The following is a 144,179-nucleotide window of genomic DNA, read 5'->3' as shown; positions in this document are numbered from 1 at the left end:
TCCATCTGCATTATTTGGCCAGTTATTTAACTGAAATTTTTAAATGTTGAAGATTTGGCCCTGGCTGGATGCTTCAGTTGGATGCAGCATGGTCCCTTACATCAAAAAGTTGCAGTTCTATTTCCAGTCAGACCACAGACTTAGTTTGCAGTTCTATTTCCAGTCAGACCACAGACTTAGTCACACCTGGGGTGTGAGTGGAAGGCAACCAGTTGATGTTTCTCTCTCACATGAATGTCTCTCTCTCTCTCTCTCTCTCTCTCTCTCTCTCTCTCTCTCTCTCTCCTTTCTCCCCCTTCCTCTCTCTTTAAAATAAATTAAAAAATACGCCCCAAGTGAGGGTTTAAAAAAGTAATTGAAGATTTGGACAAATTAATAAAAACTCAGTTTATTATCTCAATGTTTCTCTTTTCTTCTGTTAAGTTTGTGCAAATACTTACATTTAGGCATAACTGGTGAAGGGTATACTATTACTAATATTCTATTTAACAGAGTTACCATACACTTTGTGTGAGAATTTAAATAAATATTGGTTTTTAAATCAACTAACATTTATGGGGTCCTACTCTGTACCAGGTATTATATATACTACTAAGAGGCCCACTGCATAAATTCCATGCACAGGTGGGGTCCCTCAACCTAGCCAGCAATTGGGCCAATCAGGACTGGCTGGCCAGGGGGATGGACCTCAGGAGGATGGCTGACCAAGGGCAGTTGGCTGTGAAAGTGCACCAACCACCAGGGGGCAGCTCCTGCGTTAAGCATCTGTCCCCTGGTGGTCAGTGATCGTCATAGCGACCAGTCAATCTGTCACTTAGGCTTTTATATATACAATTTTTAATGTGTCATTTAAACTTCACAATAAACCATGTTATTCTTATAATCATTGCACAAAATGATCAATAAAAAGTCAAAGAGGTCCAGGAGTGTGCTTCAGGTTCCAGGCTGGTAAATGAAGTATAGAAACTTAAACCTAGGATTGTCATTTTAAAACTAGCATTTGTCTTATCATCTACATTTAATATGATGAATAACAACAATCATGAATATGAGACATTAGCATCTATTATATGTCATGTACTTTTCCCATTTATCACAAAGCAGTTAAATTAGCTCTATTTTTCAGATAAGTAAATTGATAATAAAAAAATTTAGACAGTTGCCCAGTCACCCAGTGGGTAAGAGGTGAAATTCAAATTCAAATTTAAATTTTAGCCAGGCCATCTGATTTCAACATTTAAATTTTTTCCTGTGATAACATGCTGACTTCTAATTGTAACTAAAACTTATAAAACAACAGTTCAATCTCTATGAGATGAATAGTAGGTAACTTAGGAGTTAACATTTCAAGGTCACCCTTAAGGTGCTGATTTGAGTGGGGTTTTTGTTTGTTTGGTTGGTAGATTTTTGTAATGTGTTTTTGTTGTTGTTGTTTGATTACCAGAGATTCAATAAATATAAACTACTGTTTCCATTTTTATTTTACTTATATTTGAATATTTGGCATTATGCACTGTATTTTAAAAGCTCTGGTAGGGTCATAGTTTTTCACACAATCAAATTAATAAAGTGTTATAACTATCTTTCAGTTAGCAAAAGAAAACTAAACAGACAAACAAACATAGAAAAGGATTAAACAGAAAAATATATGTAATTCATTTTGTGAAGTGATATAGTCTACTAGTATAAGCAGGTACATAGACATTTTTATAAATAAATTAATACATACTACCAAACATACATACATAGTTACATATACATTATGAATAAGCAGGAAGTCTTTTTAAAAAGGCTGGGGCCTGGCTGGCATGGCTCAGTGGTTGAGTGTCAACCTAAGAACCAAGAGATAATGGTCTGATTCCCAGTCAGGGCACATACCCAGGTTGCGGGCTCAATCCCCTAAATGGGAAGTGCAGGAGGCAGCCTATCACTGATTCTTTCTCATCATTGTTGCTTTTATCACTCTATCCTTCCCCCTTCCTCTCTGAAGTCAATTAAAAAGTTTTGGGAATCTTTAAGCAGTAAGGACTTAACTATAGGAAATAACATATTTTTAAATCAACTTTATTCAGTAATAATTTGTAGCAAATACAATTTTCCCATTTTAAATGTACAGCTCAATGATTTTTGACAATCTATAAATAACCACCACCACAAGGAAGATATAGAATATTTATATCATCTAATATTTTGCTCATGTCCCTAGGGAGTTAATCCTTCTTTTCATTACTAGTCACCCACTGATCTAATTTATATCGCTATAGATTAATTTTGTCTATTCTAGAACTTCACATAAATGAAATCATAGAGTAGAGCTGTCTTGTCTGTTTTCTTTTGCTCACCATAATACTTTGGATATTTACCCATATTTTTGTAAGTATCAATAGTTGATTCCTTTTTATTGCTGAGTAATATTTCATTGTATGTATATACCACAAATAGTTTATCTTTTTATCAATTGATGGACATTTGGATTGTTTCCAGTTTTCAAATGTTATAAACTAAGCTTATATGAACTTTTGTGTACAGGTACATTCTCATTTTTCTTGGTAAATACCTAGCAATGGAATTATAGGGTTGCATAGTATATGCTAATTATACTTGAAACTGTCCAACTGTCCTTCAAATGGGTTTTACCCTTTCATGCTATATCAGCAGTGTATGAAAGTTTCAGTTGCCACTATATCCTAGTCACATTTATTATTGTCACTCTTAATAAATTATAGTTATTTAAGTGAATATGGAGTGTTTTATCCTCATAGTTCTAATCTGCATTCAGGAAACAGTTTATTTTTTAGAAGGACTACATTAGCAACTGAGAATGGTTAAAATGGCTGATGGTAGAACCACACATGGGTCTTAATTCCAGATCTGGCATCCACTATATGTGTGACTATGAATAAATTGTCTTAGCTCCTCTGCGCTTCAATTTCCTCCTCTGTTAAGTCACAATAAAAATAGTCCTTCCTCAGATTTTATTTTGAACTTTGAAGAGAAAATAAGTGTAAAACACTAAACATAGTACCTGGATCATAGTAAGTATTCAATAAAAGTTAACTAAGATTACTATTCTTATTTCATAGAATGCAAAATTACATTAATTTGAATTCTATGACCATAATAATCAAGCTATGCCTTTATACGGTCTTTTTTATGTAACATGAAAAATTTCTTCTAAGTCAACCATAATATAAAGATGTATTATTCTGGAAGGCATCATTGTACTACATTCTTTTTTTCTTTTTCTTTTTTAATGTTTTAGTTAGCTTTTAAGTTGGGATTAAATCCTAACAAAATATGCTCACTGTATTATTTTATATGGTCTTAATCACAGAAAGTGGCAGAATTAAGTATTTAAAACAACCTACAATAGATCACAAGCATTCTTCCCCATTACGCCTTCACCACTCACAAGCAAACTTTATGGTCTCAATAACTCCCTAAAATGCCAACTTTCATTTTATCCTGACACCAACATGTTCTCACTCTACTCACAGGGTCAGATTCCCCACTCAGCTTCTCTCACTCAAGGTATGGGTTGTTCACCAGCACTGCCTGTAACCATCCCTCTGAACTGGCCTACTGATACCACAGTCAGCTTCCCCTGCTCTTGTCCCATGGCTGAATCTCTCTTTAGGTCAGACAGTTCTGCCAAATCATCTTGTTTTTGCTTCTGTGTGGTCTGAGAGCTGGCACAGAGACAGGCAGCAAGTTCTGTGACTTACTGTTTGGTTTGCATTCACAATTAAAAAAGAAGATTAGGAGTAGCCAATAGACATTTATTTTTAAGAAAAATGTCCTTCCGTGAAAAACAAAGAGCTGCCTTAAAACTCTGAAAAGTTGAGTTTGAACTCATTGCTCTTCAGTCATTGTCTTATTTGATGACTCTAATATGGTTTCCACTAGAATACACTATTATGAGCTTACTGTTACAGGGTTTTCAAAAACAAATTAGTGTTTGATCTGTTAATATATAGTAATGAAAAAATTTATACTTTGTTTTCCAGTACTGTCATGTACAATCTTGTTTGTATATCATAAACTCTGAGTTTGAAAGCATCAGATAACAGGACATGCCACAATTACCACTATTAATACCAAGAATAAACAATGTTGAGGGTGGGCTGACATTAATGGGGAGAATTACCATAAAAATAAAATACAATCCTGTCACTAGAAGACAACTAGAGGAGGGCTTCAGGTATGGCAAACAGGCAGAAGTCCATTATTCAGCACTGGGAATGGATACAGGGCAGGAACCAGTGAACAACTAAGGGTACGAGTTGTATAAGTTTATCTGGGCAGAGGATCACATTGGTCCTGAAGATTGGTAAGGATGTCTGCCTTCAAGCAGGAAGTGAATGAATTCATGCCTCCAGACATTCACCTCTGAGATGAAACAAGGAGAAGCTATTCATTATGTTTACAGGTTTCTCCATTTTTTATGCCTCACTTCTGGTATTTTTTCCTCTTAATTGGGATTTTCTGTCTTCCTCAGCATTTGCCTAGTTTAAGTCAATGCTTCTATCCAAAACCTTCACCTAGATAGAGTTGGATCTACGAAGGGCTAGACTTCCTTAATACTAGGCAACTTCTTATCTTAGCACAACTTCCTGGACTTTAGCTCACCTGCCTGCCTAAGGCCTGTTATATTTCAGACGTTCCATGTCTAACTAGACCCCAGCTCCTGTCTCCTCATGCTCAATTCAGTCTTGGAGCCATTCATGTATTATACGTTCAATCTTCTCCAACCGAAGTCAAGAGACTGTGGCAGGATGGCAGAGAAAAGCAGACAATCCCAGAAGATAATTAAGGAATGGCCTCCGTTGATAAGCAACATGGAAATCCTTTTAAGATTGAGCAGATATGAGCATTAGGAGATGCCACAAATGGTGGAAAAGTTCATAAGGTGCTTCCACAGACTATAATGTTGGCATCAGAATTTTCTTATTTTGATTCTCAAAAGCTTAGATGCAGCCTGTAAGAAGATGCTAATCTCTCTTTTAAGACTCAGACCAGCTGTAGCTGGTTTGGCTCAGTGGATAGAGCGTTGGCCTGAGGTCCTGGGTTTGATTCCAGCCAAGGTCACATGCCTGGGTTGTGGGCTTAATCCTGAGTAGGGGGCATGCAGGAGGCAGCTGATCAATGATTCTCTCTCATCATTGATGTTTCTATCTCTCTCCCTTCCTCTCTGAAATCAATAAAAAATATTTTTTTTAAAAATAAATAAATAAATAAATAAATAAATACATAATAAAACTCAGACATCAGCTATCCTGGTAAACAAAGAATAATTTTAAAATTCCCAACAAAGAAACAAAAGACATTAGTTATAGAATATCCTAATAGCTTTAGGTCAGGTTTTCATATTTCAGGATTCCTGTTCCCAGACTAATGAATACTATTCTAAAAGGGCTGATTCTATTTCACAGCTCACTTGCCTAGAGAATAGATATGGATCTAACAAGTATACATTCAGATTTTAAAAATGCAACTTCATTTTACAACTATCTTGTTCTATCTACTCCAGGTGTCTCCTTACCACAAAAGTCAGAATATATATTTTATCTTGTATTTAAGATTCTCTCATGATTTAAATTCTTTCCATTCTAATTCTAATTATAAGTATCTGGGTGCAGAATAAAGATTACATTTCCTCAGACATGGAGGGTGGAACATCAAAGTCTCTAGGTGATATATCACATCCTGCTTGGTCTCTAAGTTGGCCTATTTTGGCTGCTTCTTCAGTAATGTAACCAGGTGGACACTGAGAATCCTCTTCAGTTCAGATTGTCCTACTTGGTCTTTTGGGTACATCAGGTCACCATTGTTTGATGTCCATGAACTTTGCTCTAGCCTCCAGTCACAAGGAACCCATACTCTAAACCACACCAAACAAAGTAAGACCACTCAAGCCCACCCTCTTTGACTGATATTTCCTTCAACTAATGTTAAATGCCCCGGGCGTTTTAAATGCATGGCACTTCTTTGCGAAACTTTCCATTTTCCAGGCTACACCCAAGAAAGCAGGGCATCAGCTCCAAAGGTCTTTGGAATCCCAAACTTACTTGGATGTTATTAATTTCTTCTCTGGGATTCACTGCAAAGGCGAAAATCCCAACACTAGGGCCTGATTTTGGTTCTTTTCTTTATCTTTCTTCCAGGCTCCAATGACCAGAGGGCTTTCCTCTTCTTAAGTGCACTGCATCCTGTTACTCCTGTTCCATTGTTCCATCATATAGATTGCCAGATCCTCTTCAAGCTAAATGTTTGCTTTGGGAGTTCCGAGAAAAGTCATCCTTAAATAAGCCAGGCATTTTCAATAATCAAAAGTGCCCACTTTCAGACTATTAAAAATATTTTTTGCCCTAGCCAGTTTAGTTCAGGGGACAGACTATTAGCCTGTGGACCAAAAGGTCCCAGATTCAATTCTGGTTAAGGGCACGGACCTTGGCACATAAAGGGGCACAATCCTCCCAATTGATGTGTTTCCCTTACATCAATATTTCTCTTTGTTTAGCCTTCTCTCAATAACTCTCTCTGAAAATCAATAGAAAAATATCCTCATGAGGATTAAAAAAATCAATAAATATATGTATATGTTTTTTGTAACAGGGCTTTGCCTTTTTCATGAAACAATGCATGCTATTGATACAGTGGTTTGGACAGCCAGACACCTAGGAACTGGGGTGGCTGAGGGCTAAAACACATTTATTTGATACCTCAAAATTAGCATATCCTAATGTTATTCCCCTGATATTCCCATTTATCTCTCTATAACATATACTATCCATCAGATAAGTACATTTCCCTAGATATAATTGGTTCTCAGGACAAAGACAAAGACTCAAACTCCAGCCTTCTCAGACCCTTTCTCTCGATTAATGATTGACAGAATTACAGAGGCTCAGATCAAGCCTCCATCTCACCTAAAGCATGTGACCTTGTTTATTACAAGAACCAGTTTATTAGGACTTTAATTAGGCAATAACCAAATAATTGCCACATAATACATAATAAAAAGCACAATACAGTGTTATTCTGTTACATATAGTAGACTTAATTTAAATGAAAGTCATTCTTGAATAATAATGATATAAAATGGTAATCTAAACTTTTCATAGAAAAAGAAAAACGTACTAATCAAGAAAGAATTATTGGATAAATTATAAGGCAAAACTCACAAGAAACAGAATTCTACTTTTGTATTGTCAAAGAGCAACTAGATTTCTTGAGCCTCAAGGGTTAAGCATGAAATGTTTTATGTGATGAAACCTATGAATCTAAAGGAAAACTCAAAGCTACCATTTATCAAATGCCTGCTAAGTGTTCTAGGTTGAGCCTAGTTACTTCATTTAGTTCTCACAAGAACCCTGAAAAGTGAGCAGAACTTCTTCTTTTTTTTTTCTTTTCTTTTTAGTGAAATGGAGAAGAAACAGATGTAAAAGAGAGACATCTATTAGATTTCTCCTGAGCACACTCCAACCAGGGATTGAGCCCACAACCTAGGTATGTGCCCTGACCAAAAATCGAACCCACCATCTTTTGGTATACACTACCATACTCCAACCAACTGAGCCACCTAGCCAGGGCACAACTTCATTTTTAAAGGTGAAGTGATAGCCGAAACCAGTTTGGCTCAGTGGATAAAGCTTTGGCCTGCGGACTGAAAGGTCCCAGGTTCAATTCCGGTCAAGGGCAACTGATCGCTGGTTCTCCCTCATCGATGTTTCTGACACTCTATCCCTCTCTCTTTCTCTCTGTAAAAATTCAATAAAAATACATAAAAATAAAAAATAAATAAAATAAAAGTGAAGAGATAAAGGCCCCATTCACCAGCAGAGCTACAATTGGACTCATTTCTTATAGAGGACAAAGCACTCAAAGTGGGATTGAAGCAAGTTCATGGAATCTTCCTGTCTGGATTGGGACTGGGGGATCAAAGAATTAGTAGAAACATGTTTTACCTTCCAAATATAGTGCCAATAAAAATATACTTTCACCAATAGGCCCTGGTCAAGTAGCTCAGTTAGTTAGAGCATCATCCCTATACAGCAAGGTTGTGGGTTCTATACCCTAAGGGTACGTACATACAAGAACATATAAGAATAAACCAATGAATGCATAAACAAATAGGACAATCTCTCTCTCTCTCTCTCTCTCTCTCTCTCTCTCTCTCTCTCTCTCTCTCTCTCTCTCTCCTTCTATTTCTAGACAAAATCAATAAATTTAAAAAGTTTAAAAAATAATATACTTTCACCTATAAACTTATTCTGTAAAATAAGCTTTTCAGTTCCTTTTACTTGAGACTTAGTATTGGATGACTCCTATTCAAGTCAACAGATACTTCAGTCAGTGAATTAGTGAATAGACAGGCTTATAAAAAAAAAATCCACAAAACAGTCTCTTTAGAGAAAGTGCCTCAGCAGGATTTAAATAGGCACTGCGGAGAAGCACTCCCCTTTCAGTAGAATAAAGTTACTCAAAGTGACCTCTCTCCTCAGTCCTCAGGCAATCTTTGAAAGAAATGAAAGTTGAAAGCAAACCCAGGAGCAGAAAGAACTGGCAAAAACAGTGACACTCAGCAGTGGCCTTCTCTCTTTTTGGTCCTTCCCTCTCAGAGTTACACACAATTGTGTATTTCTGACTTCTACTTCTCTAAAATTCATTTTAAACACATTGTAGTCATTTTTATAAAATTTGGAATCTGTTTGATTTTTATGTTTTTAAGTGATTTAAAAAGTAGCACTAGGAAATGTTTTTCTGTGGTATGTTAGTATTGAAGATCCAAGAGGAAGCAATGACAATATCAACTTTTTATGTTTTACTGTATTTATTTTATTGAATCTTAAAATATCCCATCCCAGAGGTTGGTGAAGGTCAGGTTTTACTATTTTCATTTATAGAGTAGAGGTAGAGTAAAGCTCAGTTAGGTATTGAATGTCACACCAGAAGCAAGTAGAAGACAGAAATATGTGACATAGGTCTTTGTCCAGAGTAAAATACACTACTAAGTCAGCATTCTTCAAATAATTATCTATGAGTTGCAAGAGATAGTTTTGCAAAACCAGTTTCTTAGTCAAATACATTTAAGTAATTTCCCATATTAAATGTGCCTCCAGAAATATTGCACACATTAAAGGCTCTGTGAAGTCCCACAATTGAAAACAATAACAAAACCTTAACTCAGCACCATTTCCTTTAGTAATAATACTTTCTGTTTGCTGGTTTAGAAAATGTTTATATTAATAAAACACATTTTGGGAAATGCTCCATTATACCACACCATCTGTTTTACCTTATAGTATAGTATAGTATAGTATAGTATAGTATAGTATAGTATAGTATAAGATCAAACAACAACAAACCCAACAAACAAAAAACACTCCCAAAACCACTTGTATCAGACAGGGTCACATCTAAGTTATCACCAAGATGAAAGAGAGAAACAAAAAGAAGGGGAGGGAGGAGGTAGAAGGGAGCTATTACCTAACTTCGCTCTCTCCGTCAATGATTATTTTCAACAACATCACTTCCCCCCAGCCCAGTCCCTTGCTCTGTTGGTTTGACCTACTTCACTGTCCCCCACTCTCATTAGCTGGATTATGACCCTTCATTTAACAAACAAAAAAGAGCACCTGTTAAACTAATAGGCACTGTATCAGTCACAGAGAGACAGGAATTAAAGAACAGTTAGGCAAGTTCAAAACAGCACAGGCCAACCAGACAAGGCCAGAGGTGTAACACACACCACTGGAAGGAGAAAGAAGGCTAGCTGCAGAGGATGGGGCATGGCTTCCTCTTGCTTCAGTGGTAACTTTCTAGAAAAGAGTGCTTGTTGCTATGGATGATAAATAGCCATTAGCAAAGCAAATTGTGGAGAACAAGAGAGCCTAGGTAGGATGTAGGTGAGGAAACCAGGGTTCCATTTGGAATACTGCATTAACAGATCTTAGGACACACATAGGGAGGTACTGTTACATGTGGAAGTGGGGTTCTTGGGGGTGCCATGGGGAGGCCCCATGGGACATTGGGGTTTTGTAGAAAGTTTTATTGATGATGTAAAATTAAAGGAGTTTCCCTCCAAGTCCCCATCTCTGTCTGCCTGGTCATGGAACAAGTCCAGTCTTGTCTTCAGCATGGCTAGAATTAAGGCCATTTCCCAGAATCTCTGCTCCATTTAAAGTCCAGCCCCTGGCTATCTTATTACCCAGCTGAGTGTGGGGCCTGCATGGCCATGAGCCATGCAGCTGCGCAGGTCACATGGCTTATCGGCTAGCACACGGTGAGTGCAGGTCAAGGAGCAAGACAGCAGAAGAAGAGAAGAAGCAAGAGAAAGGGAATTCTTTGGGCATTTTATCCTTCTTGCACTTACAGTGGCTCCACCCTCCTAGCCAATATCTTTCTCCAAGACTAGACTGAGAGGCAACTACCATCTCAACTCTCCCCCTGACTTCATTTTGCATGCCACAATCTCCCCCTTTGTTTGATCCCTTCCCCCAGTGATCTGCAGGGGATAGACTGGTGGTTTCCTGGGAAATGTGAAACTGTAGTTTCCTGGAGAAGCTGTTCAGATGACCATGCTTATAATGTCTAGCATCCCCTTTGCTCTCTTTCTATTATTAGTATTAATAAACTAGTTAATTATGGTAATGACAGTACCAGCTGAAGAGTCATGGAGATAGATGGTATTGGTGGTATAGATATGGATATGGATATGAAAATAGATAGATATAGATATAGAAGTAACATGGTAAAGAGGTTGAACTTTAGCCTAAAGATTATACAGTTATTGATCACATATTACTTTTAGCCATTTTAGGAACCTTTAAATCCATAAAGACTCTTCCATTTTTTTTACAACCCATAGTAAACTAAGGAACTTTCTTACAGAGACTCAGGTTTCCTTGATTCCCTTTCTTCTCCTTTTCTGTTTTGAGTTGCCTTTTTTTTTTTTTTCCAATTTGTCACTTTATCTCCTCTAAACTCACCAATTACCTCTCCAGAAACCTAATATTTAGAGGGAAACTTTCACACTTTTGTTTACCTGTTAAAGTGTCACATTCTACTTATAAATGTAGTATCTGTTTTAGGTTAACAGCTAATTTATCCGCAATTAAACCTTCATGTTAAAATTTCTTTGAATATGGTCAGTAAATAATGTGTCAAATGTAAGTTCCTGGATCCTATTCTAGACTTAGTGAATCAGAATCCTGACAGTGCTGGGACTGCCTTTGCTTCTGTGAGGGGTTTGGCATGGAGATGGAACGTTGGGAAACATTCTTCTCTCCTCAGTGGAGGGTTGTCTCTGCTTTCTTATATAGATAAACCAACAGAGGAGGGTGGTGGAAATCATAATATTCCCATGGAATGATAAGAATAAATCTGGCTAATATGTGAAAGAACCAAGATATACACAGAACTCAAACAAGATTTCAACACAAAAGATCAATACTAGAAAGCTTTCCTTTTATGCCCTTACCTGCTTTCTCTAGGAGGCTGAAAGAATATGAGTGTTTTCTCCGTCCCAGTGTTAACAATAATCCCCAGAGGTAGTCTCATATACCAAGGGGATCATGTTCATAAGTAGAAAATGATTTAGTAATTTCATTTTAAGGCTTACCCCAAAGTCTATTTAACCCCTGGCTCTTTGTACTGATAAAAACTTAAGTTGCCTACCAGATAAAATGTTGTTCTTATTGTTCTGCTGTATTAATTACATTCCATTCAGAACACAGATGCCATACAGGAAATTGAAACAGGAAAATTTTAGTATAAAGAAATAACAAAAGAGAATGGGAGTAGTAATAGGAAGTAGGCTAAGGGGGATTGCAAGACTCTGAGAGATACCCAAGGGATACTGAAAGTGCTCAAGGAAGGAACAAATTTAGAGAAAGAGAATCCTCCCAAAATTTGGACTCAGATTTCATTAGAGGGGGTAGAGTTGAAGCCCACAGGGTGCTGGAAAAGATCACTGGGTTGTTCTAGCCTACAGAGCGCCTCGAGTTGTCAGGTGATCTGAGAACTGCCTACTATGATATTGATGAAAGTCACAGGAAACTACCAGGTTAGGTTGCTACTGACTTGCTAGAAAGCCAACTTGGGCACCATCTGGACTCATGGAAAGCCCTCTGGAAGTGACAGGGGTGTGAGAAGGAATAGCCATTGGTTCACTGGAAAACAAGCTGGTAAATCAATAGAATTTGGCTGCCATTGAACTTGCAGCTGAAAACCACCCAAAGGGGGAAGGGTGTCTCTTGCTACTTAATGCCAGGAGACTGACCAAAAAAGCCATTCATTCCACAGGAGCTCAACTAAATGAGCACACCTGAACCAGGAAGTAAAACTCATCCAAGTGTCCCTCTGATACCCTGTATGTACTAATAGTGTTCAATTGGGCCCATCTTTGTTATTTCAGAGAAGGAAAAAGGGGAATTTTGAAGCAAGAGGCAATAAATTGATAAGTGGTACATATGCTTACTAACTAAATAAAAGCTTTGTTTTCTAAAAGACATTTCTCAAATGTACTACTATATATAGTCAATAATATAATTTTCTTTATAGTGATGTAGAGAAATGTTATCTGAATCAACAAAGGACAACTTTCATACTTTCTCAGGTTTATTTATCAAAGAGTCTGTTTTAAACCAGGATGGATATTTGTACTATTAGAAAAGAAATAGTTATGTTAGTGACATTGCTGAAAAAGTCTAATTAATTAAAAATGAACTGAAAGTTATAAAAAATATTTAGATAGTCCTTTTACTTTCCATTTTGTGTGTAGCCATTTTGTGAACAAGAACTGATCCATTTGTCCCAAACTCATTCTTTCTCTTTATTTCTTTTATGATAACTTTCCATCTTTAAGATAATTTTTATTAACTATTTCTTTCAGAAGGCACTTTTTAAGAAATACAGATCCTACAAAATAAAGAGGTAATATACAAATTGACCATCACACCCTCACAAGATGCTTCCTACAACCTGCAGGGTGGTTAGTGAGGAATGACCAAACGACTGAACAGCAGGCTGCATGGGGAACCAGGCTGGCAGGGGGGCTATGAGAGGTGACCAGGGTGGCAGAGGGGAGCAGTTGGGGTTACCAGGCCAGCAGGAGGTGCAGTTGGGGGTGACCAGGCTGTCATAGGGGAACAGATGGAAGGTGATTAGGCTGGCAGGGAGGACAGTAGGGGCAACTAGGCCAATGGGGGGGGGGTCAGTTGGGGGCAACCAGGCCAGCAGGGGGGCAATTAGGGGCTACCAGGCCAGCAGAGGCGAGTAGTTGGGAGAGACCAGGCTGGCAGGCAGGTGAGCAATTAGGAGCCAGAAGTCCAGGGTTGTGAGAGGGATGTTTGACTCCTGGTTTAGGCCCAATCCTGGGGATCGGGCCTAAACCGGCAGTACTACATCCCCCAAAAGGATCCTGGATTAGAGAGGATGCAGGCTGGGCTGACAGGACCCCCCTCCCATGCACAAATTTTGTGCACTGGGCCTCTAGTATAATTATAAAAAGAATAACATACTAAGTAATTAATAGTTATTAAAGTTCTAGCAGGGGCAAATAAGGAAGTGCTATATATTGATAGCCACACAAGGTAATGCAGAGCAAAGGACAGCAAACTTTTTCTGTAAAGGGCTGAACAGCACAGATTTTAGGCTTTGTGGGCCTAATGGTTTCAATTGCAAGTACTCAGCTCTGCCTGTAGCATGAAAGCAGCCATCAGTAATATGTTCTGATGAAACCTTATTTAGAAAAATAGGCAGCAGGCAGGATTTGGCCCAAAAATACAGTTTGCCAACCCCTATGCAGAGGATAAGAAGAGGGTGAAGAGAGCACTGCAGAAGAAAAAAGTGAGCATCATTATAGCCCTAGATATCAATGGATGAGAAGGTTACAGAAATAGTAAGTCTTGAATCACTAATCAGTTTTGCAATTTTGTCCAAGGAAGATGTAGCAGGGAAAACAGAAAATATGACGTTAGAACTGCTGCCTACAAGCTAAGCCTCGGTTTTCTCTTTGTGAAATAGAGAAACAATATCTTAATCACCTAGTTTTTGTGAGAAACAAATAATATAAAGCTACATTACAGGTACTCAATAGCTGTTCTACACTCCAGGGGTCTTAATTTCCTCATCTTTTATTAAAAGGCTTGCATAGTGAGCTCTAAGATCCTTTTCCATTTACAAATCAATATACTATGACTGAATTTCAGTGTTCTGGGACACTCTGGTATGGATGTGTGTCATAATTTAATCTGCAGCAAGGCTATTTATTGTCCATCATCTCAACTTAATTAAAATTTTGTTTTCTCTAGTACAAAAAAATCAGATGGGGAAATTTCCAATGCTTTCTCCTGACTCTAAACAGTAGGTCTCCATAGGGAGAGGGGGGAACAGGGGTTATTGCTCCCTGGAATACGAGTTTTGTTTGGCTCCAAGGTTGGGAAACCTACTGGAATTTAGTCTGGAGAAGTGTTAGACTTCCAGGAACATATGGGACAGTCACACACAACAAATATTCACTCTGTGTTCTCTATAGATTTATGTTTCCCACTGGATATTCATGTGAATTTAAAACTTTTTGTTAATTTTCTGAGCTGAGATTCTAATCCACTGTACACAGAATGCAAGGCATTTTGAACTGTTTTAATATACACTGTTTTCTAGAAATATATATTACATAAATTGATGGAATATTGTACTTTGTTTCCATCAGTACTTTATCAAAAATAAAAGAAAAAAATCAAGAAAAGCACATCATTGATGTCAATGCCTAAGACATTAGTCATGAATACAATGCACTTGGATTAGTCTTCAATCATATCCCTAAAGTCTTTATATGCAAAAGCACCTATCACATTTTGTGTTTTTTTTAAATAGCTTTATCCTTATATTTGCTTTAAAATATACATAATTTTATTAGAAATAACTTTATTTCTGCTTTAATTATTATTGTTTTATAAATTATGTGTGTAAGTACATCATATTATTTACAAGTGTGCTTTCAGGTTACTAATGATGATGTTGCAGGGTATCATTAGAAGGCAGCTCAGATCTGAAGAGACTGAGGATTCCTCCACAAATTTCCCTAAGCAAGCCCTGTCCTAGATTCTCTTTGTTAATGACAAGTGGGGGAAGAAGACAATGCAGCCTTGTTTCAAGTTCCCTAGAGCAGACATTACAGATCCTCATCAAATATCTTGTATTTACAGATGTTTAACATTACTAACACGATAAAATTTCAAATAAACCTCTTTCTAAAACAAACCTCGTGGTTGATAGTCCCCCTTCATTTGTAAAACAGTGATTAATGCCTTTCTGGCAATGAGTAATATAGAACCTTACCCCAATGTCCTTACCCTTACCTTCCTCTTCATAAAACGCCAGAGATTCTGGGAAAAGTTGTACAGCCAGAAGCAGCTGACATCATCCTACCAAATCACTGGACAACTAAGCATCCTGAAGAAAATCGAAGCTTAGTTGTCCAGTGATTATTATTGGTATTATTAACAATTCTTCCTCTTTGGTATTGAGTTTATACTTCCTCAGCTTTTCTGGTTGAAATTTTTATAGCCATTTATAAGCTATTTTGAAATATGTAGAATGGCATTGCCTCTCCAAAAAGAGAAACCTGAGCAAAATTTCAATAGTTTTTTCATTTCTACTTAAAACAAAGAGAAAGAAGCTCTTCAAACTAGAGAGTGAGATACACAATTTCTTCTTGCCCAAAGAAGCACCCACGTTTCCTTCATAAAGTGACCAAATACCCATTAGGAAGCCCATCGTGACAGGTTTGTAGGACTTCAAATGAGTTCTTTTCAATTTATGCCTCTTTATTTCCTTCATTTGTGAATGCTGATTTTCCCAAAGAGCTTCTATAACAATTTGCTTGTGATAGCTACTTGATGCTTTAGACTAACTTTAGAAAGGTCATGTTGCTGTGTGCTTGGCCATCTCTCAAACAGTAGTACAAAGTAAAAATGAATTGACTACCTTTCCATTTCAGGTGATAGTCTCAAATTGCCAGAGCAAGTTCTATTACTGAAATTCATAAGGAGGATTTTTGCTACATACTTTGTCTTCCTTGATACAAGTTGAGTGACTAGTTGCTAGGCTATTTTTCACTTTATTTTATAATTTAGACTGCTCTTAAGGCTGCAACAATCTGTGTTAACGATTTCAATTTTATGAACATCTGGAGCATTGCATATACCACAGCAAATATAATTCTGATTATTTTAGCATTTGAAAACATTTGCCAATGAACATACACTTGTTTTTCATTACTATGTAATCTTCAGTGTTTTTGGCAATATTTTTCTGGCAGGTCAAATAACTTGCCTTCCATATTTGGTATAAACATCTAGAGAGAATGTGAATTTGGATATAGAGCAAAATGAATCAGCAAAGTGCAGAGCCATCCTCCACTTCACATCATCCATACAGGGATGTATCCTACCAAGACAAATAAGGACCCAAAAAATCTGGTCATAGCATAGGGCAATGGTCAGCAAACTGTCGCTCATGAGCCTCGTGCGGCTCTTTGGCCCCTTGAGTTTTTAGCAAAGGCCAGTTTAGGAGTACTCTAATTAAGTTAATAACAATGTACCTACCAATCATTATAAAAAGAAAAAGAGAGGAAGAAAACCAAGATGGTGGCGTAGGTGAGCAACTAATCTGACTCCTCGTACAACAATTTCAAAACTACAACTAAAGGACAAAACATCTACTACCCCAAACCATGGGAAAGCTGGCTGAAAGCAAAAGGAGCACAAGTGCTGAAAAGCTGAAAAGCTGAAAAGCCTAGGTATGGAAGCACGTGAATCGGGCTGGTGGCAGGCGACTGGGCGAGTGGCTTCTTTTCAACCAGAAAGGAAACAAGCTCCTGATCACTTTGAAATCCATTTTCTGGGGTCACGTGGGGGACCCAGACACCTACGGGGAGAAGCTGGTCTGTCAGCCATCGAGTCTGAAAGTGAGGATGACTTTTTTGCAGAGGTGCGTGCAGCAATCATTGTTTACTGCACTAGAGCCTGGAGACTTGGAAATGCTGAAAGGCAGAGACTGCTGATGGCAGCCGTTGCTGTTTGCCAAGCCCCAGCCTAGTGACATCCCTATACCCCGCCCGCCCTGAGGCCCTGACCCACACATTCTACAAATCCCCCAGGCTCCACACATTTTTGCATAAGCAGTGAAAATGCAGAGAAATGGAAGGAGATCTCAAATGAAAGAAATGGAGGAGAACCAAAGACTGGATATAGAGTTCAAGAATTTCCTAGAAAAGGCCGATAAACTTAACAGGACCCTCGAGGGTATGAAAAAGAAATTAAACCAACTAGAAATTAAACATAAATAGACTGAAATAAAAAATGTTATACAGAGACCCAACAGCAGACCAGAATAATGTAAGAATCAAGTCAAAGATATGGAATACAAAGAGGAAAAGGACACTCTTCTGGAGAAGCAAGAAGAAAAGAGAATCCAGAAAGTTGAAGATAGTGTAAGAAGGCTCTGGGACAACTTCAAGTGTACGAACATCAGAATTATGGGAGTGCCAGATGAAGAGAGAGAACAAGACATTGAAAACCTATTTGAAGAAATAATGACTGAAAACTTCCCCTACCTGGTGAAAAAAAATAGACTTACAAGTCCAGGGAGCACACAGAACCCCAAACAAAAGGAATCCAAAGAGGACCACACCAACATACATCATAACTAAAATGCCAAGAGCAAAAGACAGAGAGAATCTTACAAGCAGTAAGAAAATAACAGATACCTATAAGGGAGCACCCATACGATTGTTAGCTGATTTCTCAACATAAACTATGAAGTCCAGATAGGAGTGGCAAGAAATATTCAAAGTGATGAATAGCAAGAACCCACAACCAAGATTACTGTATCCAGCAAAATTATCATTTAGAATTGAAGGACAGATAAAAAGCTTCACTGATCAGAAAAAGCTAAAGGGGTACATCAACCCCAAACCAGTATTATATGAAATGCTAAAAGGTGTTCTTTAAAAAGAGGAAAAAGAAGAAAAAAAGTAAAGATAAAAATTGTGAACAACAAATACATATCTATCAACAAGTGAATCTAAAAGTCAACTTAATTAAAAATCTGAGGAACAGAATAAACTGGTAAATATAATATAATCAGGGGCATAGAATGGGAGGGGACTGATATTTCTCAGGGAGAAAGGGATGTCTTTGTGGGGAGTATGGGAAGAGACTGAACAAAAATCATATACCTATGGATTAGGTAAGGGCAGAGGATGGAGTGGGGACTAGTTGGAGAGGAGCTATGAGGAGGAAGGAGAAACAATTGTAATAATACGAACAATAAAGATTTATTTTTTTAAAAAACAACAATGTACCTACCTATATAGTTTAAGTTTAAAAAATTTGGCTCTCAAAAGAAATTTCAGTCATTGTACTGTTGATATTTGGCTCTGTTGACTAATGAGTTTGCTGACCACTGGCATAGGGAATATAGTCAATAATATTGTGGTAACTATGTATGTTGCCAGATGGATACTAGACTTATTGGGGTGGTCATTTCACAGGTTTTATAAATGTCTAATCACTACAATGTACACTTAAAACTAATATAATATTGCATGTCAATGATAATTGAAAAAATGTTTTTAAAATTATTAAAAATAAATAAAAATATATAACTGCAACTCAAAACAAAATTATCTGAGCCCAGGAACCATGGGAATCTCTGTAGGAGAGATGGTAGCTAAAACCTCATTAGGATACTAGATGGCTTCTTGGAACTTAGTCTTTATTTACAATGGAAATCTGCCTGGGATAGATACTTTTGAAGAGAATATAGTCTCACAATCTAGAGGAGAAAGGCAGAAGAACAGAAAATGGAAAGTGAATTTATTTCTTCATTTATTCCATCATTAAACAATTTACAGAGCGCTATATACACAAAAAAAATTATGGTCACATTTCTCACAGTGTGATAACTGTATCTGACACACAAGTTCACTCGGATAAGATAAAGGTTTATGGTAATGGCACTGAACCAAAAGTGTAGTAATGGCACTGAAAACAAACAAAAAAAAACAAAACTCTAAAGTTTGTGAATCTCTTGCTGTTTTTGAATTAATAACCACAGTTAAAATTTAACACTTATTTTTTATACTAAAGACTTTAACATATATGATCTCATTTAAGCTTCATAACAATTCTATGAAGTAAATACTATTCTTCATGCCTTTAATTTATTCATTCAAGAACTGTTTAGAACACATTGACCATGGCCACTCTGTCCAGCTCTATCTAAGGAATGAAAATGGAACTAAGAAAAGACAGGTAAGCTCTCTGCTCTTGAGAGGACAAACAAAATGCACATATTCAGGAAAAATGGGAACTAAAGGCTTTGATCTAGACATCAGGTTCATAAGCAGAAAGATCTAGAGCCAGGATCTGAACAATTAACATGGGTTAATTGCAGAGCCACTGCTCTTTATTACTACATAATATGTTCAAGAACCAAATTAACATATGTCAAACTATGTGAAATTGACATTTCTATAGGTGAAAAATGTCAAATGTATAGCAACCTATTCTCATACACACCAACCTATTCTCATACACATATTTTCCATAGTTCTTAATTCTTTTTTTCATTTACAGTAACTCTTACTTCCAGAACTGTTTGTGATTATTGACAACCCAATTTACAAAGCTGGTAATTCACATAACTAGAAAGTTTGGAGGCCAGACATCACTGTAGTTTGAGGACGACGTGTTGGTCCTTTTGAATATATGAAATGTGGTCTGCTATAGCCAATTAAGGAAAATTTGCCTCAAGCAGTTTCAAAGCAGTAACTATTGTGTGGTGAAGACTCTCTTTTATTTATTGCTGTCTATTTTTGTCTCATTTCCAACACAAATACATTAAATCATATCATTTGGACTAAGAAAAAAATGACTTAGAACCAAGATTCTTGTCCAAGCTTATGGGTTATTGTTTTTAAATACATATAGTCAACAATACCAAGTCAAAACATTTTGGACATATAACACAGTTGCATATATAAGAACAATATGGCAACACTGTTCTCTGAAGTAGAAATAAAGTCATGTGTTCTGTTAATCAAAATAACCTACTAGAGAATTCTAAAACTTTCTAAGAATCATTGTTCTCTAACAACCTAAAAGAGACCACTAAACAGAAATAATTGTGTAAGTATAGACACATAAGTATTTACATTTCTCTTCAAACATATGTAAATGTCTCTCCAGATCAAGGTTTCTAAATCTTATCACTATTAACACATTGGGCCAAATAATTCTTTACTGTGTGTGTGTGTCAGGGTTGGGGAAATGTTCTTGTATTGTACATGTTCATAACATTCTTGAGCTGTGCCAGCAAATATCATCTTAGGTATGATAACTAAAAATGTCTTCAGACATTGGCAAGTATCCCTTGGGCAAAATTTCCCTAGTTAAGGACCACTGCTCTTAACAGATCTAAGAACAGGTAAGCATAGGGGCATATTGTGCTGTGAGTTTGTGACAAGATATAGGGAGAAAGAAGATAATGTTTGTGTTAGTCATTATGGACCATGAGATCCACTGCTTAAAATAGCTGGAATCACACTGACCATTGCAAATTTCATCTGTACCACATATGAGCTATGAGATCTTTAAAGTGAAGGCAACAAGAGGATTTCAAAGAGTTATGAGCATTTATAAAGATAAACCTTTTAAAGCACTTGGCATTTTGCTTAGCACTAAGTACTCAGCATATGTTAAGTTCTATTATTTTAGAAAATACTAATACAAGTATCTCTTTGTCTCTCAAGTGCCTCTACTACCTGCATTTACACATAGATACACATACATATTATATAAGCATTTCCATACATAGCTGTACTTTTATATGCATGTATATATAATTGCAAATAGGTAAAACATACCAGTGCATGTATGAGTTCTTGAGTCTGTGTGTATTGGAGGCAGTGGCCCAGAAGAGTCAACCAGACTATAATACAAAGCAGATGTTACTCTGTTTGATCATTTTTTTTTTTTTTGGCAGCTTAAAAAAAAAGAGGAGTTAAGTAAACTTTTATCTGGCATTTTTGAAGAATAAGGTAATCAAATGGTATAATTAATAGAGTGTTAGCACATAAATCCAAACATGGACTATCAATTATAAACATTTAAAATATAGAAAAATGCATTTAACACAAACTTACTAACATGATTAATACATTTTTACTTCAACAATTATTTATAATTAGGTTGCTCTTTTTTTTTTTAGCTCTCTACTAAGCAAAGCTATGGTTTTTTAAATGAAATTTTAGGAACTTACAAATCTTCAAGATAATGATTTGGAATATCTTTTTCTTTAGAGTTGTAAAAGATGTAAGAGTTTATGCTAACTCTAGCATGATATGAAAGTGTTTTGTAAAGTATTTATACTACTGACATTCACTTATTTCTACTGTATTTACCTCTTTCATATACAGCGTGTAGTCATGTAAGATGTCTACTCTTTTCCACAAATTAACCTCATATGTCAAAAGCTAAGAAGTTCTGTTGTAAATTGAAATGGTTTTATCTTCTATCACTATGGTAGCTTAGAAGATATATAATTTTTATTTAACAGAATTAAAATTAATTCTGGCTCACAATCTGGTAAAGGAGGCATTCATTTGACATAATTTGTAGTAGTTAACCAAGTAACTATCATACCTATGGGCAGCTGAGATGCTGGAAAATTCTTCCTTATACTGAACCAAAGCCTATCTCAAATTTTTACACAATGTATTATTATCTGATCATTAAAAATAATAGAAATACATTTCATTTTTGTATAACAACCCTACATATACTCTACATTAATTATTAAACCTTTTACATATATACATAAGAATTCACATATGTATATTCAGAACATATATGTATATATTATATGTATATTCACACAGAGAGAAAGTAATGAAGAAATAGGGCAATATATAAACAAACAACTTGTAATTCTTGTGCTATTGCTGCAAATTTTTGTAAGCTTAAAATTATATCTAAAGTTAAAGTTTTTATAAAAACATCAAGTCATATGGGAAAACCCAAAATATTGCTTCCCAAATCAATTTTTGTTACACCAAAGATTTACTATGTTATACAATTATTTGGTAGTTAAATTAATGTACATAAAAGATGAACTCATAATGCTAGGAATTTTAAAACTACAAATATGCAATGAGTTATTTATAGTAATGGATGTATCAATGGCATTTTCTTCCCAACACTTTAGGTTAAAAGAAAAACCATCATAAGAAATGATATTCTAGTTAAGCTTAGGGAATTTTTAGTTAGATAATTATGTTTATGTTACTACTTAGGAATGTGTCTCTTTATCTGCCAATGAATATAAAACATACAGTATTTATTCATTTCAAGAACTCTATACCAAAACTGTGAGAAATAGTTCATTCTAAAACCTGAAACAAGAATAAACTCAGCTAATCTGGGGTCAAATACACTTTTTGTATGTCCTTTAAATTTCTGACAAATTATAAAATGAATTTATAATTTTTTCCTTTTTTCAAGTAAATTTACTTAATTGGCATTGGTTAATAAGATAATCTAGGATTCAAGTGTACATTTCTATGATACAAAATCTTTATATTGCATTGTGGGACCACCTCTCAAAGTCAAATCACCTCCTGTAACCATATATTTGGCCCTCTTTACCCTTTACTACCTCCCAACCTCCTTTCCCTCTGGTAATCACCATACTTTTGTCACCACCTATGAGTTTCAGTTTTATATCCCACATATGAATGACATCATATGGTTCTTGGCTTTTTCTGACTGACTTATTTAGCTTAGCATGATATTTTCAAGGTCCATACATGTTGCAAATGGTAGTATTTCATCTTTTCTTATAGCTGAGTAGTATTCCATTGTATATATGTATCACATATTCTTCATCCAATCATCTATTTCGTTGTTTTCATGTCTTGGCCACCATGTATATTGCTGCAATGAACACAGGGGTACATATACCTTTGTGAATACACGCATCTGAGTTTCAGGGCAGATATTCAGAAGAGGGATTGCTGGGTCATACGGTAACTCTATTCTTAATTTTTTGAGAAACCTCCAGACTTTTCCATAGTGGCTATATCAGTATACATCCCACCAGCAATGACTGAGCATTCCTTTTCCTCCACAACCTCTCCATACTTGTTATTGCTTACCTTGTTGATAATAGCCATTCTAATATATGTGAGGTGGTATCTCATTGTGATTTAGGTTTGTATTTCCCTAATAGCTAGTAAAGCGAGCATCTCTTCATATATATGTTGGCCATTTGCATGTGTTCTTGGGAGAAGTGTCTGTTCAAATACTCTGTCCATTTTTTTAATTGTATTATTTGTTTATTTGGTGTTGAGCTGTATGAGTTCTTTATGTATTTTGGTTATTAACCACCTGCTTGAGCTCTTTGCAAATATCTTTTCCCATTCAGCTGGTTGCCTTTTGTTTTGTTGACAGTTTCTTTGACATGCAGAAGCAATTGGTTAGCATGTGGTACTTAGACACTCTTTTTGGCTAAGCTATAGTGGTTTCATTTTTCATCTGTGGTAAGTTAATCATCCTTGTTGCTGGTTCTGGTTTTAGATAAAACCTCACAATCCTACTGAGAACCCTCGCTTTCATATTATTTTTGAAACCAGACTTTCATACTGAAGCCACAAAACAACTCAGTAATAACACACATTAAAGAATCATGCAGTCTTGAATTTATATTTAGGGAATTTAACAAAGGAACCATAATAAATTGACAACTCAGAAGCGGCCTAGCAGATAAAATCTAAAACTACATCTAAACTCGGATTGCTAATCCATCTCCCTACTCACTGATCTCTAAACTTCCTTCTTCCCTCCCTCCCTTACTCCATCCCTTCCTCCTTCCTGCTTTCTCCCTCTCTCTTATTTTCTTCTTTTGCTCTTTTCAAAATTCTTTTCTTTATTGATTAAGTTATTACATATGTGTCCTTATACCCTATTCTCCCCCACTCCCCACTCATGCTTCTTAATTCGGTTTTAGAAGAATTGGAAACTAGGATGTAGGCCAGAGTTGAACAATTGATTTCTCAGAGCCATACGGTGGAAGCAGAGAATAAATGCTATAGTCAACTCTATAATCAGAAATTTTGTCATCTGAAGTCATAAGCAGAACTTAGCAACTAGGAGCAGTTAGTCACCATATCAAATTCAAGAAAACTTCATGTATATCCACAAACACCCCACTGGTTTAGAATTAGGAGAACAATACCCCAGGTATTCCCCAGGTGGGAAGGGACACTCCCTTGGAAGTCAGTGAATTCACACTGGATGTCCCCAGTGTGTTGGGGATCTCAGCTCACATTCCCTGCATGGGGAGCCCCATGGGTTTCTTAAATTGCTTTTTTTTCTGGGATGGGAATATAACTGACAATCCTGCCATGTTGGGGAAATCTAGAAAGCTCTTCATTGTTCAACAAAATGTGCGATAAATTAAAGATTGAGGAATCCCAAGGATACTTTTTTGTTGTTGTTTGTTTGTTTGTTTGCACAAGTTAAGGTTTCTATTCTTTAACTTGTGTAAATGACAAAATATAATCCTTTTTCAACTGAAGAGACCCAAAATTATCACCATGAGCTTTCCACTAGATACCTTGTAAGTAAAGCCAGGTGATTAATATGTTCCTGTCTATTTTTCTTTAGATAGATCTTCACACACTGGTTTTCTATTTAATTCACACATTTATAATAAGGAAGCATTTACATTGTGACAAGCTAGAATATATACCGTATTTTTCGGACCATAAGACCCACTTTTTCCCCCCCCAGAAGTGGGGGGAAAAAGTCCCTGCGTTTTATGGTCCAAATATAGCCTACACATATACTTTAAAAAAAAAGTTTTTTTACTTGCCCAGCTCTGTGTGGTCTCTGTGTGCTTGCCCGGCTCTAAAATGGTTCTAAATGCCGCTGTTTACTTTACAGGGTTGATTACATGTGTTTATGACTGTGATGTTGGGTTTTAATGCACATAAAATCTTTTAGGACACTATTTGTTTCAGAATCTTTTTTTCTTCATTTCCCTTCTCTAAAAACTGGTGCGTCTTATGGTCCGGAGCGTCTTATGGTCAGAAAAATACGGTATATATATCTTTACCACATAGTATCTCTTAAGTCAAAAATAGCCTCTTTTAGAATACAATGGGCAAAAGATAGTATTTTTCTACTGGTGTAGGAACAACTAACTGGATATCCATATGAAAAGAAAAAAATAAAAAAGGAATAAAGACACAGACCTTACACCATTCACAAAAATTAACTCAAAATGGGTTGCAGATCTCAATGTAAAACACAAAACTATGGAACTCTTCAGAGATAACATAAAAGAAAACCTAGATGACCTTGGGTTTGATGTTGACTTTAAAGACACTAAAGGCATAATCCATGAAAGAAAGAATTGATAAGCAGAACTTCATTAAAATTAAAACTATTGTGTTCTCAAAAGGCACTGTCAAGAAAATAAACAAAAAAGTCAATGACTGTAAAAAAATTTGCAAAATAATATTTGCAAAAGACCCACATAAACTATCTACTACTGCTACATAATAAACTACTCCAAAAGTTAGTTTAAAAACAATGATCTTTATTTATTTCAATTCTATGGTTGATTTTCTGTCCCACTTAGTGTTGACTGAAATCACTCATGTGCCACATTCAGCTGGGAATTCATCTAGGATTGGACCATCCTAGATGGCTTCATTCACATCTTTTGCAGTTAGTGCTGGCTGCTAGCTAAGATACCTCCTATTCTCAAAGACCTCTTTCCACATACTCTTTCTGATAGAGTAGCCTTAACTTCATTACATGGCAGCCGACTTAGAAATGAGTGAAACGGAATCTGTAAGGTCCCTTGAGTCCTAGGCTTAGAAGTTTCATTCTATTAGTCAAAACAAACCAGAAGGTCAAATTCAATAAAAGAGGAAGTAAATCCATTCTTTATGAAAAGATAAAGTCACATTGCAAAGTACACGGGATAGAAGGGGTTGCTGTGACCATGGTGAGAAGCAATCTCTCACAAACATATAATATTTTCCATGCAACTTATTTTAAAGTTATATTGTTTCTGATATTGTAAATATTTGAAAATTGAAATAAGCAAGTGTCCTGTGAAATTTTGTTTATAGACTGAAGGTCTGATCTTAAGTCCTTTTTATCAAAGACCAAATTATTAAACCATCACATACATATTCCATTTGTGTTCTCCCAACCACCCCCAAAAAAATTATCTTCTCAATTTTTTGAGAGCTCACAGCAATAGTAGATGTGAACTAGTTGGTTTATTTCCTAATAATAATGAGAATTATCTATAATCCATTATAGTTCAATCTTTGCCTTGATTACTATGAAGCATTTTGTTATATTATTAGTAAGGACATTTAAAAATATAATAATTCTGTTACTTTATTATTTGACTGTTTCTTTTATCCTATTATAATGTGTTTTGGGATACATTTGGCTTACTCTTTTTTTTTTTTTTTTTTTTTTTTTGCTTTGACTATAAACCACTTAATATTTTTAGGAAGTGAAAAAATAGATTTTAAATAATCAGTATTATGCTAATATCTAAAAAGAGAATACTGGAATGTTTGGTAATGAGGCTATTATTTTGCATATCAAGAAAGCAGAGCAATGAAGAATAACAATCTCACCAAAGATTTTTCATCATGTCTAACACAAGTATCAGGAAGCAAAGAAAGGCACTCACCCTGAGACTCAAAAATCCAAATTAGCTTCATTCTTATCATAAAGTAAAAGTGTTCAAAAGGATTTAGATTGATAAATTTAAGGCCAAGGCACAGGTATGGCTTTTCTTTTTCAAGATTAGAAATGAACATATTTTTCTGCCCTGCATTATTTAATATGCATGTATTCAATTTTACTCATAAACAAATTCTTTTTAAAATAACCAACAACTTTTTATCAAAAGATGTTTAAACACATGGTGGAGGAATCTTAGGGAAAATCCAGAGGCTTAATCCAATTTATTCCAAGAAAAGGACAAGAAACAAAATAACTAAATAAACTCACTATTTTTGTACTTGAGGTGTTTCTTGCTGATTTTGTGCATGGTTTGCTCATTGATGATATAGACTTCCTAAAAATGAGTGCTAAAATTTTCTCTCTGGTCTAATTACATTCGTTGTGAGAGGGAACATTTTTGCTTTTCCATATTCTAGAAAATTTCCATTGCATTTTCTATGTCTCAGTATGTATAATTTTCTAAAATATAGTTTTAAAGAATATAAAATTAAAGCATTAATGATTCTCATAGCCCCATAATTGATTCAATTTCTCTTTATGGGCAAAAGTGGAAAACAATCGGAGAGCAATAAAAAGTATGACATCATTTGTGGATTATCATAATAGCTAGGCTTTACTTTATTTTTGGCTCCAGTAAAATATTATTTTCTCTTAAAATAAAACAGTGTCTACCTTTGCAATACCAAATTTAAAAAATATTTGACTTAAGTATTTATCGAGGTATAGGTTTATATTACATTACTTCATTTTTAATATGTAATGTTGGTTGTCTCTGTCACCTTGAGCCCTTAGCAAGGGATGCTGTGACTGGCACCTGGTAATACAAACCATTGCTTTATTCATAAAAAACAAGCCTTACTCAAATTAACAAGATAAAAGAGAGGTTTATTAGAAAATATAAACTATCCCAGAATACTAATATAGAAAATGAAGTATGGTTGGGTTTCTCATAACCTAGGACTGCAAGGTTGGAAACCAAAATTACTGAGGTTTTTGAGAACTGTCTAGACTATTTTTCTCTATTTTATTCTATGAATATATTTGTTCTGTAATTTTATTTTTATCATCTTCCTCTACTTACTAATCTTTTCCCTGGCCCAACCTATCTACAAACCCAACTCGGTGTTACCACCAATAAGTTCTAGGGCTGAATTAGGAATCATTCAGATTCCTCAATAACTTGATTCCAAATTTCTAAAGAAGATATATGATTTTTCTTTCTTTAATGTTTGCTCAGATTTTGTCACTGCAAATTATCATAAATATCTGATCAACCTAAGGATTCATTTAGCAGCTGTGATTATCATAAGATAGAGTCACATGATCACCTTGAACTATGGGGAGGCAGATGCTGATTAACAAGTCTCTGTTTCCTTATGTGCAAAAACCAAAAATGTTTCTTTAATGTACACCTTTCTTACCTTTAAACTTTATCTTAAGGAACAAATCTATCTATATATATAAAAGGCTAAGTGTCTGTCCTGTCTGACCAGTAGCTATGACATGCAATGACGACCAGAGGGCAGACACTCAACTAGGAGCTACCATGATGTGCACTGGCCGTTTAGAAATAAAAGGCACTAATAAACCAACATTTGGCTTCCCCCAAGTGGGACACAGGCCCTGCCACCACCTCAAAGCAACACCCCATCAAATCACAGCTACTGCTGAGACTACGGCAAAAAATGCCCATGTCCAGCCCAGCCCGGAAACTGGTCACTGTGGGTGTCAGGTAATGACATTATGTAGCAACACCTGGCTTCCTCTCCCTAGCAACTAGCCTCCTTGGAGTTTCTTCAGCCCAGAAACACAACTTGCTTTATAGTACGGCGCAAAGATTTCACACTTTAACCAAATGTCTGTGAAGCATATTCCTATGCCTCATCTCATTTAATCCTTACAGAAGTCCTGGAGTAGGTAGATAGGAGACTTGGTGGAAACCTATTACCTTTTCATTAGCTGGAAAATGGAGATTTAAAAAGTTTAGAAACCTGACCAGACTGAAAAGAAGTAAGACATGGTGGACCTTGAAAATGACTCCAGAATATAGTCAAACACTGCTACAGCACTGCTACAGTTAAATATTTTACCCCTTGTTCTCCCTGTGTGATCTACAACAATAATCTGCTTCATGTTGTTATTTACTGCTTTGTTTCTGACAATTACCTAAAAAAGAAGTTGGGGTAATTCACTGGAAAAAGTGTAGCTAAATCAGAAAGCGGTCTAATTAAGCAAGTTTATATATATATATATATATATATATATATATATATATATATATATACACACACACATATATATTATTTTTTGATAGGATATTCTAATAAAAGAGTAATATGGAAATTAGCCATCCCTCTGGGACAAAAATAGTGGCGCCCATAGCAGACGCTGGTGGCATTACCCCAGCAACAGAAGTCCAGCATCTGCTCCTTGGCTGCAGAGGGAGGGGAGGGATCTGTGAGGCCATGAACCCAATGCCTGCATAAAAAATTAGTGCCTTTTATTTCTAAACGGCAAAGGGAGAGAGGGAAAGGGACATGTGGGGCCATGAGCCCAGTGTCTGCACCCTGACCGGCCATGTGAAGGGAGGGGAGAAATAAACAAAATGGATCTTTCCACTTCCTGATGCTGACGGAGCCCTATGGGTGCTAGGGTCCTTCACTTGCAGCCCCCTGTCACAGCCCAGCAGCCCCAGTCACAGACTGGAGGCCCCCTGCCTGCAGTCCACATGCAATCAGTGTGATCCTGCAGGGGAGTGGGGGGATGAGATCTGGCAGGCACACTACAGACATCAAATCACTGGCACCGAGGCCACCCCCCACACTTGCAAGTAGTATGGTCCAAGGGGACGATTCCTGAGGCGTGGTTCCCATGGCAGCTGATGCGCACCACACCAGGGGGGGAAGCTGGACCTGATAGTCCAAGCTCCCGAGTACCTAAGCTGCAAGGAGTCATGAGCCAGGGCCCTGAGATAAGCATCCTCCCAGAGGCTGTGTGGAAGGAGGGGAGGAACCTCTAGCTAGAGGGCAGGGTGAGGGATGCTGGCTTCTTTGCAGGCCAGGCTGAGGGACACCTGCACCTCCACACACCTGTGCACAAATTTCATGCACCAAGCCTCTAGTATGTGTGTGTGTGTGTGTGTGTGTATAAAAGGCTAAGTTGACTCACTCATGCATAATACATATAAAGCTCTCGCTGGTGCCATTCGCACATGTGTGTTTTGATCTGTTATTGTCGATTGCGAATTTGGTTAACACTTCTATTATATGAAAAGGGTGAATAGTGATATTAAAATATTTCTTCCAATTAATTTCCTTTCAATGTGCATGAATCTGTGCCTTGAGACACTAGTGAGTTAATAAAAAAGAATCAAATAGGCAACCTCAAAGCATTGAAATACAGCCAATAATAACAAATATCTACTACCAATCAAATTGATGAGGAAACAAACATAAAAAACACAGTTTCTCCAATGCATGTCAACTATAATTCAATAAAAAATAATTGACAGTTGGGAACTTCATAGAGTTCACTTTTAATTGTAACTGAGGTGAAATCAAGAGTTTAATATAACCAAGTACCGTATTTTCCGGCGTATAAGACAACTTTTGAAACAAACAAAAAAAAAGCCTGCTCAGATTGGCCAGAGTCAGAGAAGCGGTCTATTAAAAAAAGAACTGGTGTTGCCTCAGAGGTGGGGGGTAGTCTTATACAGCGAATATAGGCCTAAACCTATGTTTTAACTGTAAAATTAGGGGGGTCGTCTTATACACTGGAAAACATGGGTTTTTGTTTTTGTTTTCTTCCCCAGCCATTCAAGTCATAGTGCTTTATCTAAAGAAATTGAAGAGATGAGACTCTTGCTTTGGTGTACAAGGTTTCAGGGATATACAATGATTTTAAATCTTGTTTAAAGGGTTCTATTATTGCATGTATGCTTATTTGGCTTAGAATTTTCTAGAAATCTAGCAGTGATAAGGACTTGAACATAACAGACTTGAGAAGGAAAGTAGTAAAAAGTTCAAGCAAACCCTGAGAGCAAAGGAGAGTCATCCAACAGTTTTGCAAAAGCAAATGGAGCTTTATTAAAAATTAAGTTACAGAGGCAGATGCTTGAAGTCTACACATATTTCTTATTATTATTCATTTTGGGATAAATGCTATATTCTTTGTAGATTCAAAATATTCTCAGAATCCCAAGGATGTTATAAGCCCTACAAGGACATAATTAAGCCTTTGTTGGTAGTAGAGAGATCTTTTTATTCACTAATTATAATAATCCATTGAGTTTTCAGCATTTTATATTTATAAATTATCATCATTCCCAACCTTAGTTATAATTGTCTATGGGTGACATTGTTTTAACCAATCAGAATAGAGTATAGAACTAGCTGGAATTTTTTTTTTTTTTTTTAAGTTTCCTATAAGGCCAAATTAGCAAAACTAGAAATTCAGCCTTTCTTTTTTTTCTGTGGGAATGTTCAACACATTGTCCACAAGTGAAATGCTTAGTATCAATGAAACTGTTATGATAAATGACAAAAAATTATATGATTTTAAAAAGGAAAGTTGATTTTTAAAATATTTATTGAGTACCTATATGAATAAGGCATAGAATTTAGAACAATAAAATTTTTAAATTAGAAAAGAGGATTTGCTTCCATAGGACAGAAATTATCTTGTGGAGATCGGCACATAGATCTGAAAAATAACCGAGTTTAAGAGGCAATAGAAGCATTATAAATACCAAATAACTATGAAAGAATAAGTATCATACTAGTTCAGATGAGAGAACAATAACAGATTGGAAGAAAACTGGCTGTGAATTTCATTTCTTGAAGGAAGTTAAAATCAATATGGACCTTAAAGTTAGAAAAATGTCTGAGAAAACAATCCAGCATGCCAGCCAGGTGAAATAGCTCAGAAGAGGACTCAGAGGTAAAGTTCCACAGTTTGAAGTGTGAGAGTTGGTGAATCTGGTTGGGGACACTGCTTCGGTGAATCTCAGTCACTACATGACTTTTCTCCCAAGCCACATTGAATAACAAATTTTAAAAATCTACAAGATTAAAAGCACAAAAGAAAGGGGGTCAACAATGGACCGTAATTTTATTAAGTATTTCTGTAAATTGAAAATAAATGGGATAAAATTGACAGAAAAAGCAAAAGAGAGAAATACAGTTTACAGAAGAAAAAAAAAAAAAAACCTTCTGAGATGAGTATTCTTCTATTCCTCAACTGGCTTGTAAAAATGTGGGTCCTGCTTTCATCTTTCACTCTGCTTTCTCTTTATAGCCAAGGATATTTTTCCATTGATGTTTAGAGAGAGTAGAAGGAAGGGAGGTGGAGAGAGAGAGAGAGAGAGAGAGAGAGAGAGAGAGAGAGAGAGAGAGAGAGAGAGAGAGAGAGAAAGAGAGATTTGATTGGTTGCTTCCTGCTCTCACCCAACCAGGGCTGGGGATGGAACCTGCAACTGAAGTATATGCCTTTGACCAGGAATTACAGACCCCCCACTTTGGTCCTCGGTCTAATGCTCTAACGACTGACCAAAAGTGGCTAGGGCTTCCTCCTCTTTCTAAGTTACCTAATTCAAATTTATGGCTTCAACTATCATTTACACAATGATTCCAAAACACTATACCTCTAACTCAGAACTCACCATTTTTTAGAATACAGTTCAGTATTATTAAGTATATGAATATTTTTGTGCAATCATCACCTCCATTCAACTTTACAATTATTTCCATCTTATAAAACTGAATCTCTATGCCCATTAAATAATAATTCCATGTCCCCCCTTTTCTCTAGCCCTGCCTCTATGATTTTGACTTCTTTAACTAACTTATATAAAATGGAGTCTTCTTGTGGCTGGCTTATTTCACTCAGCATGGTATCCTCAAGTTACATGCATTTGGAGCATACGCCAGAATTTAGAAGTTTAATAATATTCCTTTTAGAAGTTTAATAATATTCCATTGTATGTATATACCACATTTTGCTTATCTACTCATCCATCAATGGACTCTTGGTTTGCTTCCATGTTTTAATTATTCTGAATACTGCTGCAATAAACATGGGTATACAAATATCTCTTTGAGACCCTGCTTTCAATTTTTTTTGGATATATACCCAGATTGGTATTAGTAAATTATATAGTAATTCTAAGTTTTATTTTTTTAAAGAACTACTATATTGTTTTCCACAATGGCAACACCATTCTACATTCCCACCAACAGTACACAAGAGTTCCAATTTCTTCAAATACTGGTTATCCATTATTTTTCGAAGGAAGGAGGAAGTTTTGGTATGTATGGTGTGTGTTTTTTAATAATATCAACCCTAATGTGAGTGTGATGTGGTACTCATTGTAATTTTGATTTGTGTTTTCCTAATCATTAGTGATATTGAACATCTTTCCACATGTTCATTGACCAACCTATGTATTCATCTTCTCTAGAGAAAAGTCTATTCAAGTCTTTTATCCATTTTTTTATTCAGGCTGTATTTTTTTTTTATTGTGGTTGAATTTTAGAAGTTCTCTATTATGTGCTGGATATTAATTTCTTATTAGTCATATGATTTGAAAATATTTTTTGTAGGTTGATTTTTTATTCTATTGAAAGTGTTTTTGATGAACAAATATTTTTAGTTTTTCATTAAATATTATTTGTATATATTTCTTTTGTTGACTGTGTCTTTGATGTCATATCCAAAAACCATTGCCAAATTCAATGCCATGAGTCATTTGTTCTATGTTTTCTTCTAAGTTTTATAGTTTTTGTTCTTACATTTAGGTCTTTGATACATTTTGAGTTAATTTTTCTAGATGGAGTTAGGTAAAGGTTCTACCTCTTTAACATTTATTATTTCATTTCCTTTCTTTAGCTTTGGGTTTAATTTGTTCTTTTTCTAGTTCCTTAAATTGTAAACATAGGTTACAATAAGCCAATCATAAGATTGAGATGTATCTTCTTTCATAAGCATATTTAGCTGTAATTTCCCCCTTAGTACTGTTTTCACAGTGTCCCTACTGTTGATTTTTGGCATGTTGTTTTTTGGTATGCTGTGTTTTTATTTTCATTCAACTCTAAATATTTTCTAATTTCACTTGTGATAATTTCCTTTAGCTTTGGGTGTTGAAGTGTGTGCTGTTTAACTTATCTTTCAGTTTTCTGTGTTAATAATTTTTAACTTCATCCCATTTTGGTTGGAGAAGATATTTTTGTATGACAGCTAGGTTTTTAAATCTACTGAAACTTAATTTATGACCTATCCTGGAAAATGTCCCATGTGTACTTGAAAAGAATGTGTTTTGTGTTGTTGTTGAGGAGTATGTTCTTTTTATATCTGTTAGATCTAGTAGGTTTATTTTGTTGTCTGTTTCCTTACTTAACATTGGTCTGATTGTTCTATCCATTATTGAAAGAGAATTGAAGTCTACAACTACTATTTTGGAACTGTTTGGCAATTTTTGCTTCATATATTTTGATGGCCTGTTATTAATACATAAATATTTGCAACTGTTATATCTTTTGCTGTATTAAATCTTCTATTACAAAAGCAATCTCTTATTACATATAATGTCCTTCCTTGTCTCTTGTGAAATTCTTTTACATAAATATTTTATCTGATATTAATATAGCCACCCCAGCTCTTTTTTGGTTACTATTTACGTGGAATATCTTTTTCTGTACATACATGCTAACCTATTTGTGTCTTTTTTTTAACATATTTTATTGATTTTTTTTGCCCCCCTCCCTCTCTCCCATACATACCCTCCCTCCCCAGAGTTTTATGTCCATTGGTTGTACTTATATGCATGTCTATTTGTGTCTTTAGATCTATGTAAATCTCTTATAGATAGCATATAGCTATAATATATGATATTTTTTTTTAGTTCATTCTGCCAGTCTCTACCTTTCCATTAGAAATTTAATCCATTTATGCTTAAAGTAATTACTGATAAGGAGACTTCTGTCATTTTGTTTTCTATATGACTTATATCTTTTTTTGTCTCTCAGGTTCTGTATTAGTATCTTCCTTAGGATTATTTTTTTGTAGTGAAATGTTTTAATTTCCTTCTCATTTTATTTTCTGTTTGTACCTCTATGATCAGAAGCAGCAACTAGCAATCAGAACACAGATTCCTGATATTTGGAGGACAGGGTCCTTATTGTCATCCTGGCTCTGGCAAGCTGTGTGTAACTGCTTCAGGAACATGTGCATGGTGGCCTGACATTTGGCTTGTGAGTGGGAATGAATAGCTGAAAAGTGATGAAATTGATTGAAATTAATCACAATTTAATGCCTAACCCTTCTCCTGGTAGTATTAAGTCTTCAGTAAACTGTAGAGTTCCAAAATAGTTATATCAAATTCTGTCAGTGTAACTATATTTGTGTGGAAAGCTAGATTTCTGGTGTTTCCTACTACATCATCTTCCTAGAATCCTTTCATACCCAGGTAAGCCCTTTTTTTAAAAAAATTTATTTTATTGATTTTTTACAAAGAGGAAGAGAGAGAGAGAGAGAGAGAGAGAGAGAGAGAGAGAGAGAGAGAGAGAGAGCTAGAAACGTCGATGAGAGAGAAACACCCCCTACCAGGGATGTGCCCACAACCAACGTACATGCCCCTGACCAGAATCAAACCTGGGACCTTTCAGTCCGCAGACCGACACTCTACCACTGAACCACACCGGTTTCGGCACAGGTAAGCCCTTTTAAGGATCATCAACAGTTTGCTGTATTTGCAATGAATATAATGGATCACTGAAATGAGAATAAAATAATTTTTTTTCTAAATTAAAGATGAAATATGATACTAGGACCATTTCCAACTGCTTTCTCAATACATTTGCACAATTTTGAGTCTTTTTTCCAGTGATTCCAAAATATACTCTAGTAGATATGTGAAGACTTGGCATTGAAGAATTTTAATAATTTTCAGCATTCTTTCTTGTGTATTATTCTACTTAGTGACTCTCCTACTCAAATATAAAAGTGTGTTTCCCCCATGGTTCCATAGAATACTTATTTACAGGAATGATTTTCTGCCTGGCAATATTGCCTGTAGTATCAAAAATATTTGCTTTCACAGTCCCAACTTAGACATTGGGGAAGAGCAATAAGTACAAAGTGAAAAGTAAATATCATCTGAGTTATCTTAAAAAAAAAAAAAAGGATAAGTACACATAACTTTTTAAAATAATCATAATCTGTTAGGTAAGAATAAAATCAATGTACAAAACTGCAATAAGATATAAATACAAATACATAGTTTCTGAAGTGACAGGGTATAAGTATGAATATATACAGAGAGACCTGAGTGATTTTGTTCATTTATGAAGATGGGACTGAGTTAGGGGATTCTCCTTTCCCCTGGAAAATCCCAATTTCTTCCCTCTTAGAACTGAAAGGGGCTAACTCCATGTTATGAGGCTACAGGGGAATTTCAGTTAACTCCTGTGGGGAAAGAAATGGAAACAAGCATTCCTCAACAATCTTACTGACCAACCACGGGTTTCTCATAAGCATCTTTTGAATTACTGTAGGTCCCACTGAGGAATAAGTGGGCAAAATGGAATCACCACATTTAGTCATCCTTACTATACTGACTGCCACTAACTGTAACAGCTATTCATAAAGGCTGAACCCACCATGGCACATATAAAGAAACAAGAGGCCTTACAGGTCACCTTCAACTTCCTAACAGGCTGGATTAGCTCAGTACTAGTAGGGAGCAGGATACCTACCTATGAAATCAGCTAGCCATGAGAGTAAAAGTCAAACATTTCTTTGTTTTCCTTCTAAAATTACCCTCTATCATATTTTTTCCCCCTATTTGTCAGCTTTGCTGGTCATTTGAGTATATTTGTCTTTATAGATATACTGGAGGCTTAAGCTGGCAGTTGGACATCTTAGCTGCTGAGAAGTCAGGAGATGCTCCCACCACCATCACTGCACTCACGAGCCATGAGCCCGGCTTCTGGCTGAGCACACTGACCACCATGGGACAGATCCTGTATTGAGCGTTTGCCCCCCTGGTGGTCAGTGCACATCATAGCGACCGGTCGTTCCACCATTTGGTCAATTTGCATATTAGTCTTTTATTATATAGGCTATTTGGAAAATGTTTTGTCTTTTCTTAAATTTTTGCTTATTGATTTTAAAGAAAGGGAGGTGGAGGAAGAGAGGAGAGAGAGAGAGAGAGAGAATATCATTGTTTTGTTGTTCCACTTATTTATTCATTCCTTAGTTTATTCTTTTATATGCCCTAACCAGAAATAAAACCACAACCTTAACATATTGGGATGGCTCTCTAACCAACTGAGATACCCATCCAGGGCCAAAACATTTTTAGTTTAAAAAAATCTTTTGTCAGCCCTAATGGGTTTGGCTCAGTAGATAGAGCATCAGCCTGCAGACTGAAGGGTCCCAGTTTTGATTCTGGTCAAGGGCATGTACTTTGGTTGTGGGCATATTCCCAATAGGGGTGTGTAGGAGGCAGCTGATTGATGTTTCTCTCTCATCGATGTTTCTAACTCATCCCTCTCTCTTCCTCTCTGTAAAAAAATCAATAAAATATATATTTTTAAAAATCTTTTGTCAGTGTATAAAATGGGCTTTTCATGAATACAACAAAAAAATAAATAAATATTCTTAAAATGTTGGTAACTAGAAATAAGAGTGGAATCTCCATTACTAGGTCTGCTATTATGATAGAAGAATATAATTTGACATATAGCATAACTCAGATAGAATTGTATTAAAGGATTTTGTAAAATATGTTGAAAACTTAACATTTCTATTTCAAAACAATTCTAGTGAGCTATCCATGCAGATATACTGGCAGTAATAGAAACCATAACATTACAGATAGAAGGCTGAAGTGACATGTGGCCATGCATAAAGCAATGTCATCCAAGACCCTCACACAGAGTCCCAAATAAGTCTCATTCAAACCACCAGTTTGAGTTTGATGCTCTAAATTCTAACTTGAAAATTTTTTAGTTTACTTTTTTTAGGTCCCTGTTGCTTTTACTCTAAATCTATGCAGCCTGTTGGCCCAACGTGAATCTAGATGTGTCACTTTTCTCAGGTCTGCGAACCTCACTCCCAACAAGCATTCCATGAGTCTAGGATCTTCAGTGGTCATGAGAAAAGCAATGTTATCCATAAAACAGCTATATTGCATCTCCTGTTTTGTTCCCATTGTCATCCCTCTCATCCCTTAATTTTGTTCTTTGCTCCCTTGTATAATATATCAGCAACATTTCTCGACATTGCACAGGATTCCTGAACTCCAAGTGAGTCCAACACCATACCTGCAAAATCTTACCTCATCTAAGAACTTCTCATGGGCTTTCCAAATAAGTTATATTATTCATCTACCAAATAAATAAAAACTGCTCTATTTTATCATGTGTGTAATACATATGAATGCAGAAGACAAATTTGTATAATGGGGTCTGATATTTTACTCAGATCATGATATGTTTGGTATTTGCCATTATCTGTCATTACCTATCACTCGTCTTCATAGACTTTAACAAATCATCTTTAATCAAGAAATGAACGATATTGAGAAGAAAAACATTTTATTTCTCTTTCAAGGAAGAAAAAGGGAATGAGATAAGGAATCTGGAAAATAAACTATAAACTGGGTGACTATATACTATTTTAGGCATATTTCAAATATTACTACATTCAATAGCTTTTTATTTGAGATTTCACAGCAAATTAATAAAGGAGGTATTATAAACCCTCTTTGTTCAGATGGGAATCATGAGGCTAAAGAGACTGAGTAAAGTTCTCAAGGTCACAACTGCCATTAAATAGGGCAGGTGAAGTCCATATTAAATGTTAAATTAAAGATGGGAATAAAGGTATAAGTTTTCTTTAATGTCCCTTTGTTATACCTTTGACATCACTCTTCAGTATAAATTCTTGTTCCTGTGTGCGCAAATTGACCATAAATTGAGTTATGCCTTAGTAAGAATTTAGACTCCTTACAAATCCATGGAAGAGAATTTCAGAAACTCAAGGCTTGGGACATCACCTATTTCTACTAGAGATAGTAATAATTAAAAAAAAGTTAAATTTTTAGCTACCAAATCAGTCATAACTTCATTGGTTTATCTAAATAACTCCATCACTTTATTGTAAAGTCAAGATGAAATTCAAAACTGAACTAGGATCTGTACTCTAATAATGTCTGTGACCTTAACATATTTACCCAGACTTTACCACTCATAGTCATCCCCCAGACAGAGGAAATGACTCATCTTTCTAAAAACTGGAAGTGTTAAATTTAAAATAAAAACACTTCTTTAAATAAATTATAGGAAGTAATGTAATTGTGGTGTTACATATTAATCTAATCCATTTATAGGCCATTAATTCTTGGCTAAGTGGAAGTTTCAATAAAAGTAAGTCTATAATTGAAAAATAACAGGTAATCAGCAGAAAGAAGCATCTATGCTTAGATTTAATTATACTAGTAAGTTTCATATGAAAATTTAAACTTTTTAAAATTAAAAATAGTACTTCCACCCCATTTGTTTATTTTTGTAACAAATGTAAAAAATTTTCCAAAAATGAGAAACCATGAAGTACTTCCTTTAATTATAAATAATCTAGGATGAATTGAAAATATGTCTGTGCTAATTTTTCACTTAAAGATTCAGCTATTCTAAAACTCAATTTTAAGAAGTCCATTGAAATTAAAAGGAAGACTGACCTCATTATGGAAATAATTCAGCAGGGAAAAGCCCATCTTTAAGGAGATGGTTGGTACCCAGAACATAGCATATACATTTTTTATATGATAGAGTACAGGATCTCAGAAGACAGACAAAAGCTTCAGATGAATACCTCAAAGAGAAACTAAAAAGAAAAGGTTATCTATTTCAAAAGGAAGAAACAATTTTGAGGTCTTCCTCAAAAAGAAGTTTTGCTTTAAAACTCTCTAAAAACGAAAAATGTCTTGCTGATATCCAACTGTGAATAAAGCTTTGGCATTTCTAACCTTGGAGACCTTAATGCATGATATACACACAAAAAAAGCATGTACTGCAAAGTTCTATTACTAAGCCCCCATAAAAGAGCAAGGAATCATGCTAAGAAAAAAAGAAAGGGTACCTACACAAGACAACCTTCTACTAGATTTGCACTGGTGCCAGGATCTCAGACTTGAAGGCCTAAAAGCTTAGCTGAAGCTGGTATCCCAAAAATGCCCAGTGAAAGCAATAAAATAAAGGCCAAAGAAAATCTTGAAGTTTAAGGTCAAGATCAAAAGGCACTCGGAACCAATATTTTTGTCAGTGTATAAAATGGACTCTTCAGAAATATAGGAAAAAATAGTATTTTTTTTTTATTTCTAGTTACCAAAGGTTAATGAAATACTTTTATTACTAGTTATGTAAGGTTAATGCCTGGCAGAACAAAAAGTGACCTGAGCATGTTGTAGGTGAAGCAAAGCACTCATACTTGGCAAATAGAGTTGTTTTTATGGCTTGCCTTTATTTTTTTGCTATATAGTAGAGAATGTTGGTATGATCTTAAAGTAATGGGATCTTGGAAGATTGTAGGCCTACATAGACTTTGCTGGACATCTAGTAACATTAGATAAGACATTTCTATTTTTAGTTTTTATTTTCTTTTCCTCTGTTCTGGTTACTTTCCTGTAAGTTCTATCATGGTTAACAGCACTACCTCTCCCCTCTTTGAGCAAATGAAAAGTAAGGGACTCATCCTGATTCTTTCTTCTGCTACTGCACTTAATATTTGTCTTTAAATAGACTCAGTATTTAAAAAACTTAAATAAGTTGTGTTTTAAAAAAAATTCATATTATTAATTAAACTGGAAAACCATTATCAGTTACTATAAAAGAAATATATTTTTAAAAAGTCAATGAAAATAAAGCAAAATCAGCCAAAACCGGTTTGGCTCAGTGGATAGAGCGTTGGCCGGAGGACTGAGGAGTCCCAGGTTTGATTCTGGTCAAGGGCATGTACCTTGGATGTGGGCACATCACCAGTGGGGGGGGTGCAGGAGGCAGCTGATGGATGTTTCTCTCTCTTTGATGTTTCTGACTCTCTGTCCCTCTCTCTTCCTCTCTGTAAAAAATCAATAAAATATTTATTTTAAAAATAAATAAATAAATAAATAAAATATTTATTTAAAAAATAAATAAATAAAATAAAGCAAAATCATTAAATTTTAGCAGAAATCCACTCATTCTTTGTTTAAAATGCTGATTAACAAATACAATTTAAGACATAGATTAGTATCAATCTAAGACTTTCTCCTTAAATTAGAGAGTTTATAAGATAATTGAAAAGAAAATTATTTTTGCTTTGTGGGACTTAACTAATTTAAAACTGTGTCCTCAAGCAAAATGTCATCTGTAGCTGAGTCCCATACTTTGGGAAGCACTAGACTCTCATCTAAGAAAGAAAATCCAGACTCAATAGCCTGCTAGGATATTACTCCTCAACTTTATTTCCATAACTCCAAAGTGCAGTGAGACACACACAGCATGACCACATTAGTTCAGAAAGCTGAAGAGTGGCAGCCCGTTGAGCTCAGACCTCATGGACCACAGTGCTGCTCCAGTGATTTCCTGCAGGAGCTGTGAGATGCTTTCAAAGAGCCCCTGCAGGACTCTGCAAAACAAAAGGTAGGAGTGGTACCTTTTTTTAATTTTATAATGTTATCATCTCTTTTACTGGAGTTTATTTTGTTATTTTTATTAAAAGGGTTGGTATCATGTATATTTTTCATATTTAAAGTTAATACATAACGGTTAGGATTAGCACAATACTAAAAATGTAAAACTAGCCGAGACCGGTTTGGCTCAATGGATAGAGCGTCGGCTCAGGGACTGAAGGGTCCCGGGTTCGATTCCGGTCAAGGGCATGTACCTTGGTTGCGGGCATATTCCCAGTAGGGGGTGTGCAAGAGGCAGCTGATCGATGACTCTCTCTCATCGATGTTTCTAACTCTCTATCTCTCTCCCTTCTTCTCTGTACAAAATCAATAAAATATATTTAAAATAAATAAATAAATAAATAAATAAATAAATAAATAAAAGAGATGAAAATAACGGGCAAATTGGCATTAAATTTTTTAAAAAATGTAAAACTAAAGGTGGGGCCTTGTGTGAGTGTCCTTATTTTGCCAATACTTTGTAAATGCTGCTTCCTGCATGCAATTGCACTGACAGTAAACGATAAATGTAGAATCTTTATTGCAGGTTGATCTTTTGACATGTCAAGTCTTTGATTTTAATCACTACTTGCATCAATATCATCCCATTTCCTAAAACTTTGTTTTTTGATTCTCTGACCCACCCTTCTCTGAGTAGATCTTACTGCAACCAGGAAATCTCCACAGACATTCAATGGAGCCTGGAATTAACCTCATGTCCTGGGCCCAGAACCCACAGTGCCTGTGGAGTGTCCCACACATTCACGTACCCAGCAAACTGCAGCCACTCTCCTGTCCAACAATTCTGTCACCCCGTGCTCACTGCTGGATCTGTCCTGGAGTCATACACCACTCCCCAGGCTGTCACCTGTGTCCTAAGCTAACCAACCACTGTTTTAACAGGTGTCCTGCCCCTTGACTAGAATCTGGCCTAATACCTCACACCCTGCTCCTAGACACTGGCTGGCGCTCTGCTTCCAGCTAAATGAGCTCTTTCCTTTCCTAGCCTGGAGCTGCAACTATAGCACTGCCAGGTTAGGATTAGCACAATACTAAAAATGTTGCCATTTCAGCTGCCTGTTGCCGTATCCTCCCCCATCAGATTCCAACCCCTTATAATCAATCACTCAAGGCCCAGAAGGCTAGTCCCCCTTCCCTCAGATATTGTGACTGGAAATGCTGGTCACTCACCTACTTTACACACTTGGCCCTAGACCCCTTTTTCCTGCTTACTACTCTTTTCTTGACCCGAGGTTCAGCTCCTCTCACAGTAGGTCAGATGTGGAATAAGACTACCAGTGCAAAAAATGCTCATCACAGGGAGAAATCTTACAGGCATCTTTTTCATTCAATGCAAACAATCACTGCAATTGATCTGTCTGCTGGTTTCTTTTTAGTGAAAAATAAACCTTTACATTTTCTCTAATGAGAAAGCAGCAGTTTCCTCTTGTTTTATTGTTCCAGAATTTGATATGCCATAGTAGGATCCATTTTTTTTTTTTTGAGATACCATAATATGTTAGCTATTAGAGAGCCCAGCTAGTACTTGGATTAAGTAGTTAACTTTGTGTTATGAGCTTGATTTTTTTCTATAAAGCTCTCTGTACTATCTATAGTTTATGCTATCCAGTTTCCATGGCAACATGTTTGTTTCCATGGAGAAACAAAAAATGAACACCTGAACAGAGTTGAACTTGAAGATATAAAACTTCACTTGATGAACAATTTGCTCAGAGGTTCTTAAAGAACAAAATGACAAGACAAAAAAGCAGAAGCTATATATAGGTTTCAACTTTCAGTTCAGAGCTAAGAAACTACTTCTGATCTCTTTTGATCTGGTGAGTAACAAAATCATTTTTGGTGTCCTTAATAACAACTTTAAACTGTTCTTTTCCCTAAGGCAGTTTTTCTTTTCACTACCTAGACAACAGTCCTTTTTAATGATGATTTGATGGTTTAATTTTAGCAATTTGGTTCTCATAGTGGCAATTTACATATTTTAAGAATTACTGGAATTTTCATAATGCTGTCTAAATTTAAATCAACTTGGTTGAAAAAATAACTTATACACTAAAATGATGAAACTGTTGAGTAAATGACAATAAGATATTTTAAAATAAAAATAGATTCTTTTTCTTTCTTTCTGTCTTTCTTTCTTTTTTAATGTCCAGACTTTTCCTAGCCTACCTGCCAGTTTGTGCCATTTGAATAGAGCTTGCAAACTGCAAATGGATGGAATTTCAGCTGTTATATGAAAGGAAGTCAATAGCCTTAGTTAAGGCTCACACTACAATGACAAATTCCTAACACTTATTATAGCAGGACTTTGAATGTTACCAGTAAAATAATTCACATCCATTTGCAAGCTGCATTCAAGTGACATAACTCCACTTGTAAAAAGACAGCCAGGCTCCCCTCTTTGTTCTGCAACCTCCCTCCTTCTGCCTGCCTACTTCCCCCACTTTGTAATCTAGACACATACACTTCTACCCCACTTCTTTGTGTGATGTTCTCCAGCCTTTGTGTTTTGTTTGCCCTTAAGTCTCGACCTCCTTTTCCCCATTTTGTTCTGATGTTTTTACTCTACATTTTCCTCACCTTTTCTCTGGCTTCACTCTCATTTTTTACTCTTTCCTCTTCATTCTTTAGCTTGTCTTGCATTATCCTTATTTTCAGTGTCCTTTCCTGCCTTTAGCTTATTTCTATTCTTGCCATTGTTTCTTCCTCTATTTGCACCCTTTCTTCTCCTGGAATTTTGTGCATTTTGCTCTGTCTTCTTCTTATTATGTATTGTTTTGAATGCCCTCTTTTTCACTGTCCTGCCATGCATTATTTTTCCTTGATTGTTTGAATCCTAGTCCAACTGACTTTGTGCAAAAGATTATGATTGGGCCAACTTAAAATATTTAATATAATAAAAGTGAGAAGAAAAAATAGCCTCAGAAAATAGCATCTTAAACATTAGACAGCTTTCTCACAAATCAGTCTCTTTATTCCCATGTTCACAGGAATAGAATCAATGAGATTTGTCATCTTCTATATTTGTGTGGATCAGGCATTACTCACCCTAATCAAGTAGTCAAGAGCAGGGCTCTGAAATCAGTAAGTCCAGCATGCTGAGTTGTTGCCACTCAAGATAAAATAATCTTTGTACATTATGTGGTCAACTGACAAGCAGCAGTAAAGATGTGTCTCAGGATTAATTGTAGTTTTTGAAGCAATAGTGACAAGGAAACAGGACACAAAGGTTTTTGTCCTACTCATTTTTGTATGGTGTTGAGGTAGAAGTACTTTCATCATTTTATATTATTTATTCTATATGGCAGATACAACAGTAAAAATTTCTTGAATACAGATTTCTTTTTTCTGGTCCCATACCATCAGATGACATACATTTTGAGTTGCTCTTTTCTTCTTCTTTTTAGTTTTGGGAATTGGATGTTCATCTTTCTTTTCTAGATTTTCACATAATTTCCAAAAGTATACAATAATGTAAAGGTAAGTAGTCCACTCAGGTTTAAATGCATTCTTTGAACTATAATATATATATATATCCTAATATCTGATTTATCCGTGACTATATAGTTTTATAAACTATATGAGAGAGTTATATATAATTAAATCTGCTGGCATAGTGGCGGATTCTTAATTTATGTGTGTTCATACTTGAAATTAATCTTTAATGTAGATTATATTTATTAAGCACCTAAAAGTCAGGTTCATCCACCAACAAAGTTATGGTCTTTTAAATCCATGAGGGAATACTGGTACCCCCCAACATCTAGTGGCTTTATTGCACTCAAAGACTTGGTCACTCATTTTCACATACTTTTTTGTTTTTCTCAGTTTACTGCTTTTGCATTTAACAGTTTTAATCTTGCTTAAAGACCACGGGTTCTGAGAAAGACCATAATTTGGAAATTAAACCACTGTTATATACAATTTTTTAGTACAGAGGAATTTTCCATATCTTTACTTCTGATCTAACTGTAGAGCCAACACATGTGCTCATGCAAACTGAACATGGCAAGGTTGTGGGGCCATTCTTGACCCATATGTGGGGGCCTGTATGGAGCTGGGTTCATTTTGCAATGATCACTGATTCTATGTTATGCTCGTTCTCATCAGATAGAAAAAATTACTATCATAAATGTTTGGTTTATTCTCAAAATATCGTGAAACATAACATTTTTACACTTAGGAAGAAACTTAGAAATCATCTTGCTTTTCTCTCTCATGTTACAGAGAAGAAGGATGCTTCCAGAGAAACAATGTACAGGAATACCACCTTATTACACTTTGCTTTATAGTGCTTCACAGATATAAATTTTATAAATTATAGTTTGTGACAAGTCTATTGGCACAATTTTTCAGCTGCTCACTTTACTGTCTCTATGTCACATTTTGGTAATTCTCACAATATTTTAAACTTTTCCATTATATTTTTATAGTGATCTGTCACTAGTGGCCTTTGATATTGCTATTGTAATTGTTTTGGGATCCACAAACTAAACTCATACAAGATGGAGAACTTAATTGATAAATGTTGTATGTGTTCTGTCTGTTTCATCTATTAGCCATTCCTCCATTTCTCTCCCTCTCCTCATGCCTCCCAATTCCCAGAGATACAATCATATTAAAATTAGGCCAATAACCCTACAATGACCTTTAAGTCTGCAAGTGAAAGAAAGAAGTCACATGTTTCTCATTTTAAAATAAAAGTGTTACTCCTATGAACAGAGTAATGATAAAAAAGCAAACAGCCTCATAGCTAATATGGACAAATGTTTAATGGTCTGTACAGATTAGGAACAACATTCCCTTAAATCAAAGCCTAATTCAGAGCAAGGCTCCAACTCTCTTTAATTCTGTGGAGGCTGAGAGATGAAGAAACTACAGAAGAAAAATTTGAAGCTAGCAGAAGTTGGCTGATGAGGTTTTAAAAAAACAGCAGACAGCTCCATAACTTGAAAGTACAAGGTGAAGTGGCAAGTCCTAATATAGAAGAAGCCGCAGCAAGTTATCCAGCAGATCTAGCTAAGATAATTAATGAAAGTAGCTACACTAAACAACAGATTTTCAATCTCCTATTGGAAAAAGATGTCATCTAGGACTTTCATAGCTAGCAAGAAGTCGATGCCTGGATTCAAAGATTCAAAGGACAAGATGACTCTCTTATTAAGGGATAATGTAGCTGGTGACTTTAAGTAGAAGCCAAAGCTCAGTTACCATTTCCAAAACCCTAGGACCCTTATGAATTATGCAAAATCGAATGTGCTTGTGCTCTATGAATGGAACAACAATGCCTGGATGACAGCATATCTGTTTGCAATATTTTAAGCCCACTGCTGAGATCTGCTGCTCAGAAAAGAAAAGAAAAAAAAGATTCCTTTCAACATATTACTGCTAATTGACAATGTACCTGACCACCCAAGCCCTCTGTTAGAGATGTTCGATGACGAAGAAGGAACACAGAGGTATAAGAATAAAAATGGCGTCAAATAAGTACCTATCAATAATAACTTTAAATATAAATGGATTAAATGCTCCAATCAAGAGATGTTCGATGAGATTAGTGCATTTTCATTCCTGCTAATACAACATTTTGCAGTCCATGGATAAAGGAGTAATTTTAACTTTCAATTTTTATTAAGAAATACATGACACTGGGCTATAATTGCCACAGATAGTGATTCCTTGATGGATGTAAGCAAAGAAGTTGAAAAGCTTTTGGAAAGGGTTCACCATTCTAGATGCCAATAAGAACTTTTGTGACTCATAAGATGAAGTCAAAATATCAACATTAACAATAGTTTGGAAGAAGTTGATTACAATTCTCGTAGATGATTTTAGGAGGTTCAAAACTTCAGTGGAGGAACTAACTGTAGATGTAGTGGAAATAGCAAGAGAACTAGAATTTGAAGTGGAACCTGTAAATGAGGCTGCATTGCTGCAATCTCATGATAAAATTTTAACAGATGACGAGTTGCTTGTATGGGTGAGCAAAGAAAGTGGTTCATTCAGATGGAATCTGTTCCTGGTAAAGATGCTGTGAAGACTGTTGAAATGACAAAAGAATCTAGAATATTATATAATCTTAGTTAATAAATCAGGGGCAGAGTTTGGGAGAATTGACTCCAATTTTGAAAGAAATTCTAATGTGGGCAAATGCTATCAAAGAACATCTCATGCCACAAATTCATTCATTCATAAAGGGAAAAGCTGAGTGATGCAGAAAAACGTCATCATTGCCTTATTCTAGGAAATTGCCACACCAATACCAACCTTTAGCAATTACTACTGTGATCAGTTAGCAGTGATCAAAATCAAGGCAAGACCCTCCATCAGCAAAAATATTGTAACTCTTTTAAGGTTCAGATGATGATTAGCATCTTTGGCAATGAAGTATATTTTAATTAAGGCATGTGCATTTTTTTAGACATAATGCTTTGCATATACTTAATAGACTACAGTACACTGTAAACATTACTTTTATATGCACTAGGAAAACAAAAAAATTGTGTGACTTTATTGTAATATTCCTTTTATTACAGTAGTGTGGAACTAAACTCACAATATCTCTAATATCCTGACTACAATTTTATCATATATAAAGCCAGGGTTAGAGCCAACTCTCTTAATTCATAGCCACAGGAATATCTTTTTAAAAGACATTTATTGAAACATAGGAAATATTACATTTCTACCACATAAATCCCATAAGTATAATTTTCTAGACTTTTAGCCAAACTTTATTCCTAGACAACTTTATATTATTAGAAAACATACATAATTTCTGGCTAATTCTCCTTGTGCAGCTTGCTATGCAATCCAGAAGCATACTAAGGAGTTTTCTGAGAGAAGGATAATGTAGTTAAGAATATTTAGATAAGGAATGTTCAGTGCTACTCTTTCATCTATATTACTTCAGTATTGTTTTGAAATATTAAATATATGATTGAACTAGAATTTCTTAGGAATTAAGATGTGTACTTTTTCAATAATGTATTGGGAAACCACAAGTCTATTTATCTTCTCTATGGAACTTTTCTTTATTAATACCAACCCACACTTTTCCTTGTCTTCTTTTTTATTATTAAATAATAATGTGTGGTTTCTCCTATAGTGTTTTTTTGTTTGTTTCTGTTTTCTTGTTGCATTTAGAAAGTTTGTTAACTCTATGTGTATTGAATTTATCTTGTAATTATTTTTTCTTCTCTGCGATACCGAATATTCATTCAGTTGAGGTTACACGTGGGCTATTTAAGTAGATAAGAATTGACCTAGAGAAACTTCATCAGAGAAGTCCTGATTAATTGGAAGCAAATATCCAATTTAGTCTGTGCTGCTAAGAGTGTTGTCAAAAGGATACATCACAAACATAAATGCTAACAGAATTAATCATTAAAGAAAAAATTTAAAATGAAAATTACTATAAAGCAATAGCTAATAATAATATTTAAAAATGTTTCTTCTTTTGGTAGACATTTATATTAATTAAAAGAACAAGCAGGGAAGGAAAATTAGTGCATACCATCACAAAATCATGATGCTTTAAAATTTTAAAATAAATATTTCTCTATTTTTTTTATTTTTTTTTAGAACTGCAAGAAGAATGTGATGGATTTGATCATAGGCTTTCATATCAAGGAGCAATGAAAGAAGGGAAGAAAAAGCATTAGTGCTCCAAGAAGCCATAGCCTCTGGCAGATGTTGCAAGAATTAGTTAGAGCTCTGACCTTTTTTTCTGTGGCCTTGTGTCAACTTTGAGTGGAGTTTCCAGTTGCACAATGAGCATCTGGACAGTTTTGACATTTTTATTACACTCTGAGTTCTTAAATTGCTACCATTTTGTTTAAAGATAATTTCTTTTAAGATTAAGACAATTATTTAACTGCCAAGGATAATTAATTCCAATCTCATGTCTCAATACCAAACAATTATCTTACCAGATCCAGTTTCTGAACTCGTACTCATACTCAGAATTCCTGTTATTTAATCAAAGTTAAAGTTTGATTGTTTGATGATATTAACACTCAAATCCATTTCTTTCTAGGCCTAATTCTGTTGCTTGTAGTTGCTTTGTACTGAATTATTCTGATTTAAATAGCCCATTTAACATGACTACTTTCAAATAAGATCATAAATTCTCACAAAAGCAAACTAAGGAATTCATAATCATAGCTCTTGGCCGCCACCTAAAGGTTTCTTTCTTATTGTATATTACATAAGACCTACTGTGCATTCCTTTTATAATAAAATTGTTGGTTATATGATCACATGTGTCTATGTAAGTATAAGGTAAAGAGACTTCTTTCAGTATGTCTTTTTCACTTTGTGTATTTACATTAACAGCCTATATAATTAAATCCACTTCCCAATCTATTCTGTATACAAAAGCAATTTAAACTAGATCCTCTAAATGGTCTGAAATCTTTCTATTCATTCAAGAAAGAGTGTGTCCATAGTATGCACCAAAGCCAATCTGAAGCTCATCTTGGAAATAGGAAAATATTTAAGTCACGATCTCTGACTCAAGAAGCATGCACCAGTTGCCAATGAAGAAACTGACTTCTCTTTTGTCAGAATCTAAATTAGAATTATCATTAACCAGATGCCATGACATGAATCTAGAAGTCTAAACAAGAAGAAATATTTCTCATTTACAACTTTCCAAGGTAAATTCAATCAAACTGATGTTTATAGAACCATTGCTAAATACAATGTATATGCTAAACTCTTCAAATTTTACAAATAACATTAATGACAGGTGTAATCCCATGATTTGCTTGAGGGTAAATGGAGTAAAAGAATTAATAATTTCATGCAACATATCCTAGTCTCTCACTCAATTTTTTTTTTCCTCCCCAAAAATATTTTATTCAATTAAGCACATTATCTCCAACCCCTACTTGGATTCTGACAAAGTCATGCTTTGAGAATTAAACTATTGTGAGCTATTATATCATAGTGAAAAGTTAGAGATGAGCTCTACAAACTTCTCATTTCAAAATCCATATACATAGAGCATTTATAGATCACCAAAATAATTTTTAGATGTGTAGACATGTTTTATTAGCATGAATATTTGCCATTATGAATTCCATTTATTTAGCCCTTATTTTACTTATAGATCACTATTCATTACTTATTAATTAAAAATATATATATTTTAGGCACCACTCAGCCACAAGCCAGACTGATGGCTGGCGAAGCAGCCCACCCCCATGACAGCACTAAGGATGTCCAACTGAAGTCTTAGTCAGACATTTCCTGAGGGCTCCCGTACTGCGAACTGCATGAATGTGGTACACCGGGCCTCTAGTAAAGAATAAGAAGCCAATTCTGACAAGATTAGAGAGGGGTAGAGGGAACAGTTTGTGTAAAGGCCAAAATATTGAGGGAGGTACAAGAGCAGTTTGGAGAAATAAGAAGGAACCCAACTGTGTAGGTTAAGGACTTTGGGTTTTATTTTAAATAAAATGAAAAACAATCATAGCAAGAAGAAATTGGAGACAGCCAAGAGAAGATGGAGACAGAAGTCTAGAACATCAATGTAGATGGGAGACCTGTGGTGACATGGACAAGGGTAGTGACAGCAGAGGCACAGAGAAGTGAACACACTTGAGATGAATTTTGGATCTATACTCAGTAGGACTTGGTGGTAGGTCAGATAACCACTTGGTTCTGCCATTCTTTCCCAGCTTGTTATCATTTGCTGTTATAAATATAGTTTGAAATGCTGATATAGATTTCCATATTAGATTTAAATAGATAAATTAGATTTTATATCACTCCTAAGCTTTAATTTAGCAAAAACAATAGTTTTATGTAAGTAATTAGAATGACCTATTTTTACACCAGTTAAAAAACACATTATCTAGCATATTCTTCAAATAAAGTAATCTAAAAAAAATTTTATGAATAATGGTAGTTTGTATTAAAAGCATCAAAGCTAATTTAATTTTATCCAATTAAATAGATTTTTTTTCTAAAACTGTTAAATATTTCTCTGATCTCTTAAACAGAATATATTTTAAATAAATGAAACTTTTCAAAACTCAGGCTTACAATATTGAGAAATAGTTGCTGTGTCTCTGTAATATAGTGGTATCTCTAAATGTAGTGAGAAAAAAATAAGGGTTTCTCTACTCTGAAAAATGGAAAACGAATCTGCTTTGAAATAATTAAATTTTTGTTGATGTTGCTTCAGTTGCTGCTAGTTCTCATTGTGCCAACTGTAGCTCCCCATCCTCACTCCATATCTTTCCTCTCCTCTAAAGCTGGGAACCCTGCTATCAGATTTTCAGGCAAGTTAATAGTAGTAGACTCCAAGTAAAATATGAGCTTTTGCATTCTATTTTGACTGGACAAAGATTTGGAGAGGTTTTTTTTGTTTTTTTTTACATACTGTTTTCACATGAATATTTTAGGTCATTGCTTGATCAGCAAAATTCAAATCAGGGAGATGCCCTATGCTAGCATTTTATTTCCCACATTTTTTAAGATGCTCCTTGAAAAAGAAATTCACATTACCATATACATTATCTTTTTAAGTTTCTAAAAAGGATCTGTCCTAAAGACGCAACTTCAGCTGCATCGTTATAAATGTTGTTTTTGTTTTGAAGCTTAAAATATAGTTTTCAAATGTAACATAAAACTTGACCATAAAACTAAACTAAAAAAAAATCCCAAATTTCTTGACTTGTACTATAATGTTATCTCTTTCCCTTTTTCATTTTGACATGCATGGAAATGAAAACAAATCAAATGTCCACAAAACCCCAATCAGCAACACTACTTTCAAAGTGTCTTTTGACAAGTAACATGTGCATATTACAAATACGAAGGCATGTTTACAACAGCTCTCTGAAAGCTACATTCCTCAAAGCTCTCTCTGTATCACACCACCTTGTTTCACAGAAGAAAATGAATAAATATGTAATAGAAATGTGAAGATGATTAAAGCATCTGTATAAACAAACAACGATCTTAAGGCGCACAAGTATTATTTTGAGGACTTCTTGAAAAACCAGGTATCAGATGCCTAAAGCTGACCTGCCAAGTGAGAATCTTTAAGAGATAAATCCAGAAATTGTCATTTGAAACACGTTTTCCCCAACTTATTGCTATAGGTGGTCCTTAGAAGAATCTTTAGATAGCACTGTCATAAGACTCCAGGTAAGCAATCCTAAATGATCTGCCTTTTCAACTTTGTGGCAGATTGCATTTTCCAAAGATGACTGAACAAACATACCTTTATGCTTTTCCTTTAAGGTGACATTGACATGCACCCCATCTCTCCACCAAAAGAGGGGGTGCATGTTTTCTCTCCTTGAATCTGGACAGACTTTGACTATAGTGGAAGTGATGTTGTGTGACTTCCAAGACCAATGAATAAAATGCAACATAACTTCCGCCTGATTCTCTTGGGAGAGTTGCCCTTGGAATCCAGCCACCATGCTGTGAGAAAGCTAAGCAGACACAAGGAAAGGCCACGTGCAGGCCTTTCAGCTATAACTCCCGATGAAACCCCTGTCAACAGCCAGCCATCAACCACCAGACATGTGATTGAAGACTAAGATGATTCAAGCCATCAACATTTGAGCAATCCAAGTAAAGCAAAAACAAATTATCTCACCTTGTTAAGGCCAAATTTCTGATTTGTGAATAAAATTAATGTTGTCACTGTTCTAAGCCATTAAGTTTGAAGTGTGGTGATTTGTTTGCTTTTTACAGAGGAATAGATAATTAGAACAAATTCCAAATATTTCTAAGGCTTCTTTGGATAAAACATAAAGCCCTAGATAAACCTTCATGCATTCCAGTTTGCATTTAAGGATATCTGATTCTAACCAGCCAGATCCATCCCAGACTTCCTTGCTAGGTCTCATTTTAGTTTATTTCCTAGATCTATGGTTCTCAATCAGGAATGGTTTTGCCTCCCAGGAGACATTTGGCAATTTCTGGAGACATGTAATGACTGTCACAACTGGGGAGAAAATGCAATTGACATCTAGTAAGTAGAAGCTAGGGATGGTGGGTAAACACCCTACAATATACAGCATAGTTCCTCCCCACAACAACAAAGAATTATGAAGCCTAAATAGTGCAGAGGTTGAGAAACTTAGGCCCAGATCTAGTCCATCAGTGAGGTACTCCATTCTCACCAACATAATTTTCTTCACCATCACATAGGTTGAGTTCTCAAGCCATAACTTGAGAAAATTGTGTATTTGAGGGCGTTGGCACAGAATTAGAATATCAGAATTATCTGTGAGGATTTTAAAGCTATATAGGTGAAGTTGTGGTGTCCAATTAGAAAAATTTGTCAAATTTTAATTTTTTTCTGAAATTCTTATTTTTACTATTGTATTTTGGTATTTTAAAGTACTAACTCTATACCAACTCTAGATTCTGATTCAAAAAAATATTTGATGCCAGTAGTTTTTAAAAGCACCTAGATGGCCAGGACCGGTTTGGCTCAGTGGATAGAGTGTCGGCCTGTGGACTGAAAGGTACTGGGTTCCATTCTGGGCAAGGGCATGTACCTTGGTTGTGGGCACATCCCCAGTAGGGGCTGTGCAAGAGGCAGCTGATCGATGATTCTCTCTCATCGATGTTTGTAACTCTCTATCCCTCTCTCTTCCTCTCTGTGAAAAATCAATAAAATATATTTAAAAGCACCTAGATGATTCTAATGTATAACTAAATATGAGAACCAGAAATATTGGCCTATTTTCCTGGAGATTCTGACTCCTAACTTGGTGAGAAGTGTTGGTGGAGTTTAGACAGTGAAGTTGGAAAATCCTGGCAGGGGATTCTGTGGGCACCCCTCTCCTCCTTGCTCCACTGAGAACCTTTGGTCTTCATGCTCTCACTCGCAGTCTATCATGCTCTGGCAAGAAAAGAATCTGGTGCCAGACTCTTACTTCATCCTTCTGCACTTATTTGGGATGGAAGCAAACCCTAAGGCTTAGTTCATTCTTGTTAAGACAGTAAACAGTACCATTTAGTAAATGCTGAACAGCCAATTCTTATATAATGGGCTCAGTCTGCTATACATATCTCCACCTAATATCAGCTCTATTTACTATATTTTTCATTAATTACTTAAGGAGGACATAAAAACATCAGTAATATTTATAGAATTTTACCACTGGAGTGTCGAGCTAAATTAGATCATTCATACAGAATTTATATAGTTCAAGATGTTGACTAAAGTTGTCAATAGGATTGTCAAAGTTGTCAAAGTTGTCAATTAACCTCCTTTTGAGGTTAATCTTCTAAATAATTTAGGACTTTTTTTGTCATCCACACTCTGATAAACACTAGTGAGGCATATGCATTGCCATCTGTCTCTGATACTAAGCAGATGAACGTCTGCTTATTTTTTCTTCTTCAGATGACCTGGATGGAGAAGGAAAAAAATGTGAAATAGCCTATTATTAAATAATTACCTTGGCAAAAATATATTATTACATCATGACAATAAGCTTTTCTGAACATGTTATTATTACATTACATTTGCAGTTTAAAACAAAACAACTGCAATTTTCTTTTCAAAATGTAATTGTCAAAGGAAAACACCAATAATTATTTTAAAAAATTTAAATATTTTTTAAAAATATATTTTATTGATTTTTAACAGAGAGAAAGGGAGAGAGATAGAGAGCTAGAAACGTCGATGAGGGAGAAACATCAACCAGCTGCCTCTTGCACACCCCCTAACGGGGATGTGCCCACAACCAAGGTACATGTCCTTGACTGGAATCTAATCTGGGACCTCTCAGTCCGCAGACCTACGCTCTACCACTGAGCCAAACCAGCTTCAGCAAATAAATTAAAATTTTTAATAATTATCGAGTTGTAGCTTTTCTGTTTTTAATTCTTTCCCACTAAAGTCAAAACCAGAAAGACTCTTTAATGTTAAAATTTGCTTCCTCTCTATATTAGAGACATAATAATTTCAATGTTAATTGAACAGTATGTGTGCTATATCTGCTAGAAAATGGTCATGATGAATACCATTAGCCCTTTACTCAGATTGCCTAAGTTTAAATCCTAAGTCCTCCATTTACAATGTGATCTTAGGCATGCTATTTTATCTCATTTGACTCAGTTTTATCTTTTCCAAAATGTTAGTAATAATAGAACTTATGTAATAATTAGTTTTAAAGATTAAAAGATAACATAAGTAGATAGTACTCAGCATAGTGCCTAGCACACAGATGTACTTAATAAATGAAAATCAAATCTAACTATCAAAACTAAGTGATATTGCCTGTCACTAATTAGTTGAGCAACTTTAAGTCACTTTACCTTTCTAGTATTCAATTTTTCATGTGTATTATAAAAGCCTCGATTAGTAATATTTAATTCAAGTTTTATATATAGTATTTCCTCTTAAATTGAAATCTAAAATATCAATTGCTTCTCTCAGGTAAGCTGCTGACAGGAAAGCGGTCTTTTCAATATGACTTATACTAGAGGCTGCTGCATGAAAATTCATGCACTGGAGAGGTGGTCCTTCAGCTTGGCCTGTCCCCCTCTCAGAGTCTGGGAAACCTCAGAGGTAGTGATCAGGGGAAAGTGACACCCCATCATACCTCTGCTGCTGCCACTGCAGGTAGGGCAAGCCTCGGCCAGCCCCGGTTACCTGAGCCTCAGGCAGTTCTGGGTGGCTGGACAGCTGCCACCCAAGGCTTGCTGCACCTCAGGCTGGCCCTGGGCGGTTGGGGGGCTAAGGGGGTTGGGGGACTCCAGAGACAGCATGCAGAGTGACTGAGCCCGCCGGGGGCGGGGGGGGGGGGGGGGGGTAGGCTCAGCCTTGTTGTGCACCTGCCCCCCTGGAGGAGCTGAGGGGACTAGGTGCTGCCATCTTGTGGCTGTAGATGCCGCCATTTTGAGGGAGTGGCAGTCAATTAGCATATTCCCTCCTTATTGGCTGTGGGTGCTGCCATCTTTCTGATGGTTAAGGGTCAATTAGCATATTCCCTCTTTATTAGATAAAATTGTGATCCCAAACAAAAGCTTTCATACTTATCTTCTAAAATATGAAATATGACAGTATACATAAAGATTTTTTGAGAAATGTAGAAGTCTCATCCTCTAAGCTAACTCTCTGACTTCTTTTCAGCATCTCAAAAGATATCTCCAACTTGTTCATGTACTGTTCTCGGGCTTCTAACATGTCCGTCATGGAGGATGCTCTCCCTAGCAATAACAGTGACCTCCTGGATTCCAATACAGTAGAGAACTGGAAGCCTTTGTGGTAGTTGATTTTTCTGTAGCATTTGACCTCCTTCCTTTTAGAAATGTTTCAGCTCTTTTGGTTTCTATTAGTGAGCCTCTAGTATCATTGTTCTTTTGCTCCACTGATTATCCTGTCTCAACCTTCAATTGTTATGTTTCCCAGATACCTCTTCTTGGCCGTATTCTATAATCCTTCTATTGATATATAGTCCCCCATAGAATGCATATCTTTAATCCCAAGTCTACAATAATATTTCTACTTCTCTTTTAGGCTTCAAACCTATACTTCCAACTACCTCTGAATAGTTTTGGCTTAGGGATGGGCTTGGCTAATAGGGTGTCTTGACAGGAAATCAGAAAAGTGGGGAAAAATGAAATAGGGGTAGTTATTCTTTTGTCTCTGCTCTGCAGTGTAATGTTTTCAACTATAGTCACCATTTTATACTTTAGATCCTCAGGTTTATTCATCTTATTAAAACTCTTAATTTTACCTTTAACCTTTTCACTCATACCTGCACTTCGACCTCACATCTGCCACTCTCCACATCTGTAACAGTCTTTATCTTCCTGACTCTGTTTGCTCTGGGTTCTTTTAGGTCTCGGGATGACCAAGTCTTAAGGAAACTTCTTGTGTTCTACTTCAAAAGCTTTAATCACTCACTTAATCTAACATGTCCTACCAAGACTTTTATTTCTGTGAATCCTGTTTAGTCTAAGGGTCAGGTTCCTGATTAGCAAAAATGATTTTCTACCTTCCTCAAAACATAAATTATGTGTCTTCTAATAGTTCCTTGAATCTTCTGTCTTGTGGCCTAAATATATAAGGAAAGAACAAGAAGGTTTGGGGATGACTTTTCAAGCTCTGGTGTCTTTTTAATGAACCAAATCAGCGAGGGCAAAACCAACAATTTTTAAACCACTCTATAGGCAGATAGCATGAGGGCGAAACAAAACTGATATGTTTGTTTCTCATTCCGAAACTTGTATTTAATAGTCAGTTAAGAAGATCCAGGAAATCCAAGCAAACAGGGGTATATTTGAGAGGCAAGGGAACTTAGCTAGCAGCAATACAAACACTTATTAGGCAAAAGTGTGAAATTTAGACTAAAGAGCAATTGTTATATTTCTTTTGCTAATATTGCCAAGATAGATTATGGCTATCTTAATAAAGCCAATCTCCTTTCCCCTGGCCATCTGATCTCTCTTAAAGTGAAATGTATTAGATATTTTCCATTTGCCAATCCAGCTCCCTTCTCTACCCTTTCAGGATGCTGGCCAGTATAGATTGCATTAAAAGGTTACTTATCTCTGGCTTCTATTGGGTTTGGCCCATCTGAGGCATTGGCAGGAGTTTGGAGGATAGAAAGAAATTGACATTGGGACTTTTATTTGCCCTGCTCTTTTCCTGCTGGCTCACTGACCGGCTCTCTTCTTTCTATCTGGAAACACTCTTTATACAGCTCCCCTGTGTCCTCTGTGTAAGAGTTCCTTGCAATACTACCTCTTCTTGACCCTTCAAACTTAGGGTGCTAACATCTTCCCACTGTTATATGCCCTATCACTTGTTCCCTTCCATAAAACCTTCCCTATAGGTTTTAATTATCCAGCTTAACTACTTTCCATTTCCTGCTTGGAGCTTGCCTTAAGATGCCATTTCCAAGGACACAATCATTCCCCAGGGTTGGGATCTTAACTAGGCAAAGTTTCTCATCAAGTCATGTAATCCTTATTTTTCTGGGTCCTTTGGAAAAGCAGATGTATGGCAGGAAGTATCAGAAAGTTTGAGAATGTTATCAAATCTTAGACCCAGTAACTTCACCTTGGAAAGAATTTTCCTAAAAAAAGACTCTTGTTTCAGAATTTAAATTCAGATTCATGCAAATATGTTAATTATTAAAACTAGAGGCCAAGTGCACAAAATTTGTGCATGGGAGGGGGGATTGTCCTTTAGCCCAGCCTGCTCCCTCTCCAATCTGGGTCTCCTCTAGGGATGTCTGACTGCCCATTTAGGCCCGATCCTGGTAGGATCCAGCCTTTCTGGACTCCAGCTACGGCTCCAGTAGGATCCAGCCTAAATGGGCAGTCAGACATCTCTCTTACAATCCAGAACTGCTGGTTCCCAACTACTCGCCTGCCTGCCTTCCTGATTGTCCCTAACCACTTCTGCCTGCCAGCCTGATCACACCCTAACCATTTTCCTGCCAGCCTGATTTCTCCTAATTATTCCTCCCTGCAGGCTTGGTCTCCCCCAACTGCTCTGCCCTGCAGGCTTGGATCCCCCGCAACTGCCCTTCCCTGCAGGCCCGGACGCCCCCAACTTCCCTCCTCTGCTGGCCTGGTTACCCCTAACTGACCTCCCCTGCAGGACTGGTCCCTCCCAACTGCCCTCTCCAGCTGGCCATCTTGTGGTGGCCTTCTTGTGTCCACATGGGGGCAAGATCTTTGACCACATAGGGGCAGCCATCTTGTGTGTTGGAGTGATAGTAATTTTCATATCACTCTTTATTAGATAGGATAGAGGCCTGGTGCACAGGTGGGGGCTGGCTGGTTTGCCCTGAAGGGTATCCAGGATAAGGGTGGGAGTTTCCTTGGGGCATGGGATGGCCTGGGTGAGGGGCCTGTGGTGGTTTGCAGGCCAGCCACATCCCCCAGAGACCCAAGGGGAGGCCCTGAGATCTGGGATTTATTTATCTTCTATAATTGAAACTTTGTAGCCTTGAGTGGAGACCAAGGCAGATCTGGGCTGCAGAAGCTTGGCTTCCTCCATCGCCAGGAGCAACTCAAGCCTCTTGCTTTCTCCAGCTCCATGGATGCCACCATTTTTGTTGGGATTTATTTATCTTCTACAATTGAAACTTTGTAGCCTTGAGGGGAGGCCTGGGCCTGGAAGAGTTTGGTTCCCTCCATTGCCGGGGAAACCCAAACCTCCTGCTCACTCAGTGGCCATAGCCATCTTGGTTGGGTTAATTTGCATATCCATCCTGATTGGCTGGTGGGCGTGGCTTGTGGGTATAGCAAAGTGATGGTTAATTTGCATATTATTCTTTTATTAGATAGTCTGGTCAAAATGATAAACAATCCACCTCCCATACTAAGAACATGCCAGGTATATTTCATTTGTTGCACCAGCTTCCCACTACTTTTTGCTTTCTATGCCTGAGGGTCCAGCCTTTCTGGACTCTAGCTATGGCTCCAAGACCTCTGGCTTGGGGATAGGCTTGACCAATAGCGTGTCTTGATAGGAAATCAGAAAAGTGGAAAATAATGAAATAGGGGTAGTTTATTTCAGACTTACTATAACTCTTGAACAAAGGTGACAGACCTTGTGAGGTGGTATTCACGCACTCAAATTCTCTAGAATTCAGTAATGCACCCTTCTTTTTCCCTCTGAAGTCTAAAGATAGTGATGTGTGTCCCAACAGTTTCTAGTTCAAGGATATAGCACTGTCACTAACACCCTGTCCCCATGTTTATAAACAGCCCCTTGATTAATAAATTCTCCTCAAATTTTGAGTATGCCAAGAATCTGGGGGAGTCAAGGAGAGTGTTTAAGTAAACTGAACAACAAACTCACTAAGAAATCCTATATAATAAAACCCTAATATACAAATTGACCAAACAGCAAAACGACCAGTCACTATGACGCACACTGACCACCAGGGGCAGATGCTCAATGCAGGACCTGCCCCCTGCTGGCCAGTGCACTCCCACAGGGGGAGCACTGCTCAGTCAGAAGCTGAGTTCATGGCTAGCAAGCATAGCAGCAGTGGGGGGAGCCTCTCCTGCCTCCACTGCAGGCAGGCATTAAGAAGCAAGAGATCCCATACTGTGAGAGCTCCAGACTATGAGAGGGATGTCTGCCGAGGGGTCCCAGACTGTGAGAGGGCACAGGCCAGGCTGAGGGGCACCCCCTCCACCTATGCATGAATTTCGTGCACCAGGCCTCTAGTAACATATAACATAGAAAGATACTCATGAAGAATTTACAGGGTGGGGCAAAAGTAGATTTACAGTTGTTCATATGGCAAATACTATAAAAATTTATAAACAAAAACACAAGAATAAACTCTGTGTTTAGCATCCTCACAACAATAAACTTATGTTTGTCCCAACCTGCATATTAACAACAAAAATGGTGAATCCAGTATGAGCAAAGCTCTATTTAAATAAATAAATAAATAAATAAATAAATAAATAAATAAAATTCACCGTGAAAATGCAATATATGCTTCAAATTTACTATACTAAAAACACATTACTTTTTAAATGAAAACCTTTTTATTTAAGATTACTTAAAAATGAAAGGCACTGTAGTTATGTCTAGAGAAATTCAGAAAGCAGTTATAGGCATGTCATTATAAATGATTCTTGACAATCAAACAGGACAAATGAGAAGGAAATTGGGGAAAAACATGTCAGCTGAGATGAGGTTAAAGCCTATGAAAAGGCAAGGTAAAGTGCTTGTAGAAAATCAGGTTTCTGTTCTGTAAATCATGGTAGATGGAGCTGGCTGGAGGGAAGGAAGATGTCATGGAAAATGGTACTTGAAATATTATGTGGGGCCAGAATATTTATGGTTTCATAGTTGATGCCAAAGACCTACAGAACGATTGGGGAAAGGCATAAGATAAACCATAGAAGTTTGTTGTTGTTTTTAAAGGATAAGATTAGATTTGTGTTTCAGAAGAAAAGATCTCTTGGCAAGGTGGAATTGAGATGACTGGGAATTAAAAAAAAAAGGAAGAGTAAAGTCTGAACTACAGGAGCAGTAAAATCTTTAAACAAAAAGGAAAAGACTAGAGACCTTTCACTGAGGTGGGTTTAATGTAATTTGTAAACTAATAAAAGATAGGGGTTAGACAGAATAATACCTAGGACATACTAAAAAACTTTATAATCTCTGCTACTTTAGCTTGAAAAGGTTTCGATTGATGGAAAATATCAATTGCATTTTTGTTGTGATTGCATATCATACTGAAATGTGCATCTTTATAAAATTTTCTTATATTTCTGAATTTTCAGAGGACAGATTTCACAGACATAAGATTAGTGTCTCAAATACTTTAAAGGTTTAATTACATGTTGCAACTGATTGCAAGAAAGCCAATTTACCATTCCACTATAAATGAGTTCCTATTCAACCCTCTATTGTTAGCATTAAGTATTGTCATTTTGAAAAGTTTAATGGGTAAATCTTTCCATTTTTAAAATTAATATTTTTTTAAAATGATGAAGCTGAACTTTTCTTAGGTTTTAAGTATTTGTATTCCCTGCTCTTGAATCATATGTTCATGCTCTTTTGCCCATTTATCTACTGGAGACATCTTCTGATTTAGTTGTAGGAACATATTCTATGGTATGTATTTTTATCTGCTTATGAAATATTTATAAACATCTAAGTTTTAAAGAAATCATCAAATTTGTTGATCTGTTCTTTAAAGTGGATAAATCATTTTCACATTTAGAAAAGAGTTTTATTAGTAATAAAAATTATATTACACTAATCCATCAAGAATGTCTTCTGGTATAAAGTAACTTTCTAAATTAATGTGTTTTTACAAATAGCTAAGAAATTGTCCCAACATCATTTATTAAATTATTAAATTATTTATTCTTCCTTCATTGACTTCAAAGTATATTTTGTGTAATGTTAAAATTATTATTGATATTAGAATATATTTTGAGCTATTCTGTTTACCAACTTAGTCATCTATTTTTATTATTACATATTACTTCCAAGTAAGATAATCTTTGAGAAAATACTGAGTTTTACTGATGCTTGTACTTTCCATAAGACCTATCACTTTACACATACTAAACATTCAATAAATATTTACATATTTATTAAATGGATGTTTAAATTGAATATCCTATGCTTAATTTACAAAGAATTTCCTCACTATGTTAAAAGGTCACATTCTTCAAGGTGAAACATGAAGTAATTTTGAAATTGGAGAAGGGGGCTGAAAATGGAAGCATTCCAAGAATAAAAATACCATGTGAATTTGATTAGAATAATTTAAAATTTGTAGTGACTTCATTCTCCAGAGGCAATGTGATCATGAGAAAATGCTGAAAGGGGGAATGTTAGTCGTGGACTCACTGTGAGTTATTGAAGTTTGCAAAGACCTTTAACAGTATAATGATGTGCAAATCAGACCACATACCACCATGGCTCAACAGACGAACTATGTCAATAGTGAAATGTTGTATTTATAATGTCTGCAGATACCTTTATTTGAGAGAACTAGTCATGGATCCTTAAAATGCTACACAGAGTACTGAGCAATAAAGTAATAATTTTAAAAACATATATATTTACTTAACCTCCTGACTACATGTAAGTTTAAACATGTTAAATTATAAATAAAAGTCAGTATTAAGTATGTCAACTCTATCATGTACAAATTAGTAAAGCTTTCATGTCAAACTGTACAAGGATGACTTCAGGCCAAAAAGATTGTGGAACAATGTGCTTTAAGGAGACATAAAACTAGACTGTCATAAAGAATGCTAGGATTACAGGCTTCTATATAAAGACATGTTCATTACATCTATCAATGTGGGTAAAGAATTGTATAGTTACCAGAAAGGGAAAGTTATGTGCAAAGCAAAGCAAAGATATTTGAAGTTATTTTTATGACAATATGGAAGTCTTGAAGTAAGCATTTATGCATTTTCAAAGTTGTTTATAGTATAAAATTTAAATAATCTAAATTAGCATTGCAAAAACCCTTGAGAAAATGACTTCTATAATGTTTCATCAATGACCTCCACTTTGATTCTCACAATAATCTTATTTGGTAGTGTGTTTGTGTGTGTGTGTGTGTGTGTGTGTGTTTCATAGACTATTTTTTTTAGAGTAGTTTTAGATTCACAGCAAAATTGAATATAGAGAGTTCCCATATACTTCCTACTCCTCCACACATATAACCTCCTATACTGTCAACATCCCATAAAAGCAGTATTATAACAATGGATGAACCTACAATGACATATCATTATCACTCAAAGGCCATAGTTTACATTAGAGTTCAGTCTTGATGTTGTACATTCTATGGGTTTTGACAAATGTACAATGACATGTATCCACCAATGTAGTATTATAGAGTATTTCACTACTCTAGAAATCCCCTGTGCTCCATTAATTTATCCCTTCCCCCCTTATTCTGGAAAACATCTCTTCACTATCTCTATTTTTTTTTTGCCTTTTCCAGAATGTCATGTAGTTAGAATCATATAGGATGTAGCTTTTTCACATTGGGTTATATTCCTTAGCAATATGCATTTAAGTTCCTCCATGTCTTTTATGGCTTGATAACTCCTTTTGTTTTGGTGCTCAATAACATTCCATTGTCTAAACATACCATTTATGTCATTTATCCATTCACCTATGAAAGGACATCTTGGTTATTTCCAAGTTCTGGCAACTATGAATTAAAGATTCTGTTTTTGTATTGATATAAGTTTTCAACTCCTTTGGATAAACACCAAGGAGAACAATTGCTAGATTATATGGCAAGTGTTTAGTTTTATAAGAAACCACAAAAGTCTTCCTAAGTGGCTAAACAATTTTGCATTCCCACCAGCAATGAATGAGAGTATCTGTTGTTCCACATCCTCATGAGCATTTGGTCCTATTAATGTTTTGGATTTTGACCATTCTAATAGAAGTGTGATGGTATTTTGGTATTTTATTTTTTTGTTAATCCTCACCTGAGGTTATTTTGCCATTGATTTTGAGAGATAGTGGAAGGGAGAGGGAGAGACAGAGAGAAACATCGATGTGAGAGAGACCTATCAATTGGTTGCCTCCTGTCTGAACCCCGACCAGGGCTGAGGAACCTGAAACCAAGGTATGTGTCCTTGACAGGAATCGAACTCAGGACCCTTCAGTCTGCTGGCTGATGCTCTTTCCTCTGAGCCAAACCAGCTAGGGCAGTATCTAGGTATTTAATTTTCAATTCTGGTAGTTATTTTAATTTAATCATTTAATTATTATAGCACTTCACTGTCTCAAGGGTGGCTGCATTCCTTTGGACTGTAAAATAATCTCTGGAAATACACATGCTACCCCACTGAAGAGTATTAATTAGAGTTTGAATGTGTTCATTTTGTGTCTAAATTTCAAGTCCTCACCCCCATCCAGCCACTTCTCCGGCCTTTCCTTTAAGACCACAAAAAGCAAAAATATAGTTGTTTAAAGTTGGAACTAAGGAAAGAAAATAAATAATGAAACTGAGCTGGATTTCACTGTACATATTTAGAATACATTGCCTATAGTGGAGCTGTGCTTACAAGTACCAGTTTTTCAGGTTTGAACTATTCATTTGGTCTCCTCAAAAAAAAAAAAAAAAAAAGCAATAAAAAACCTGCTTTGTAGATCCAGGGCACTTGTAATTTTCCAACTGGGTTCCTGGTCTGCTTAGCTAATTCTGTGGGCTTCAATGTGCAATCCACACCTGAAAGGGGGAGTTTTCAATGTTGTGGCTTATTAATCAGGTACTTTCCATTCACTCAGTTAACAAAGAGAAAACAGAAAGAAAAAAGAGAGAAAAAAAGCCTCCTACTTGTTTTTTACTCAAATATGGAGATGGAAACTATTAAGCAAGAGTACAGAGGGAAACTCCAGCATACTTCACCTTGACCTGGCTGGAAGGGTCTGATGCCTGTAAGGGGAGGCTGCTCTGAAAGAGGTTGGTAGGCAGCTAGTGGGAAACAAGAGGCCAGACTTCACCAGAGCGAACCACTCCTGCCCCTAGAGGTAAAAGAGAAGCATCACTCTTGGTGAGATTGGAAACAATGCCTTGTTTTCAATGCGGAGGACTGGGTTTTTTCCCTCGGCCTAGCCAGTTAGTGACAGGACCCAATGAGGCGCTTAGCTTCTCGACAGATGCGCAGCAAAACACCCCTTCCCGCAGGCAGCTACATTTCTGATCTGCAAGCAGCAGAAATGCCATCCCACCTCCCTCCCTCGCTTCTCTCTCCCGTTTCGCTGGCCTTTGTAACTTCTTGGTTATGTTTATTGGGAAGTTGACTTTTAGGTCAAAAGACCCCAGATAACTAGCAAACGCCCAGAGCCGCCACTACCAGACCCTGGAAAGAGCAGGGCTGCCCAGCCCAGGATAGATTCTCCGAGAAATTTCGGCCAGCGGCTTCCAGTACGGCTCCTGTAGACTGGAAACGACAGCATATTTCACCTTAACCTGGTTGGACGGGTCAAGTCTCCGAGTGTTTGGGAGACGCGGGACAGTCTTGGGGTGGGAGAAAGGATGAGCTCCTAACTCTGTAAGCGAAGTAGGCAGTGCGCGCTCGCAGAACAGAGGGTGCTGGAGGTGGGGGGGAGGCTCCCGGAGTCCGCTCTGCAGGCGGCAGCTGCGGAGCGCCGAGTATCTCCAAACAAAGGAGTGCGCAGAGCGGGGGCGAGAGGCTGGGGTTAGCGCGCAGCTGCTGATCGCTCGGAGCGAGCTCTGCCCCCGGTAGGCGCGCGTTAGGGTGCAGGAATTCGGGGAGGGAGGGAAAAGAACAGGGCGTGCGAGTCCTGCTGTACGGCTACGCTTCAGGAGTTCATGTGAACTATGGGAATGGCAACCAGCAGAGTCAAGGGGCAGAGAAAGAGCCGGAGTGAGCAAAACAAAGAGCGAGTGTGGGCCGCGGTGACTTCATGCCTCACCAATGTCCCGCCCACGCTACTCGGAGCGTTGCTGTTGCTGAGAGCAGCCTCGGAGCCTCTCGGCTGCCGGGACCCGGCGCTCCATAGCGTGGGGCGGTTTCCTAGCAACTCGGGGCCCTGCGCGCGCCCTGCGATCAGCACGCGGGGAGTCACCTCCCCACCCCTCGCACCCGCGGGCCCGGGCAGGACCACACCTCCCCGCTCCCCACCATCTGGCCTCCCTCTCGTCCTCACGGGGTGCACCCCTGAGCGCGCCAGCAGCCCGGGCTCTGGACGGCCGGACATTTGAGCTGTACACTGAGGCCAGAGGACCGGGGCACGAAGCTCCCGCCCCGCGAGGCCGGGCTTTGGCACCCCCGCCGCGGTGCGCTCCACTCCTCCCCGAGCCGGGAGCTGCCATGCCTCGCTCTGGGTCCGCCGGCGCCGGCGCCGGCTCCTAGGGCGCTCCCGGAGCCGCTTCCCCGGGCTGCGGGCGCCCCGAGCTTCCTCGCGGCCAGCCAGAACGCTGCCCCTTCGACTTTGCCCGCTGGTCCACTAACGAGGCTGCAAAGCTGCAACTGAGCGGAGCTGGCCTGCCTGCCCACCTGTGGAAGAAGCTCTGGCTGACTGATGCGACCTTGACTGTTTTCCCCTCCGGCCTCCCCGGCGTCCCCTCCCACAGAGGCAGCATCACCCAGTGAATGTACATTAGGCTGGTTTTTCCCCCCAGCTTCGGGCTTTGTTTGGGTTTGATTGTGTTTGGCTCTTCGCGAAGCTGATTTATGCAGCAGAATTCCCGTCGGCTGGAGAGAAACAAAAGCTCTTTTCTTTGTCCCGGTGCTGGCTGCGGAGCCGCGCTCGCGTTGCCGCCCGGAGCCTCTGGCAGTCGGAGGAGGTGCTTCTCGCAGAGATTTCGGGGACCCACCGCGCCGAGCTGGGAGGGCCGCGGGGGCCCTGAGATGCCGAGCGGCGCCTGGGCCAGCGTACCTGCACCGCCCGATCCGAGCCGCGGGGTCCGCCTGCCGGGCCTGCGGGAAACGTCCTAGCGACACTCGCTCCGCGGGCCCCAAGGTGCGCCTGGGAGGCGCGAGCGCGCATCCGGAGAGCAGCCGAGCGGCGGGCGCTGTGCGGGCTGCTTTGCATTATGTGCTGCTCGGCCCTGGCTTTCCTTAGCGCCGCATTTGTCTGCCTGCAAAACTGCCGGCCAGGTCCTGCCCCATTCCTCCGGGCGGCCTGGGTGTTCTCAGTTGTTCTTGGACTGGGCCAAAGTGGTAAGTTTTGTGTGTGTGTGTGTGTGTGTGTGTGTGTGTGTGTGTGTGTTTTGTGTTTTGTTTTCTTCTCCTCCTCAAAGGTCTTGCAAGGGCCAAGGAGCATCCCGGCCATTTAAGTTGCCGGTGTCAGTCTCCCTCCATCTGTCCTTAGAACTTCCAAAGGCTGGTGTGTGGCACTATCCCGCATCCCATGTGGCCTGAGGGAGGCCAGGTGTCCAGCATGAACGCTCTGGAGTAACATCAATCACTAATTATAAGTGAGGATCCTGTGTTTGCTCCTGGATATTGGGAACACAGTAATAGAATGGAGGTTTGCAAGTGTGGGCAGTGGTGTTTACAGAAGCCAGTTTAGGGGTTTAGTCCCATCCTTGAAGGCATCCTTAGAGATGCTCCACATCTTTCTAGCATGTGGGTCTAAACACTAGCTTGCATCTGATTCAAGGCTGAGGATAAATGGGTGTAACAGGAGTGAGTCTTCTGTTTTTTGAGAACATGAAGGAAAAGAATGGCAACATACAAGTTTTTTTCTGTCACAGTGCTCAACCTGAATGAATTAAAAGTGCAAAAGCATTTTGGCACTTTTGAGTTATATGCAAATGTTAGATGACACTACTGGGTTGCTAGCAAACATATTGTAATAGTAATCATCAAGTTAGGATGCGTTTTTATTGGTTTTATACATGAGCCAAATAGTTATTTTTGCCAATGCAATGATTATTACTGCAGTTTATGTTTTAATTTGCTTTATCTGTGTGTGGCCATCCAGTCCTTAAGTTCTATTAGAGCCTTTCTCTGATCTCTCCTGTTGAAGTAGAATTATCATTGTTTTACAAACCAAAATTTTCTCCCATGCTTTGAACTGATATGCCAAGTTTCTGCCTGAAGCTAATTAAAATGGTCAAGTCATAACCTTATAAATAAGGGTTTCTAATGGAAACATCCAGCTAGCTTCACTTATTGGTTGCTCATATAGTTGTCTCATACGTTTCAAAAGGAATTTGCCAGTTATGTGAAATGAGAGCAATTAGAGTAAATTTTGATCTTGTGGTTATTTTTTGCCTTATGTGTTGATTTAAAAATAAGTGAAACTTAATGCAAAGGAAAGAGTAACATTCATTATCAATTATCTCTTAAGTGGAACATGCATTTGTTACAGCAAATTTTCCACTGAGCATAATTCCATTCTGTATTAATAAGTGACAAAGTGTTTTTCTAGATTTAATAAACAGATACAATAGTAAAACACACAATAGTAAAATGACCAAAATTGTGTCAACAGCATATATTATGTTCCCAATACGTAGGTGAAGGAAGAAGTTCTACTTGCTTCTAGAATTTGTTAATAATAGTAATAATTTTCATTCATTGGGCTTGTGATGATTAGTCAAGTTCTCCTGTAACAGCATTACATTTCCAGTCAGTAACTATAGCTGACTTGAAGCAAATACTATGAATGGGCTCCTTTGCACCTGCAGCTGTGAAGAGGGAATGCTTATCTGAAATCAGAACAAGGCATCCTTTTCCCAGCCTCTGTCAATATACAAAGGTTTCTCATGTATACTGGTTTGCACTGCAGTTAAAAGCATGCAAAAAATTTAAATTACAGCCAGCACAAGTCAGAAAATTAGAGATCAGCATAAACTGTTGTACTTTTGTGATATAGCTACAAGGCTCAAATTATATGTCTTCACAGTGCAAATTAGACGCTTAAAGCAGAATAGAAATTTAGGTATCAGTTACAAAGGAAATCTTGTTCCTTTGCTCAGTAGTTTACACCAAGGAAATGTTGAGGGCATTAAAGCCTTACAAAAGAAACCATAAACAGCACAACATACCTTTGGGTTTAGTTTTTTAATTAGAATGTATAGGTCCCAAATTATATAGCAGACTTTTGTTAATGACTATATCACGAGCAAGAAGAATGCTACTAATAAAATCTGAATATTCTTCTGATCTAGAAAATTTATTGGACTTTGTTATTCAATTTTCCCTGATGGAAGTTACTGACAAATTCAAGTACCAATAACACTAAAGAGTGGTTAATGAGTAACTGGAATACACTAAAGAATACCTAGTGGTTAATATTTGAAGACTTAAGATAGCAACAGTATTATTTCTACATTTGCTAGTTTTGAAAGGTTAGAAACTTTTTAAAATATATATATATATATATATATATATATATATATATTTATTTTAGAGAGGAAGGGAGAAGGATAGAGAGATAGAAACATCAATTATGAGAGAGAATCATTGGCCAGCTGCCTCCTGCACGCCCCCTACTGGAGATCGAGCCCACACCCCAGTCATATGCCCTTGGCCAGAATCGAATCTGGGACCCTTCAGTCCACAGGCCAACGCTCTATACACTGAGTCAAACCAGCTAGGGCAGGTTAGAAACTTTTTTAAAATATGTTTTTATTGATTTTAGGGAGAGGGAACGAGAGGGGAAGGAGGCAGGAGGGAAGAAGGGAGAGAAAAAAGAGGTGAGAGAAACATCTATCTGTTGCCTCCCATACAGAACCCGCAATCTGGGTATGTGCACTGACCAGGAATCAAACCCTCTATGATTTCACCTTCTGTGTATAATCAACTATTTGTTATTTTAAGGAATAACCAACTAGATTAGGGGTGTCGAACTCAATCAGAGAAGGGGCCAAAATCTAAAATCCAGCCTAAATCGCGGGCCGAATGGTTTACTGAACAGTCATAAACTGTCATTGTGATGGAAACGCAGCGGAGTGCAGTGATGACAGCGTGGTGCGGGCCACATTGCAAGGCCTGGCGGGACGGATTTGGCCCGCGGGCCTTGTGTTTGACACATGTGAACTAGATTATCATTGTTTTTTACTGTAGTTTTACTTTACCTCAGAACATATTTTGTAACATAAGTGTTCTCAAGTTATTTATGGTTACCTAAAAAGGGAAGATATTTAAGAGAACCAAGCCTTTGTTTATAAAAATCCAGTCTCAAATTATTTGTGCAAAAGGAATCCAAATGAATTATATCTTAAAGCAACTGAGACACCTTCTAAGTAAAAAATAAGTTTGTACTATATATAAAAGCAAAGTAACTGATAAGATTAGAAAAAGCCAAAGAAAATCATGTGCCCCCAAATATTTACCTGTTACCAAATTATCTGAAATTTTACCATTTAATGGGTTTATTTGGATTAAGCATAGTATTGACACTATGTTTCTTCTAATGTTTAGCTTTATATTATGGTAATTTTGAAACACATGCAGAAGGAGAGATAATGGTATAAGGAATTGCCATATACCCATCACCCAGCTTTAATGAACTATCAACTCAGGGCCAACATTTTTTTTTTATCTCTCTCCCCCCTCAGTTTATCTCTTTTCCCCAACTAGATTATTTTGAAGTAAATTTCTTATATCATTTTATCCTAAATATTTCCATAAATCAAAATACTACTGGAGAAGTAACACACTCGTTAATCCCACAGCATGAATTTTTTTTTAAATATATATTTTATTTATTTTTTACAGAGAGGAAGGGAGAGGAATAGAGAGCTAGAAACATTGATGAGAGAATCATGGACTAGCTGCCTCCTGCACAGCCCCCACTGGGGATGTGCCCGCAACCAATGTACAAGTCCTTGACCAGAATTGAATCTGGGACCTTTCAGTCCGCAAACCGACACTCTATCCACTGAGCCAAATCAGTTTTAGCAAGAGCATGAATTTTTTTTTTTTAGCTGAATTTTAAGGCCACAAGATTTTTCATTATCTTTGATGGGAGGAATGCAGAAGTGAGGGCCAGGAGCCCTCACTTACTTTTCAATGGTTCTATTATGGCTCCATTAAAAAATATTTTTCTTAAACATATGTAACAGGCCTTTTGATATGCATGTATATTAAGAAGGAAAAAATAACATGAATACATCTACTTCCTCAGCTAAATGCTAATTACTTTATCCTAATGGAATCACAGAAAGTATACCTTGTTTGAGTTTGTTGGAAGGATTGTTATTGGTCTCTTGAATCATCATTTTTTCTCCTTTCTCCTGGATCACTTATAGCATATGCATATCCGTACACACTATAGTATCCCTCTTCTAATTCTCACTCTCTGCTATAGCCAGAATTCTTGAAAGAGCTGTCATACTTGTTGTTTCCAATTCTCCTCACCTGCCTGTTGAAGGCATTGCAGTCAGGCTTTGTTTATCACCTCTACAAGTATCTGCTCTGTTAAAATCACAGTGAGCTCCCTATTGCCAAATCCCAGGGCCAAGCCACAGTCTTCATCCTTTTATCTGTCGGTAGGTTAACACTGTTAGACTCCCTCATTCAAAGCACTTCTTTCATGAACCCACATGCTCTTGGTTTAAGCTCCTTCTCCATCTCTGGCGTCAGTTCTTCATGTCCCAACCTCCAAATGTAGGAATGGCTCAGGACTCAGTCCTTGGACTGGACTTTATCTTATAGCTAGTTATAAAGTCCTTAGGTGGACTAATCCATTCTTGGGTCTTGAGTACCATTTCTATGATGACAACTTACACCCTGACCTCTTATCTGATATTCAGACAGTATAGCAAACTTATTCAACATCTCCACTGTATGTCGAAAGTAAGAATTACCCTAACGTATTAAAAAACCTCCAATTTTCACCTTCAAGCTTGCGCCATTCTTACTCTCCTCATTGAGTAGGTAGTAAATCAGTCTTCCTGTAGTTTAGGATTACACTTTGTTGACATCCTTGATCTCTCTTTTTCTCTAATTCACACTTGAATTTGCACTTTAAGAACTATTGTGTCCTACAGAAGCGGGTTCTACTATAAATGGTTTAACACAAAAGACACTTGTTTCTGTCTTCTCAGTCTACCCCAGAAAGCAGGCTCTTGACCAAATAGGCAAATCTTTAGCAAAGATCAAAATAAATACTAAATTTTAATCAACTTTTTACAAATTTGTTTGCTTTCAAAATTTCTGTGATAATTATTTTCATTGAAAATTAAGTATAAAAAGTAATCCTGACCATTTACCTCAATATGTATTTTAAAACTGGTTTCTATTTGGACTATATAAAATGGAATTTGTAGTCTTTTTTTAAAATATATTTTATTGATTCAGAGAGGAAGGGGAAGAGATAATCATAGATTGGCTGTCTCCTGCACACCCCACACTGGGGTTCCAGCCCGAAACCTAAGCATATGCCCTTGACCGGAATTGAACCCAAGACCTGTCAGTCCCCAAGCTGATGTTCTATCCATTGAGCCAAACCAGCTAGGGCTGTAGTCATTTTTAAGAAAGTTAATAATAAAACACTAAGAAAGGTAATAATTAAAAAGACAAACTACTCTAAACCATTCAATTATTATTCATTTGAATTTTCTTCAAATACCTACATACAGCCTTGAGTCAGGCACTGTTCTGGGTTTGACAATAGTTCATATTGTGAAGCATTTGCTCTCTGCCAGACATCCTCCTGAACATGTGGTATAAAAATAAATATTTTTATGTCCACAACCCTCTGAGGTATATACTCTGATTATTCCCCTTTTTATAGGCAAGTAATTTCATTAAAGAGACATTGAATAACTTCTTCAAGATCTCTTAACTAATAAGTAATGGAAATAGAATTCAGACCTCCATGGGTTGGACTCTGTACTCTCAGTCACTATTACAGACTACCTTCCAGGGTTAAAGGAATCCCTATCATTTTCTGCCTCTCCCCACAGGCAAGGAACGCATGAGGCATGCCCCTCCGGATCATTTCTTTTAGATAATTTCTTCTAAATCATTTCAAGAATTCTCTGCCCAAATACCAGTCCCAGACAACTTTCAAGGCCATACTGACGTCTCACTCTGCCACCCATATGCCAAAACCGTAGGAAAGGGGAAGTTTATAGAACTTGGCCATGCTGGCAGGCGTGTCCATGCAGGTAAGTGATAGGCAACTTTTAATACAGAATAAAGCTAGAAGTGAGAAAGAAGAGGGGCAGATCAAGGAATGATCTTACACACTGCCAAGTTCTCAACAAGAAATCTAAAGTGTGAAATTCTAAATTCAGACTTAGCCTTCTAAGACTTTATAAATGTATATTAGGAAAATAGAGCTTATTTTTCTTACTGGTTTCTTAGCCTGGATTATAAATATTTAGTCTTGTTAAGCCCACCACAATATATATTCTTGTTTTGGCCCTGAAAAAGTTAGGAGCAGACTTCCTATTAATTTAAATATTATTGGGAGGTTGACAAGCATCGAAAGCACCAGAGATCATTGCATAAGGAGAACTACCTCATATTAAGATAGTTCTAAGATGTATATCAGTTACACTGAATTACACCTTCTTATAAATGATGTTATAGTGACTCTAGTATATGCATATTTTAGGTTTAGTTTTATTTTTATAACCTCTTGTTAACTTAAAACATGTCACAGAAAAGAACATTTTATCGACACAAATTAGCCAAATTTGGTTGAATCATTCAGCTATCATATATTGACTATAAGTACATGAATATGTAGGGGGGAAAAATACCATACTGCCTTTAGGGACTAAAAGGACTTTTTTTCAATTTAAAAAACCTATGTTAATGTGACTTCTTTTCTGTTTTCACAGTAAATTGGTATAATTTGCATATCAAAGAAAAATGTAATTAAAGTCAAAGTGGTTTCAATTAGAACTTTATAATTTAATTAAAACAGTCTTATCTATCAACAAAACTAATAGGGTCAATTTTGCTCAGAAATTATTAATATAAAACATAAGTTAAAATTATCTTTCCTGAAGTAAGTGAGCCATATATATATTGGCAAGAAGAGTCCAGATAGAGACAACAGCAGACTCAAAGGTCCTGGGGCAGAAATGTGCCTGGAATATTGGAAAAAGAGCAACAGAGACAGTATGGCTAGAGGGGAGCAAGAGGAGTGAGTAGGTGAGGGAGGAGATCTGAAGGATTATGAGCAGAAAGTTAGATCATATTGAGCTGGGTCCACAGAGAGTTCAGTGTGCCCATGAGCTAGTTTTGGAAAAGAATTATAGTTGTATTTTCATATCTAACAAAATATGCATTTGTCTTGCCAAAGACCACCCCATGGTTGAATGTAATTACACAAGTAATATGATATTATTATTCAAACTAATAACAATAATTATATAATTATTCAAGTAGTTATATACCGTATTTTTCGGACCATAAGACGCACTTTTTTCCCCCCAGAAGTGGGGGGGAAAAGTCCCTGCGTCTTATGGTCCAAATATAGCCTACACATATACTTTAAAAAAAAAGTTTTTTTACTTGCCCGGCTCTATGTGGTCTCTGTGTGCTTGCCCGGCTCTAAAATGGTTCTAAATGCTGCTGTTTACTTTACAGGGTTGATTACATGTGTTTATGACTGTGATGTTGGGTTTTAATGCACATAAAATATTTTAGGACACTATTTGTTTCAGAATCTTTTTTTCTTCATTTCCCTTCTCTAAAAACTGGTGCGTCTTATGGTCCGGAGCGTCTTATGGTCCGAAAAATACGGTATACTCTTAAGATGACTTTAAAAGATGCTTTTATTTTGAATGCTGTTAGTCAAAATACTAAAAGTTCATGTTTTAAGATAGAATATAAGGTTTCAATCAAGAAGCCAACCATCATTACTCTAGTGAGTTATCTTTCTTTCCCTGGTATTTTTGTTGTTTTGTTTTCTTTTGTTTTATTCAAAAATGCTGTCATGTTTGTCAAAGACAGAGTCTGTTGCCACTCCAGATCAGTATTGGTGCAGTTTCCCAAAGTGTGGTACGAGTACCCCCAGGGGTACGGGAAAAGTTTGGTGGGGGTATGCGTTGCACCAGAGTTTGGTGGGGATATGCACTGCACCATGCTTAGCTGCACCTAATTCTACATTCTCATGAATGCGAGGGGTACTCAGCATTACGAAAATTACAGAAGGGGTACACATATGTCAAAAGTTTGGGAAACACTGGTCTAGAGAATTGCCTCCAAAATTCACAGTTCCCTGGTAGTTCAGTAGCTGCCAAAGGCTAGTTCAAGCCAAGGTCCAAGGAAGAGACCTAATTTGCAAGTGGAGGATAAGACTAGAAATATGTCTTATTAAGAATGTGAGGTGTGCAGTGGCTTTTTTTTTTTTTTTTTTTTTTTTTTTTTTTTTTTTTTGCCAAGAATGTTTAGCCTTTTGCATGGTTTTTGGATCCAAATTCCTTTTATAACAAAAATACTTGGTATTTCAAGATATAATGAGGGAAAAATGTAGCCAGAGCTGAGATACTGTTGTTCCACATATCAGGGTCCTTCCCTTGAAAATGAACCACATTTTCCCAGGTACAGAATTTTTTCTGATTTCAGTGAAGGCCAGATATCTAGTACAATTCTCTGGAAACTGTTACTGATGCTGGGTAGGGAAATGAGCCTAGTGTCAGGTTCATTCTTAGGGAGTGAGGTATTACCACTATGCTTCAAAGGGACTTCAGAATATTATGAAGTCAAATAAAGAAAATAATTAAAAGAAAAGTTCAAAATTCTAAAAATTAGGTTGTCAGGAACTACCTTAAGGGGTGCGGAACTAGGGAATGTTGTTCCTAATTGCCTGCCTGAGTGGGGCTAGGAGGCCAGGCTGGCTACACCTCGTGTTGTAAAGGTATTCATTAACTGCAAGAGAACAAAGAACGCAGGAAAGTTTCGGGGTGTGCTGGAATTGCTGTAGGACTGGCTGTTCTAGTTGGAAACAAAGAATTCATTGTGCAGAACTGTATTATTGGCAGAAAAAAATGATCTAGCCAGTTTATTTCTTAGTAAAAGGAATACCTCCCAAGGTATTGCTTTGTTGTCTTTTTGTGCATTTAGTTTGGATTTTTATGGAATTTAAGTCAAGTAGACCATAATTTGCAAAAGAAAACTTTCTAAAAATGATACCTGGGGCTCAAGTTCTGAGAAAATGTATCTGGAAGACACTAACACTGTAAAACATACCCAAGAAGGGAGTCAGTGTCAGGTATTCTGAATTTGGGTTTAAAAGGGACACAGAAGCATGGAACAGACTGTTGATCTCAAAGGGAAGAGGATGAGTGGGTGGTTGTGTAGGTGAGTGAGTGGGTGGGTGGGAAGAGATTAAAGAACTTCTGTGGGTCTATGTATAACCCATGGACATAGACAATAGTGTGATAAGGCCTGGGGCGAGGGGCAGGATTCAGGCTAGAGGGGATCAATGAAGGGGGGGGGTGGGAGAGAAATATATGTAATACTTTGAAGATTAAAGTTTTTTTTTTTAAAAAAAGGTCTCTTTGGATAAGTGTTTCAACCACAATCACATAGAATCAAAGCACTAAAGGTGAGAGCCAGTATACAGAATCACAATGCCTGACCGTTGATGTTGGTAATGGAAATGGGAGGACTAAATCTTATTAGCATGAGTCTAACTCAGAGGAGGTATGATGCTTGATGCCTCTGAAAGGATCCCAGGCCACAGGATGCTGGTGACATCTAATGGAACTAAGATGAGGTGGAAACAGGGGAGGGAGTTCCTGAGCATGTACCTGTGCCCTACTGAGGGCAGCACAGAACAGCTGGAGAATGAAGCTCAGTGCTCCCTATAAGGATGCACATGGTGTTGATATATATGTCCAGGGCTGACATTCAGCTACATAGAGGTCAGCGCAGCTTTGATGCTAGAGGTCACTGCTCTCTGAGAACATAGGTGCAGACTAGATTACTGGGTGACAGACTTGTTAGAGTAGAAATTTGTTTGTAGGCATTATGAAAATTCAGGTATCAGGGCTTTTTGGGCAAATTACTGATTTACTTGGAGGTACAGAAATGTTTAACCAGTTAAAACTATCACTGGGTGTTATATGCCTCTTCCCTACAGGATCAACTTCTATAATAAAATACTGACGAATAGCATAGATTTTTTTTTCTGCTACACTGGGTACTTAACAATTTTGGGGGGCTTATTTTTTAAAACAAGAAACCCCACATATGGAACCAGGGTTTTGTTGACCCTTTGACTAAATTAGATGCTTCTAGCTCTACAATAATTTGAGCTGAAACCGGTTTCGCTCAGTGGATAGAGTGTCAGCTTGCGGACTGAAAGGTCCCAGGTTCTTTTCTGGTCAAGGGCATGTACACTGGTTGCGGGTAAAACATCCCAAATAGGGAATGTGCAGGAGGCAGCTGATTAATGTTTCTCTCTCATCGATGTTTCTAACTCTCTATCTCTCTCCTTCTTCTCTGAAAAAAGTCAATAAAATATATTTTTTTAAAAAGAAAAAAGAATTTGAGCTCCAACCAGAATTGGGCCTTCAAATTCTGTGGAGCTGCCATAGTGGCAATTTGTTAGGGGTCCAGAAAATCCCAAGAAATATGGAATTTATACAAATTTTGGAGGTCTACTTCTCCAGAATAGTGGCACTCCTATCTATATATGAAAGAATTCTGGTTTTCAAGAACTTTACTCATCATAGCACAAACTCACTTTTCTAGGGCTTTCAGGATGCTGTACAGTTAATGGCCTAGGATGGTCCAAATGAGTTGGTTAAACAAGGCAGGCTGCTGGATGTGACTCCCACTATCCAGAAGATCACAGGAGATATCACATAAATACTGGGAGACTGGCAGGAAATTCCAGAATCTAAGGGCATATTACCAATAACTTACATACCCATGGCATATTTGCAAAAAGTTCATTCATTCTCTTTCTTAATTTTTGGCGTGCAAAGTTGAAGAGTGTTGGAAATCTGGGTGTTTTGGGGGCTGTTCAGGAGGTGAGGCCACAGGTGAGAGCACAGAAGCCTAGGAACAGAGTTTGGAGTCTGGTTGTCATTTGGGAAGAGAGCAGAGTCTTCCAAGCTAACAGGAGTAGATAAACTAGCCTATCTCAGCATACTCAATGGATCTTTAACTTAGGTCTGATAGAGTAGAGAGGTTCTCTATAGCCTCAGTCATTGCAAGGGCATATCTCCTTTTGACTCATTAACTATAATCATACGTGATTATACATATATATTTAAAGACAGCTTGGGAATCTGTAGCAGAAGTGAAAACGGTAATTAATTGGAAGACAAAAGAGATCTGAAGTACAAAAGAAAGCTGAGTAGAAAACAGGGGTTCTTCAGTAACAAAGATTAGACCTGGGCTGTTGGATGCTGGGAGATGATTTCATTTCTCTGAGTAGATTGCTGATAATTTGCCAGATTTCACTGATCCAGCTAATTGGGCTGACTCTCGATAACAACCTAACAATACTGTGTGATTTCTAACAGACAACATTTTGGAGCCAGACAGAATAGAGAGGCAATCATGTAATAAAAAGACCTGGCAAATTCCTCAAGTTTTCACTACCCTTCCCTGTCTCCCCTTGAGGTGACACATCCCTCTGTCATCTTTTGTAATAGCACCCTGTCTGGTCCTTTTTGTAGCATATTTGTTAAGGCTCTGTCACATGTCAATTATGCTGTTATTCCGTAAACTTCACAAGATAGGTACCTTATTTTTAATATACTGCATAATGGCATGGTGATAGCAGGTTCTAAATAGCTCCCAGATAATTCATGAATGGATGAATGCTATCCAAATCAATACAACTTCCAAATTCCTTAAGACATGGAATTTTCTGCCTTCTATTCCTAGATGTTAATTCTTTTCCTCTTTTGACCAAGTCTTTGCCTATTCTCTTCATTGTAATCAAGAAATCTTGTAATAATACTAACAGATATGCCCATGAGAATGTGAAAAAGAGTTAAAGTTAAACCTTGTTTATTTAGAGTGCATGCAAAACATAGTATTGTAGTTAATTAAATCCATGATCATTCATATTTTGACTCTTGAAAATCTCTTAAAGGTATATTTGTAAAATTTCCTGTCATGATAAAAGTTCAGCCTTTGAGATTTGAAGAAAGCCCACAGTTATCATTCAATCAAGCACCTACTCAGTACATTTGACTTACACTAGTTGCAGTGGGAACAGAGGGGAAGTAAGATTTCACGCAGATTGGATAGTTGAGCTTGGGGAATGGTGTGAGTAAACAACACAAGAGAGTGATGTGAGGCTGATGTGGGTGGTCTGGGCCATTAGTGCTGCAGGGCTTTAGACTTCCAATTCAGACAGGATATAGGTCAAATGTGTCCTGATGCCAAAAGAAAAACTTTTAAATATTAATACTTAGTTATAATATCTCCTATCTTTAGCAGAGAATTATAGTATAGAGCTTGACTTGCCGACCAGCACTTCTTACTTCCCATCAGAGTGTGTTTTTCTCTACAGAAGGTGCTAAACATACAGCAACTTATAGTTTGCTATTCATTCTATTTATTTTTCCTATGATCTGCCCTCTCCCATTAGAATGTGGTATCTGAGCCCAGTCCCTAAACTTGGAGGGAAATATGAACAGAACAGCATCTACTTCAATGACATACCACTTTAAAGGCAGAGATTGGCATTTGTTATCTAATAGGTTATATAACATAAACTGAAATTCAATAGTTGCTAGTCACTTAACAAATAATTTTTCACCAACAACTGTGTGGAAAGCACTGGTCTTTGAGTAAAAGACCTTAGGAAACAAAGGACAAAGAACCTCATCCTCATGAATCTTATATCTTGGATGCAGGAGAAATAAAATAAAAAGTAAACATAATTACTTATAATTATGTAGTAGGTTAGAAAGTGATTTGTACTGTGAGAAATAGTAGAGCAGGATTAGGGGGACAGAAAGGAGTTGGCATTTTGAATGGATTAGACAAAATTGATCTGATTAAGAAAGGGGATGTTTGTGCAAAGTTTTGAAGGCAGTGACCAAGTTGCTTTATGGATAACTGGAGAAGGAGTTGAGAAAAGAGGATATCACAGGATATAAGGTGAAACAGGTGGAGGATGGAAGGACTGGAGGTGACAGATTATTGGTGTCTAGATCCTAGAAGAAGTTAGAGTAAAAGACAGGAGGAGGTGGTCGGAGAGGGTAATATGGGAAATTGAAATTGAAGAGGGGTTGCAGTTACTGGTAATTACAAGGTCTAAATCTATAATCATGGAAGCAAGTAGTTAAATCAGAGTAGAGGACAAAATAATTGGTGAAGAGAACAAGGAAGTGAGGCATCTAGGTATTGCAAAGATGATCCACATAAAGGAGTACTGCTGGAGAATGTGGTAATAGGCAAAGAGTAAAAGTTCTCTAGAAATGAGAAGGCATCATTCTGAGGCAGTAAATGCCTGCAATAATGCAGAGTTCTGGCAATATGGCCTGAGGACAGAGTGTGAAAGCTGGGAGGGTTTAGAGATGAGAGAGGTGGAATAACCTGGAAGTGGCAGTGAGAGCTGAGGACAGCTATCTGCCTCCAGGCCCAGTGTCCTGAAGACTTTGGGAGAAACATCAGCCAATATTCATGAGGTCAGCAAGAGAAGCCTAGTTCTCAGGGGAGAGCCAGGGTTTATCAGAGCAAGAAAGAATGGGGAGATAAATAGGAAATTAGTACAGGGAATTCTTCTGGAAATGGACTGTGAATTTTGGAGAGGACATCAAGGGGATTCTAGGTTGTAAAGGAGTGCAGATGGGGAAAGAAGACATTGTGTAGAGCCATCTAGGGATAGAGTATGTGGGGGAAATTAGGGCTTCTGAAAGTCTCAGACTCCTTGAAGGGACTCCTGTAAAGAAGTGGAAGAGAGATTAGTCTTTGTGTACTCAAGGTAGACAGTGGTAGTGAGGCTCTGAGTGGTGAGGAGAAGGGGCAGGTTCTGGGGCTTGATCTGGATTCCTGAGGTAGGTAGGGAGGAGGTCTGAAGAAGCCTGCTTTAGCTGTGGTTTGACAGGGTTCACTTTACAGGATCTGCCAGGTGGGAGATGGGTTTCTTTGAATGCCTTGGGATCGATGAAGCTGACTGCCTGCGGAGGTGCACAATACCTGAGGATTATACCAGCAATGTTTTAGAAGTGAAAGGGTTTACTGAAGACTACTTAAGAATATCTTCCTGGGGGAATTTGCTTCTTGCTAACTATAGTTCCATATGTGTAATATGTAAATTATATACACATATGCAAACACACAACTAAATAAAACAAAAATAATTAATTAACATAATACAAATAACTATATTTCAATGTAGAATGTAAAGGTCAAAACACAAATTTTTTAAAAGTGGAGAGATCAGCTATATCTGAAGGGAGCAGGAAGGAATTGGTGGCAGAGATGTGGAAGTGAGATAAGTGTCTAAATTGCATGCTGGAGAACTGGAAGGGTTGTAATACAGGGAAATGCCCATGAAATGCCCAGCAAGCAGAGAGAGAACACACATATTGGTCAGGACGTAGGGCATCAGGAGAGAAGTGAAAGAGAATACAGAGTTAGACATAGGTAGATTTGTTTGAACTTTACTATTCAGGTGGCAGGAAATAAATCACCAAAAGCTTTTTAATGTTTAGTAGGGTAGTAATGTGATTTATTAAGGACAGTGTATTAGGGAGTGAATCTGGCACTAATGAGTATATTGAATCTTAGTGGTAGATGGCAAAGGTAAAAGACTGTGAGAAGTTGTTACAATAAACTAAGGAAGATATGAATGCTAAAGAGATCTAGATAGAAGTAAAGAAGTCCTGGTGATTCATAGGTTGTTGGGATTATGGTACAGGGAGGAGTTAAGGTTCACCACAAAGCTTTAGAGCAGAATAACCAGAAAAATAATATAATTAGCAGAAACATCAGTCAAGTCAGGAAGAGCTACAGAGAGATAGGGAGATGATTTTTATTTGAGACTTACAGATTTGGAAGTTCTAGTGAATCTAAGTGGAATTTCCAGCAGATTGAGAATTCAAGACAGTAACTTGCATAAGAGTTTAGAACTACGGATACTAATTGGTGATCATGTGCAAGAAGGTGAGACGTACTAATAGTCATGTTAATTCATGAGGCCATCAAGTCTAGAGATATGGAAAAATAGTCAAAGATATAAGAAGATGATTAGTTGTGAGAATGAAAGAAATGATAGAATGTCTTCCCACTGTTAAAAGATGGAGGATATTTAAACATTGCTAAACGCTAGTTGCTAAATAAAATTAGAAAATCATTGTTGAGTGAGCGATTCACTAAACAGATAGAGGGAATGATCTTGGCAAAAAAGAGAGCTCATCTCCCTCTGAAAAGAGAACAAAGACAATTTTAAGTTTGTTGTGTGTTTTTTAAAATTATTTAGATATTCTGGGTACTACAAAGGTATGATTAGGGTCATATCTTAAGTATTCAAATTTGTAGAAGTATTTGGGGATTTGAGGAGAAAGAATTAGAATAATTGAGTGTGAAAAATGATGATGGAAAGTCAACAAGATAAATAAAAGCAAGGCCTCTGAACTAAGTGAAGTAAGATAGGAATTTGGAAGAGACACAATCCTTAATATGCCCATGACAGTACTCCGTAAAGGCAGCTCCAAATGCTAAGATGCATGCTGTTGCATCACCCCATTTCTGACCGATCTAATTCTGTTTATTCAACTTCATGTTTAGAATTATTGGGTCAGAAGCCTTCCTTCTGTCCCATGCTGTTGCTCCTCTGGAATTTGTCACTCATTCTGCTTTTCTTTGGCCTTTGGACCTAAGAACTCTTTCATGGTTTCATGATCCAGTAGCCCCTTTAGCTCATGAGAATTCTCTGCCACAGTCCCTGGCCCCAAGAATTCCCAAGGTGAAGGTAGTGTGATGAGGGCATAACCTGGATGATTACATGGCAGCTAGTGAGGCGGAAAACCATCAGCAAAGTGATGAATACATTGTAAAATTTAGAAGTCTCTGGTGATAACAAAGATAAAAGAGCATATTAAATATGAGCTTTGAACTTTAAAGAATAGAGGTTGATACTTTTGGGAGGTAAGGCATGGGGACAGAACAAGATGATTAAAGCATTGGTTAAAGATTTACCCAAACAATGATGAACTCTGACAAAGATGAGTTTTGATGAAGGAGAAATAGTAGTTGGACTGTTTTGGGAAATATGAATAATATGGAACAAGAATTCCATAGTATAATATGGACTAAAGATTTGCTTATGATATAGTATCAATAATAAATGTCCTAAATTAACTATGTCTATTGTGGTTTTGTAAGAGAATATCCTTGCTCTTAGGAAGTACACACTGAAGATGATGAAGTAAAGCACTGGAAATTGATATATTTGTAGAAGCAAGTACCTAATAAATTTCCAGCTAATGAAATTTAACAGGGCAATTATCTGAAATTAAAGTATTATAGAAAATTACATTTCTATCTTATAAAATATTTAGGTGATAATCTTTTTATTATAATTCAGAATTTCCTTTGAGCCCCAAAATAAAATTTAAAATACTAATTCAAAACAAATTTGATATAACTTACATCAATAAACTGCATCTACTTAAGATATCAATCAATGGATTTTGATAGACGGACCTATGAAACTACTGCCATAGTTGGCATACAGAACAATTCCATCCCAAAAAAAGTTTGCTTGTGTCTCTTTGCTGACAATGTTAAAACATAAAACAGTAATTGAGTCTGCATTACTGAGCAGCTGATACACCTAGCAGAGAAGGTTTTGTATGGCCTTTTAAAATAAACCTTTCATATTTTAAATACCTTGCATCTTAAAATTCCCATAAATTAAAAAGAATTGCACATGCTATAAAGCACATGTTGTCCACCCATCATGTCATTTAACTCACACTCTATTTTTAAAAATAGTTTTATTAATTTCAGAGAGGAAGGAAAAAGGAGAGAAAGAGGAACATCAATGATGAGAGAGAATCATTGATTGGCTGTCTCCTGCATGCCCCCTGAGGATTGAGCCTACAACCTGGCCATGTGCCCTGACCAGGAATTAAACTGTGATCTTCTGGTTCATAGGTCGATGCTCAACCATTGAGTCATGCTGGTGGGGCTCACATTCTACTTTTTAAAATGTTTTTACAACTCAGTGGATGCGTACAGTACATGCACAAGGGTAGCATTTTCCCTACCTCATCAGCAAGGAAACAAAACCTCAGCAAAGTTAAATTATGAAGCCAAGGTCAGAGGACAGGCAGAGAATAGAACAAGTTGCCTGCTGCTCTTTCCAGATTTGGCTTCCAGTACAGAACTGGAAATTCACAAATGGAAACAGCAACTACAGACTTCATTTCAAGTGCTTCTGCCTAATTAACATGCAGGCCAGAGACATCCCCTGGCAAGAGGTTGGGGAAACACGGTTGTAAATGGAGAAGTGTTCCCCCATACTGAGCAGTTGCCAACCAATCTAATTCAGGCAGTTAGTGAAATGTTCAGGCTAGGGCTTTGGTGTTAAAACTCAAGGTTTCCTTGTGCGTGGAAACAAAATGAATTTTGAAAAGGGCACTGAAGCATTTAGGGAGGTCTTTGGCACTGCAGTTAGAAAATAATCCTACGGGGAGAATCTAACATCTTCATCTATAAAGTGGGACTGATGAGAGGAAAAATAATAACTTGCTACTTATGTGAAAGAATTCTCTTGACCTAAATGGGGATTATTATTGAATCATCACTTAAGGACTTATAATAGTACAATTAGCAAGGGCTTTAAATCATACTTTGGTACAATTATATTTCTTTATGGTATATCCTATTGCATATAGTGTTCAAGAAAAAAAAAAGGCTCTATTCAGAACTGGGTTCAAACTTGGTCTCTGTACTTACCAGCTTTATGACTTTGGGATGATACTTTGCCTAAGCTTTAGTTCCCCATCTGTTAAAAGGGCATAGTAATGCTTTCCTCATAGGATTTTTTACAAAGTTTCAATGAGATAATACATATAAAGTGCTTAGAACAGGCCCCCAGAGTAATTACTTAGTAAATTATATTTTTTATTATCTCTAATTTTAACCTATTATATATATAAATTTAATTTTCAAGTGGCAGTGTAAAATATAAATATAAATACCTTTCTGGTCTTTCAAATGTAATTACAGGAAAACCAAATGCTAAATGAACTAAAATTCACTTTAAGTTTTAATGTATTTATTTTACTTAGAACAAGCCTTTACGATATAGGGGGTTCCTTTGCTGCTCTAATCAAGTGCACACCTGTGATGCAACTTGAGCTTGAAAAAATATAATGTAGAACATGCATTTTTACTACCCTGAGGCATTTCTTTTACCTCCTTAGCTATGGCATTTGTGGTTTTGACATGAATTGTGGTGTGATTTCTTTTTTTGGGGAGAGAAAGGACATTTATACCTGCCAAGAGTCGGAGAGGAAAATAGGAAGAGCCCCTGGAACTTTAGTATGTTAGATTAAAAACATTATTCAGAGCAACAGAATGGGAAACCGGTGAATATTTTGGCTTTTATAAAAAGGGAGTGTACCTCATAAACAGGACAGTTGGAATGTATGGAAAAGTTCCAGTTAAAACAAGACACAAAGCACATGACTAATATTGCTTTTCCAAGTTAGACAAATGCAGCTTTAACCAGACTTTGCCTCAGGGGGGACTCCAGAGCCCTCCCTGAATCTTGAGATTTTGATCCCTTTTGAAGTTCCAAGTCCAACGTTATACTGAGAGGTGCTGTGTTTTGACCCCCTTCTTTCTTCCTGAGTTTCTCCCACTTTCTCCCAAATTCCCACCCACTTTCTCCCAAATTCCCACCAGGTGAGTGAGGGTCAGAAGACAAGCTGATGTACTCATGTAAAGGAGCAACTGCAAAACTAAACGTGACCCTCTTCAGGAATGGTTATTGCTGTATGTTGCATACCTGCTTGGCCCACCAAGAGAAACTACATTGTCTAGGAAAGAATATGAACTGCGGTGTCATTTTCATATGTAAATGACAAATATTCTTAATACTCTTTTATCTCTTCCTCACATCAATGAAAAAATATATATGTATGTATGTATGTATGTATATATATATATATATATATATATATATATATATATATATATATCAAGGTGTAGATAGCACGTAATCTAAGAACCAATAAATTTAACCAGGATTCAGCATGGTACCTATCATTCAAATCCTGTCAGGCCCTCCTTAATGTGAAGAGACTTCATCACTAATTGGCATTCTCTTTCTCCTGTCACATTTCCTGTCACCTCAGCATGGATTGCCTTGCTCATTGTTTTTATTTCCTGTTTTACACCACCACGTTACTGTTCACTTAGGGTGAATTGCTTACCTGAGCAATTCCAGTATACACCTGCTGTACAGTGTAATGAATAGTTCCCCCTTTCAACTGTTCCTATACAAGGCATGAGCTATACAGTCATCCAGGGTATGCTGCAAAGCTTATTAGAAAGTGTGTAAATGAATAAGAATGAGCACCCTTCTTGGGATGACCTGTTTGAACACAAATCATTAGTGGTTTCTCAGTGATTCTTATTGCAAATTCCATCATGAACAGAGTTTTGATTTATGCCATCTCAGCCCTCTTTAAGTTCTGACTCAAGCCAGGATTGCCCCAAACAGGGCAGGGCAGAAGGATGGAATGTACAGTGCTGTCCCAACAATTCTTAACCTGCCCAATGTTAGAAGTGGCTTTTCCCTGCTTTACTTCCCAAAAACCTTTATGCCAAGCATAAAATCCTCCTGAACTCTCATGAATTTTTTGTTATGTAACAAGGGAAGTTGAAACTTGTCTCTGAAACATAAAGATCTATAATAATAAAATTGTAATATGCTAATTAGACTAGACGTCCTTCCAGACTACTTTCCATACGAAGCTGGGGCTACGAGGGAAGCCCAGGTCCCGGGTGCCTGTTAGTGGTCAGAGGGAGAAGCCAGGGTCCTGGGTGCCAGAGGGAAGCCAGTGCTAGCAGCTGGGGGAAGGAATTTCGTTCATCAGCCTCTAATTACATATAATAAAAGCCTAATAAACCTGGTTAGTGAGAAGCAAAGATAAAGTGCTATTTCTTAACACTGGCATTATATGAAAGTTCTCAAAAAGAAATTACTCAATCTTATGCGAGGGAGTAAGAGGCAACTTAAATCTGATTTAGATCTCAGCAATAAGGGGAGGGAAAGCAAATGCAATTATATTGCTTTGTTCAATAACTGGGTTTTGGAAATGATTATTTTAAAATGTAAATAATCAAGAGTTATAAACGTAAGAAATTAAACTGCCAACTTTATCTCAACTTAGGATATCATTTATTCATCAGACATTTATTGTGTTTCAGGCATTAGGCTCAGATTCTGGGCCTAAAGAACACACATAAGCACCTTTCCTCCAAGAACTGCTAGCCTAGTAGTCTTACTTTTCCAAGGAAAGAGAAAAAAAAATGAAAAACAAACAAAAAAACTCCTCTTCAAAGTATATGGTCTATTTCATGTAAACTAATGTTCTGCTTAAAATTTGTAAAAAACAATTACATTAATCCTGCTCAAGTCTTCCTCTTATTATCAAAACTCAGGTTAATTTTCCTCTTACATCAAAAACAATTCTGAGAGACAACCCAGAAGGAGATCAGCAGCTCCATGGCGATGTGAGTGGCTCTGACTCTTTTTACCTTTTGCCATTAGCTTCCACGAGAAAGGACCTTTTCGGTCTGAAGATGGCTGCTGCTGGTCTAGACATCCTTCCAAACAGCGGATGCACTATCCTCAGCTGCTCTGAGTTCTGGCCATTAATAGCCATGAGCTGCCACCTTCTCAAAAGAATTGGCCACCATCAGAGCAAGCCACATGGCTCAGGGATGTCTGGAGGTTAACCCATCCTCACCTCCTAGCTCCCCTCTACCGCCTGACAGCTCCAAAGTAACACAACACTGTCACACCATTTGTGCTCCGAGTTCTGGGTGGAGTCAGGCTGAGGTCGATTCAACTGCAATTACATCTTTGCTTGGCACCTTGCCCAGTCCTGACCTTCTAACCTTACTTCCCTTTTCAATAAATCACTTGTCAAGAATCTCTATCTCAAGTTCTTCCTCTCTGGAGCTAAGACAATGTTTCTTATGATGTCCTCATTCCCTCATCTTTTCTTCTGAGTCCCTATATAAGAACTGAACATTATCATACCACCATCTATTCCTCCAAATACAACTTTAGACTATCAAACCTAATCCCTGGAATAGCTAACAGAGAAGACAAGAAACAAATCTAAGCTGTTTTCCACTAAACATAAATACGGATGTATGTTTTTCAAGTGCAATTAGAGGCAAAACTATTTAGATAAAATCGTTTTCCCCATAAATATACCCATTTTCATTTTCATGAGCCGAATACTTATTTGCTGTAAGTTTGAAACAAATGCTATGGTAGAGAAGAGGAATATTCGGCTGAGTGTTGCTAAGGAATAGTACTTTGTGATATATAATTTTATAGCAAATTACAATAGTTAAAATGAATTTTTCAATTAATTGTATATGAGCATAGCTGAAATATGCATTTGTTGCAAAAAATATTTTAGTAAGCTGAAGTTTTGCCACAAATACATTAATTTAGTTATATTTGCTTCTCTGTCTATTTCAACAGTAGAGTTATATTTCATATGTTCTGAATACTAAGTAAAAGAGCAAATGAAAAAAATGCTAATAAATGAAGAATGCGGTTTTGTATTATGTTTATATGACATTCAATGGGAAATAAGTAGAAGGAAGAGAGAAATACCAGTAGTTATCCTATTTCCTTGTTCCCTGTGTTTTGAGACACTGCTTCAGGCTCTATCTTTCTTTTAATCCATCTGGAGACCTTCTGAGCTTTCAGCCCAGATCCACCTTTCCCAGACAGTCCTTATGCTTCCACCTTTTCTCCCAGGCCCCTTTCCTTAAATGAATTGCCTTCGGTTTTATTTCCTGTGTCTGCTTTTCCAAGAAGTAGCCCTAACCACCCCTCCCCTTCCCATGTGTTTGTAGGGGCTTTTAGGAAACAGTTCCTCAATCAAAATGTGGAATAACTAGGTAATGGCAAATTATTTGTTCACTGTGATTTTTTTAATCAAATGATAGCGTATGTTAAATTTCTGTATACAAGAGAGCTTTCAATAATCAGGTAATATGTTTTAAAGGTATCTGTAAAATGACCATGATACACATCGAGAGCCAGGAATACCCAAAGTTATACTTCAAACTTTATTCTATGTGTTGGTTTTGAGTGCTATCAAAGTATATTATGGACCCATTATAACAGTGCTTACTTTGCTGTTGTTTTCTCAAGGAAGTAGCTTTTATAATTACCCAAATTTAATTTAATTTGTAGAGTAAATGTAATTAGGAAGAGAATACTGCCTGGGGGGAAAGTGCATTTTTGCTTTTTTTCACAAATCATTCTGTCTAGGAGTAACAGGAGAATCCAGAATGATTTATTCTTAATATCAAGGACTACAATATTTATCAGTTTTAGTTGTTTCTTCTTCCAGATAACTTTTATTCAGATTAAGTCAGTGTTCACTTTGCAAAATGTGAATAAAATGAAGGTGTTCTAAAACATTTTCAGAAACCCAATTATAATCGATAGTAGTGCCAAAATTTTATCTGTGATAGATTGGACTGATGTGTGTATACTTGACTAAGTTAGATCTAAAGAATCATTTTTAAATAATTAAAATACAGTAACTTTTACCTTCATAGAGATTTTTATATATTAGCTATATTTTTAAACATTTGTTAACCTTTAAAGGTCATAACTGTGTTATGACTCAAGTGAGTTTATTTTAAAGACAGCCTATTACATTTACAACAAACTTAAAGACACATAATGCCTTCCTTTTTTAAAAGCTAGAATTAAATACACATTTATGTATGAATATATGTATTAATTCATATAATATTAATTATAATAACACTACACTAGTCCCTTTACTGAGTGTCTACTATACCCTAAGTACTATTCTTGGCATGTGTATACATGCTCATTTCATCTCATATTGGTATTTTATATAAGTGTAGTTAGCCCAGTGTTGCTGTGGAGAAATGGAGCCCCAGCAAATGTAGGTAACCAGCCTAGGGGCACAAGGTAGCTGCTATGGAGCCGTGCTATGAAAACTTGGAACCTTGTTCCCAGTATTCATTTAGCAATACTAACCCGTCACGTTTGTTACCTACAGTTGAAACAAAGTGAGAGAAAAGCAAGACTCACAGCACATGCTTATGAAGGAATAAAATTAATTCAAAAAGTACAAACATACTGATGATAGGATATTAAATCCTCCACTGATTTCTGTCAAGACAGCACGTTTTTAATGACATGTGATTTGTGAGGCACTTAGGACTTAAAAAAAAAAAAAAAGTACAAAAGAGGGTTCTGAGGCTATGTTGTTTAAAATATTATCCTTCTGCTCCCATTGGCTTAAGAATTTCCAGTGTAATCCATTTTTAAAAACTATCCTTAATGAAAACACAGTGCTAGAACATAAAGAACAAGGTCTTTGATGCCACAGCCCTGGACAAGGAGCTCCCACCGTCCTGGAGGGAAGGAGAACCACTCAGGCACACCCTCTGATGAGGTGTCAGCAATGAGAGCTGCTAGAAACCGCCTCTGGAAAGCCGCCTTCCTGTGACATTGAATCAGGGATGGGGATGAACTGAGTAGACCCAGAGACTTGACGACAAACGGCCAGTGTCTGTAAACAGAAGTCGTACATTGGTTTGTGGTCAGTGTAAAGCTTTCTACTTGCACAGAAGTGTGTGTGAGAGAGAGAGACAGACACACACATGTATATACACACACATTCCTAACACATAGTGACAATAGCCCCATAGTAGCTCATCCATTTAGTGTAAAGAATTGCTATAATTGGTGTAACATTTTTGTGTTAGGTTTTTACTTAATTGCATGTTTTAAAGTTTAAAAAAAAATCCTTAAAATTTACCGAAGTGTATCTGGCTTGTCTTTTATAAATTCTAACCATGACATTCTATAGCAAGAACGTTCAACACTGTTCCCCTGGAGTTCCATTTATGGCCTTCCTCCAGTTCTGCAGGACTGTAAGGCCTACCTTCCTCCTCAATATCCATTTATAGGATTAATTTTCAGTAGTCCTATACTCTCTGAGGAATGTAAGCTTTTAAACCTGGGAAGTATTGACAGAACCAAAGTCTCTATCCCTCATAGTCATCATCCTTAGGTGTCTGAAGTCTCAGAACAGAGGTTGGCCTAGAGCTTTTTAAGAAACGCAGCCAGAAAGCAGAATATAAAGAAAACAGATTTTTGTTTGTATCTTCATTATTTACCTCATGTGCAATGGAAGTGGGAGCCTGACTTGAACTTGAATTTGGGATGACCTAGGACAGAGTGAGAAAACCATTACAAACAAGAGGAGCAGAACTGTAGGATCTGCTGCTTCCCTTCCAGGAGATTGCAATCTTAACTGCCAGAGTGAAAGTCCTACCAAGTCAGTAAAAGTCTTGGTCAAGTATGATCTGCAGTAAACTTAATTCCATGTTCCAATTGGGTTAAGTTTAAGAGTTGTAAAGAGTTAGTAAAGGTCAAGTTGGATCTGCAAATGTGCTTGATTCCTGGACCTAAATTGGTTTTCTTTCTGGCAACAAGTAAAAAGGTCACTCCCTCTAACTACTTTAGGAATAAGCATCTTTTACAGTTTTGCGCTAAGCCAGTTGGAAGGATTTTAGGCTTTTGGAGTCTTCCTAGTCAGATGGCCACACTGGTAGTAAAGAGAGCCCAGAACAGTATTCACTTTTTGTCCTTGGAATTCCAGGCCAGTGCATCTATATTAGTGGGAGAGTTTTAGATAATGTATTTTAAAAGTTGGTATAAAGCCAAGGACAAAGGGTGCAGGGGGACACAGAGAGGAGATAACAGAACAGCGGGATGTTAGGGACGAATACTTGCAGCTTAACTCATTGCTATCTGGGGAGTTACAGGGAAGAGTGTTCACTACCACCCCAGTGAGCACCTCTCTGCTATGATTACTTTCCTACCGTTCCTCTCTCTTCTCACTGCCAACACCCACACCATACCACCTCTAGGTCAGAACTGTTTTTGCCCTGTATTCTAGAATGTTTGGGGCAAGTTGTAAAAGAGAAACCAATTGGATGGAGACAGCTAGAGACTTTGTGGGCTCTATTCTCTTTCAAACCATCATGTCCATGGGTGATTGTGCATGCACACAGAGTCTTCTTTCATGCCTGTTACATTTTTAAAAGAGATGGACACAGATTAGAAGAAAAGAGAGGTGGTAAAGAGACATACTAGATATGACTGCCTCTGAGGAACTGTTCCTCTAAAGCAGTGTGATGGGAGGGTGGGGGAAGAGGTGGATGGGAGAAATCTGTAGACTATTAACAATAAAAAATGTTTAAAAAATAAAAATAAAGCAGAGTGAGCATCTCCTCACTATGTTCATAGTTCCCTGGTGGTCTCTCCCTTGTACTTATCATACTGTCTGCTTATATAGTTCTCTTCTCAACTGCACTATGAGGTACTTACAACTAGCATGTAAATGCTATTTACTGTGTGCCTGTGGGAGGGTTAGACAGTATGCTGTGGTTTCCTGTGTCCTTGGGATATTTTAGAGTAAAAAGAATAGAATATAGGAAGCATGTAGGGATAATACAGAAAGGATGTGGCCCTGGCTGGTTTGGCTCAATGGATAAAGCATCAGCCTACGGATTGAAGGGTCCTAGGTTCGATTCCGGTTAAGGGTACATACCCAAATTGTGGACTCGATCCTCAGTAGGTGGTGAGAAGGAGGAAGTCAATCAATTATTCTCTCTCATCATTGATGTTTCTCTCTCCCTTTCCCTTCCTCTCCAACATCAATAATATATTTTTTTTAAAAGAAAGGGTGTGATTATTCCACTAAAAACTCATAACAAAGTGACTTATGGCTCATTATTATATTTTATGTGTTTAAGTCTATAATGATGAGCCTCTTTTTAATGGTGTAAGTAGTTTGTGGCTAGAGGGACAAAGGTAAATAGTTTCCAAGTACAATTATGTTTTTAAAATGTCACAGCCAAGTGTCGGTATCTATGGAAAGTGAATTGGTCCTGAATTAAAGTGGTCCAGTCAGAGTAATTAAATGAACTATTTTAACTACTTTACCTTTAAAATACTGAATCATGTCTGGTTCTGATATTCTTCAAGTCAAAATAATCAATATTAACACAAATTAATTATAATATATACCCCTCAAGATTATTTCTCAGGAAGGCCATTCACTATAACTCAATGTGGATTTTCCTGTTGAGATTGAGGTCTGTATTTGATTATTCTTATAGGAAAAATTCTAGGTCCAAAAACACCTCATTGGTTCAGATAATATAAATACCGTGAAACTTCAACACATTAAACACTTTGGAGGGTTGTCTACTATTGCAGCAGAATTCAAGCCAAACCCTGAAATGTAGCTAAAATCATAGTTCTACCACTCTCATTTCCCCCAAATAATTAAACCAAATAATAGCTATCCAAGAAATGCAGTACCTATTAATAGCAATCAGCAGGTTAACACCTCCCAAAAGAAGTTGTATATTTTTTAATGTCATGTACTTAAAACTATTGTCATCTTATTTCAGTTTTCAAAAAGCATTTTGGTCTAGAACTGTGTATACTTCCCAATAAGAGAATAAGCCATAACCCCTCATTTTGTCTTCCATTTCAGAAAACAGCAGATGTGCATCTTCAAATGCAGCATCCTGCACCAAGTGCCTTGCGCTGGATCCAGAATGTGGATGGTGTGCTCAAGAGGTGTGTCTACTTTTTTTTCTTTTCTTATTCTTTTTTTTCTTTTTCTCTTTTCTGTTTTTCTCACAGTCGCCCTTTTCTCTAGCATAATTTCATTGCCCTGAAACTCCGTACCTTGAAGGTGCATCAGGAAAATGATACTGATGAGCATCAGGAAAATTTTATTTAGTTTTATGCCTGGAAAGAGCATATCTGGCTGAATATAAAATATAACCTTTTTATTAGGAAAATTATGGTAATTTTGAAATGAAGTGCAAACCATTTTATGTTTTCCATCTGTTCTATAGAGAAAATTGGCAAACGCAGATACTAGTAACTTTTGCTTAGGTCAGAAGGCTTTGTGTGAAATTCTTGCTGCAGCTTGGGGCATTCGGTTATATATCCAAGTTGGATCGTTGTCTTATACTTGCTTATTAGCGAAAAGCAAACTAATTTATTGGTCTATTTCTTTTTTTTTAAATACTTGGAGATAAGTGATTTACTCTATCATAATATTGTGTATCAATTTGTTAGTTACTTATGGAAAATGGAGTGCTTTTCTTTTGACATGTGATAGTGTGTACATTTAAATTCTGTGGTATAGAAAATAATTAAGAAATGTTTATTGTTAAAAATTTGTATTTTATATTCTAACAAGAGAAACATATCCCAATATAATCTTAGTAAAATAATTATAATGCATTCCTTCTCTAAAGTAGTTTTGTGGGTGTTGGTGTTGGTAATCTCTAGTTAGAACCACCTATTATATAAGTTGTAATGAAGAAGCCATCTGCTAATTTGGGGTTTCATTTATGAGACTGTGTAGGTAATTTTTTATTTATTTATGTAGCCCCTGGGAATTAGAACACATAGAACTTTAATGGCCTTTGCTTGCGCTGAAGATAAATCTCTAGTTTTACTTCCTCTGATTTAGCTTAAAAACTGTACCTACCATCGTCTTTCCAACCTCTCCTACTACTGCTTGCTCTCATGCAGCCCCAAGGAGGAAAAAAGAAAGGTGGAAAGTAGCAAAAGATAGTGGGTGTTACTTTATTCCATGAAGCAAAGCAAGAAAGTGGTAGGGGAGGGGTTCATGGAACAGAAGCCATGTCTGAAAATAAGTGCCCCTTCTGCTGACAGCCTCAAGGCTTCTAAATGTAGCCTAGGTATTACCATTGAAAAAATCAGATGTCACTCAAAACTAGAGTTTGTCTGTCAAGAATGCGTCATAGCTTGACCCTATCCAATACTCCATTTTAGATTTTTACTGTATCACTAAGGAAAATCCTTAGTCATGGAGTTTGGGCCAACTTGACATCAGTTGCTGAGAACTTTAGTGTGTGTAGTTTAGAAGATATTTCAAAAGATGGTTTGGAAACCCACTTATCAGCTAAAAGCACCATGCCAGCCATATAGAAGGTCTGGTTCCAAATGGGACCCCCCCCCTGCATCTCACACCGCTGCTGGCATGAAAAATCTGAGAGTCACAGTTACAGGAGGTGCTATGTCAGTCCTGCCAGGGGAGGAAGGATTTCAGAGAAGTATTCGGAGGAATGGCCAGTCAAATGGAAGGAGGTAAGCCAAGGGAAGAGGTAGGTGGCTGCCAGGGCAGAGAAGACAAAACCTGTATATGCTCTTGATCAAATCCCCATAAAGGGATCTCAGAAAATATTCAGAAATGACTTGGCTGCTTATGTCTCAAAATATTCTATGTACTGAAGGATAGTCTAATTTAGAAGTTGAAAAAGCAGGCTCTGAAATTAGATCACCTTGGATTCCAATCTTAGTTCCATTCATTTCTAACCATAGTAACCATATTAACATGTCCTCTGAACCTCAGTTTTCCCTAGCTCTAAAATGGAAATATTAACTGCCCTTATGACATACGGTTGTAAAGATTAAGTGAAACAGTGTGTGGGAAGCATTTGGCAAACAGACATTGCCCAAGAAATAGGAGGTGTTATTACAAGAACTTTGGTGAAACTCTGGAGCAATTCATTCAGGCTTAGGAAAATCAATATTGCCTGGGTTAAGAACACAACCCTAGGTGAAACAACCAGTGTTAGGACTTGGCCTTTAGCCACATCATTAACAGAAGGAGCTGTCCACTCCTACAGGCTGATTTGACATCATCAAGAGAAAGAATGCAGTAGTTAGTTTTGAAAGATCACCCACTGCTTGGATAACATGCAGCTGATGTCTATTATTCTTCAATCAAGGGTATAGGGACAGAGAAGGAAAATGTGGTTTTATCTGTTCATAAGCCTGGCTTATATGATTTTTAAAGCTGGTCAAAGAAAAAGAAATGCTGAAGAAACTCATTACCATGCTGCAGCTTGGGGCATTCGGTTATATATCCAAGTTGGATCGTTGTCTTATACTTGCTTATTAGCGAAAAGCAAGCTAATTTATTGGTCTATTTCTTCTTCTTTTTTAAATACTTGGAGATAAGTGATTTACTCTATCAAAACAATAAATATATTACAAGAAATGATAAAGAAGTTTCTTCAAAATAAAGAACAAAAATTATGAATTAGAAAATATTGCAAAGAAAATTCTCACTGACAAAGGCAAACACATAATAAAAGCAGCAGTTCAACCAAGACTCAGCCAGTACAAAGGTTAAAAGGCAAAAGTAGGAAGATCGTATGTAATTACAACAGTAAATTAAGGGATAACCACAAACACACAAAAGAAGGTAGAATAGATTGGAAGAAAAAAACATAAACATGGAGAGGGTGAGGAAAAAATGGTAGTGATTTTAGAATGTGTTTGAACTTAAGCGACTGTTAACTTAAAATAGACTGCTATAATCATAGCTTGGTATATATATGAAGCACATTGAAACCACACCAGAAATCTACAAGAGATATACAAGAAATAAAGAGAAAGCAATCCAAACACAACACTGCAAAAAGTCATCAATATACAAGGGAAAAGAACAAAAACTAAGAAAATAAGAGAACTTCAAAAACAATCAGAAAACTGTTAATAAAATGGCAATAAGTACATACCTATCAATAATTACCTTAAATGTAAATGGATTAAATTGGCCAATCAAAAGACAAGTGAATAAAAAAGAATTGGTACATACAGGATGTCCAAAAAAATGTACAATATATATACTTTAACAGCTGACTCGATTATATTTTGAAAATGAAATGCATTTTAATAAACACTGCTTTTATAATTATTCAAATTGTGTGTACATTTTTGGGACATCCTGTATATACAATTGGATATTACTCAGCCATAAAAAGGATGAAATCTTACCACTTGGGACAACATGGATGGACCTAGGGTGTTGTCTTGTGTGAAATGAGTCACAGTGAAGGACAAATACCATATGAATTCACTTATATTTGGAACTTAAAAAGCAGAATAAACAAACAAAGCAGAAACAAACTCATAGATACAGAAAAAAACTGATGGCTCCCAGTGAAAAAGGTGAAGAGAATAAGAAGTACAAATTGGCAGTTACAAACAGTTATGGATATAAAGTACAGCTTAGAATATAGTTACTAATATTGTACTAACTATGTATGGTATCAGACTTATTAGGATGATCACTTCACAAGTTATTATAAATGTCTAACCAGTATATTATACACGTAAAACTAATCATAACATTGAATGGGAACTCTAATTGAAAAATAAAATTTAAAAAGTTTAAAGAAACTTAATTTGTATCTATTTTTCTTCAATATTCATGTCCTGATGCTAAATTAATAATCAGTTTGTTATAACCACTTTAGCTGTTTTTTATGACCTGAATAAAATTAAACCTATGAACATATAGTACATATATATTAACTAGTACTAAGAATGACAATTGTACTATAAATAACAAAGCAATAAATAAAGGAAAGCAAAAACAAGAAAAAACCTCTCTGTGTTCTCTCTCTCCCTTTGTTCTCTTTTTTCCTCCCCTCCCCCATCCATCTCTTTCTTTTAAATAAAAAAAAAATAAAAGATTCCTAGAAAATATACTCAATTTGCCTACATTCTTGTATAGCATGTAAATCTGTGTGTGTGTGTATGTATATATAGAGAGATATAGATATAGATATAGATGATATAGATATAGATATAGATATAGATATAGATATATAGATATATAGATATATAGATATATAGATATAGATATAGATATAGATATAGATGATATAGATATATGTGTGTATACATTAAATTATATATATAATTTACCTTCTCTCTCTCTCCATGCTACAGAAAAGCAACTGAAAAATATTGAGGATAAATAGAACCTTATCAGTATTACCTAGTTTGCCTCATGTTCATTTTTAACATATGTGAAGGACTCGACTAGTCTCTTCCTCTCCTGCCTGATATGTAAGATACAGATTGTGATTTCATAGCCAGAGTTTAGAGGGCACCCTGGAGCATAATTATATTAAAATATGATACCAAGGGCATTCACTGTCAAAAAGAAAATGATAGAATTCTTTCGTTTCTGTGCAGACTGCCAAATCTGAAACTCAGGACTCAGAAATGAGGAGGATAAAACACTTTTCTTATGCATCTCCCCAGTTTATTCCATTAAATGGGTGAAAGTAATAACTGAAGAAAAGCCAGCCAGGGTAACTTCAACATGGCCTTTTCATTCCAAATAGGTTTTATTATTTACTTATTGAAAAGATAAAGTAATGTATTTTAGAAAGAAAAAGAATACACTTGTTATATAATAAATACAAAGAAACACTTTAGAGGAAATTTTTATATGACATAAAATTTCCATGACTGTAATATCAATTCAATTAATAACCTCAAAATAATTAAATTTATACTATAGAATTTGATGCCAAATTTAAAAACTCAACATTTGATTCTAGTTTCATTGTTGTCAAATTAATTGGGGTAGCATCAGTTAACAAAACCATGCAGGGTTCAAATTTATAACTAAACAAAACATCACCAAATAGGTTTTAGATGTAGACAGTTGAAGTCTAAGTTTGCTTGAGTGCTTCTTGTAGAAAAAGTAAAACATAAGAATTAGAAGAAATTAAAATGCCACAAAACACCAAAAATTAAATGGGTGTGGCTTCAAATTCTTTTCTTTTATACAAAGTGGAAAGTAGGCCACAGTGAATAGGGGCAGCATTCCATTCTTTATTTTGATGCCATGGTCTGTTCTTCCCTTTTCAACTCTAATTGTCAAATTGGCAATGTTTTTATGACTTAATTATGTGTGTTGCTTTTTTTTTTTCAATAGAAGTTAGCTACTTTATTCCTATTATTATTTCTGGCCTCTGCATTGGCCTTGCCTAAGCCAGATATAGTTCTTTCTGCCTGGGCATTTACACTATGATTCCTCTTCCTGTATTTTCCTCCAGAAATCCCTGTAGCTCACTCTCTGATCCTTCAGTTTTGTTCAAATCTCATCTGACCATGCTATTTAAAAATGCAAACAAGAGCCCATCTTCTTTTCACATCCTTTAAAAAATTTTTTTAAAGATAGCTGGCATATGTTATACTCGTTTCAAGTGCACAACATTGTTTTTACATTGGAGTAAAAACAACCAGGCTGGTTTAGACATTGCAGAAAATTGAGACTATTTGGCCTTTATCAGCAAACTCTAAAGGTCAATGGCAGAGCATGATATATACTTGCAGTGAATCAATCACATTCACTTCTTTTCAATTCTGTATATGCAAACAACAAAACTCCTGGCTGGAAAAAAAAAAAAAAGTCAGTTATTTGTATTATACTTTATCCCTTTCCTGATTTAAAGGCTTGGGGTTTTTACATCTGTAAAACACATGTGGCCCTTGGTCTGTGTCCTTTCATGTGAGCCATGAATGAGCACATATTCACCAGGCTTTGGCACAGGTGGGATTCCCCACCCCCACCTAGCCTGAGGATTTCTGATGAAAAGTTACACATAAAATAAGAGTATATGCCACCTTTCTCTGAGGAACTCTAAGTTGTTTATAAACCAAATCTCACATTCTTAGTACCTCTAAGTTTTATCAGTAGATAGGATAAATCTGAATACATAAAATTAAGGCTTTGAATATTTAAACTCTAGGTGTATGGTTAATAGAAAAACAAATTACATTTTTCCTGAAGTTTCCATGAAGTCATTTACCAAATGATATCTGAAAAAACTTGATTGAAAAGGAAATATTATTCTCTATTGTCTTTTCATTATATTTATATTACAAGTGTGTTCAGTACTGTAAAGAGTCAGATAGTAAACATACTTTTTGTTTCATGTTCTTTTTATTGTACTATAGCATTTTAAAATTATTTTTTAAAAAACAAAACATTTTTAGCATTAAAGCCATAGGGGAAAAATCATGGGTTTTATTTGTCCCATTGTTCCTAGTTCTCCAATCCTTGTTCTAAATTGAGATGGGAATTAAATTAAAATCTTTATATGAATGTTTTTATATTGCCTACCACCATCCCATCTAATTACTGTCCACTGCCAGGGATGTCCCTGTTCATAATTAGTGAGTGATCTCATAATCAACTAATATTAAACTTAATAATCTCCATAACCCTAGGACAATCTGTGCTTCCCCTAAGTTTAATAGCCATGATTATTACATTTCCTTGCTTCATTGCTGAATTCACTGATGGTTTATTGACTCTTTGATGATAGGAACTATGTCTATCTTGTTCTATTCTGTATCCTCTGCACCTAAAATACTTCTGTCTTTGATTGAATGATGAATGATTAATTGATTGTTAATTCAATTCTCTGAATCAGCTGAACTAAAGGAGGAATGACTGAATGCCAGATGGAAATAGCCAAGAAGGCCCTAGCCAGCTTGGTTCAATGGACAGAATGTCGGCCTGAGGACTGAAGGGTCCCTGATTCAGTTCTGGTCAAGGGCACATGCTGCTTGGGTTGAGATGGAACCCCAGTTGTGGGGCATGCAAGGAGGCAGCCTATCAATGAGTCTCTCATTATCGATGTTTCTATCTCTCTCCTTCTCCCTTCCTCTCTGAAATCAATAAAAATATATTTTTAAAAAGGAAAAGAAACAGCCAGGAAGATCACTGAGCAAGTAAATATCTAGCTAATGTGTAAGCAAATATCACATATAATTCAGGCCAACATTACATATAATATAACATATTTTTGTACTTTTTAATGCATATCTTGTTCTTAGGAAAAAAACCTGGATAATTACATGAAGAATAAAAATATTTTCTTCATAGTTAAGATAAACTAAATTTCAAGGTTGCTCCATTAATTCCAAGCTCTTGGATAAACATCAGCAAGTCAATGCTGAATGATAATGAACATTTTAGATTCAGTTGCAAAATAAGGAGAATTTGAGCTGCCATTTTATTTCCCTACCTCATTATGAGAATTGATCGTACTTGATTATTGAATTACTGTTGTGGGTATAAAAAGTTGGCAGATTTCATAGGCTAAGGAATGTAGATTTCCAATTCATTCTCTTATGAATTTTCTGTACTTAATTAAGCATGTGACTTCTGAGGACTTGCTCTCATATTCCAAACATAACAGTATGTAATAAACATACCAGTTGAGTTATTTAAGAACTGAGGCTTAAATTTGGAACCACTGAATGGTCTATTTTGGATAAATTTTCTTCTGGAGCAGTTTCTCCAAAGTAAAATATTAAGTTGGTATAATTTTACAGTGATCAATTAACAAAAGTACTTGGTTTAAATCTCCTCTTTAATATTCATTTTCTTTTTAAGTAAGATTTAGAAATTAAAGATTTACTTAAAACAAATTTGCCAATACTCTAATTGGAAACATGCGGCTCTTTTGAATAGTTGCATAAGTGGTGCAATATTAGAAGATGGCTTCTTTGCAAAAGTTGTTATGTGGTTTTCTTTGGTTTTAATTGAGATGATATGCACTAAAAATGTCAGTGATTTTCCTTCTTTTAAACAGGATTTCATTTCAGGTGGATCAAGGAGTGGACGTTGTGATACGGTTGCCAATTTAATAAGCAAAGGATGTTTGATTGATTCAATAGAATACCCATCTGTGAATGTAAAACCAACTGAAAATGAAATTAATACCCAGGTGACACCAGGAGAAGTATCGGTCCAGCTGCGACCAGGTTTGATGATTTTTCAAATAAATCTATGATGATTCTTAATTTGAAATTATACTTAGTTTTACTTGCTCATATTTAATAATGTGTGGCAGGCAGAATTGCTGTAGTGAAAATAACATTAGGCTCAGAATCAGGAAATCAGAATTCTAGCCTTTATTGTGCCTATACCTAGCTAGCTGTGTGGCCTCGGACACTCCAGCAAACTTGACGGCACTATATTATAATTATGTGTTTTCAGACTTGATCATGCTGTAGTGTAATTGTGTTCTTGCACTACTGCCAGCCCTGGAAGAAAGAGAACATACTTTATTCCACTCTGTTCCTCTGATGCTGGCTTATAGTAAGCATTTTATAAGTATTTGTTGAATTTATTGGTTGAATAATTAATTAGTACGAGATATGAATTAAGCTAAATCCTTAGAGCCTTTGTGATAAACTTTTAGACACAAAACTACAATTCATAATTGTCATAATTAACTTGAGCAGCTTTGTGATGGCCCCTGAAACTAGTACACTACCCTCCATATTTCTTCTGTATTTGCCCTTCCATCACATTGTATTCCACAGTTGGCATATGTAATAGGCCACTAAAATTATTCCTTTTCTGCCAGTGCTAGAGAATCCCAGTATACAACCTCATATGGCAAGATAAATTCAGATACACAGGTGTGCATCACTCAATTAAATATGTTTAGTTTTAACTAATATGCTAACCTTCATTTTATTTTGTTCTGGGTAGTCTTGTCCTGTCATTAAATTTTTAAATAACCATACTGACACAAAATCTCCCTATTCCAAAGCTGAACTATTTCTCCCACACTCTTGGATTACCAGAGAAACCAAGTCCATTTCTTTTTTGGCCATAGCATATTCAAGCTTCCAATTAAAACTGTGCTCATCACCCTATAAAACAATTATACAGCACAAAGTATGGATATTATGAGCAACAGTTGGAAAAGGATACACAAAAAAATAAAAGTAAGATTGTGATGCTTGCCACCTTCTGTTGCTGCCATATACAAAGTGGCTTAGACAACGAAAATTTATTTTCTCATAGTTCTAAAGACTAAGAAGTCCAAGATTAATGTGCTACCTGGTTCAGTTTCTGGAGAGGAAGAGAGAGTAACAGAGAGGTAAAGATAGATGAACAAATATTAAATAACAGATTACCTAATAAAAACTTCTGAATAAATAAAGAGCTTCATTGTATTACTTCTTAAAAGGATACTACCCCATCATAAGAGCCCCACCCTCATGACCTGATCTAAACTTATTTTCTCCAAAAGGCCCATCTCCAAATACCAGGTCATTGTGATGTAGGACTTCAACATATAAATGGGGAGGGGCACAATTTAGTGCATAGCACTTGATAAATAAAATAATATTTTCAAAGGTGAAATAATTTCAGAAGTAAATCAAGTTTTAGACAAGAAAACTGATTTCCAAAAAGTGAAATTGTTTTTACAGGCCAATATCTCTGAGTATTGTACAATAAAATTTGAAATCGAGAGGATGAACAAATATTAAATAACAGATTACCTAATAAAAACTTCTGAATAATTTTTATCTTCAAATATAAATAACAATTGTAGTCATAGACTATTTTATAATAATAATAATAGCAAAACCCATCAAGATATATGGTATGTGACTGAAATTATTCTCAGGAAAAATCAAAATTTTAAATGATTTTATTATTAAAGAAGAATGAAAAAAAAAATAACTAAGTATCCAAGTAAAGGTATAGGAACAACAAAAATAAAATCATCATAAGGAAAAAAAGATGAAGGAATTCATAAGTTAAGAATAAAACAAAGTTAATGAAATATAAAATAGAAATAAAAAAGGAAAAGGAAAATGAATGTATAAATCCAAGAGCAAATTCTTTATAAAACCTAATCAAATAGATAAATTGTTGGCAAATCTAATTAAAAAGAACAAAAAAGCAAATAACCTAATTATATAGACTATAATCAGAGAAACAAATAATGGGAAAAATACTTTAAGAAAATATTAAACACAAAAATCCATGGTAAAAATCTTGATTATATAATTTTGTAGAAAGTGTGATTAAAAATTGACTTAAGAAACACAGAAACCCTAAAAAAACCTAATGAAAATATAAAAGAACACATGAGTGTATATATAATTTTCCTCTAATTAATATGATTATGACCTTTAAAACTGTCTTTTTAAAAAATATTTGAAGATTTGAAATTACAAGGTGCATTTTTTTTTCCTACTGGTTTGTTACATTTAAATTTATACACATCAATGACTTTAGCTTGGTCCCTTTTGTAGATATAATGGTAATTGAATCCTCCCAAGACTATAAATTAATTAACAGTTCAAAAGTTGAAAAATTATTTCAGTGCTGTTTCCACAATGATAGTAATGATTATGATAATAATGGCATAATGGTATCCAGGCAGCAGAAAGATCAACAGACTTGGAGATAGTGGGGAGGTAGCATCCTCAGAGGTTTGTGATTAATGATGAGCATGGTCACACATGGGCTCTGGCTCAAGCATCTAGGTGAGAAGGGGAGGATTGCCCTCTGTAGAAGGGGTGGTAATGAGTTCAAATTGGGACTATTTGGGTTGAGGTAGTGACTTATACATATGAGGCTGAAGTTCAGGGGAGAGATACAGACTGGAGATAGAGACATGGAAGATGTCAGCATGAGATGTTAAGTGAATGCAGTATGCATAAGATCATGGGTAGTAGAAGAGCAAAAAAAGAAATGTTTTGATGTCTATGTCAATTATTATGGGCTTGATTTTATTCAATTTCCCTCTATTTGAATTTATGTTTACAAATCAATATAACTGTCTCATGTGTGTAAATCATCTTTCCAAAATATCTATGACATAACTATTTATAATAATAAAAGCTAATATGCTAATTAGATTGGATGTCCTTCTGGATGACCTTTTGGACGAAGCCAGGGCTGCAAGGGAAGCCCAGGGCCTGGATGCCTTCCGGCAGCCAGAGGGAAGCCCGGGTCCCAGGTGCCAGAGGGAAGCCATTGCCAGCAGCGGGGGGAAGGAAGGCCTACACTTGCACAAATTTCGTGTGTCAGGCCTTTAGTATTTTATAATCTGCATATATAGCAAAGAGTCATTAAATTAGGTTTATTAAATTCATCTAAATAATGCATTGTGACATCAAAGACATGCCAGCTTTGGGGCATAATATATAAAGCTATATTGTACCAACTCCAAATATTTAGAAACATCATTCCTCATAATGTCTAAGTCCATTCCACCATGATACATGATAAGAGTTGAGAGTTTGCCCTAACTGGTTTGGCTCAGTGGATAGAGCATCAGCCTGTGAAGGGTCGCAGGTTCAATTCTGGTCAAGGGCATATACCTCTGTTGCAGGATCGACCCACCTGGCTCTGGTTTGGGCACGAGTGGGAAGCAACCAATTGATGTGTCTCTGTCAACATCGATGCTTTTCTCTTTTCTCTCCCACTCCCTTCCACTCTCTCTAAAAATCAATGGAAAATGTCCTTGGGTGAGAATTGATTTATTAAAAAAAAAGAGTTGGGTGTTTGATACAATGCAAACCTAAGTATAAAATGTATCTATCCCTTAATATTGTTTTGATTCATTTGGTTTGGTTATAGATAATCACTTTATTTTACTGATAAAAATTCATGACTTTCAATATAACATCTATTAAGAATTTTTTTTAAATTTTATAAATATTTCTGTAACATCACATACTGACTAAATGTTTAAAATAATGTTAGGACTATATAAAATATGTATAACATATAATGAATATCTAAAATGAGTTTTTAAAATGACATTTTATTTTACTTTTCACTTCTTAAACTATACTTTTTTTCTTATTTTTACCTATCAATCTTTTGGAAAAGTAATAACAGAATTAGGTCCTAGTTGATGTTCCTTAAGAACACTGAAATGAAATATTTAGGAAGATAGGAAAAAGAAGAGAATTGTCTAAGTCTGCTTTAGTATAATATAACCCTATATAATAAAAGGCTAATATGCAAATCGACCAAAGGGCAAACCAGTTGCTATGGCATGCACTGACCACCAGGGGGCAGATGCTCAATGCAGAAGCTGCCCCTTGGTGGTTAGTGCACACCCACAGGGGGAGCAGCACTCAGCCAGAAGCCAGGCTCACAGCTGGCGAGCTCAGTGGTGGTGGCAGGAGCCTCTCCCACCTCCATAACAGCACTAAGAACGTCCTATGAGGAGTGAGCCTAAGCCGGCAGTCGGACATCCCTCATGGGATCCTGGGCAGCGAAGGGATGCAGGCCAGGCTGAGGGACCCTCCCACACACCCCAAGTGCATGAATTTTGTGCACTGGGCCTCTAGTGTGTATGATAAGTATTAGTATAATCTATACTTCACTCATTAAAAAAAATATTTCAATTTTGATTCATTTTAATATTGTAAAGAAAAAAGTTCTTTATTTAGTGTAGCTTAATTTAAGTGTAAGATTTCTCAGGTATTCTTCCTAAATTCAATAATTTAAAAAAAAAATAAAAGTGCAGAAATTATGGATTTCCCCCCCCCACCTGCACATATACCCCATTTTACCCACCACAAAAATTCAGAATTGTGCTGGTGTCTGTGCTTTCCTACTTTCAACCAGTCTCATACCTGGGCCTTCTCCTTCCCCTGCCCATGTATAATTAATAGTAATTGGCTGCTCTTTCTTCCTGCTACACTTTTGTACATTCTGTTATGGCTTTTCAATTTCACTTATGAAGAACATTTTAAAATTATATTTTCTTAATGCCCAATAATATTTGTTGTAGCCAGTACTTCAGAGATGCTCACTCCATTATTTGAGTGATTCAAAATCAAGCTAAGAACTTTTAATTAATTATTTGGGCTATTCAAACCAATACTGGCAATAGCTCTAAGTAGGTCTCAACTTTCCTCCAAGTCCTCTTTCTCATTCCATTAAAGGATCTGAGCCTTTAGAATCTCAAAAGATATGAGAATGAAGCTTTCCTGGAGATAATAATAATATACCTGGTAGTAGCATAAACATTTTGGGGCTAGAGGATCCTTTTTCTTCTTAAAGAGAGAAACAAAGAACCCCCCCTAAACTGTGGGAAAGGAATCATAGATATTAGCTTCTTAGTGTAATAAATATGTGAGCCTTTTAAAAGGCTCTATAAAAATGTGCTTCAAATATTGTCCAGTTAGAAAATATTTATAAGTGGTTATTCATGTACAAAACCTAGAAGCTTCAGAGATGGATAGACAGTTCTTACCCTACTGCTCTAGTAACAGTAATCATAATAATTACTAACATCTAGGGAGACCAAGATTTGCTTGCTGGGCTATGAGCAACTGGCGTGTGTTGAGGGCCCTTATGTGACTAGCATTTGCTTCGAGCTCCCTGAATAGGCCTCCAAGGACTGTGTTTTGCTGATGCTTCACAGACTCTGCCTGTTGACTGAGATAACCAACAATACACTTAACTGTTTTATTTTGCAATGACTATAAAAAAAACAGACAGCCATTCATCTTTAGACAGAGCCACCATAAACTGCAATGATCCACCAAGATGAAAATAACATGTGGCCAGTGCCTAAGGCCTTCAGCCATATCTCCAACTCGATGATTAAAAAGCAACTATGCAATTTGTAAAAAATATAAAAATAAAAATGTTTCAATACTGACCCACACATTAAAGTTCAAACTCCTCCTCATGAACCATACTCCCCTGTTCTACTCCATTTCTGTTTTTTACTGATCCAGCCGCGTCGGCCAAATTCTATCATTCTCCTAAATTGAAATGCTCTACCCAGATTGCAGATATCTACCTATACATGGTCAGGCTTTTTCACCAGGTACCCAAAAGCTGAGCCCAGCTCCTAAATGGAAGGACTGAGATAGTTGGCTGGGCTAGATGACACATGCCAAATTTCTCCCCCAAACTCTTGGGCCAAAAAATTAGCAGTGTTACAGTCAAGGGATTTCATCCACATATTGGTATATTAGGAATGAGTGAATAGAATTCTCCCATAATTATTAGGTACCAGAAAAACAATAACTCACTACTTTGAATGCATTCCTTAGTCTGGCTGGAAAACTTCTGATCTGTGAAATAATTTAAGAGAAAATATTGCTACTTTTAAGCACATTAAAACTGCAAATATCGGTATGATAGGCTAGATTAGAGGATCCCTTATAATCGGTACATAAGACTACCAATTATGCGTACAAATTGGTGTTTTTAAGAAATATTTCCATTCAAAATATTCTCCATGGACAAATAATTACTTACAAAGCATTTGCTTTATTATTTAAAAAAGTAAAATTCATAAAGTATTTAAATTGGCAAGTTTTCACCATCTACCGTATTTTTCGGACCATAAGACGCTCCGGACCATAAGACACACCAGTTTTTAGAGAAGGGAAATGAAGAAAAAAAGATTCTGAAACAAATAGTGTCCTAAAATATTTTATGTGCATTAAAACCCAACATCACAGTCATAAACACATGTAATCAACCCTGTAAAGTAAACAGCAGCATTTAGAACCATTTTAGAGCTGGGCAAGCACACAGAGACCACACAGAGCCGGGCAAGTAAAAAAACTTTTTTTTTAAAGTATATGTGTAGGCTATATTTGGACCATAAGACGCAGGGACTTTTTCCCCCCACTTCTGGGGGGAAAAAAGTGCGTCTTATGGTCCGAAAAATACGGTACTTAGAAAAGAATGCAGAGTCACCAACTCTGCAGGGCTGTCCCTGGGAGGCTCCCACGGCTCTCCTTGTGGCCACCCTCTTCTCACCCAGCTCCCCTGCCTCCATGATCCCTCCGCAACATGTTTATTGAGAGAGAGTCCAGCCTGGTCCTCACTGTGGCACTGCTGGCTACTGTTCTTTAGACCACTTCCTCATTCCTTCTCACAACTAACTGCTGAGAAGAATCATATCAAGTAATTTGATGATGTACTAATTGTTTTTGAATTGCTTAACATACTTCTCAGTAAGTTTCACATCTCATATATAAATACGCCTTAATCTGAAAGAGTGAATTTATACCTGAAAGCAACCTTTACATGAACCATGGCCACCTACTCTCTCTTGAGATGGAATGCTGCTTGCTGTCTTGTGCTGTGCTTTTCTAGATACTAGAACTACAGGTTCAGATGATAATAAATATATTTCCTACTGCATTTATATTGAGCTGGTCCATTTGATGATATTATCTCTATCTACCCTATAAAATTGTGAGAAATGCATTGTAAAAGTTGGAAATTCACACATTTGTGTGGTTTTCAAATTGCCTTAAAATTACTCCAGAATATTCCTTATTTCATAAATTATGCACAAATCTGTTATTATTGTTCTATATCTAAAATGATATTTATTGACAGTTTATCCTGAGATATGTAAAATAAATACATGATATTTGTCTTTCTTTGAACTAGGAGCTGAAGCTAATTTTATGCTGAAAATTCATCCTCTGAAGAAATATCCTGTGGATCTTTATTATCTGGTTGATGTCTCGGCATCAATGCACAATAATATTGAAAAATTAAATTCCATTGGAAATGATTTATCTAGAAAAATGGCATTTTTCTCCCATGACTTCCGTATTGGATTTGGTTCATATGTTGATAAAACAGTTTCACCATACATTAGCATCCACCCAGAAAGGATTCACAATCAATGCAGGTATCTAGTGTTTGAGGCGGATATCATAATGCTAAATGAAATTTTCTTCGTATTAAATCTCAGTTTTTTTTATAAAGAAATTACTAAAGTTTATATTTTTGTTTTATTAAATGAGAAGTGAAAATATTTGAAGGGGAGTATATTCCTACCTGAAAACTTCTGAGATTATCTGTTGCTTGTTCTTTTTATTTTTTTCAAATATCATTCACTTTTTGTCACACATAAAACATAAATGAGTTATTTTGGATAAACCTCCAATAATCAAGCTTCCATGTATATAAATACCTCTTTGAACATTCTGTATTTCTCCCTTTTGATTGCTTCAAATTTGTTGAATTAAGGTTTGTTCGATTTATACTACTTATGTTGCCAGTACTGCATCTATTTCCCCTTATTGTATTGTGACTGTGGGTTATGTTGTTACTTATGATGTGACTACTAAGCAAACTCAGCTAATAAATGGAAGGTAGGTCATAAAATGAGAACTTGCATTCTAGAAAGAGCCCTTTTTCTTTTGAAAGTGCAATTCTAAATAGCATATGCCCCACTATAAAACAAAACCGACCTTAAGAATACAAGTTTTCACAGTAGTCTAATTATCCTGTTGAGTTTTCAGAGAGAAATATAAATGTTTAGTGCCTCCTTAATAAAACATTTCATTTTAATATCTTATTTCCTACTTCCATAAATAGCCCAGGCCACTCTATAGTAAGTACACACACTTATTACCAAACAGTGCTGCCATAGTGCAACCTGGACTGAAACACTGCAGTGGGGTTCCTGAGACTTCTCCCCGCAGGAATGCACCTGAGGAATGAAGCCCACTTTTTGGAACCCCATGGAGTTCTCAAAACAATTTTTAAAAATACTTTTATTAATTTTAGAGAGGAAAAGAGAGGGAGAGAGAGAGATAAAAACATCAATACTGAGAGGGAATCATTGATTGGCTGCCTCTTGCACATCCCCTACTGGGGATTGAGCCCGCTGCCCAGGCATGTGCCCTTGACCAGAATCGAACCTGGGATCCTTCAGTCCAGAGGCTGATGCCCTATCCACTGAGCCAAACCTGCTAGGGCTCAAATCAATTTTAATGAACTTTGAATGTTAATCAATAATTGCACACCAAGCATCAATTTAACAAATAGCAAAGTATTTTAAAATAATTTAATAAGAGTATAGTATTTTCACTGAAATCCTAAAAAACATTTCCCAAAAAATGTTTTCCAGTTGTTTCATAGTCAAATGTGATAGGAAATCACTACAAATTTTTATCTCCTCTTCAAAATTAATACTGTATATTAACATAATAAAGTTCCTTAAGTGTCCTATCCTAGCTAATAAAGAGGAAATATGCTAATTGGCCCTCAATGCTGTCACAAAGATTGGCAGCACCCACAGCCAATAAGGAGGGAATATGCTAATTAACTGCCATGCCTTCAAAGATAGTGGCACCCACAGCCACAAGATGGCAGTGCTCAGTCCCCTCAGCCCTATCTGAGAAGCAGGCATGTGGTAAGGCCAGGCCTGCCCCGTGTGCCTGCCTCTGGAGTCCCCCAGTCCTCTCAGCCCCCAGCCACTCAGGGCCAGCTCAAGGCACAAGCAAACAGCAGATGGCAGCTGCCCAGGACTGCCCGAGGCTCAGGTAACCAGGGCCAACCAAAGCTTGTGCTGCTGGCAGTGGCAGCAGCAGAGGTGTGATGGGACATTACCTTCCCCTGGTTGCCAGGTCACCTCCTGCCCTTGAGGGCTCCTGGACTGTGAGAGAGGGCAGGCCGGGCTTAGGGACCCTCCCCTGCCCCCGTGTGTGAATTTTCATGCACTGGGCCTCTAGTCTATATATATAAAAGACTAATATACTAATGTCCAACCATCTGACTAGTTGCTATGATGTTCACTGACCACCAGGGGGGCAGACTCTCAATACAGGAGCTGATATGAAGCACACTGGCCATTTATAGAGAAATGGCACTGCAGACCTGGCACCCACAACGCAACACTTAGCTTCCCCCAAGGGGAAGACAGACCCCACTACCTCACTGGAGTGACACCCCACCAAATCACAGCTGATGCTGCTGAGACTCCCAGAGCACAAAATGCAGCCTATAGCCCAGCCCAGCTTGCAAACTTGGCACTGTGAGTGCCAGGTAATGATGTCATGTAGTAATGCCTGGCTTCCCTAGTAACTTAGCCTAGTGGCTAGCTAGCCTACTTGGAGTTTCTTCAGCCCAGGAACATGACTTGCTTTATAGCCAGGTGGAAACATTTCACACTTTAATCAAATGTCTGTGAAGCATTTTTCGTGCTTCATCTCATTTGATCCTAACAGAAGTCCTAGAGTAGATAGATAGGAGACCTTGTAGAATCCTATTTTCTTTTCATTAGCCAGAAAACAGAGATTTAGAAAGCTTAGAAACTCGACCCAACTGAAAAGAAGTAAGACATGGTAGACTTTGAAAATGACTTCAGGTTTTCTCACTGTGCAGGATATAGTCAAACACTGTTGCAGTTAAGTATTTTACCCTTTGTTCGCCCTGCATGATCTACAATAATAATCTGCTTTGTGTTGATATTTACTGTTGTGTTGCTTACAAGTACCTGAAAGAGAAGTTGGGGTGCTTCACTGGCCTTGAAAAAGTTTAGCTACATCAGAAATCAGGTCTAATTAAGCAAGTTTATTCTATCCTATATAATAAAGAGGTAATATCCAAATTGACTGTCATTCCCTCACACAAGATGGCTGCCCCCATGTGGTCACAAGATTGCTGCCACAAAATGGCTGGCAGGAGAGGGCATTTATAGGCAACCAGGCCAGCAGAGGAGGGCAGTTAGGGGTGATAGGCTGGCAGGGGAGTGCAGTTAGGGGGGAACAGGCCTGCAGGAGAGGGCAGTTGGGGCAACTGGCCTGTAGGGGAAGGCAGTTAGGGGCAACCAGGCCAGCAGGAAAGGGCAGTTGAAAGCAACCAGGCTGGTAGGGGAGGGCAGTTTGGGGCAACCGGTCGGCAGTGGAAGGCAGTTGGGGGCAATCAGGCTGACAGGAAGAGGTGGTTAGGGGTGATCAGGCTGGCAGGGAGGGCAGATAGGGGCAATCAGGCAGGAAGGCCGGTGAGCAGTTAGGAGCCAGCAGTCCTGGATTGTGAGAGGGATGCCTGACTGCTGGTTTCCGGGCTGAAACAGGCAGACATCCCCCAAGGGGTCCACATTGGAGAGGGTACAGGCTGGGGTAGGGGATCCTCCTCTTCCTGTGCACAAATTTTGTGCACCAGGCCTCTGGTGTGTATATGTATGTATGTATGTATGTATGTATGTATATATATATAAAAGGCTAACTTGACTGGCTCATGTGCGATATATATATATATATAAAGCTTTAGCTGGTGCCAATCGCATGCATGTGTTTCAATCTGTCAAGTGTCAATCCTGAATTTGGTTGACAATTTCTATTATAAAGAAAGGGTGAATAGCAATATTAAAATATTTATTCTAATTAATTTCCTTTTAATGTTCACGAATTCGTGCACTGGGCCACTAGTATCATATAATAAACATGTTTAATATTCAATATTTTTTAACACCAAGTTATTATATTCCTATTTCCTACTTGCAAAGAAATATTGACCAATATTGAACATTCCGTTGACTTTATAAAGTACAGATTTTATCTAATAAAATTTCCATTGCAAAACAAACAATCAAACAACTATTACCTTCTCACACCAACCACACAATTTTACTGTGAGTAACATTTTGGAACTTTGAAGGAAGCATAGCAGAAATAGAATTTTCATTTCTACTTTACCCACACAGCGACTACAATTTAGACTGTATGCCTCCCCATGGATATATCCATGTGCTATCTTTGACCGAGAACATCACTGAATTTGAAAAAGCGGTACATAGGCAGAAGATCTCTGGAAATATTGATACACCTGAAGGAGGTTTTGATGCTATGCTTCAGGCAGCTGTCTGTGAGGTAAGAAGTTTCACACCGTTGGGTGTTTGTGCAAATGCAAAACTCCCCAAGAATTTAGGATTTTCATTTTCTTTTTGATTTATGGACTGAAAACATAGCAGAGAAGAATATCTATATCTCTTACCCATCAGCAGTGTTACTCATTTTGGTCTATGTTTAGGACTGAGGAGCTAAATTTGGAGTGGGTTATAAATAGGAAAAGATAAAAGGGAAAGACTGACTTATGTACTTGGAAAATCCTTTCCAAAAGGGTTGCGCTTTTCACTCACCACCAGGAAGCGCCTGCTGTCCTATGCACATCATGTTGGGTGTTCTGACTTCTTATACCTGGCTTGTCTTCACTGGGGGATCACAGAAATCTGTAGCCAAGAGCTATTGTGGCCAGTGGCTGTAGTAAAATAGAGAATATACATATAAAAGTTAATCCTATTTATGAGATAGCATTGTATTTATGAACATCCTTCCAGCCTGACTTGATGTCTGGCATGCGAGTGTATTGTTTACTTGAGAGAAAGACCATGGTACAAATCTATGTTATTGTACAAAGTCTAATTACATGTTCCTTTTAAGAGTCATATTGGATGGCGAAAAGAAGCTAAAAGATTGCTGCTGGTGATGACTGATCAGACATCTCATCTCGCTCTTGATAGCAAATTGGCAGGCATAGTGGTGCCAAATGATGGAAATTGCCATCTGAAAAACAATGTCTACGTCAGATCAACAAGCATGGTAATGTAGCCATAGCCTCTTAGTAGTTATGACTATTGGTTGAAGCATAAGTTTAAGTGGGCAATTCAGCTATTCCTGTACCAAAGAAATTACCTTAAGGAGCAGCATACATAGTTAGGATAAGCCATGAGAGAGAAATTCTGGAACAATTTAATATAAAACTAAAATACTTTGACAATATCTAGCTGACTTTCTGATGTGCTACAAAGATGTATTATAATTTCATAAATGCACTATATTTATGAAAATAAAAGTGATAGAAGAGCTTACTTTTTATGCATTTGAAGAATCCTAAAATATATGTTTTTACATATATAACTTTGCTTTACATAAATAAACTAGTTCTTCGGGGTTAGTATCTAAAAACATACAAAGGATTTGTAAGAAATGTGTCTTTGACCTCAGGAAGCCTCACAATATAACAGGTAGAATCTAAGTAGAGCTGAGATTTTTTTTTTTTGGGGGGGGGGGAGGGAGGAAGGGGATAAAATAAGGCCAGCATTCTATATTCTATATCTCATTCCTTCCCTATGAAACTTATCTATATGTAGGGACTTTTCTTTTTTATCAGAAAATATCTGGATTGCTTCCTGAGGGTGTTTCAGCTCTGAGTCACATATTTACATATACTCTCCTAGTATCATATCTTTCCCAGCATTATTTATGCTACATGTAGAAAATCAACTGCACAAAGCATCATTTGTTTCTGACATTGACACATATTTATACATTCATACAAACAGAAACTTCCAAACTTTCTCAGATCTTCGTACTTTAGTGTCTCAGTAATTTTTCCCCTGGTGCCATTAAGACAAAACAAAAACCAACCCAAACCAAACAAAAAACCTGACCATTCTATTTTTTAAGTAGTCAAGTCCAAAAACCTTAACTATTTATGTCTTAAAAACTTAGCAGTCAGTTAAAATATAATATACATTATGAAACTCATATACATATACTTGTGTCATTCTTAGTAAATCAGTTACTAATGGGAACTTCCAAGCCTTGGAATCAGATTGGACATGGCTGCCCTCATTTCCTGTTTCTCACTGATTTTCATTCTGCCCAGCTTTGCAAAGACATTGTCTTCTAAAGGAACCAAGCCAAAGGTAGTCTTAAAACTGTGAACTACATCCAGGCACCTGAGATATACCAAGTATCACTGTGTTTCCCTTAAAAATGTAAGACATTTCCAGGCACCTTGGTGAGTGTACTGCAGTTCTCCAAGACACCTCCTGGCCAGTTTGGGAACTGCAATATTTAAAGCATATAAATTATGCTGAAAAGTGTGTGATTCCCATGAATAAAATTTAAATTGCTTCAATTTAGTTAATGTGGAACATCCTACCAGACTTATTCAAAGTCTAGAGGAGCAATTGCACTATGGCATAAAACAAGTTCAGCCCTTGGTTGGTTTAGTCTCTTGAAGGCAGCCTCAAATTTTAAAGATTTTAAAAGTTAACTAGAGTTTGCATTTAAAAAGGTAGTGTTTAGAGTTACTTCAGCTGTCTTTCCCTTTGTTAATTCTATTCTACTCAGCCACATTTCACTTTGGTTGACCCAACCATTTCAATGTAGTCATTTCTTATCTTTCCTTCCTTCTAGTTAACCTCTTTTAATCTGAGATGGAATTTCAATTTGTTTTCTTGGGAGTGGAAAAGACAAGAGGAATTATTCTATTGTGAAACTGTGAAACAAGGAGAAGCTTTTCTTAAAAATAAAAACAATAATCACATTATTCTCAAATTGCAATGCATTATTCTTTTGAAGTCTTGCAAAGTCACTGAAGTCATCTCTCCATAATTGCATTTTAGAGGATGCTATTGCTCATCTAGGAAGGATTCCTTAAGGCAAAGAAATGCTCTCATAATTCTTAGACATATGCCATGCCTTATAACCTGATGGAAATTAATTATAACTCTGGTGGAATTTTACAAAGTATTAGGGCTTTTATGACAACAGGCATTTGTATAATCTATTTAGTCTCAGGATAGTAACAATATTTCTAAGATGGCCAAACTAAAGCACATAATAAAAATTTTCACCTTACTTCATGATTCCTATTCTCTGCTTAACATTGCATAAAATGTAACTTTCTGAATTAATTAGAGAGAAAATTTTACAGTGTTAGCACTTTTGGGCATTATGAACATGCACAATCAGGAAAGCAAAGGAACTGTCCCCCAGGCAGAATATCCCAGAAGAGTTTTACTAGTAAGTCCAGGTGCAGTAGGTTTTTTTAAAAATATTGTTACAACTTTTAAAACTAACAACATGCCTGTTATCAGCTGACTGTTCTCTGAATTATCTGCTTTAAATTGTAAATGTCGTGAGAACAATAATGACTTCAGAAACTTCAGAACAGACCTAATTTTGAATGCTTCTCATACTAGCAGTAAGTAACCAGGAAATGATCTCTGCAAACAATATCTAGTTTATTTTTTCTTTTAAATTGAAAGCAAAAGTTGCCCACAGAATCAAATTGGCCAGGCTTACACTAGCACTACTTTTATAATGGCTCTGATAATGAGAAAAAAAAAATAATGGTTTGCCTCAGTGACACAATGAAAACAAAATTTGATGAAAATATTTATGAATTGCAGTGTTCCAAATTAAATTATGTTTCAGTTCACATTTAAGCATAAAACATTTTATTATCACTCATTGATTGACAAGCATATAAAAATTATTAGTCCATGTCCCTCACCTTGGTAACTAGGACATCATGTTTACAATTGATACTGGGTCAGGCAGGAGCCACAAACTCAAATGCTTCAGGAGCCAGTTACCAAGGGTACATAAGTCAGACAAGTCAAACAAAGCATAGCCAATAGCCCAATATCTAGCCGTTAGTAATGACATCAAAATGTGTTTTATTAAGTTTTTTAGTGAAAGCTGTTTTTTATTAGGCAGTTGTGTGGTGTTTGTCCCTTACATTTACACACCACCACCCAACAACTCAGTGAGGTGCAGATATTGCTATCACCTCCATTTTATAAATAGAAAATGGAAACAGTAAAAGAATCAGGAACTTGTGTGGGGTCAGACATCCCAGCCCTAATCAGTACTGCCTATGGTAAATGCCAACCAGTGTGACATCAGGACGTGAGCTGCTACTGACCGCTAATGTAAGCTTAATAATTAGAGGATGGTAAGTAAAAGCCTTTACACTTGGTAACACATTTAATTTCCATCATAACTCTGAGAGGTAGATACTGGTATTTATACCTCTTTTATACATAAGGAAACTGGATCACAGAGAGGTTAAGACAGCTGGCCAGTGTTGACATAGCTAGTAATTGCAGAAGCAGGAGTTGAAGTCCCAAAATTGTTTGTTTTCAGAGATCCTGCTAATGGTATGGTTCTTAACTAGAGTGATTCTGTCCACCAGAGGACATCTCAATGTCCAGAGACATTTTGCCTGTTACAACTGGGAGAGGTGGGAGAAATTAGCATCTAGCAAATAGAGGCCACAGATGTTGCTAAAGCTCCTCTACTACACAGGACAGACCCCCAACCACAACACAGAATACCTGCCTTGAGAATGTCAATAGTGCCACTGATGAGAAATCCTGGTCTGTGCAATTTTACTGTGTAGACATTTACATAAAAAATAGGCTGAAGATACATAATGTGAAGTCTTTATTTCTAAATAAATCTCTGTTGTAAGATTGCTTTCATGTTGTCTCTTTCCTCTAAAAAGTAAACTGTAAAAAATAGTCCAGGTGATTGAGAACTTTAATGAAGGCATTGGGGTTTTGGGAGGCATATCATGATATTTAATACTACAAATTCTATATTATTTTACAAAATTTTTTTATGAATCTCACTTTTATGAAGAGAATCTTAAACAGTTTTGTTGTTTTTTTTGCCACTACATAAGCACATATTAAAATCCTCTCATAGCCCGGCCAGCACGGATCAGTGGCTGAGCATCAATCCATGAATCGGGAGGTCATGGTTCGATTTCCTGTCAGGGCACATGCCTGGGTTGTGGGCTCAATCCCTAGTTAAGTGTTATGTGTGTTCGGGTGGGGGTGGGGGGAGGGCTTTTATCATTGATGTTTCTGTCTCTCTCTCCCTCTCCTTTCCTCTCTGAAATCAATAAAAAAAGATATTTTAAAAATTCTCCCATACATCACTACACAGTTATCTCTTTAACCAAAATTGCTTTCAACAAATCTTTCTTACCTCCTCTTCCCTCTGACATTTTAAAGTCATTTCCCACAAGTCACAGTGAAGGTGTTGGTGAAGAAGAAAAATGTGAAAGAATCCTTTTGCCCTTAATTACATTGCAGCTGTCTTGGCACACTGCTTTCCCTTCTTCCAGGAATGCCTGTTATCACTATTAATTACTTTCAGAGTTTAGAGAAACAATGTGTGATGGGTTAGAGTAGACGAAGGGGGAGTTAGAGAAGAGGAGCAGTGACGTCACCACAACAGCTGGCAGAGAGGGAGTGTTCCTGCTAGTGAAATACTAGACATAAAAGATAAAATACTTAAAAGATAATGTGCTTCATGGAGGAAAGGGGCAGGGGTTTCAACCATGGCCATTAATCCACAACTCTCCTGTCAACAGTGGTTTATTTAAACATCTGTTAAGCATTTGTAATTTTAACAAATCTGCATCAAGGTACTTGGAATTTTCTTTTAAAACAGATTTATTTCTAGGGTTCAAAATAAATGTGTTCTTCTAAGCTGAAAAGTCCAGTTGACCTTTTTTTAATGAGCTTTTGACCAAACTAGAAGTTTCTTGATTTTAATTTTGTGTATTTTTGGTCAACGGGACTTCCTGTTTTTGGAAGGGGAAAGAGATTAAGAAGGCTTCAAAAGCTGCTTATATGCTGGACTGAGTTTAGTATAAGCTAGTTTAAAAAAAAAACATATGGATTTAATTTTCCTTAAAATATAAATGGTTTTAAAAAATTAAGAAGGAGGAATGGTTGGCAAATTGTGATTATTTTTTTGTCAAAGCAAAAATATTTGAAAAGTAGTTGCTGCCATTTATCAATAGAAATACTCCCAATACAGCTAGACTTAACTTTCCTTTACTTGTTGTCTTTAATTTACTAGCATTATGCAAACTGTCATGCATCTATTTTAAGAGTATACATATTATTAGAAACAAGGAATAAGAACTTATCTGGTAGAGCCAAAACTGGTTTGGCTCAGTGGTAAGAGCGTTGGCCTGCGGACGGAAGGCTCCCAGGTTCGATTCCTGTCAAGGGCATATACCTTGGTTGCTGGCTCATCCACAGTGGGGGGTGTGCAGGAGGCAGCTGATCAATGATTCTATCTCATCGATGTTTCTAACTCTCCCTCTCTCTTCCTCTCTGTAAAAAAATCAATAATATATATATATATATATATATATATATATATATATATATTATATATATATTGTATATATATTTAAAAGAATTTATCAGGTAGAATTTATATTTGAGGAATTATTTTTCCATTACCTTAAATTTATATTTTACGAATTGCTCTGGGCAAAATTGTTCTTATGGAAATCCATGTGCTAATGCTTTTTTAACTTCTTCATGAATTGGCTTCATATCACATTTAAATGCAGTTCATGAAAATTTGATTTGCTTCTACCAAATTATAGCAATTATAAATTATATACAAAAAAAAGCATATGTGTTATGGTTATTTTAGTCCATTTGGGCTGCTGTAACAAAAACTCATAAACTTTTGTTTTTTTAAAAATATTTTATTGAATTTTTACATAGAGAAAGTGAGAGGGATAGAGAGTTATAAACATCAATGAGAGAGAAACATCAATCAGCTGCTTCCTGCACACCCCCTAATGGGGATCTGCCTGCAACCAAGGTACATGCCCTTGACCGGAATCAAACCATTCAGTCCGCAGGCCAACACTCTATCCACTGAGCCAAACCGGTTAGGGCTGAGGGGCTTATTAACAACAGAAATTTTTAGTTCTGAGGAGTGGTTAGTCCAGGAACAAGGCACTGGCATATTCAGGGTCTGGTGAAAGTCTACTATGTGTTTCGTAGGCAACACTTCTAGCTGTAACCTCGCATGGTGAAAAGGGCAAGAGAGCTTTTTCTACTGGCCCTCTTTTATAAGGGAACTACTCCATTCATGAGGGCTCCACTTTCATGACATAATCATATCCCAAAGGTCCTCTTCCCAATACCATCTCCTTGAGGGTTAGGATTTCAAAACATAAATTTGGGGAGGGAGACACAAATATTCAGATCATAGCAATGGCTCATGTTAGTGATAGTATTTTAAGCATAAGGCTATCTTCTATGACTTTGTATATACATTTAATATATGGGTTACAGAACTTAGGCTATAAGCAAAATTAACAAAATTAGTTTTTTACTAAGTTCACTTATTTGTCAAAATACAGAAATGTTAATCAAGATTGTTTAACAAAAGTTTCCCTTAAACAAACACAATTAGAATTGGAGGTTAGCGGGGGAATAAAAACTACATAGTTACTTGAACTTGAGCCACATGATACTAATTAGGCTCAGTCACATGATCCATGGCTAATGTAATAGGCACCAATGGGCAGGTGAGGACCACTTCAGGTAAAGTTTGACATCACTCTCTGAGAGGTGTGTGGTATGAAGTTGTTATTTGAGATTATGAGTTTAATTTCTAGAAGAGCATTTACAGAAAGAAAAAATATCAAGTACAATATTTAACAATATCACTAGATATAGCAATTTCCAAGTTGTCAGATTTCTCATATATAAAAAAATAAATTTTATTCCCCTTCTACTCATCCCAAGCTTTCTCACTACTACAAGGAATGTCAAGTTGGCTCTATGTAGGTTTTATTTATCAAAGTAAAACAGATTTATAATATATATATGACAAAAAGTTTAAGTAGAATAATATGTTGAGAGATCTGTAACCAACAGAGGGAAGTAAAATCATGATAATTGCTATTAGTTTGAGTACCTACTCTATGAAAGAAGCTACACTAAATAGTTCACATACTATTGTTATATTTTTCATCTTGACAGCAATAATAGAATCAGATACCATTCACATGTTAGAAAGATGGACCTAAGATAGAACTTTAATCATAAAGAGACAACTTGGAATTTGAGTACAGAGTTTTCTGCTTTTAAACAGAATTTGTACTATATCATGTTATATATCAAATATATATATATATATATATATATATATATGTTTTATATATACAGATATATATATATGTATATATCTTAGTATGAGTGGGTGTATATATGTGTATGCATATGCACATATTTGCCTTTAAACACTTTTTATTGAATTTTTCCTCAGAATATGATTATCACTAATTTATCTGTCTGAATATTAAATTATCTTTCAGTTATATCACTTTGATCACAATATTATCTAAAGAGGCACTTAATACTTTGTGTATTATGTTGAATTCATCCCTTTTCTTTAGACAAATGCTATTTACTTTCATGGAGCTTTTGTCTATAAAACATTCTTTAATACATTGATGTTGATCTTATTTTTTTAAGCAATTTAAATGTTTCCAGTAAAACCATAACCCTTCCCAACAAAACCCATTTTTATGTCAGTCATGTGGTTTCCCTCCTAAAAAATGTTTGGATATGTATGGGATCAAGCTACTAAAGGTCACTCCCTTCTTTATTTCATTGTCCATTAACAGGAACATCCCTCGCTCGGCCAACTCTCAGAAAAGTTAATAGACAACAACATTAATGTCATCTTTGCAGTTCAAGGAAAACAGTTCCATTGGTATAAGGTATGTTCATTCCCAAATACAAAAATTAAAATGTTTGCTTTGGTAGTTGAAACGGGAATACTTCTTCGAATCCCAGGTAAGAACTAATGTATACTGCACAGTGTCTTAAGTTAGCATGAAGTACAATATAAATTTTCTGTATAGCAACTAGAATCAAGTGTGGGCACTGATACTTAGTGTGGTGCTCCCTGTGACAATATTGTAAAAAATAGTTCACACTTTACATCCAGGGTCCTGCTTATGTGCTAGTCCATGGAAAGATCCTTATAACAGACTAGAGGCCTGATGCACGAAGATTCGTGCAAGAATGGGCCTTCCTTCCTCTGGCTGCTGGCACCACCTTCCCTCCGGCCCGGAGCTGCCTTTCTGCCTTTGCTCTGGCCCAGAGCCACCTCTCTGTCTTTCCACGCTGCCCAGAGGCCCACAGCTACTGGGGCAGTGCAGAACACCTGAGTCATCACCATAGTGATGAAGCAAGCATTCCACCCTGCCCCGCCCCCCCTTCAGTGCTTGCCTATGCAAATAATTAGCCTGCCATATTTGTTGGGTTGATTTGCATACTCCTGATTGGCTGGTGGGTGTCACGAAGGTATGGTCAATTTGCATCTTTTTCTTTTATTAGTAGGGACTAGAGGCACAGTACACAAATCCGTGCTCCAGTGGGGTCCCTCAGCCTGGCCTGCGGGATCAGACTGAAATCGGCTCTCCAACATCCCCCAAGGATGGAAGCCCTTCTCCCTTGTTACTTGACTAAATCTTACTCATCCTTTAAGATACAGCTCATATGTCACCTCCTCCAGGAAGCAGTCCCTGTCAACCTTCCGCAACCCTCAAATGATTCCTGGTTATCCCTCCCATTATGGTCTGTGCATTCAATATTTTGTTTCATGTGGACATTGTTTTGTGAAATTGTCATTTATGCACCAGTGGGATCTTTAAGAATGGAAAGTAAGTGGCCTAGCAATTTATCAATAGCATTTCCAATGTGGTACACAATAGGTGGTCAACAAAGGTTTTACAAATGGATTTTAAAAATGTTCAGGTAATACGTTTTTCCTATTACCTACAATTCCAAGTTGATAGTGACTACATAGTGGTTGGCATACAGCAAGAACTTAATTCTTATGAATGATAAAAATTAGTGTATAAATGGATTTCAAGACTTTCCATAATCTGGTTCCTAGTAGGTTAGTTATGCATCTTTCACTCTAATCAGACTGTTTTCTTCTCTCTTCTTATTTTATCTCTAATTCAGATAAACCCTTAAGGCTTTGCTAATTCTTTTTCTCACCAGGAATACCTACAGTCTTCTCCATAATTATTCAGTAATTAAGAAGATCCATCAAGAACACCTACCAAATGAAGCTTCCCCTACTATTATTTTTTTCTCCAGTCTGGGCCAACATGTGATAAAGTTCATTGCATGAAACAGTCATTCTACAAAATGTTTATATATGTTACATAAGAAAATAATTTTGTAATTAAAGAAATGGTGGGAGCCTGGCTGGTGTGGTTCAGAGATTGAGTGTCAAACTATGAAGCAGGAGGTCATAGTTCTATTCCTGGTCAGGGCACATGACTGGGTTGAGGGCTCAATCCCCTGAAGGGGGCATGCAGAAGGCAGCTGATCAATGATTCTTTCTCATCATTGATGTTTCTGTCTATCCCTCACCCTTCCTCTCTTAAATATATATATATAAAGTCACCAAATCAGGACTATAGAATGTACTTTATTACCAATGTACTTTATTCCTACCATTTTTTAAAAGAAATGGTAGGAAATGCTGCACTAAATAATGCTAACTCATTTCTGAATTGAAGACTTCTCTGAACCTTCAATTTTCAAGTGTATATTTTTAGTCTCTAAGTGAAAGAAACCATGTGTAGAACTTGGCAAACTTATCTTCCCTTAGGACCCTTTCATGTTTAAAATCTCTTGAAACTATGTACCATGGAATACACTTTGAGAAATGCTGGTCTGTACTTTGATTGGGTTTTAGGTCAGCATGTAATTTGTACATGCACACACACTCTTGCATATACACATATACACACCATTTTCTTTTCTCTCTTTTTTTTTTTTTTTTTGATTCATGTAATATCACCACTCACTGGTAACTACAAGAATTTTTACTACTTGTTGATTGCTAAACCATTGCATATGACTGTCATTAATAAATTTTATTGGTATATATTCCAGGATCTTCTGCCCCTGTTGCCTGGTACCATTGCTGGTGAAATAGAATCCAAGGCTGCAAACCTTAATAATTTGGTAGTAGAAGCCTATCAGGTATGTACATATATATTCCAAATTATTTTTAACCCCACTTTCTATGACAAGGTACAAACTAGTGCCGTATCATCTTGAAAGGTGTGGTAGGAAGAACATTACATTTAGAATTGAGAACCTAATTCAGCCCTGGCTCTCCCACTGATGAGCCATGGAACCTTGTGGGGAAAGTCACAGGTATGTGCCTCAGTGTGTCTCACTGACAATAAACCCAGGTTGGGCTGCAGGCAATCTAAATTTCCTTCCAAATCAAACATTCAGTGAGTCACCAAATCAGGACTATAGAATGTACTTTATTACCAAGAAATTTCACATCTTCCTATATCATAAAGATAAAGTAAGAAACCCACACTGGTATATGAAGTGGCAACCTATCAAATAAAATGAAAACCGGGGATAGAGAGATTACTAAGAGGGTTTCCTGAATCAATCACTTGATTGTCCAATCAATTATTTTAGCAGTTTTATGAAACTAGTTTGATCAAAAGGATCACCTTAAGAGATATTCTATTTTATTGACAGTTGTATGCTGTCCCCAGCCTGTGAAGAGTGGATGCCAAATGCTAAGATATAAAGAAACATCTGCTCTGTCAACCTATGTTATTCCTGAAAATAGTTCTCTATTAGGATGTTGTTATAATAGTGACTGTTATTTTAATTCCACTAAGAACCAGTTACTTTCCACATGTGACCTCATTTAATCTGCACACCTGACCTATAAGGCAGGGATTAGTATTCCCATTACACATTTATAGACCCCCAAAGAAGCTAAGCAAATTAACCAAAGGTCAAACAACTAACAAGCAGAAGAAGCAGGAATAGAATCCAGGTCTTCCTTAACTCCAGGCGCCAAGTGATTTCACCCATTTTGTTTTGTTTTTTGTTTTCATTTTATATAGCATCCAAAGATGTGCTTTATTATACCTTAAATTTATGGACCATTAATAAAGTCTCACTTCCCAAATGTCTCTGATTCCCTTTCTGACACAGTAGAGTTGAATAGCGGAAATAGTAGCCCAAGCATTGTGAGAAATCCCAGTCTTCTCATTTTCTCCATCCAACATCTGCCTTCAACTTGGGTACAGATGGGAAAGACAGAAAGGAGAGAAAATGAAGGACTTGTTTAAACTTCTTTTTTTTTTTAAAGAAAAATTAATCTTGTAAAGAAAGTTTTTAAAAGAAAATAAATCCTGTGAGATTTTTTTTTTTTACCAAAAAGTTGTTTGTATATCTGAAAATACATTAAAGTAAGGAAGTGTATTTTTAATTCTATTTTTTTTCTCACTGTTACCAATGAACATTAGGACTGGCGGAGCTTCTTATCAAAGAAAATCAACTGTGTGTACAATTCATTCCCATCCATAGTTTGTTCTCAAGAATAATCAAAATAAGGAAGGAATTCAGAGTATTAGAAGCCATCTTAATTTTTTTAATATGAACCCATTTATTACCCCAAACAACTAATATAAATTGACACACTTGCCTGGATATCAGACTGCACCAATGAAAAGGAAACAGCAGCATTTGGTTTTAGGTTTCTTATTTGCATAAGGTAGGAATGTGAAGCCTTAAGCTAATTGCAGTTCTGATTAACCTTAAACAATGGAAAAATACTAGTAAATTGAACAGAAACTTACTCTGGCTAAGTAATCTCCTTAAGTTGAGATTCTGTTATTATTTTATATATCTATATTTTCAAAATTCTTCTGAAATTTCATTTTGTTTCCACAGTCCAACAGAAACAACTCACAATTCATTGATGGAAAAAAGAATAAAAATATTTTCATTCTAACTTTTCACTTTTTGCACTTCATTTTTAAGAATTTTATAAAAGTACATACAAATTTAGTACATGGTGAATGTAATTACATTTTATTTTTTATCTTTTACATCAACACCACCAGTAGAATTAAAATGACATAAAAATCATAACTTTAGCCCTAACTGATTTGGCTCAGTGGATAGAAGTGTAGGCCTGCGGACTGAAGGGTCCCAGGTTCAATTCTGGTCAAGGGCATGTACCTTGGTTGCAGGCACATCCCCAGTAAGGGGTGTGCAGGAAGCAGCTGATGGATGTTTCTTTCTCATAGATGTTTCTAACTCTCTGTGCTTCTTCCTTCCTCTCTGTAAAAAAAATCATTAAAGTATATTTTTTTAAATCATAACTCTAAAAACAATAGTAATTTAGCTGAAATGAAGGGAAAATATATAGAATATAACAATTATACATTACAAAAAATAAATTCTACCTCTGTGCCTTTCTGTCATTAAAAGTGAAGCTTAAGACTGTGTTTGCAGCTTAACTTCTAAATCCCAAAACTGGTTAACATTTTAGATATTGGTCTTCACTACCCTACTTGAAAACATTGGTATAATAGCTCAAGGTTTTAAGAGAAGCAGAATTTCAGAAGGGCACTCAGAATATGAGGAATTTCCTTCTGATCTGTCAAACATCACCATATCAACCCCATTTGTATAGTATTAGAAGTTTCTGTTGGTTTGCCAAAATTGTTCAATTAAGTGATTATAATGTATGAGCTCTTTGGGAGATTAAAAAAAATAATGTGGCTCATACAATCTTACCTAACCCAAAATAAAATTTACTAATTTGAGGAAGTATCTGTTTTAAATAGTTACTATCATAATTCCATGATTAATTATAATTAGTATACATGTTTTTATTGATTATACAATTAAAGAAGAAAAATTACTCAAGTAAATAATTAGAAGACAATGGAAACTATTTTATTTTCTTCATATCCATCTACTCACTCTCTTTCCTTAGTTCTATATGTCATCTTTACCCTTCCTTTTGTTTACAAGTATATGTTAAGGATTTTTGCATGTGTAAACTCTTAGTTTTATAAAATGAAAATACACACAGATCTATAGTATATATTTAATGTAGCTAGAATTTTTGGAACTCAGAGATTTTAATGGAAGAAATGTGTGCTTGATACATGATCTACATAAATGGCATTACATAAATGATTTTTGAAAGTTTGCATAAATGAGTGCATGGTTTTCTGCTCAGTAAGGGAAGCTAGCTCAGTATTAAGAAATGGACAGATTTGATTGACACAAGCAAGCCTCAGGAACTTGGCAAAAATCCTAGACCATTCATGGAGAATTGACTATATAGGACCATATTAGGAAGGTAATTCTTTTGCCTATTGTATAGAAATTGCCTTCCAAAAATTGTCTTTCAATTTTGTACTAATAAGGCGTTTTAGCCTTCATGATAATCTCAAGTATTTGAAACTGAAATGTTTCTTGACAGCTGTAAAGGTCAGAAATATGTTTCATATTTTAAGCTGTCAAGATTTACCCTTTTTACCCTGACCAGTTTAGCTCAGTGGATAAAGCATTGGCCTGCAGACTCTGGGGTCTCAGGTTCGATTCCGATCAAGGGCATGTAGCTTGGTTGCTGGCACATACCCAGTGGGGAGTGTGCAGGAGGCAGCTGATCAATGTTTCTCTCTCATTGATGTTTCTAATTCTCTATCCCTCTCCCTTCCTCTCTGTAAAAAAAAAAAAAAAAAAAAAAAAAAAAAATTAATAAAATATATATATTTTTTAAAAAGATTTACCCTCTCTGATGGTATGTGTTCTCAATGTTTTATTTAAAATTTATTATATAATATAAATATTGGATTAAATTACTATTTTTTGTAACAGGCTGAGTAAGATTTATCTTTGAAGTTAACAAAATGCAAGAAATGCATCAATATATATTTAAAATAGAGCAATTAAATGCAGTTAGTTTAATCTTCAGTATTTCTTACAGATTTCAAATATAATTGGGTTATTATATGGAAATGATGTTTTTATTCATCCTTTAATAGAGACAGAATCTTTAAATTAAATCTAGAATGACAATAAAACCGTTAGTTGCTTATATTTGATAATGCTATAGTAAAAAAATTTAAATGATGTCTCTGCAGAAACTTATTTCAGAAGTGAAAGTTCAGGTGGAAAATCAGATAAAAGGCATCTATTTAAACATTACCGCGATCTGTCCAGATGGGACCAGAAGGCCAGGCACAGAAGGATGCAGAAACGTAACGAGCAATGATGAAGTATGTGGGTGCGCGTTTTTTCCTATTTCAAGTAAACTACGCTGTTTGGTGTGCTTCCTCACAGAAAATCAAAACATCCTGAAAACCTTTACTAACCTCTGATCCCAAGGACCTTATTTAGATTTCAAAGTAACTTTTATTGTCTCTTTGCACAGTTCCTGCTTGTTTTAATTTCATTGACTGTTCTCTCAAACTCTCAAGTTAAATATAAGCATATATTATATTAAATACTTATTCAATAATAATATCTTTAAATCGAGGTTTCCCAGCCGTTAAATATTAGAAAATCACATCTCCTCAAATTAGTATTGATAGTATCTGCATTTATGATGATGACATTAATATTTTTGGTTTTAAATCTGAAAATTCTCAGAGCAAATGTGAAACTGAAGGTGAATAAGCCACAGAAAAGAATGGGAGTTATGGAACAGCTGATAAAGACTAAGAATTCCAAACTCTTTCACTTTGGGGTTGTCCCAACCTATAGTAATAAAAGGGTGATATGCTAATTAGACTAGACGTCTTCCGGACGCCATTCTGAAAGTCCTTCCTGATGAAGCCAGGGCAGAAGGGAAGCCAACCCAGGAAGCCGGTGCCAGCAGCCAGGGGAAGGAAGGCCTACTCTTGCATGAATTTTCATGCATCAGGCCTCTGGTACACTCATAATGATCTAGGAGGAGGTAGGGAAATTTGTTAGAACAATAAAAAAGCAGTGCCATCATTTAATTAAAAAGGATGAAATGTGGAAAAGAGAGGACCCTATTAAGGTAGGATCAGGAAACAGGATAAGAGGAGATATTCTCCAGTGACCACCACAACAGAGAGTAAACACACCAAAACATGCTTTTAAAGGGAATTATTCTTGGATGAAGTGATTTCCAGTGAGTCCTTTACCTCTTGAGCCATCAGTTGCCTCATATTTAAGTGAATAGCTTGTACTAGAAGATTTATAATTCCCTTTGCTTCCATTTCTAATGCTGTATGATGTTATTATTTTAATGCCATTATATAGAGAAAAAGAATATGAGTTATTCAAAGAGATAGAAGTCCTAAGATCCTAATACTGAATAAAAGAGAATCTTCCTTTCTCTTTAGTGTGAATATATTTTTTTCCTTTTGGTAAATTTGAGAACTACTAGCAGGGTCACCTAAGACCATCAGAAAACACAGATATTTACATTATGATTCATTGACAGTAGCAAAATTACAGTCATGAAGCAGCAACAAAAATAATTTTATGGTTGGAGGTCACCACAACCTCAGGAACTGTATTAAAGGGTCGCGGCATTAGAAAGGTTGAGAACCATTGCTCTAGTTCATTAATTGGGAAACAAGTAAAATTAAAGAGAGATGTTACATCTATGTATGAAAGAATGAATGAGTAATTTATAAATATTAATTTCTGTAATATGGAATATTGATTCAAAATGTCATTAACATGTAATATTGGTAATAAAAATAATCAAGACATATATTTTTCTCCCCTCTTTCCCAAAATTTAGGTTCTTTTCAATGTAACAGTTATAATGAAAAACTGTGACGTCGCAGGAGGAAAAAGCTATGCAATAATCAAACCTATTGGTTTCAATGAAACCACTAAAATTCATATACACAGAAACTGCAGCTGTCAGTGTGATGAAATCAGAGGACCTAAAAGAAAGTGTGTAGATGAAACTTTACTAGACTCCAAGTGTTTCCAATGTGATGAGAATAAATGTCATTTTGATGATGATCAAGTCCCTTCTGAGAGTTGCAAGTCACACAAGGATCAACCTTTTTGCAGTGGTCGAGGAGTTTGTATTTGTGGGAGATGTTTGTGTCATAAAACTAAGCTTGGAAAAGTATATGGAAAATACTGTGAAAAGGATGATTTCTCTTGTCCATATCACCAAGGAAATCTATGTGCCGGTGAGTATAAATATACAAATATACATGCAGTTTTCACTAGTCACTATAAAATTAGCATATAAGTTTAAGTATCTTTAAATCACAGCTTTATAATTATTAACCTTGAATCTGAATTTAATTTTTAAAGTTTCAGAGTCCGTGAAATTAAGACATAACAACAAATTTATATCACATGATTCTGATTTTTATATTTGAAATAATTGTATGCAGTAAGTAGTTAAAAATAAAAAATAAAAATGAGTTATTATTCTCAACTATGCCTTGCCCTTGCGAAGATATATGCCAGAAAGGAAATTACAGATGATGTCTTACAAGCTTGTTATAATCAGGGTATTCTTCTAGAAGGATCTGATTCATTCTCATAAGTGGTCACTCCCTCCAGCTTGCTCAGAGGATAGTGAACTTTAAAAATACACTTTTTATTCATTGGAAAATGCTTAATGCATTATTATAGGTGATATTAGGAAGTTGCAGTTATTTAAAACTCGCCAGTCTATTTTTGTAACAATACCAGACACAAAATTGTCAAGAGATGGCATTCTTCAAGAAAATAGTGGTTTCATTAGTAATCTAGAAGATTAGTTCCAGAGGCCCCCACAGACCAAATTTAAAAACAGAAACCTAAGCACTTGCTGGCTAATTCAGTTTACTGCCATCTGGAGGATAGAGTCCAGAAAATCTGCAGCATTTAAAAATTAATACAAATCATTTTTTTCAATAAATTAATTTTTCTGTGACAATGCACTAAATCCACTTATTGTTAAAATGCCTTTGCATTTTTGTAAACAAATATTAATTAAATTATTGATAAATATTTCATTGTAATAAGCATATGGAAAGTAAAAAAGCTATACAAAATAAATTTTTGTGTGTGTGTAAGCTAAAAAATATGTGATGGCATATGACTTTTTTATTCTTTTATATACACAAAATATTTTATATTTTAAACATGTATTCAGCTCAGCCTGCTATCATAGGTAAAATGGATTATAGATGACTTTAGAACAAAACAGTAATTATCTGCTAATTTTTTTGAACTAATCCTGTTTGGGAGAGGGAAGAGAAAGAATCTGAGATTCTTTTCCACAGCTGTTGATATATCAAAGAAATCTGAAATGCTTTGAAAAATCCCAGCCTCTGTTTATAATAAAAATAATGTCCCGGTGCACGAATTTAAGTACATTGAAAGGAAATTAATTAGAAGAAATATTTTAATATGGCTATTTGCCCTTGATAATAGAAGCATCAACCAAATTCATGATCGACGGTGACAGATCAAAACACATGTATGTGATCGGCGCAAGCGAGAACTTTATATGTATAGTACATGCATGAATCAACTTAGCCTTTTATGGAGAGAGAGAATAAACTTGATTAATTAGACCTGCTTTCTGATGTAGCTAAACTTTTTCCAGGCCAGTGAAGCACCTCAACTTCTCTTTCAGGTAATTGTGAGCAACACAGCAGTAAGTATCAACACAAAGCAGATTATTGTTGTAGATCACATAGGAAGAACAAAGGGTAAAATATTTAACTGAAGCAGTGTTTGTCTATATTCTGCACAGTGAGAAAACCTGAAGTCATTTTCAATGTCCAGTTCTTACTTCTTTTCAGTCAGGTCGAGTTTCTAAGCTTTCTACATCTCCATTTTCTGGCTAATGAAAAGAAAATAGGATCCTACCAACTCTATCTACTTACTCTAGTACTTTTGTGAGGATCAAATGAGATGAGGGATGGGAAAATGCTTCACATACATTTGGTTAAAGTGTGAAATGTTTCACCTGGCTGTAAAGCCTTGTCTGAAGAAACTGCAAGGAGGCTAGTTGTTGCTAGGGAGAGAAAGCCAAGCATTGCTAAGAGATGTCATTACCTGGATGAACACTTAACCTATTAGCTTTTTATATATATAGACTAGAGGCCCGATGCATGAAATTTGTGCACTGGGGTGTGGGGGGGGGGGTCCCTTAGTCCAGCCTGCCCCCTATCACAGTCCAGGAGCTCTCAGGAGATGTCCTATTGATGGCTTAAACTGCAGTCTGGCTTCCCTCTACAGGAGGTGACCGGGCTGTTCAGGGGAAGGTGCCACCCCCACCACCCCACTGATGCTGCCACCACTGGCCGTTGCAGCCGCCAAGGTGTTTTCATCAACAGACTCCAGTCTCTTCACCATGAAAAACTGACAATTTTCTTTAGGCATTTTCAAAATGTGTCTTTCATGAACTTTTTTTTCTTTTTATCCTCACATGGGAATATGTTTCCATTGATTTTTAGAGAGCCGGGAAGAGAGGGGGAAAGACAGAGAGAATCATGAATGTGAGAGGGACACTTCAATTGGTTGCCTCCTGCATGAGTCCTGACCTGGGCCCCGGCCAGGGAGGAGCCTGCCACCTACGTACATGCCCTTGATCAGAAACGAACCCGGACCCTGTGGTCGGCAAGCTGAGTCTCTATCCACTGAGCCCAGCTGGCTAGGGCGGAATATGACATTTCTTAGCCCTTCCAGCAGCGGACCTTAGTTTTTCCCTCCAGGAGTGAGGTGGAAAAACCTTAGATCACCTTCTTGGATTCTTATTATCCAAGTTACCAAGAACATTGTGAGTGGCGGTGTACAGGGAGCTTAGCCAATGAGCCTTCAGAAAAGGTGTTTCCTCTGCAGCTCACGCGCAGAGGCCCCCCTGGTGTGTGTCTGCTGGAGTGGGGGTGTGCTCGGAGCTGCACCGTGGCCTCTCAGAGCATGCCCCCACCCCTGGTGTTGTGTCTCTGCTCTGGCCCAGCCCCAGCTCCAGCTTCCCCACGGCCACTGGGGCTTGGGGCGGCACACAGTCCCCTGCCACCCATCTGCACATGCAGTTCCTCCTGAGCCAGTCATGATGCAGCCTCCTCCTGAGCCAGTGGTGATGCTTTAACTTAAGGTGTCCTGGCTAATTTGCATATTACCTCTTTATATATGTAGATATCAAAAATTAATGTACTGACGCTCTCCTATGTGACTATGATACTACTGACACACAGGCAGCTAAGAATCTGCTTTGAATTATTTGTATATAAATTGTAAGTGCAAACTGTAGACTGACAAGCATTTTCTTCACTGGTCTCCCTTGAGAATAGAAACACATGTTCACAGGTCGGCTGCCTAGGATTAGTGGTGCAGCCTGCTTACAGGGAACAGGGTCTGGCAGGCGTTTGTTTGTCCTGAATCTCATCAGTTTTACGCTTAGCAAAGTGAGCCAATCCAAAAGTACACCCTATGTAACAGTTACCTTGTGAGGTGTTCTGCAATAGAGGGAGGGAGACAGGGAAGAAGGCAGGGAGGGAAGGAGAAACAGGGATGGAGAGAGAGAGAGGGAGGATCCTGTGGATAAATTAGCCCAAGAAACACTACATAATCCTGTAAAATGTACCCCTCTTGAAGACTTCTAGTTCACATCAGCATATTAAATCTTGGATACTTCTGCAGTCTAAAATGCATTAACTACGTATTACTCGTGTTTTTTCTCAACTTATTTGTTGGCATAAATGCCTCAATCCCAACAAACATACACATCTACCACCTTGCTTTCTCTCAATACCCGGTAATAATAGTGCACAGTGTACTTTTGATGTTCCCTGCCAACTAATGTCCTGAAGACTTGAAACGATTAGTTTGGCTTCTCTAGAAATCTTATCTTTAAACTTGCAGAACTAAAGCACTAGATGGTTTGCCTCAGGAACCTCCAAAGTGATTCCAGGTCCTTAGCAATAAGGAGAGACAAGAAAATAAATTATGGAAGCTATTAATCAAATACTCCTCTTTTCAAATCAGGCAGTTAACATTACTTCAGTCTTTGTAGCTTAGTTATATTTGTGTTTTTAATTTAAAACTGAATATACAGTGACTTTCAAGCAGTTGGGCAGACTTCACAATTGTCAGCACAATACAACAGCATCAGATTACACTAGAACAGCTTTAGAAATAGACACTGTATCCTGGCATTGTTTATGTCAGATAAGTAGAAAATGATGTTGTTTGCACTCACCTCACTCTCGGGGTGTTTCCATGGAAATGGGAAGGGAATTCACATTTGGAAATGCTTCCCAAAGTCAGTGGCCCCAATAACTGAGATCCTTTGGTGTCTGTTGCAGGGCACGGAGAATGTGAAGCAGGCAGATGCCAGTGCTTCAGCGGCTGGGAAGGAGATCGGTGCCAGTGCCCATCAACATCAGCCCAACACTGTGTCAATCCCAAGGGCCAGGTGTGCAGTGGAAGAGGCACGTGTGTATGTGGCAAGTGCGAGTGCTCTGACCCCAGGAGCATTGGCCGCTTCTGTGAACACTGCCCCACGTGTCACATAGGGTGCAGTGAAAACTGGTATGTGTTCTCTGACTCCAAACATGCATAAAGCAGTACTCCATTACAGCTATGCTTGTCCTTCTTAGTTCTGCCTTTAATAACCCTAGAAGTGCTGCATCTTCTCCTCCAAATTAATTATCATCATGCTAAAAGAGAACTGAGTGGGGGATTTGGGGATTTTAAGATTAGATTCCAATTTTTGGCCACTAGATAGCTGTGGAGTATCAGAATTTAACAAGCATTCACTGTCTTCAATTTTGAGAAAAAGGTTTGCTTTTTTTTAATAATAATATTCAATATTCATAATGGTTCATTGGTTTCCCCACCAGCTTTTTAGATATATAATTGGCCTATAATTTTATGCAAGTTTAAGGTTTATAATGTGATGATTTAGGGGTTGTTTGCTTCCCAGCTTACTATTAATTAGCTGTTTGATCTAGGGCAAGTTGTTGAAATTCTCTGTGAATTTTCTGAGGATATTCTCTATCAATATTCCTCTATCAATATTCATAAATGAGGATAATAATAATACCTTACTATAGTTCTGTGAAAGAATTAAATTAGATAACTCATATTTAAAAAACAAAACAAAAAAACTTTGTACTTATACACAGTAATCATAGAAAACATGTTATTATAGGTAGTATCACTGAATGATGGTGGTTATGAAGCACTAAAGAAACAAATGATGGATAAATAAAAGCTGATATGTTAAATGAAGATAGCATTATTGTTTTGTGCCAATAATTAATTTCCCAGTAACAGTTTAAGCCCTGCTCAAAGCCACTACTCTGAACATTACTGTGCCTTCCAATTTTTTTTATTCAAATTTTTATAACCTTCACTTTTTTGGATTAATAGCACAAGTAAAATTTTTTATTAAAGAATGGATAGCAAATTCTGTCTCTTAGAAATGCATTTCCTAAATATAATGATGGAATTAATTCTAACGAATTAAACAAAAATTTGAACTGTGTATTGATTGCTAAATTTTTCTATTAGTGTCTTAATATTCATCTTCTAAAACATTTATGTAGTTTGTGTGTGTGTGTGTGTGTGTGTGTGTGTGTGTTGAGAGTATTCATTTCCTATAGATTTTCTTCTCAAGATGGAAAAGTCATTTTATAAATATTTTTCAATTACAGTTTACATTTAATATTGTTTTGTATTGGTTTCAGTGGTTAGGCAATCATATACTTTACAAACTGTTCCCCCCTGTTATTTCCAGCACTCACCTGGCAACATACAGATATTATAATATTATTAACTATAACCTTAGGCTGTATTTTATATCCCCATAATTATTTTGTCATGACTAATTTGTACTTCTTAACTCCTTCATTTTTTTCACCTAATCCCGCAACACCTATCCCCTCTAGCAACTATCAGACTGTTCTCTGTATCCTTGGGTCTGCTTCTATTTTGTTAGCTCATTTGTTTTGTTCTTTAGATGCCACATGTAAGTTAAATCATATGGTATTTGTCTTTCTCTGACCAATTTATTTCACTTATCATAATACCTGCTAAGTCAGAAATCCAAATTTAACCAAGAAGATAAAAGACCTGTATTCAGAAAATTGTAAGACACGCCAGAAAAAAACTGAAGAAGATACAAATAAATGGAAGCATATTCCCTGCTCATGGATAGGAACAATTAACATCATTAAAATGTCCATATTACCCAAAGCAATCTACAGATTCAATGTGGTTCCTATCAAAATACCAAAGTTCGTTTTTCACAGAACAAGAACCAATAATCTAAAAGTTTACATGAAACCACAAAAGATCCCAAGTTGCCACAGAAATCTTGAGAAAGAAGAACAAGTTTGGAGGTATCATGCTACTTGATATCAAACTATATTACAAGGCTGTAGTAATCAAAACAGCATGGTATTAACATAAAACAGACACATAGAACAGTGGAACACAATAAAGAGTCCAAAAATAAATACATACTTATGTAGTCATTAATATATGACAATGGAGGCAAGAGTATACAATGAGGTAAATACAGTTTACTCAATAAATAGTGCTGGGAAAACTGGACAAATACATGCAAAAAAATGGAGCTAGGCCCCCTTCTCACACCATATATGAGAATAAGCACAAAATGGATTAAAAGCTTACATGCAGGACCCTAAAAATCCTAGAAGAAAAAATAGGCAGAAGAATCATTATTTTGATTTTATATGTTATTAAACTATTTTAAGTGGTTAGAAGGTAACTTTGCCATGGTATTAAATTCAGCCAAAATTACAAATAAGTGTCATAGGTTTCTTTCCCAGTTTTACAAAGCTGCTATCCTAAAGCAGTATTCTATTCTAATTTATTTCTTGTAGAAAATACTACAGGCTACAACCTTTTAAAGATTATGTTTTCATTTCTGTTTCCCCTTACAGGAATTGTGTGCAATGTCTTCACCCCCACAATCTGTCTCAAGCTATACTTAATCGGTGTAAATCCTCATGTGCTTTCATGGAACAGCATTATGTGGACCAAACATCAGGTAAGACAAAGCTTAGTAATCAAAGCACTGAGAAAGTATTGAGTCATGTTCCTCAAAAGGGTCCATAAACAACCATCCTAAAGAATGGACTAGCTGCTTCAATGTTTTCAATATCTCAGAGATGGTACTCAATAAAATAGCTGAGTGTGTCTGCCATAGTTGGCTGAAGTGTTAGATCCCCCTTCTCAACTACACAGGTAAGTTCCCAACCTGTGCACCTCCATGAAAGTACACCAAACATATTTTCTAGAGAGGCCTCAGTGAACCAAGGGGTTTCCTATGTGGAGTTCATTTCACCCTTAAAGACAATACTTATGGAGCCATAATTATTTTTCATAAACCAAACTTGTTTCCAGTTATAACCTTCCTCATGTCAAATCAACATTTTCACATTTCGGGTGAAGCCAAAAAATTCTAAGTAGCAAGATATGCTTTTCTAAAGTTCATAAGTTCAAAGGGGCTATTCCTTCCAAATATTTTTCATTATATAAATAAAAGTTAGTGTGAATGATTATAAAGGTGGCACAATGGAAAGGGTATGGGACTTTTAGTCTGAAGACCTAAGCTTAAGCCATGTCGCTTGACATAGTAGTTAAGAAATATCAGTCTCTTATAATACTTCCCTGTGCCTCAATTTTTTCATTTATAAAATGGAATACCAATCTCAGAGTAGTGTAAGACTAAATGAGCCAGTGAACATGAAAGAATTATGTAAATTATTGTAAAAGATGACACATAATGAAATTATGACTTCACTGAAAACATTCTTAACTGCCACTATAATCTCTCTTAAAGGTTGGAGAGATTAGCAATAATCTCTCCAATCTGTAAGAATTAACCCAGCTCTTACAGAGAGAGCACAAAATATCCTTCTTCCCTCCCGTCCATACTGATTTTAGCCCATACTGAATTTGGCTCTGAAAAGAGCCCATGTGCTGCCAGCTGGGGCTGTAGCAATCACTCCCGAAAGCTAAGTGCCTTTTCTAATAAATGGAGCCCTTACTGTCAACATGTCATTTATTAAGTTAAGTAAACAGACCTACCGTGACCTAAGTGTGGTTACAAAAAGTATTCCATTAAAGCTCCTTAGAAAAAGCCCTTACTTGACCTAAACCAAGATGATAGTCATGGCCATGGCTTAATGTTTGCTGATCCAAAATGACATTTAAAAAATGCATGAAGATTTAGGCCCCGAAAATGTCATCTATCCTAACTCGTTATAAACATTTGTAAAATGTATGGGTAGCTAGGGAAATCCCCTCCCCTTCACAACTCTTGTGCAAGGAGAGAAAAAGGGCATGTGTTAACCACCTCTATTATCTATTCATTCAATCACACTTTAAGAGTGTTCTTTGGTCTCTCTGGCTAAGTAAGTGGGATCAAGCCACATGCCCCCTTTAAGGATATTAGCTGACTGAATAGCTCTGAATCAGCTAGGGGAAATGACAATCTGTCAGGATAGAAGGCAAGCATGTCACAAACTTTAAGGTCGCTGTGAAAGACTCGGAGGGCATCATCTTTGAATAGGGCATCCTGGATTCTCCGTGTGTAAAACAGGAAAACTTGCATTTTGTGTTTGGTGCTTCTATTCCAATTAGTGGTCCTCCAGCCTCTCTTTAACCTTTCTTTCAAGGAAATCTTATCATTCACCAAAAGAAAACTGCGCTCTCTCTTCCCATTTGGAGAGGAGCACTTGCTCTTGTTATTGAGCTCTTGGCTTATTCAAGAGCACACTTGGTAATCCCTGGGAATTCAGACACAGATCACCCACTGGTGGGTGATTGCTTTTTTAAGTCTTGGCAGGTCCCCTCCCAAAAATCCCTCCCTCTCAGGGAGATCTTTAGATGTTTAGGTGAAGTCCCCAAAGTGTAAAGAATAGGCAAGAGACACATGCCTCTTTAGGCCAGGAGGTAATTTTTTTAGTCTGGAACAGCTGGTAAATTCTGTGGAATACTGACATATTGTGCAACCACGTTCCTCTTAGATTTGGATAATACCTCTGGCAGCCACAGAGTCTGTAGACTTTCCAGCTAGAGTTTGCCAAAAGTCTAGTGCTAAAACAGAGACCTAGCATGCTCCTCCTCTGAATGCAGCATATCCTTTTCCAGCTAGTAATTATTTAATCTTAAAAAACTACAAGTGGAATATTTAGATGCAAAACTTGGTTAACAGACAAGGAAAGAGAGAGAGAGAGAGAGAGAGAGAGAGAGAGAGAGAGAGAGAGAGAGAGAGAGAGAGAGAGAGAGAGAGAGAGAGAGAGAGAGAGAGAGAGAGAGAGAGAAACATTGAAGAAAGAGATTTTGTGTATTGTCCTCAACTGGACACCCCTGGAGAATCTATGTGTAATATTTATTTCCTGGAGAATCTATGTGTAATAATTATGAGAAGTGACACTGCAATTTCAAAGGGAATATTTTTTCATCTGTTAGAGTAGTACTGATTTTAGCTTCTGCAGATGTTTACTTTATTTTCCATTACTGGTTTGCATCAAACGAAGAGGAACAAAACAAGGAGAACATAAACTAATGGGGGGGGGGGGGTGCAGTTAAATAATTATTTAAATCCCAGTTCCCACTTGTGATCAAGGGAACACATCACAAAAACTGACCCTCTCTCTATCATGGATACAATTATATTTGGTTAAAGGATTTAGACATATTCCAGTTAATACTACTAAGAATCAAGCAAGTTGTAAATAAATACTCTTATTAAATACTTAATTGTGGCTATTCTACAAAGGAGAGTTTTATGTTAAAAATATTTTAATAAAGGTGTAATAAAAGTTCCAGAGTCTTCTTTGAATTTACAGTAATGGTAGTCCTCTGTTTTCAAAATGTAAATTTGCAAATATCTCTGTTCCTATTAATTGAGATGGTAAACTCTGTTTACTTGTTGGAATCTTTTGACCTACTCCTTCACATTTTTAATCAATTTATTTTTTTGCTTCATTACAGAATGCTTCTCTAGTCCAAGCTACATGAGGATATTTTTTATCATTTTCATAGTTACGTTCTTGATTGGGTTGCTTAAAGTCCTTATCATTAGACAGGTGATATTACAATGGAATAGTAATAAAATGAAGTCCTCAGCAGATTACAGGGTGTCAGCCTCAAAAAAGGTCAGTGAATTCTAAAAAAAAAAAAAAAAAAAAAAAAAAAAAAGCATTACTATCAATATGTCATCGTCTACTTCCAATATTTAGGTCCTTAATTAATGCTAATATTTCTTCTCCATTAAGGACAAGTCAATTCTGCAAAGTGTTTGCACAAGAGCAGTGACCTACCGACGCGAGAAGCCTGAAGAAATAAAAATGGATATCAGCAAATTAAATACTCATGAAACTTTCAGGTGCAACTTCTAAAAGGATTTTTTTTTTTAAAGTACTTTATTGGAAACTGGATTTTTAATAATTGCTCCTAAAATTATAGTTTTAGAAGTCACAGGAGGAGACAAATTGTTCTAGATCATGCTAGTTGCTGGTTTTCACTGGAATGGAGACTGAAGCATCCTCATCATCATGTGACTCACATTGCTGCTGACTTTTTCAGAGAAAAAAATGTGTCTTACTACTGTTTGAGACTAGTGTCATTGTAGCACTTTACTGTAATATATAACTTATTTAGATCAGCGTAGAATGTAGATCATCTGAAGAGCACTGATTACACTTTACAGGTACCTGGCCATTCCTAAGCTTCCCAGGGAGAAGCAATGCTTTTGAGATAGTTTTGGCATTGTGTTGCTGCAAGAGCACAGTAATCCCTGCATGGAACATGCAAATGAAAAACAATAATCAGGCATTTATTATAATGTTGCCAAACACTTCAACATTTGGCAGTGAATCTACAAGAATAACTAGATGAATAAATTAGTGTTTCACTTAGGAGGTGAACAGATAAAACATTAATCTTGGGGGTTACTGCTTTTGAAACTGTAGTTTTATGTATGTGTGTTTGTTTTCTTCTCTTTACAAGATGGATACTAATTCCAACATTCTCTCCTCTTTGCCTTTATGGTTTGGTTTTCTTTCTTACAGAATAAGTTTATATATATCACAGATGACTGGATTAAATAAGTGCTAAGTTACTACTGCCATAAAACTTAATAATACAATGTCACTTTATTAAAATACTGTTTTAAAAAGCTGAATGTTTAATAAGGGACACTGTAAAGTAACATCAAAATTTGAACAGCTTCATTGTTTGAAGATGTGGAGTCTGATATCTTCTTACCTGGTTAACTGGACAAACTATTTCACCATTTCATTTGTCTAATCATCGGGTTAAAATTCAGAAGATATTTAGAAACTCTGCCTCAAGCAAAGTTCCAGACTTTTGACTGAGATTTCTCAGATATTTACTCTAAGTAGATATTAGCATTTTTTTAAATTAAAAGTTATATTAGACTATATAATATAGTATCACCTCAACCCCACTGATTAGAATTCTAAAAGTATGCAATTGGAGGAAGAAAAACAATATCTAAGAAATAAGCTAATTCATCTTCATCATTTTAGTTAGTCAGGGAATCATGTTTAAGTGATGTCTCAAAAACCATCCCAGTGAGTAAGTGGCAGCATTTGAAGACAATTTCTATCTTATTGCCAGGCTAGTGTTCATTGCACAATTATCATGCTACCTCTTGAGTCTTTAAAATATCCAATTGGCAAGTGTTTTTAAATGTGATTTACTGAAGTCTTAAGTATATGAGCATGAGAAAATTGCAAAGCAAGGCAGAAAGAGTCATTCAGACTGAATTGGCCATGACTAGTTCCAATATTTCCTGCCAATCAACTTCTAAGAGTTGAGTAGAGGTGTGAAATCCATTTATGCCTTAGCCTGTGTGAACAGCACCCCCTAGAACTGTGCAGTGCTCACCCCGAGATTGATACAGAAGAATGGAAACTTCTTCACAATTACCACAGCCCTACAGATTTATTCTCATTTAACTGGCAAGACATCCAGTAGTCAGAGCTTTGCCTATGACAACAATGTCTTTTTATAATTAACATCCCAGATTTACTGTCTTTCAGCACTTGAGTTAATCAAAGTGCTAGATATTTGCATGTCAATGAAGAGTAAAGTCTGTACCCCACGTTCTACCCAAAAGTGCATTTTAATGCATAAGTTGCTCTGGAGCCAACAAATAGGGCAACTCCATTAGCAGCTCCCATAGCCAAACAACTATGACTCAAAGTTGAACTGTATTTCCTTCCCCAAATGAGAGATTGGAGACACTGACATAATTCAGTACTGTGACTCACTTATTTAAGATACCCCTGACCACCAAGGATTACGTAAAAATCACATTTTGCAGTTTGTCACATGTAGCGTCCTTTTTATTTTATTTTTTTAAATATATATTTTATTGATTTTGTACAGAGAGGAAGGGAGAGAGATACAGAGTTAGAAACATCGATGAGAGAGAGTCATCGATCAGCCGCCTCTTGCACACCCCCTACTGGGGATATGCCCGCAACCAAGGTACATGCCCTTGACCGGAATCGAACCCGGGACCTTTCAGTCCCCAAGCCGACGCTCTATCCATTGAGCCAAACCGGTTTCGGCTGTAGCGTCCTTTTTAAAAGGAAAATAAATTGATACCTGACAGTCCCAAAAGGAAAAAGTGGAAAAATTCCATTTATTAAAATGCTGACAGTTTAAAAATGAACATTACGATGTTCATAAACTAATTTTCATGTGGAATAATTATCTAAAAGAGCAAAATAAAGTGAAATCCTGAAAGTCCAGAGTTTATATTTTTACACTCTCACTAGTATGCACTAATTTATAACAAACTGAAGCTGTTATCATAGGGAGAGACAAACTTCCTGATACGCTGTTCAAAGCTAGATGATGACTGTTATGTGCTTTCTTTCTTTTTCTCCACTTAATGATCTAATTCTTAAAGGTTATAGAACTTATATTTTACTTGAATAATTGGTATGTTCATGTATAACGGTTTGTGAGAAGAGAATTAATATTTGACTAATTAGAATTAAAAGGTAAGGGAAAACAGGGTATTCTTAGATTAAATAATATTTGTATATAGAGCCTATTTTCATTATGACCACAGGAGCCTTTTAAGATTCACTGATATCAAACATAAGTAATGACATTTTTAATGATTAACAAAGTTAGGAACTTGAATACTTTTGGTACGACAACATTTCTGTGCCCTAAACGACTTACATTTAAATTATATGTGCCATGTAATGACTTAGCAATGTGCCAGACATAACACTACAACATAACTGTACGCATTTGATTTCTCTGGGGAAATCTTCACACTGCAGTGTACATGGGTTTTTAAGCATTTAATATTTTTTTTTAATTTCTTAACATATATGAAATCACGCATATTCTCTGCAAGACTCAGAAATTCACTAAAAATCTGATTATGTCCTAAATGTTCAAAGCAGTTTTAGTTAATAAATATTTTAAAAATAAAATAAACAAAATGGATTTTTTGTCTTCAGGCAAATTTTTTTAAATCATTATTAAAATTACTGCATTAGACATAATCCTTCACTAAAGAATAAATTCCAATGTAATAC

The 144,179-nt window shown here is 36.5% G+C and overlaps 1 protein-coding gene and 1 long non-coding RNA gene across 5 annotated transcripts; one reads left to right on the top strand and one right to left on the bottom strand.

The window, feature by feature from the left end:
• Window positions 1-47,193: 47,193 nt before the first annotated feature.
• LOC118714211 lies at window positions 47,194-66,150 on the bottom strand. Of its 2 annotated transcripts, XR_004986513.2 has the most exons (4): window positions 66,015-66,150; window positions 65,187-65,276; window positions 52,817-53,033; window positions 47,194-47,617 (listed from the first exon to the last, which is right to left on the bottom strand). It is a non-coding gene; the product is annotated as an uncharacterized LOC118714211 (long non-coding RNA). The 2 variants fall into 2 exon arrangements; XR_006740920.1 differs by lacking the exons at window positions 47,194-47,617; window positions 52,817-53,033 and adding an exon at window positions 61,080-61,413.
• A 1,457-nt stretch (window positions 66,151-67,607) lies between these two features.
• Window positions 67,608-141,510, top strand: ITGB8 (integrin subunit beta 8). Of its 3 annotated transcripts, XM_045578051.1 has the most exons (15): window positions 67,636-67,737; window positions 89,533-89,577; window positions 94,242-94,327; window positions 102,221-102,379; window positions 109,815-110,061; window positions 113,866-114,031; window positions 114,602-114,760; window positions 122,418-122,513; window positions 124,714-124,803; window positions 128,748-128,882; window positions 130,385-130,790; window positions 134,913-135,138; window positions 137,520-137,626; window positions 140,581-140,744; window positions 140,865-141,510. In XM_045578051.1, exons 3-15 carry the CDS (start codon window positions 94,252-94,254, stop codon window positions 140,985-140,987), a joined length of 2,154 nt encoding a protein of 717 aa, XP_045434007.1. In that variant the 5' UTR covers window positions 67,636-67,737; window positions 89,533-89,577; window positions 94,242-94,251; the 3' UTR covers window positions 140,988-141,510. The 3 variants fall into 3 exon arrangements, with proteins under 3 accessions (XP_036285113.1, XP_045434007.1, XP_045434013.1); XM_036429220.2 differs by lacking the exon at window positions 89,533-89,577 and having other exon boundaries at window positions 67,608-67,737; window positions 102,208-102,379; XM_045578057.1 differs by lacking the exon at window positions 89,533-89,577 and having other exon boundaries at window positions 67,682-67,737.
• Window positions 141,511-144,179: the final 2,669 nt, after the last annotated feature.

Source organism: Pipistrellus kuhlii, unplaced genomic scaffold (assembly GCF_014108245.1).
Source record: "Pipistrellus kuhlii isolate mPipKuh1 unplaced genomic scaffold, mPipKuh1.p scaffold_m20_p_10, whole genome shotgun sequence".
Taxonomy (NCBI): Eukaryota; Metazoa; Chordata; class Mammalia; order Chiroptera; family Vespertilionidae; genus Pipistrellus; species Pipistrellus kuhlii.
This window is presented reverse-complemented; position numbering and strand designations above follow the sequence as displayed.

Coding starts and splice junctions, on each gene's coding strand:
- ITGB8 (XM_036429220.2), top strand. CDS start 67,611: ATGTGCTGCTCGGCCCTGGCTTTCCTTAGCGCCGCATTTGTCTGCCTG. Junction 102,380..109,814: donor ATCGGTCCAGCTGCGACCAG/GTTTGATGATTT, acceptor TCTTTGAACTAG/GAGCTGAAGCTAATTTTATG. Junction 124,804..128,747: donor TGGTAGTAGAAGCCTATCAG/GTATGTACATAT, acceptor ATGTCTCTGCAG/AAACTTATTTCAGAAGTGAA.